Source organism: Cololabis saira, chromosome 20 (genome assembly GCF_033807715.1).
Source record: "Cololabis saira isolate AMF1-May2022 chromosome 20, fColSai1.1, whole genome shotgun sequence".
In the NCBI taxonomy this organism is placed as follows: Eukaryota; Metazoa; Chordata; class Actinopteri; order Beloniformes; family Belonidae; genus Cololabis; species Cololabis saira.
In genome coordinates, this window is record NC_084606.1 from 25,941,946 (window position 1) to 26,067,000 (window position 125,055).

General features: G+C 41.4%; 7 protein-coding genes and 1 long non-coding RNA gene across 12 annotated transcripts; 2 read left to right on the forward strand and 6 right to left on the reverse strand.

Annotated features, from left to right (window-relative positions):
- Positions 1 to 3,454: 3,454 nt before the first annotated feature.
- On the forward strand, positions 3,455 to 6,781 carry si:cabz01076231.1 (calcium-binding protein 2). The gene is made up of 8 exons (XM_061709493.1): positions 3,455 to 3,596; positions 3,689 to 3,748; positions 3,975 to 4,122; positions 4,508 to 4,538; positions 4,821 to 4,964; positions 5,844 to 5,953; positions 6,088 to 6,235; positions 6,352 to 6,781. The coding sequence occupies exons 2-8, from the start codon at positions 3,690 to 3,692 to the stop codon at positions 6,378 to 6,380; spliced, it is 669 nt and encodes a 222-aa protein (XP_061565477.1). The 5' UTR covers positions 3,455 to 3,596; position 3,689; the 3' UTR covers positions 6,381 to 6,781.
- On the reverse strand, positions 6,746 to 44,546 carry tdrd7b (tudor domain containing 7 b). Of its 2 annotated transcripts, none has more exons than XM_061709492.1 (20): positions 44,432 to 44,546; positions 42,159 to 42,365; positions 41,604 to 41,739; positions 34,526 to 34,733; positions 26,792 to 26,874; positions 25,291 to 25,499; positions 24,706 to 25,068; positions 24,328 to 24,629; positions 23,434 to 23,626; positions 23,232 to 23,343; positions 22,932 to 23,134; positions 22,321 to 22,455; positions 21,221 to 21,304; positions 19,712 to 19,846; positions 11,467 to 11,577; positions 10,909 to 11,057; positions 10,519 to 10,808; positions 10,222 to 10,405; positions 9,421 to 9,581; positions 6,746 to 8,490 (listed from the first exon to the last, which is right to left on the reverse strand). In XM_061709492.1, exons 2-20 carry the CDS (start codon positions 42,363 to 42,365, stop codon positions 8,270 to 8,272), a joined length of 3,486 nt encoding a protein of 1,161 aa, XP_061565476.1. In that variant the 5' UTR covers positions 44,432 to 44,546; the 3' UTR covers positions 6,746 to 8,269. The 2 variants fall into 2 exon arrangements, with proteins under 2 accessions (XP_061565476.1, XP_061565475.1); XM_061709491.1 differs by having other exon boundaries at positions 10,501 to 10,808.
- A 2,882-nt stretch (positions 44,547 to 47,428) lies between these two features.
- LOC133419932 (dynactin subunit 1-like) lies at positions 47,429 to 61,158 on the forward strand. 4 transcript variants are annotated; one of them, XM_061709400.1, is made up of 31 exons: positions 47,429 to 47,562; positions 49,969 to 50,034; positions 50,126 to 50,320; positions 51,225 to 51,306; positions 51,404 to 51,435; positions 51,755 to 51,775; positions 52,338 to 52,361; positions 53,415 to 53,567; positions 53,715 to 53,738; positions 54,127 to 54,324; positions 54,471 to 54,675; positions 54,771 to 54,849; positions 54,959 to 55,118; positions 55,313 to 55,417; positions 55,676 to 55,867; positions 55,981 to 56,097; positions 56,194 to 56,346; positions 56,440 to 56,600; positions 56,747 to 56,915; positions 57,477 to 57,545; positions 57,643 to 57,855; positions 57,952 to 58,113; positions 58,197 to 58,328; positions 58,456 to 58,581; positions 58,684 to 58,826; positions 58,924 to 59,087; positions 59,294 to 59,412; positions 59,503 to 59,698; positions 59,796 to 59,869; positions 60,553 to 60,642; positions 60,722 to 61,158. In XM_061709400.1, the coding sequence occupies exons 2-31, from the start codon at positions 49,993 to 49,995 to the stop codon at positions 60,854 to 60,856; spliced, it is 3,735 nt and encodes a 1,244-aa protein (XP_061565384.1). In that variant the 5' UTR covers positions 47,429 to 47,562; positions 49,969 to 49,992; the 3' UTR covers positions 60,857 to 61,158. The 4 variants fall into 4 exon arrangements, with proteins under 4 accessions (XP_061565384.1, XP_061565385.1, XP_061565386.1 ...); XM_061709401.1 differs by lacking the exon at positions 53,715 to 53,738; XM_061709402.1 differs by lacking the exon at positions 52,338 to 52,361.
- Positions 61,159 to 61,210: 52 nt separating this feature from the next.
- fam113 (family with sequence similarity 113) lies at positions 61,211 to 69,161 on the reverse strand. The gene is made up of 8 exons (XM_061710184.1): positions 69,089 to 69,161; positions 68,917 to 68,996; positions 66,788 to 67,020; positions 65,357 to 65,507; positions 63,969 to 64,215; positions 63,796 to 63,852; positions 62,678 to 62,863; positions 61,211 to 61,550 (listed from the first exon to the last, which is right to left on the reverse strand). Exons 1-8 carry the CDS (start codon positions 69,159 to 69,161, stop codon positions 61,363 to 61,365), a joined length of 1,215 nt encoding a protein of 404 aa, XP_061566168.1. The 3' UTR covers positions 61,211 to 61,362.
- Positions 69,162 to 70,082: 921 nt separating this feature from the next.
- On the reverse strand, positions 70,083 to 80,420 carry rpgrip1 (RPGR interacting protein 1). The gene is made up of 32 exons (XM_061710431.1): positions 80,083 to 80,420; positions 79,613 to 79,709; positions 79,118 to 79,171; positions 78,919 to 79,039; positions 78,493 to 78,698; positions 78,304 to 78,406; positions 78,026 to 78,166; positions 77,830 to 77,935; positions 77,707 to 77,730; positions 77,470 to 77,616; positions 77,287 to 77,360; positions 76,942 to 77,168; positions 76,744 to 76,850; positions 76,611 to 76,661; positions 76,354 to 76,533; positions 76,144 to 76,261; positions 75,872 to 76,035; positions 75,433 to 75,778; positions 75,196 to 75,356; positions 74,874 to 75,106; positions 74,673 to 74,788; positions 73,575 to 73,789; positions 73,412 to 73,468; positions 73,133 to 73,329; positions 72,936 to 73,011; positions 72,784 to 72,850; positions 72,593 to 72,678; positions 72,326 to 72,515; positions 72,155 to 72,239; positions 71,893 to 72,020; positions 71,488 to 71,648; positions 70,083 to 71,277 (listed from the first exon to the last, which is right to left on the reverse strand). Exons 2-32 carry the CDS (start codon positions 79,698 to 79,700, stop codon positions 71,221 to 71,223), a joined length of 4,086 nt encoding a protein of 1,361 aa, XP_061566415.1. The 5' UTR covers positions 79,701 to 79,709; positions 80,083 to 80,420; the 3' UTR covers positions 70,083 to 71,220.
- A 264-nt stretch (positions 80,421 to 80,684) lies between these two features.
- btr33 (bloodthirsty-related gene family, member 33) lies at positions 80,685 to 87,623 on the reverse strand. The gene is given in 12 exon segments (XM_061710453.1): positions 80,685 to 81,288; positions 81,377 to 81,522; positions 81,820 to 81,846; positions 81,954 to 82,101; positions 82,824 to 83,057; positions 83,289 to 83,384; positions 83,459 to 83,610; positions 83,613 to 84,049; positions 84,397 to 85,227; positions 85,344 to 85,408; positions 86,550 to 86,649; positions 87,437 to 87,623. Coding segments are annotated over 8 exon segments (1,650 nt in total). The 5' UTR covers positions 84,028 to 84,049; positions 84,397 to 85,227; positions 85,344 to 85,408; positions 86,550 to 86,649; positions 87,437 to 87,623; the 3' UTR covers positions 80,685 to 80,856.
- A 5,095-nt stretch (positions 87,624 to 92,718) lies between these two features.
- On the reverse strand, positions 92,719 to 96,719 carry LOC133420329 (uncharacterized). Its single transcript, XR_009770597.1, has 3 exons — positions 96,669 to 96,719; positions 94,453 to 94,532; positions 92,719 to 94,328 (listed from the first exon to the last, which is right to left on the reverse strand). It is a non-coding gene; the product is annotated as an uncharacterized LOC133420329 (long non-coding RNA).
- A 116-nt stretch (positions 96,720 to 96,835) lies between these two features.
- On the reverse strand, positions 96,836 to 120,012 carry LOC133420493 (tenascin-like). The gene is made up of 17 exons (XM_061710186.1): positions 119,908 to 120,012; positions 119,758 to 119,800; positions 118,186 to 118,350; positions 117,778 to 118,005; positions 117,535 to 117,637; positions 116,476 to 116,714; positions 111,604 to 111,858; positions 110,585 to 110,842; positions 109,353 to 109,607; positions 108,516 to 108,773; positions 102,442 to 102,699; positions 101,209 to 101,463; positions 100,290 to 100,547; positions 99,056 to 99,310; positions 98,056 to 98,313; positions 96,945 to 97,202; positions 96,836 to 96,846 (listed from the first exon to the last, which is right to left on the reverse strand). The coding sequence occupies exons 2-17, from the start codon at positions 119,789 to 119,791 to the stop codon at positions 96,836 to 96,838; spliced, it is 3,348 nt and encodes a 1,115-aa protein (XP_061566170.1). The 5' UTR covers positions 119,792 to 119,800; positions 119,908 to 120,012.
- Between the last annotated feature and the right edge of the window lie 5,043 nt (positions 120,013 to 125,055).

The following is a 125,055-nucleotide window of genomic DNA, read 5'->3' on the forward strand; positions in this document are numbered from 1 at the left end:
GATGCACTGTTATGAGGTATGTGTTAAAGTTAATTCATAACAAGGCAGATACTCCGAAGTCTTGAATGTTTTATTTTAATGTGTGTTAAAGGTGCATTTTGTTATTTTCAGTTCATTTCATACAGAATGTGTGCAATGGTTAAAGAGAGTTGAAATTCATTTTATTTCATCTGGTAAACAGATAAAAAAATACCATAATTCATGGTAAACTACTGAGGTACTTACCTTGAGGAAAAAAGAGAACTGTACAGTTAAAGAAGATAATTAATCTAATCATTACTGTGTTCCAGTAGTGTGTGATGAGATTTGGATATGGCCATAATACAAAGTTGATGATTTGAAAGTAGTAATAGTCCTGTTTTTATACAGGCTAGGTTTTTGAGAACCCTCAGAACTTTCTGTGGATCTGGATCTGGATTCTCCTCGTGGACGGAGATGGCGAGCCAGTGGAAACATTCCTAACCCAAGGAGCAGAGAACCCGCACCTGAGCCGAGGAGGACGGCCAGCCTTCCAGCCTTATTTGAATGTGTTGTGGTAGGACCACTGCACATACCCTTGACTATTGAGCCCTGACTGTTTACAAATCCCCTGACTTGACTTGACTCTGAACTATCGCGTGCTGCAGTTTTTTTTTCCACCCTAAAGGAACATTTTTTGATTTAAAGGAACATTTCAAAGGACATTACTGTACAATTATTTGTACGGACAATTTCTGTTTTTTATTTATTTATATTTGAAGATCAGTTGAATATTACTGAATTTGTTATTTTATTTTGATACAACCTTTTCACATGAATACAGTTCATTTTCCATTTAAACTACCTTGTGGCTCCATTTATTCATTGTGGTTGTCGTTTTCCTTCAAACCCTCCTCTACGAACCTAGTACTAGCCCATTCATTATTAACCCTGTTGCACCTAGCGGGTTACACACATAAGACCGAAAATAAGGAAATTAACGCCCACTCTGACGTCATTCTATGACGATGGTAACTGATATTTATCTAATTTAAAAAAATATATAGTTGTCTAGTAGTTGGAGCTAAAGCCATATGTCACGTTATAACAAGCTTAACTTTTGAGGGTGAACCTTAACTTTGTTAAAGGATTATACTGTTGTCTTCCCCGAACATATGTTTGTATTTATTTATTTAAAATATGGACAAGCATAAGCTCAGAAAAGAAAAGAAAAGAAAAAAACTCCTCACCTTTGACGTGACAATTAATGCGCCAAACCCGTCCGGTAATATGTTATTTTGACAAAAGTACATCATTAATTGATAAAGTTTGAATTAATTTCTCTGTTACACGCACGCGACCGGAGCAATCGTTAATTAGACGCTACACCTGCGCAGGGCAACCGGAAGTCCAGGTAAAAGGACAGATTTGTGCGGTTTGCGTACAAATATTTTTATATTTTATAAATATATTTCAGTTTTTTTATTTCGTTTGGTTTCATTAGATTATATTTTGTTTTATTTTATTATATTTTCCTGGCATAGTGCTGCCCTGCAGTCCCCCCTCTGATCATCCCTGCTGCTCCCACCTGTCTGTGTGGATGTCTGACATCCTGGCCTGCCGCCCCCATCTGACCACCTCAGTGTCTGCTGTCTACCTATCTACCTACTATATCTGTTTATATAGTCATCCCTGTACTGCACCAGTTAGCCATTGTGTCTGTTTCTCTCCTCTCTCTGTTCTTCATTCTCTCTGCCTTTTTTCTCTTTCCCTGCTCTGTCCAGCTGGTCTTCAGCAGGAGGATCCCCCCCTTATGATCCAGGTCCTGGTCCAGGTTTCTTCTCTCCTAAAGGGGAGTTTTTCTTGCCACTGTTTGGCTTAAGGTTTTCTCCCACTAGGGGAGTTTTTTACCTGCCACTGTTTATGTTATGTTTATGTAATAATTGCTCGGGGGTCATGTTCCTGGAGACAACTTCTGTTGTATTAGACGCTATACAGGACTGTCTCAGAAAATTTGAATATTGTGATTTTCTGTAATGCAATTACAAAAACAAAAATGTCATACATTCTGGATTCATTACAAATCAACTGAAATATTGCAAGCCTTTTATTATTTTAATATTGCTGATCATGGCTTACAGCTTAAGAAAACTCAAATATCCTATCTCAAAAAATTTGAATATTCTGGGAATCTTAATCCTAAACTGTAAGCCATAATCAGCAATATTAAAAAAATAAAAGACTTGCAATATTTCAGTTGATTTGTAATGAATCCAGAATGTATGACATTTTTGTTTTTTTAATTGCATTACAGAAAATAAAGAACTTTATCAGAATATTCTAATTTTCTGAGACAGTCCTGTATAAATAAAATTTAATTGAAACATTTTTTTTTTACAGGCATATTTATTTATTTATATATTTATTTTTATTTTTACAGTCAGTTGTTTATTTCATTTAAATGTCATTCTGTCACATTACAAATCAGCTTTATTGTCATTGCAAGTATTCAATGAAAATGAAACTGCCAGCCCATAGCGCAAGCGTACAAACTCGTTGACTAAAACACAGAGCAAAACATTATGTATATATAGATATATGTATCTATATATACATATATGTATAAATGACAAATCAAGTTATTAGAAAATAGCTGCATTGCACTACACCCATTAGGTCTAACTGGTACACCTAATAGGTGGTGAGTAATGTATGATATTATTTAGGAAAAGTGCAAGTGCATGGCATCATGAGTACGACAAAGTGTTTTTTAGCACCACCCTGTGTGAGCTACCAATGTCAACTCCAGTTACTCCTGGATGTTCTCAGATGCAGACAAAAAAAAAACAATGTAACTAGACTCTAGTTTACCTTTTAATATCACTTACATCCTCAATCATTTTAAAGCTCTCCTGAAAACAGATTTTTTTTGCATTGGCTTATAGTCCTAAATGAGTTAAATGTTTTGCAAACATAATTTTCATTTATGTGTATTCATTTAATTATTTTAAATTAATCATTTTTAAATGTTATTGGTATTTTAGTATTTATGTCTATGTCTGTATAATTATCTCGTCAATTTGTCAACTCGTGTTGTTTTAAACTACATGAATAAAGTTTAATTAATGTACCAAAGTTTGAGGGTCAAAGAAACTGTTGCTGAATTTGATAATCCATGTGCAAGTGCACATAATGAAATTAAACCTGGTGCACATTTTAAAACTCAGGACACACAGCATGTGGTAGCAATGTACTGCAGAGAAGGTTGGTGGAGCTCAACGTCAGCAGCAAGTTAGGACCTAAAAGCGGCACCTAAAAGGTTCCTGGTGACGGAGGAAATGAAGTCTTTTCTCTAATTCTAGTCAATACATTTCATTTTGAAGCAGCAGAAATCAGATCCCAGGTCAGTCACGCTGCTGCTCCACGTTTGCTTCCTGATTGTTGGCTGCATGTGAGGTCAGGTAATCACCTGTTAAGCCTGTCTGAAGATGCAAGGTCAAGATGACGAAGGAAGGCGAGGCTGACGGGACACTTGAAAGCCGTTAACGACAGGAGCTGAGCACCACTCGAGCCGGACGTGAGGGGCTGTGCTGCTCCACTTCCTCTTTTCCCACCATTTAGGGTGCAGAGACAGCAAGGTAAGAAACATTCAGGTATAACTGAGGGAAATCAAGAAAAAAGTGTTTTTGCAAGCATTAGAAGATTTTTAATTTGTGTGTGTGTACAACAGGATGTCCAAAGCAGGAGAGAGGACCGCTTCCACAACTTCTGCTGAGTCCTTGGGAGACAGGTATAATTAGACTCATGAAAAACATCCACTTTTTTATCTCTTCTCATTTTAAAAGAGCTATATTTTGTCTTTCTTGAAATGCTTGGTCAGGGTTAAAGATTAATTTTAAACTATGAAAAGCGGGAGAAAAAAAGTTCACTTCAGACTCTCAAAGTTATACTCTCATTCTTAGAGATCAGATTATTTTCATTTTAAAACAAAAATCCTTTCTATTATTGTGTTTTAGCAAAGATGGGGGATCTAAATCTGGCTCAGCTTCAACCTCTCCCAGCGGATCGGTCTCTGAAGCACCAAAGAAAGTCAAGAAGTCCAAGAAGAGCCCGGACAGCATGAACAAAGTCTACACTTCTGTGCTAAATAGTGTTTTTGGGGCTGTAAGTTTTCCTCATAAAATCTGGACAAATGTCAGTGAACTCTGGTGTCCATCTTCAAGCTAATTTCATCTCCACAGTAACAGTAAATTGATCACAGAGTCAAAGTATTACAAAGTCACGTAGTGCGGAGAGCTTTGTTGTTGACCTTTCTGAAGCTGCTGGCTCTAATCAGGAGTGTTTGTAGCATTAGATGCTCAGCGGTTACAGCTTAACGTCACAACTTGTTTGCCCTATCCAACATGAAGAGCACTGGATCGTCACCTGTTTATTAAATTTGCAAACATCCATTTGGAAAGAATTGCTTTGTTGCCCGGCAGGAGGTGAAAAAGCCACGGCTTTCTGATCATCAGATGTGTTGTTAAACGTGTTTGCTTTGTCTCCTCAGGAGAGAGAACTGGCCCCGGCTGAATTAGACGGTAAGCCTCAGAGATACAGTCTGACACTTGCAGTAAATCAGTGGCTTCAGCACAAGTGAAACCTGGAAGCCTCAGTATTTAAATGATGATTAAATACTGCTTTAAACAAGAACAGTGATTTCAGTGACAGATTTAATATATTGGCCTTTCATCACTTGACTCTCGCTGATCATTTCTGTCCAGATGGGCGTCTCAAAACTGTTTTCTCAGTGGTGAAAAGAATCAAATTGAGATTTAGGGTGGAAGCTGAAGTTATAGTAACATAACGATCGGTCTTCCCAGAGTTGCAGGAGGCCTTCAAGGAGTTTGATTACGACCAGGACGGCTACCTGAACTACAAGGATGTGGCTGAGTGCATGAGAACCATGGGCTACATGCCCACGGAGATGGAGCTGCTGGAGATAGTACAGCAGATCAAGATGAGAAGTGAGTCTTTAAAGTCCTCAGGAAATAGAATTCTGACATTTTTCAAACAGAAGTAGCTCTGCGATGCTTGGTTTTATTTAACCTTTTCATGCATTATCTAAGGAATGAGTTTACTGTAATTTCTTTAAGAGCTTTTTTTTGTTTACAAACATCCTGACACAGTCTCTCAGATAATTTTCTGAGTTTCTGAATCAATAAACTGTGAAAATAATCATAAAGAAATAACAATCAATGGTTATAGGCTCACATCTTGCATAATAATGAACACCCAGCAAACCAGTGTCTTGATTATATTTACATCATGAAATTCTTAATGCCATGTTATAAATGTTATTGCGCAAGAATTAGAGGACAGTGTTTATTGTAAAACATCTGAGAATATTTATCCAGTGTTGTTTTAGGACTTTTGCATCAATGAAGCTGACAAATTAAGATTTAAGATCACAAATATGATCTGACAGAGAACTTCCTCTAAATCTATTTTTAGAGCGCAGAGAACTTGATGTTGACCCTGTTTAAAAGGTTTTATGAAGTAGACATTGTTAAAGTATATTTTATCTGAAATCTTGCTTGAATATCAAAAATATTGCATACGATTTTAGATTTTAGTTTACTGGACATAAAATTGTGGGTGGGGCATATTCTAGCTGTCCAATCAGAGCAGACTGGACGAGTCAAGGGGCGTGGCCTATATATATTCAAACCAGCTCTATAAAAGCAATTTTATGGGAAATAAAATCAATATTTAGAGATATATAAATATGTACTCTCAAAAATCTGATTTAAAAACTCATTCCGTTACTAATCCGCTTTTATTGAATGACCGAGGCCCAGATTTGTTTATTTACTTTCTCCACTGACCTGCTTTCCTCTCCACAGTGGGCGGCTTAATGGACTTTGAAGACTTCACTGAGCTGATGGGACCCAGGATGATGGGAGAGACCACCGACATGCTGGGACTCAAGGAGCTCCAGTCTGCCTTTGTACAGGTCAGTCAGCTCATAACAATAAATTAAAGTACAGGAAACAGAGCACATAAGGACTTTTAGCAATCTAGGATGAAGAAATAGTTTAAATAAGGATGAATGTCTATTTAAAATGATGGGAAACTTTCAAACATCAGTTTGACATGGATGGAGATGGAAAGATCAACCAAGAAGAGTTGAAGGAGGCGCTGAAGACTCTGTTGGGGGAGAAGCTGAAGAAGGGAGAACAAGAGGAGATGTTAAGGGAGCTGGACATTAATGCAGACGGAAACATCGACTTCGAAGGTAGGAGTTCAGGACATTTACTGTTTACGGAGTGTGCACTAAAAACACATTCAGCATTTACTCTGCACCCGTTTTCAGAGAACTTGATGTTTTATCCTGTTTGTCCTCATTTTCAGAGTTTGTGATGATGCTCTCCATCACCTGACCACCAGAGGAGACGACAATAAGGCCGTTACCTTACCTGAGATCAGACAGGACTTTTCAGCTTCAGTCAACTTGATGGACACATTCTGGACTGAGCAAGACCACCAAAGCTATTTCAAAATAAAACAACTTGCTAACTTGTGTTTGTACTCTAGGTGTAGACATGCTGTTCTGTTGGGCTATGCGACTATAAATGATGTTTTAATTTGGCATCAAATGCACCTCTTTGTTTTGGTAGAAGCATTAACTGTTCACTGTGATATATAATGTAAATGAGACTGAAATTTTGATATTTTAATAAATAAACCCAAATGAGCTGCTCCAGTCACTGTAACGACACACAATGACAAGACAGGATGGGCCGATCACGTCAACCTCTCAAACACACTTTATTCCAAAAACATCTCTTTTATTATCCATAGGTCATTGTCAAACAAGATGGATTTGTTTTCTATCTAAAGAACAAAAGTTAAATATAAATAAAGTTACCAACTGTTAATAACAATGCAGCTTTAAGCTTTGTCAGGTCTACACGCTTCGCAACTGGAGATCCTTTGCAAACCAGTAAAAAGGGGAAGGTCACAGTTCAGAATCTGATGCTGGCACAGACGCCGGTTACAAGCAGAACTTATCAACTTCACATGGAAAATCTGCAGCTCCACCGGTAACTGAATCTGTTTCGTTATAATAACATCAAATTACGGGTTCACACATTTCAGAAATTTGTGCAACATGCGGCATAAGGAACCTGCTGGATCGTAGTTATCACGTCGTCAGGCAAGAAACAGCAAAGTGAGGAGGAAGGATTCGATTTCCCAAAGAGCATAACTGGAATGAGTTTTTCACACAAGGAACCGAGCTGGTTTAAGTGGGGGAGGCCTCCGTGCACAGATTGAGCTTGAACTCGGTAAATGTCCCATGAGTCCATGTGGGCCACAGCTCAAACCCTCTCGGGACCCACGTACAGATGGATGAAGAACACGATCAGGTTTTAAACACATGCGTTTCCACTGATATGTTAACATTTTGTACGTTTATAAGAACATTTCAAAGTAAAACGCTCCTCTTAACTTTGAGGTTTTTTAATTCAATCTCTTGACTAAATGGAAAATCCAAAACCGTTTACTGCAACTGCATGTGCATCAATGTTTGGACAAACAACATACAAAATCTTATGCAGTTTTTAATCAACTCCTTGGAAAATCTATGGGGACGTGCCATAATAAGCCATAAGGTCCCCTTTAACTACCTCCCGTGTCAAATGCTCCGACCTTCCTGACTCAAACTCCTACTCCTCTTCGGGGAATGTTTGCTCTTGTAAACTTTTTGACAATTTCAAAGAAATAAAAAAAAAAGAGCCATCAATCACAAATTTTGTCTTGTATAAGATTGCGTATCTGAGAATGAGTGACGTTCACATTAGCAGGGCTGAGGGAATGCAGGTTTCCCCGCTGAGGAGCATCGAGGCGGGATGCAAACGCCGGACTGCTTTGGATAAAAGCCTGCACCGAATGGGTTTCAGAAAGCACTCCCGCAGCTTTGTGTTTCAGCAGTTCTTTGAACTGTTTGCAGTGTGTTTGTTGCAGCGAAGAGCTTGACCACAATACGATAAATGGGTATGTTGTCTAATGGTAACACTGCAGTAACTCAAATCACATCACAACATCCCTTCAAATATAGCCAGTGAAGCCACCGTGGCTTCATTTCTCCACCGGTTTCTACATGCTACCAAATCTCTCAACTTGCCCTCTTCCTTTGAATTCTTCTTTAGGTCCTATTAATAGGCCGATAAAGACAGATAAGCGTCCTCTATTTTGTCTATCCACAGCTCTCTGCGCCTTTACTGATCACCTGTTACTCCTTGGCTAGTTAAACATGTCCCTGCGTCGTCTACAGCTCGTTGCTCAGCTCGTCTGCGAACTCGGCCATGATGTCATGCACCCAGATGTCCTTTTCTTCCTGTGAGGTGTCCACCAGGAAGACGGTCAGTTTCCTGTCCCACGGGTTAGCGGCTTCCTGTATGGTCTCCATCTGGGCCACCAGAGGTTTCTTCTCCACGTGGTTCCTGAAAACGATGGAGGCCTCTTCAGACCACTGCCTCGGCTTCACTCCTGTGGTCGGAGGCAGGACGAAAAAGAGCTTTCACAACAACGACACAATGGACACTCGGAGCATTAAAGCAGAAATGATATATGTTAATGTTACAATACCAGTTTAAATTTAATTTGAAATAATATTTGTCTTCTTGCACTTGTGCTCCCTCACCAAGGAGGTAAATTATTAATCAAATATTGGATTAATACAAGAGTAAAACCATAACTGCAGTTTAATCCTCGTGTGACTAAGATATATCAACAACACACCCATGATTTTGATCTTTTTTTAAATCTTTTTTGTTCATTTATATACAAGGGCTACAGAGTATAATACTCACGAGGCACATTTACAGAAATCACAACCATTTAATCGGTTTTAGTCAGAAACGTTCAAGTGACACAAGAGAATTTTCAATATTATTTGATGGATATTTTTTATATTTAGCAGCTTTCATGTGTTCCTTTCCCCTCTATCAGTAAAAAACACGGTAAAAGCTGAGATAAAGTGAAACCAGCCCTGTATTTGTTTAACTAATCACACAAATTGCGAGAATCCAACCGTTTCTTGAGGCGTAAACTTAAAATATTGGACAAAGTCCCTCTGATCAACCACTCATTTGTGAACCATTGTGTTATCTGGCTTTGCCTGTCCCCATAGCTAAACACTAAGTTGGAGCTTAAGACTCTGTAATGACTGTGGGAGACATTTAGTTTTTACTTCATGACACTTTAGAGCTTTAGAGCCGATTCTCAGAAGACACCAGAAGTTAATCATTTAAAATCACATCCACTTCAACTTGTCGGACAGCGGTTTCCCTTGTCCTTTTTTTCACTAGTTTATATATAAAACATGCTAACACGACACCAGGGTTGATAGGCACACGCATGTCCTCCATTCGGTCTATTAGTTATCAATGAGTTATCAAGGAGACGGCGCTCACTCACCGGCCAGCTGAGCAGTGATTCCCTGGAACGGCAGCTGTCTGAACTCCTTGATCAGAGGTCTGAGATGGCTGCAGTTGATCAGCTCATGTTTACCGTAGTCCAGCTCATACACTGACACCAAGCCGTTGGTCAGGACTCCCTTGACTAACACGCGATGCCAGCTGAAGAGTGAACGGAGGGAAAGTTAATTCATTGATTTGATGTCTTTAATTTCGAACACAGGCACAAAAAAGATATAAAAAAATAAAACAGCAAAACAATCAAAAAAGAACAATAATAATCACTAATTAATAAGTGTACCTTTGTAAACAAAAAAATTAATGACTATAAATAAATAAATACCAAATGTGTAATGCTTGAAAAAGAGTAGGAAGAAGTAATGAACTGTTTAATCCTACCCCTAGTTTATAGACATACTTTCATACATAATACATACACACACATATATATATATATATATATATATATATATACACACACACACACTTGCATACACACATACATATACATTTTTCGAGCATGACACATTTGCTATTATATTTATTAATTCTTGTTTACCAATTTATTATTTAGTGATTATTATTGTTCTTTTTTACGTTATGATTTATTGTTCTGCTGTTTTATTAATTTTATTTATTGTGCTTATGTCAAATCATACATACATAGATACTTGCATACATACTTGCATAAATACATACATACAATAAAACGGACTGCAGCTGCTTTCACGTGGCTGTGTACTGGAGACAAACTACCTTTAATTATTTATGAAACAAAGAAATGAAGCCTTGCTTTACTCACTTGTTCTCCACTTTAGCAGCATAAATGTGGTTCTTCTCTATCTTGAGCGGTTTCTCCTCGGTTTTATTGTAGTAGAGAATCATCTCTCCCATCAGCACCACCAGTTTATACATATCTCTCCACGGCTGCAGCACAAAGTGGCCCGGATGGCACGCCACTGATACATACACGTCCATGTTGTTTCCTAACATTAAATGAACAATGTGGCGTCTTTAGTATAGATTAAAAAGCAAGAATAAAAAAACATACAACATAGCAGCACATTTTCATTGAAAATACCTATTTTTCCTTCATCACCTGTTGAGGCCAGCTCTAGTAGAGGTGGCAGGTGGAGAGAAACTGAAGGGGAAGTTTCATGTGGGACTGTGGTAGTTGTGTTTCCTCCTCCTGATCCTCCTGATCCTCCTCCTCTTCCTCCTGATCCTCCTCCTCCTCCTCCTCCTCCTCCTCCTGATGCTGCTTTGGATCCCGAGAAAGCCCTCTTGGGAAGAGGCAAGGCCGGGACAGAAGTGGATGTTGAACTACTGGTGGAATCACTGGTGCTGGAGGTCTTGGAGGATAAAGTATTTGTTGAAGGCTTGGTTGGGCTGTGAAAATAGTTTCAAAGAAAATCTTAATTCACGCTAACTGTTCAAGATTTCTGGAAGGCATCGGAGACATAACGGACGTGGGATAAGCTGAAGAAACCTGTGGCTGGACAGGAAGACGTCTGGCTGCTGCTTGAACAGGTCGGACTGGGCCATCTGATGGTTGAGGCTGCGGGCCGGGTCGTGGAAGTTTTTATCGGTGAACAAGTGGACGTAGATGCAGTGTTTGGTTTCATCTACCTTGGCAACCTTGGGAGTGTGGGGGAAGACGTGAAGAAGGAAAACATGGAGGAAACATGCAATAAGGTGAGAAGGTGGTTATGGTAGTGGTAAGAAATTGAAACACAAGATATCACTTATTAGCATTTTCTTTTTAAAAATCCATAATATAACAATCAAATATTCATTTATATGTTCATATTGGATTAGCTGTCATTGCTGTTTGATTTCTGATTACAGATCTGCAGAGACCAGCCAGCCGTGCTTTAAATGGATAAATGTGATGAATGACCTTATAATCCACATCACAATGAGCCTTATTTGAGTATTTCTAAAAGAAACTGTCATCACATCCATCCACATGGGCACAGTTGACATGATGAATGTTAGAGGACCTGCAGATGAGTCAGTGAAACTGGGCAGGCAGGAAGCCAGGTACCTTCATGCTGCAGTCGGTGGCATTGAGCACTTTCTCTCGAAGCCACTGGACAGCATCTGGAGTCCATGATCCAACGCTGACTGCCAGGTCGGCTAGACAGCACTTGACAGCCTGAAGACACGTGGAAAACACATTATGTTCAGTGTGTAGCCTCATTTTCCCAGAAGCCGCATTATTGTGAGACTAAACTGTAACAGCATCTGACACTTGAGGGAACAATGCAAGGCAGGTTTATTTGTAAAGCACAATTCAACAAAGTGCTTTACAGAGAGATTAGATCATCATCACATAGTAGTAAAAAAGAAGGATTTGAATTTAAACAAAAATGAAATGAAAAAGTGCAATAGATAAAGACAGTAATGTAATCAAGTTTTGCGCTCAAGCTTAAAAGTATCAGTGCTGATATTAAGCTTTATTCAAATGCAGCAGTGAACAGGTGAGTCTTCCACCTGGATTTAAATAAACAGCTGATCTCAGGCTTTCTGGGAGTTTGTTCCAGACATGTGGAGCATAGAAGCTGAACGCAGCTTCTCCATGTCTGGTTCGGACTCTGGGAACTAATAAAAAAAAGCATCAGAACTTTAAAGCCTGTCTTCTAATGGACAGGCAGCCGGTGTAAAGACCTCAGAACTGGACTGATGTGGTCCAGTATTCTGGTCTTGGTTATGACTGGAGCAGCAGAGTCCTGAATGAGCTGCAGTTGTCTAACTGACTTTTTAAGGTGGACCTGTAAAGATGCTGTTACAATAATCAAGCTACTAAAGATGAACGCTGTACTAGTTTTTCCAGGTCCTGCCGAGGCATCAGATCTTTTAACCTTGATATATTGTTAAGGTGATAGCAGGCTGACTTTGTTATTGCCTTAATGTGTTTTTTTTTTTTTTTCACAAGTCTTTTTATTGATCATTTAGACATATATTTGTTCATACATTCCAGGCTTTTTTTCTACATACAAAAGTAACGTTTTACAAAATGGCTATAAAAGGATATTATACAAGAATAAAATAAAAACATATCAGATGCAATGAATTATATTATTATCGTAAAACTTAAAATAAAATAAAACGACTGAAAGAAAGGAAAAAAAAAACAAAAACAAAACAAACAAAAGGTTGACTGGGAAACCCATCCCTGGTAAGCTACCCTCCCCTCACCTGTCGTGCCTCCCCTCCCTCCCCCCACGAAGACCCTACCTACTACTGTATGTCAGGAGCTGTAATGTGTTTGCTGAGAGACGTGCTGCTGTGTTGGGTTTACATATTTGCAAGGTATGATATAAGAGGTTGCCAGGTTTTATTGAAGTGTTGAACACTGTCTTTCAGAATGTGTCTAATCCTTTCCAGATGGAGAGTGTTAGTTATGGCCTCTACCCACATCTTAGATGTTGGCGCATTTACATTTTTCCATAGTGTGAGAACTATTTTCTTTGCAATTATAAGGCTGTATGAGACAAAGCATTGTTGTGCTTTGTTTAGTTTGTTGAGAGTGTCAGATACCCCAAGAATGATGAGTAGAGGTTCTGGTTTGATCGCAATCCTCATGACCTCAGACATTATATTAAAAACATCAATCCAAAATGAATTAATCTTGGGGCATGTTACATAACTATGAATATGCGTTGCGACAGAGGATTTACATTTATCACATATGGGTGAGACCTCTGGATATATATTATGTAATTTTTCTTTTGAGTAGTGAAGCATATGTATAATTTTGAATTGAATAAGGCAATGTCTTGCACTGTGTGAACAGGTATTGATCTTCTCAAGGGCCCTGTCCCATAGATCCCCTGGGATCTGTTCACCAAGTTCTTTCTCCCATTTATTTCTATGTAAATGGTCAGGGGGGTGGCTTAGTGATAAGAGGGTGTTATAAATACGGGTTATCAGTTTTGCTTCAGTTGGCTGCAGTTTCAAACAGTCATCTAATGATGATTTTGATTCCGTCTCAAAATCTTTCAAATGTTTCCGTATGTAGTCCCTGATTTGCAAGTAGTGAAAAAAATGCTTATTCCCCAATCCAAATTTCTGCTGCAGTTGTAAAAATGAAGCAAATACTCCTCCTATATATAAATCTCCAACGCATCTAATACCCTTCTCACTCCACACAGAGAATGCTCCGCTTAAACCAGAGGGGGCAAAGGTGGGGTTTCTATCTATCGATAATGCATGGGACACAGATTTAAGATTGAAATTGGATTTGATTTGTTTCCAGATACAGATCATGTTGTGAATAATAGGATTATTGTTATATAACAACCTACTGATCTTAGTTGGAGCCAGTAGTGTCGCAGCCAGTGACCATGGATGACAGTCCTCCCGCTCCATCAGCAGCCATTTAGGTGGAGGTGTTGTAGTATTTAGCCAGAATGTCACAGTCTTAATCGCTGATGCCCAGTAATAGAGCAAAAAATTTGGGAGTGACAATCCTCCCGCCGATTTTGGCCTGCAAAGATATTTCTTGCTTATTCTAGGGGGTTTGTGACTCCACAAAAAGGGAGTAATTAGAGAGTCTAATTGTTTAAAAAATGTTTTCTTAAGGAAGACTGGAATGTTTTGAAACAGATATAATATTTGCGGGAGAAAGACCATTTTCACCGCATTTATTCTTCCAATTAACGAAATCGGGAGTGAGTCCCAAAATAACAACCTAGCACGTAATCTTTCTATAAGGGGAGGGAAGTTTTCTTGGAAAAGAGAGGTATGATGTCTTGTCACTTCTATCCCCAAGTAGGTGAATTTTTCTGAGGAGATTCTAAATGGAAACTTGATCAGGGGTGACACGTCCTCCATGTGGACCGGCATCAGAACACTTTTTGTCCAGTTAATTCGGTAACCTGAGAAGGTTCCAAACAGATCAATTTTATCTAAAAGCGCTGGAATAGTAACATGTGGACGTGTTAAATGGAGAAGGATGTCATCCGCGTACAGGGATATTTTACTACTTGTTCCTTTAGTGGTGTAACCATGTATCTGAGGGTCCAGCCTTATACTTTGAGCCAAAGGCTCAATGGCAAGAGCGAAGATTAAAGGGGAGAGGGGGCATCCCTGCCTCGTTCCTCTGCACAACTTAAATGAGGAGGATAATGTTCTATTGGTTAGAATTTGCGCCGTAGGATTATTATAGATGAGTTTGATTAATGACAGAAATCTAGCGCCGAGATTGAATCTGCTAAGGACTTCAAATAAGTAATGCCATTCAATCTGGTCAAAAGCCTTCTGAGCGTCAAGCGAGAGTATGACGAGATCGCTGGATGGTCCTCTCTTTGTGTACATGATATTAAAGAGACGTCTAAGATTGGAGGTGGAGTTCCTATTCGGTACAAAACCCGTCTGATCTGGGTGAATAAGTTTCTCTAGCAAGGAATTTAATCTGCTGGCCAGTATTTTGGAGAACAATTTCCCATCAACATTCAGGAGCGAGATAGGACGATATGCATCTACTTGCTGCGGGTCTTTCCCTTTTTTATGAATCACTATGATCACAGCTTCAGTCAAAGTCGGCGGCAAAACACCATTTGTCTGGGCATGTTCAAATACTCTTAATAAATAAGGGGATAATTTTTCACTATATGTTTTATATAGTTCTCCAGGAAGACCATCGGGACCTGGTGTTTTATTATTTTTCAATGAGGCAGTAGCCCTCTGTACCTCTGCAACTGTAAGCCCAGCGTTCAGTGATTCACAATCTTCCACACCCAATTTGGGAAGGTCGCATTTATCTAGAAATCCATTCACAATTTCAGAATTCGGGGTAGATTTAGAAGTATACAATTCAGTAAAAAATTCAAGAAACCTACTATTTATATCTTTAGGTTTTGTGAGGATCTTGTTGTCGCGGGCCTTTATCATATGTATTGTCCTATCGTTCTCCATTTTCCGAAGTTGCCGGGCTAATAATTTATGTGGTTTATCACCGAATTCAAAGAACCTCTGCCTGGTATAAAGGAATGCTTTACTTATTTTCCCAGACATAATTTCATTGTATTCGTACTTCAGGGTTGCTATTTTCCCATGCAGATCTTTAGATGGGGACTGAGCATTTTCTCTGTCAAGTAACTTGATCCGTTTTTCTAAATCCTTTAACTTGGTCATATTTTCTTTTTTCTTTGATGCTTCAAATGAGATTATGCTACCTCTAATATAGGCTTTGAACGCTTCCCAAAGGGTGGAAGGTGAAATCTCAGGAGTGTCATTCTTCTCAAAGTACAGGGAAATTTGATCATTCAGATATTCCCGGAATTTCTTATCAGTGAGAAGTTGTGGATTTAGTCTCCAAGATGTATGGGGTTTATCCATATGGTCTAAGCGTACCGAAAAGGAAAGGGGGCTGTGATCTGAAATTACAATGCTGTGATACCGCACATCTAATACAAAAGGTGCAAGTCTGGCATCGACTAGGAAGTAGTCTATCCTACTATAGGAATTATGCACAGGTGAATAAAATGAATAGTCTCTACCTGAGGGGTTCATTATCCGCCATATGTCTAGGATGTTTGTATTACTTATGTATGTATTCAGATATTCACTTGAAGTTTTACTTGAGAGGTTTGTTGTGGAGGATCTATCAAGATAAGTATCCAAAACGGTATTAAAATCCCCTCCAATTATCAAATTAGTTTGTGAGATATCCGGTATCAATGCGAAGACTTTTTGAAAAAATACAGGGTTGTCTGTATTGGGGGCGTAAATATTCACTAGAGTAAGGGAGATATTGTGTATTTCTCCAATGACTATAATATAGCGACCCTCTTTATCAGTAAACATTTTTTTCTGCACAAAAGGAACACCTTTTCTAAATAAAATTGCTGCACCCCTTGCTTTGGATGAGAAAGTGGAGTGATAAATTTCACCTATCCACCTTGTCCTAAGCCTGCCATGTGAGTTTTTATTCAGATGCGTCTCCTGTAAGAACATAATGTCTGAGGCCAGTGTTTTAAGATGGGACAAAACCTTCCCTCTTTTGACAGGATTATTTACTCCTCGTACATTCCAACTGGAAAATGTGAGATTTCTTATCCCTGCGTTATTGACATTCGTAGTCATCAGCAGTTATGGAGCAGTATTGTACAATCAGTGTCTCAGCTGACATGCAAAACCTTTTCGTAGGGTCTTCGTATCCCTCCCACCCCGCCACTGTACGCCCATCTACTAGTCCCTTCCCCCACCCAAATTTCCCTCCCCAGGTCAACCACAACCACAAAATAACAAGAACAAACAAAACTACTCTAGCCAGTTCAAAATGAATGGCGCGAGCCTTCTTAGGGAAGCTAAATAAAATAACTAATGTTACTACCCTACATTTGTTGATGGCCTGCTGCTAACTTCTAAATTGGTCCACCAACTCTGACATTCAGTAACAAGATATTTAAATGGAAGGGGAACGAACGATCAAGTAGTAACACGCACTTATTCAAACTTGAAATCCACAGTAGCTTGCAGCAAAAAATACAAACCTTATACATGGATAAACATAAGAAAAAACAAAAAAGTTATGGCTTTCGCCTCAGGAAAAACCTAACCGCAATCTTAAGATTTTCTATGAACTAGGAGCAAAACAGTTGAAGGAACTTTAAAGTAAGCACAGTACCAGAATCAGATATTAATAAGAGACACATAATTAACACAGTGTGGTATTTAAAATGTATCTGCAACCTGAGCCTGAGAACAAATAAAAGCACTGAGAGACCGACAGGGAGAAAGATGTGTTAAAGTCTTCCTCTCTGAGGCTCTGTACCAATATAACCCTTTAAATTATTTCAAAAACAGAAAATAGAATAAACAGAAATCCAGCTTCTCAAATATTGAACCTGGCAGCATCTTCAACCTCTGTAATATGGTTTGTTACTCAGACACAACCAGGTACTTGAAGGCATCATAACCATCTTACACTAGCACTCCAGGGACAAAAAAATAAATAAGTAAATAAATAAATAATGAAAACCAATCCAGGTTGTGGCGCTAGTGAACTGGGCTTTAGGATGTTAACTAAAAAGAGCTGGGATTCACCTTTTATCATATTGCAAACAAATAAAAATAAACACTCACATTGCTATACTCAGCATTCTTAACCTTAATTACTGTAGTGAGACAGAAGGAGTAGGAATAGGCATACCTCAAACGAAATATAATCATAAATCTAGGGTCCCACAAATGACATCCCGCAAGTTTCACATTCTTACCGCCATGAGGCGCAGGTTGCATACGCGCGTCTTGACTGTGACAGTGACTGCTGTGGCGGCGGCAGCCGCCGGGCGGCTATGCAGACTGAGAACCGTGATTTAAAAGTTCAAACGTTCCCCGATGTTGACGGCCCCGGAGCGGAGATTTGCTCGGCGTATTCCTCGGCCTTTTTAGGGTCTGTGAAGGAAGTCTGTGTGCCGTTGTGGGTAATCAGGAGTCTTGCGGGATAAAGTAATCCATACCTGACGTCGGGCTTGTCACGCAGCAGCTCTCTGGCGCGGCTGAATAATGCCCTTCGCTTAGCCACGGCAGGAGGGTAATCCGGGAAAACTTGAACCCTTTTACCGTTGTGGTAGAGTTGTTTCGCCGCCCTGGCTTTCCGTAAAATTTCCTCCAACACATGATAATAGTGGAGCCTCAGGATGAAGGGTCTAGGAGGCTCGGCAGGGTCGGGTCTCCTCCGGAGGGTCCGGTGCGCTCGGTCAATCAGCGGCTTCTCATCCAGGGACAGCACGTCTTGTAGCAGCCCGGCAATATAGTCGCGCGGCTTGGATCCTTCTGCTCCCTCCGGGATTCCGGTGATTCTAATGTTGTGTCTCCTTGATCGCCCCTCCAAGTCCTCACATTTTGAAGTTAATTTCTCCACTTCAGAATTTAGTCTCGCAACTTGGTGCTGGAGAGCAGTAACATCGTCGGAGTGGAGTGAGGCTGACTTCTCCAGGTCTTTAATAGTTTTCTCGTGCGTTGCTTGGGTCCCCTCAAGTGCTGAAATGGATGATTGAATTTCCTTTTTAGTTGTGGCTAATTCGTCCCTCCACTCGGTGCATACAATTTGTATGCGTGCATCAATGGAAGCACAGATATCGTCTTTAATCTGCGTGATTTCGTTTCGCAGGGCAGAAATAGCGGTCAATAATGCACGGTTTGGCGGGTCGCCCTGCTCACATACATCATCATGTGCAGCCCCATAACTGGAGTCCGAGGGCTGGTCGGGGCCCGTTTCTTGTTGGTCGGTTTTTCGAGATTTTACCTTTTTCGACATCGTCTTCTTATGTCAATCTTAGTGCTGCGCTTGTGCGTGTCTTCTTGCGTCGTTCCGAAGATCTTTAGAGCGGATTTATTAAAGTTTTGTGTTTTAATAAAGATAAGGTTGTCAGAGCTATCGCAAACACGTCTTACTCCTCCATCACGCAACAGCGCCCCGCCTTAATGTGTTTTTGACCTGTGATCGTTTCTCTTTGGCTCCAAAGACAGTTACCTCAGTTTTATTTTTGTTTAACTGGAGAAAGTCGTGGCACATCCAGTCGTTAATCTCTTCAAAGCATTTACCAAGAGCCTGTACATGGCCTCGGGGTCCTCGCGACATTGTAATATATATCTGAGTCTGCATAGCTATGGTAGTTTATTTTGTTGTTTTTTATCTGTGCCAGTGGGAGCATGTTGATATTAAACAGAAGAGGTCCCAGGATGGAACCTTGGGGAACTCCATGTGATTCTTGTTTGCTCAGATGTAAAGTTACCTATTGATACAAAGTACTTCCTGTTCTCTAAAGTATGTTTTGAACCAGTTTAGTACAGTTTTGGAAAGACTCGCCCAGTTCTCCAGTCATTTGAGTAAAATATTGTGATCAACTTAAAAATAAATGATCAGGGTCTACAGTCCCTACACTGTTTGCAGTCTCTCTAGTGTCTGAAATATATTCAGTCTGGTTTGCAGCCATGTCTTGGTGAAACGCATCATATTGTATTTCCAATATTTCCGTTGCTCTATTTGTCAGCCATCTCATATCCCCATGGACATTGAAGAAAGAACTGCCTCATCATTTGTCTCTGCTCTTTTAATGCTCTCCATCTTTGCCATCTCTTCAGGTCATATGGTTTTGTGGTTTTATTCTAAGACTTTCTTTGAAAAGCTCAGTAAGCTGCTACCAGATGTAACTAGTTTTGTTAATCTAAAGCTTAGAAATCATTATATGTCCTAAACACATTTATAAGTTGCAATAGAAACCCCTAAAACACAGCATTCAGATTGTGTTTCAAGAAAAACAGCAGTCTCCTCCCACCTGTGGTGGGATTGCCATGAGGTCGCGGAGGAACGGTGGTGGGATCTCTCTCAGCTCAAACACCTCCACAGAAGCCTGGACGCCCACATCAATGAACAGGATGTCCAACACTCTGCTGCCGTGTAGGTTCGTGATCTGAAGATGAAAATAAGAGTTGCGTACTTGTTAAAAGAACCCTTAATGACCAGGGGCCTCATTTATAAAGCTTGCTTGCGCACAAAACAGGGCTTGAAAGATGCGCATGCCACCTTCTACGCAAAGGTTGGGATCTAAAAAAAAAACTAACCGAAAAATATCTGTATCTTTACGCCAACCCTGCCCCTCGCGCACCAACATTTTGAAGATATGGGGAACTGGCGACGCAGGCGGTAAGGTGGTGAAATGAAGCCAGATTCATGTCATACTTTTAATGTCATCACATATCAGACTTATAATATAATAGCGCTGATCGTGTCCCTCTGTGTTTGAAGCACAGCGTCAGCTTGGTTCGCTCTGGTGCTGCAGCCGCGGTGCAGGACACGCCGGGCCAGGAACCTCCTCGTCACCCACCGCTTCCAACTGGAGAGTGACTGAGGACATAACAAATGAGTGCCGGGCCACTCTACGGAGCCCCTAAAGGGACACAGATTTTTTAAATATATATGATGAGTTTCACGTGCACGCGTAAAGCCTAAATTATGGTTCCGCGTTAAATCGACGCAGAGCCTACGCCGTAGGGTACGCGGCGACACGCACCTACGCCGTAGGCTCTGCGTTGGTGTAACGTGGAACCATAAATCAGCCTTAAAGGTTTCACGCGTGCACGTAAAATTCATTATATATATAAAAAAAATCCGTGTCCCTTTAGGGGCTACGTACCTCTTGGCCTCCACCTTCAAATCACACCACTTCTTTTTTTTCTGCACCATCTGTCCGTGGCACATGTCGTTTTCCTGGCCTCCACCTCATCCACAACATCTCGATCTCAGTCTCCGTGAAATTTAGTGGCACGGTGGCTCGATACGTCTCATTCATCCTGACGCACAGCAGAAACAGACTGCAGGAAGCCGCTGCGCATGCTCATTTATATGCAAATACAGTCATCATGTAGTTTGCGTTGCCCATTTATGGTAGAAAGTGGGCGTGTAGAGGGCGGGATATGAGGCGAATTCACGTGCGCAACCTTCCAGCTAGACTGTGATTTATAAAGCGAACATTGCGTGCAAGTGTGCGTGCACACGGTTTTATAAATCCAGATTTTTTTTATAAATGAGGCCCCAGATCAGTGATGAAAATAACTCTTAATTGTTTCAAGAGTATTATATTTTGTAACTCTTATACTTGAAGGGATCATTCCCACAAAGTCTTAATCATGGATCTGATCATTGAGTCGCTCAGGGATTAAACTGCTGAGTAGCTGAGCAATACCTCTGCCTGTATTTTACAGCACTATTACAGATTTACTCTTGTCAAGGCAAGTACTTGTTTAATAATTTACAGTTAGTGCTGCATGGAGCCTTTCCACCTTACCTCTACACGGGACCATTTGCCTTTATAGCGAGCCAGACACTGTTTCCCACAGAAGGGTCTGGATACCAGGAACTCTGAAGTTACCTTGAACAAAGCAGATGTGAGTGTATGTGTGGACTGTTCACAGGGATTTTGATTGGCAGAACCATTTAGCAGAATTTTCTTTACTTTTACACATGCACTGTTTTTGAGTTTAGAAACTCATCCATGATCAAAAAAAGAAAAAGAACATTTGCAGACTCTGCCCGGTTTCCCCGAACACTGACGTGGAGTGTTAATACTTAAAAGGACACTGGAGGTGCTCCTGGAAAAGCGTCCGTCCACTGTGCTGCTAACAGATTAAGTGCCTGCAATGTCTTAACTGCAGATTACAGACCTAATCTCCATCTGTCTGCAACTGCTCGAGAGATGCAACATAGCAACAATACATTCACAAAATGCTTTTAACATGAATGCATCTCTCTTAATCCACACCAACGAATCCATGTTAATATTGTAGTTAACATTCTGTTTTGAACTCAAAGCTTTTGGACAAATTAATCAAATTAAGATTAAGCAGTGACCTTTCTATAAATCATTTACTGTATGTTGACTCCACGTGACTAAAATGGGAAAACCGGTTCTATGTAAATAAACGCATATGATGCACAAGCACATACTTTAGTGAGTGCCATAAACTAGACGATAAAAGAAAGTCATAAAGCAAATGAAACGGGCCATCAAATCATCGGCGTTCTGCAATAAATATGACATTTTTTCAAGATTTATTTGATGCAACTCAAAGCCATAAAACCTTGTGAAGATATAAGTTTGTTCACTGACTTTTATACACCAGAATAGACAAAGGACTTTTATAATGCAATGAGTGAGGTAACTATACCACAAGCTGTTTCCATGTCACACAGCAAATGTAATGAATTACTGTTGTTTTTATTATAAAACATCAGACATTACTGTCTAAATATAATGTCCCACATGGTGTCTTGTGCATCTTAATACAAGTTAAAAAATGTTAAATATCTCCATAATGAATATAATACAATAAAAACTCAAAATGCATGAATGACTTCTTTTTAAAACTTCCTTTTAAGTGCTTTTACCTGCGAGTGGAAGTACGTCTCTATCTTCTCCAGCGTCTCGTTCATCTTGGCGAGACCTCGGGATGGGAGCTGACAGTAGATGGTACCATCCGAGCAGACGCTGCTGACGGTCACGTTCATATACGCGCTGTTCACCTGAGGATGCAAACGCACTTCATCTGTGGTGGGTAGCGTGCAAGAAAATACTGCTGGTAGAACTGCTCAAATAATCTTTTACATATTTTAACCCACAAACACCGGCGTGAAATCAATATTACTCGAGTAATTAACTTAATGTTAAACAACAAAGAGGAAAGAATCACTCTTCTATGGACAAGTGCGGTCGATGCCTGAATTGTGAGCATCATTTGGTAAAATAAGTTTTTTTTTTTTGTTTCAATGACATTGTTTTAAGAGAAATCTGATAAATTGTATTGCTTTATTTTATATTTCAAAATGCAGCTGTTGCTTTTAGTCAGTGTTAATGATGTATTTGACCAGAAGACAGTCATTTGTTGATGCAAATGGGTAAATTGTGCCTCTTATGTGTCTTCTGCGACATTAAAAGAACACGGTGCCCTTGAGTGAACTCATCCTTCTGCATGTACACAAGCACACCAACCCTCCTGTACCTGTAACGGACTTGCTAACGTCTTGTCCTGCAGAGGTTTCATACAGGCAGCATTGATGTTTACGTCATCATCCTGGGACGTGTCGTAAAGAACGACGAGAGGCGTCTCCCCTCTTTCTATGATCTCAGCCAGGAGGATCTTCCCGATCGCCATCGTCTCAAACTTCTTGAGAACAGCAGACTCCTGACAGAACGGCTCCAGACCTGGACATGCACAGACACAGACGAGGTGAAGCATTCTGTCATATCACTCCTGTCAGTTTGGATTAACCTGATGATCAATAAATGATGACTGACTCACCTGCCAGCTTACACTTGGTCGCCTGGAAAGGCAGCTTGAAAAACTTCTCATGGAGCTCAAACACTTTGGTTTTGCTGATCCCCTCTGAGAAGCCGTGATCCACATAGTACACCTGCAGAGCAGAAATCCATCACAGGGATCACTTAAATGTCCTTTTATCACTCTTCCCTCTTTATCACTCTTCCTGTTTACGACCTCTTACCTTGACTTTGTCTGTCGTGACCTCACAGACCTGCGCTCTCAGGATCTCCTCCTCTTCTTCTGCCCTGACTGCCACAAGTTGGCCTGAGATTGGAGACGACACAGGAGCCGGGCCACTTTGGTTCAAGCCGTAAAACTCCCTCATCTCATCCTCCATGGACTCCTGAGCCTGGGAGTAACCCTCACCAATGTACCTGACAGAGCAGCACAGTCAAACTGTTATTCTAATATGCCAAATCTAATCTGCCAAGTATTTTTATTATTATTTTTTTTAAATCGTACAAGATACAATTTGACATGCATTTCAATACATTTCAACACAATCCCACCCCACCCCATTGCACCACCACATTTTAAACAAACAAACAAACAACACACAAATGAAGTTAACAAAACAAACAAAAATATACAAAAATAATAAGAAGAAAAAGGGAAAGGGGGAAAAAAAAGGGAGGGGTTATATCTATACATTGGAAATGTTTGAGGTATCTATCTTTTCAGCCTGATCTAAAACTGGTTGCCATATAGAATAGAAGTTGAGGGCACAGCCTTTTGTGACATATCGGATCTTTCCTAAAGTCAGATGGTGCAGAAGATCTCTGATCCATTGACTGAAAGTTGGAGGAGATCTGTCTTTCCATTTAAGCAGTATGAGCCTTCTAGCCAGTAACATGGCAAAGGCTATCATGTTTTTGCCATGATGAGTGCGGTACTACACCAAATACCACTATTAGGGCAAGAGTTTCTATGGGTATTCCTAGCAGGTCAGAAAAGAATTTGACTATAGGTTGCCAAAACTCTGTTAATTTTGGGCAGAGCCATGTGTGTCATATGTGATAAAGTGGCTAATCTGCAAAGTCTTAATGCCACCTTCATTCACGCAGCCCTCTTCTACCTGAGCACTACTCCATTGGTGTTGGTGGCTTCGACCACCAGCACAGACGGGTACTCCTCTTTTGGGATCAGCAGTGGAGGCACCGCCTGGTTGCTCAGCCTCCTCACGAGCTCCTTCCTCAACCTCAGCTCCTCTTCACTGGCTGAGGACGTCCTCCTGTTACAGTTCTCATCTTCTCCAACTCCCACACTACTCCGCCTGTACAGGATGGCCCTCTTGGGGTTGTCAGGCATCGGGTAGTCAATAGTGCAGATGTCAGAGAGAAGGTCAAGGTTCTCCAGGACATGTCCGGGCAGTTTGGTCTGTCAATGAAGTATAATAAAGTTATATCAGCGAGAGCTTGATAAGTGAATGAGAAAACATCGGAGCGCTACTGACTTTGTAAGTGTCCTGGAAGAGCTTGGGCAGCGCATGGGCCCAGAGACCGTTGGAGTATTTTTCCAGCAGCTCCTCCAGTTTCTGCTTCAGGTCAGGGCTGAGGGTTGCGGGGGAGGAGGGAGGGCTGGGAGACGAGGAGGACGACTGCGGGGACTGAGGAGACCGAGAACCAGAGCGGGTCAGATAAGCGTTGGGGGGTCTCTGCCGCGCAGGGGATTGCAAAGGTTTGTCTGTGGGGGTTTGTGGCGCCAGGGCAGGGGCGGGACTTGGGTTAAGGATGGGCGGAGTGGAGCCGCTGGTGGTCTGCTCCTTGGCGGGGTAGAGAAGCAGCTCGGATGGGTTGCTGCTGCAGGTTTTCTCTACCTACAGAAAGAAAAGAGCAGGTTGATTATGGAAACCTTTTATGGCCACTGCAGATGGTAAAACACCGGATTTCATTTATTTACATAATCAGGATTTGCTGCAAACAGCAGGGTGTCACATCTTGAAAACACAAATATATCTAACTATCAGGACAGAGAAGACAAAATGCATTGCGTTTATGTTTTTATCAAACAGACAGGGGACACTTTCATGGGTACGTACAGTACATATATTAGTCCAGGTCTCCAGGTCTTTGATGGCCTCAGTGGGCAGGTCTTGCTTGTAGAGCTCTCTGTAGATCTGAGGCAGCTTGGACACCCAGAAGCCATTACTATACTTCCCCAAGATCTCTCTGATGCGACCCTGGACCTGCTGGGGGTTGTAAGGTTTTCCTTTCCCCGACCCAAAGCTCTCGTTTAGGTTCGAGGGTGCTGGAATACATGAAAGTAGAAAAGAATATGCCAAATGTTATTATTGACTTACTTCAAAACAAAGAAGAGGGATTTGAATCAGAAGGAAAAAAGAAATAAAGAAATAACACCTATTGATGTGAAACAGGACTTCTAATCCTTCAAACACGAATGTGATTTTTCATTAAAGACAGAGCTATAAACACATATATTCTGATTTTACTGGGGAGACAGAGGTTGGCAGCTCCCTGGATGTTTTCCTCAGATCTTTTATGATTGTCTGGATGAATCATTGCTGTGCTCTTAGAGGAAGTTTGGAGAAATAGCTTTCTTCTGGGAAGGTTCACAAACACTTCATGTCTTTTCTATTTGGAGAAAATGTATCTCACTCTGGATCTGAAGCCAGTATGATGGAAAATCGGCACTCGAAGCATTTTATCAGGAAGGGGCGCAGTGTCTTATGATGACTATCTTGCTGCTGATGTAAGGCAGTACGGGTCTAGTTTTACCAGCCCTGAATAGGGTCCTTTGTTTTTTGTTATGCTGTATAATAGTTTTGGGTGTTAGTTAGCTAGTTTCAATTAAAGGCAACCTGTCTAGGGTTTACCCCACCTATCACCTGAGATAGATCCACAAGCGCCGCTACTCACTGTTGTCAAAGCCCTTATCCGCTGTTAAGTTAATTAATATGTGAAAACAAAAGTATGAAATGAAAATGAGACTCATTAAACCAGTATATGTGTCTTCAGTATTTTCCAAACAGGAATATCTCATGGAAATAATTGGGATGTGGTTTTCCATTAGGAGGCATAGGCTCTACAACGAGTTGACATCAAAGCACGAACAGCCTCCCGTCTGAAGGCGTCTGAACTAAAAAGACTGGACTGGACCTTCAACACATGTGGAGAGATAATCAGGTTATCACAGGCCGGTGCTTTTCTCAAGGATATACAGACCAGAGTTCCTATTTAAAAATAGTAGGGACTTCAACAAACACATCCCGAGCTTAGTTATACTAAACTATGGTAGGTCAGGGGTTAAAAAGATGTCACATGCAGAACCAGCTGCGATGGTGTGACTGTTTCTTTCCTTTGCACAAAAAAACGAAATAAAAGAGATCTACAAAGCAGCTAGGGATAAGATTTGGCACTTTGTTGCATAAAATTACAACATAAAACTGAAAAAATATAGATGTTTTAAACAGGCCAGAAGTAACTTGGTCCTTGACAAAGTTTTTGGTTTTCTGAAGGCAAAAAGCTGATTAAATAATAATAATTATAATAATAAAAGGGAAGTGTGCATGTTCTACTTACGACCAGTGTGCTGAGAGTTTCTGGAGAGGTGTGCGTGGACCTCCTTCTGAAACCGTGACGGGAGGCTCATTCTCTTGTCTGGTCTGGACGAGGAACAAAAAAACAGGGAGGAAAATTTGTTTAAATGGGATTTCAAGGCACAACAAGGAAGAGTGTGTTGAAGAAACATTTTTTTCTCATAAAATCTTTGTACATCTGCAAGTAAAATAAGAGGGAAAAAGAAAATCACAAAATAAATGATGCATATCTGAACTAGATCTGTCTGGATCTTGCTCTGTGATAAATGCAACACTTAATTCAGCGTTTTTTTTACTCCCAATCGTATCTTTTTCTTCACGTACAGCTTCTGTACGTGAAGAATTCAAAATTCAAAATGGCCGACTTCCTGTTCGGTTTCGGCCATGGCGCCAAGAGACTTTTCTTTAAGTTGCGACATGATACAGGTGTGTACCGATTTTCGTGCATGTACGTCAAACCGTATTGTGGGACTTGAAGCACGAAGTTTTCTAGGTTGCGCTGTTGGGGCATTAGGCCACGCCCATTAATGCAAACCATTAAATATAACATTTTTCGCCAGGCCTGGCTTGCGTGAAAAATTTGGTGACTTTTGGGGCACGTTTAGGGGGGCAAAAAGGCCCTCATTTCGTTGGAAAAATAAAAATAAAAAAAAACTGAGAAAAAAATAAAAATTCCTACAGATGCAATAGGGCCTTCGCACTGTCAGTGCTCGGGACCTAAAAATGGCAGAGACTGCTTACTCGACGAACGTAAGTGGTTTAGGAAGATATTTTACTTCTCTTGTGTGGATCACAGCTCAACAATCTGCACACCTCCCTGCCGAAATGACCATGTCTGCTAGTTTAAAGTGAGCTGCACAATGCAAGCAGTTACAAGTTATTTGTTGAAAAATGATTCATGTTATTATAGTAGGAACATACATTGTCTCTCTTTTCCATGTTAAATCAAAGTTTTTGCAGTATGAAACTGTGACCAACTGCAAAGTTGCACATTCATTTCTAACCATGCTGGCGTTTACATCAGGAAACAAGAGCTGGATAAAAAAGAAACAAGCAGTGGGATGGTTAGAGGGTGGGATGGCAGGGCAGCATGCAGCTCTTGAAGCTCTGGCCTGCAAACATACACAGAAGAGAAAAGGAGGGGGCAGACCAGCATAACAAACTACAAGTATGCTTTTATTATTTGTAAGGTGACCTTGGGTGACTTGAAAGGCGCCAGCAAATATAATATATTATTTATTATTAAGAACAATGGAGAACAGTTATAAGATAAGATAGTCCTTTATTCTTCTACCCAGAGTGGAAATTACGGTGTTACAGCAGCTCAAAGTCAGATACATGTGAAGCGCAACATGAACTCAGACTAAATAAACGGTAAAGATAAATATCATAAGTATGAAAAATAAAAAAATACAGTAAAATAGAAACTGAATAAGTGTTCTATGGTGATGAGATACTTCTAATTAATAGGCCTCCAAATTAACCGTCCTCCAAATCTACATTTGGATACTACGAGTAACCCTGCACTCTGAGAACGGAGCTCTGTTAGGAACATACATTACTATCAGGTCTTGCAAATATCGCAGAGCTAAGCCGTGTTGAGCTTTATACGCAAGTAATACAATTTTGAATTGGATTCTGAGTTTTACGGGGAGCCAATGGAGTGGGGCTAACACTGGAGAGACGTGGTCTCTCTTGCTGATTCCTGTCAGCCTTCGCGCTGCTGCATTTTGGATCAGCTGGAGTAGGGGTGTCCAAAGTCGGTCCTCGAGGGCCGCAGTCCAGCATGTTTTAGTTGTTTCCCTGCATCAACACAACTGGTTTGATGTAAACAAATTATCTTTACATTTAAGTAAAACCAAATTTATGATATTTGGAAATCAACAAATCAAAACTGAAGTCTCATTAAGGATTGATGGTGTGAAGATTCAAAGAGTCTTTGAATATAAGTTTCTTGGAGTATTAATCGACCATAAATTAAACTGGAAATCCCACATTAATCATGTCAAAAAGAAAAGGTCCAAAACAATCGCAATAGTTTATAGATCCAAAGAACTTTTAAATAAAAAAATCACATTACCTGCTATATTGTTCCCTTATAGTCCCATACATGACATATTGTGTGGAAGTGTGGGGAAACACCTATAAAACCAATCTCATGCCCATATTTTTACTACAAAAAAGAATAGTACGTATAATTATGGGAGCAGAGTACCTGGCGCCAACCAATGCTTTATTTATTAATTTAAATACATTAAAATTCTGGGATCTAGTTAACCTTCAAACCTTATTGATTATATATAAAGCACATCATAATCTCCTCCCAAGATGTTCTCAGAGGCTGTTCCAAATCCACAAGAGTAAATATGAACTAAGGCACAAAGGTATGTTTAAGAAGGCATGGGGAAGAACCAAAAGTAAAGAAAACTGTGTTTCTGTGAAAGGTGTCAAATTGTGGAATTGCTGTGATAAGGATTTAAGAATGTGTACCTCAATTTATGTTTTCAAAAAAATGTTTAAATATAAAACGATAAACAGTTATAAAGAAATCTGTTAATTATGTTGGTATAGCCTATTATAGATTAACATGAAAATAGCACCACTATATACCCCTTTTTGCATTATTGGTATTACTATTTTTATATAATATAACGCAATGACAGTTTCTCTTTGTTTTTTTTTAATATATTTATTTTCTTATTCGTGTATTATCATCCACCGGATGCCATATTGTGTGAATGATATACACTGCACAGGATAGGCTATAATAAGCTCTTGGCTTCAGCCTACTCCTTTTTCGGACATTTCTATTTACCTTTTATTTTATTTGTGAAACGAACATGTAAATGTTTCAATGTATTCTGTCCGAAATAAACCATTCATTCATTCATTAATTAATTAATTCATTCATTCATTCATTCATTCATTCATTCATCACACCTGATTCTAATAACGGTCGTCACCACCTTGTCGTCAAAGTCTGGATAGTTCTGTTGATGACCAAGCTCCTTGTATCCCTGTTTGATAAAAAAGGAGACATCTAAAACATGCAGGACACCGGCCCTCGAGGACCGACTTTGGACACCCCTGAGCTGGAGGATATTCAGAGAATTACTTGGACATCCTGCTAATAACACATTACAGTAATCTAGCCTAGAAGATACAAATGGGTGGATTAGTTTTTCCGCATCACATTGGGAGAGGTTGTCCCTAATCTTTGCAATATTACAGAGATGGAAAAACTCTGTTTTACAAACCTGATTAATATGCTGTTTAAATGACAAATCTGTTAGGAAACGGTTGTTGTTCGGACCCAGATGTAGGAGAGAGCAGGAGGCAGGAGTTCCAAAAAAAGGTTGATTTATTTTAAAGTAACAAAAGGCGCTGCTTAGCAGGTTACAAAAAAACTAGAGCTTCACACAGGGATCAAAAACTACAAAACCGGGCTCAGGAAGAACACAGAGGGAGGAAACCGTACGGACCAGCAGGGAGCAAGGGAAAGACAAGACCAGATATACACAAGGGATAACGAGACACAGGTGCAGACGATCAGGGCCGATAACAAACAGCAAGGTCAAACCAGAACTTAAACACAAGGACACGGGCTTCAAAATAAAACAGGAAGGGTCAAAAACCCTGATAAAATCCTGATCAAAAATTACACTCATGTTTCACACAGTAGCACTGGAGCCATTGCAACACCATCTAATCCCTTCCTAAGATGTTCTAGACCAGTGAGTGGACATCCAGTCCTTTATGTCCCTAAGACATGCCTGAGGTTTAGCTAACGGTTCTGTTTCATCCGGCTTCATAGACAAATAGAGCTGCGTATCATCAGCATAGCAAGGAAAATGTATGCTGTGATTCTGGATTATACTTCTCAAGGGCTGCATGTATCAACTGAACAATATTGGCCCTAGCACTGAACCCTGCGGAACACCATAACAGACCCTCGACTGTTCTGAAGGAACCTCATGTACATGAACAAACTGGAGTCTGTCAGATAGATATGATTTAAACCAACGTAGAGCTGCCCCTTTAATCCCTACAACATGCTCTGTGCAGTAAAATGCCATGATCTATAGTGTCAAAAGCAGCACTGAGGTCCAGTAGAACCAGTAAGGACACTAGTCCCTCATCTGAGGCCATAAGAAGGTAATTCGTGACTCAAACCAGGGCTGTTTCTGTGCTATGATGCCTTGTGAACCCTGACTGAAAAACTTCAAACAGATAATTTCTATACAGGTGGTCACATAACTGGCCTGAAACCTTTTCCAGAATTTTAGATACAAAAACTAGAGGATTGAAGCAGTCTAGAGTTCAGTCAGAGCCTAAGGAAGTCGCTAAAGCTGAAGAAATGTCCACAGCCACTACCGGGTGGGCCTGGTTGATTTCTTCTCTAATTCTGATGATTTTACTGTTAAAGCAGCTCATATGTCTTCACTACTGACAGCTGCAGGAATCCACGGCTCAACAGAGTTGTGACTCAGCCTGGCTACAGTGCTGAACAGAAAACATGCTTTTTTTATATACTATTAGATCGTTCCCTGCACGATAACAGTCTACAGACTTACAAGAGTACCACTTCCTTCCCCTTTTACGCACATTTAGTTTCAGGATGCAGATATGCAAATATGTATAGTTCTTGTTGAAAAGTTAGTCCTGGAACCTTTAAGATTAAATAATGAAGTCTAATATTTACACATTTCTTAACAAAGCAACAAAACCCTAATTTTACCCCCTAGATAATATGTGAATGCCGAAATAAACAATCTGCATAAACTATTTAAAAAGTAATTCCTCCTTTGTTATGGCAATAAAAAATGTCAATGAAACTGTTATGACATTGGCTGTTAGGCTGCTGAATTGACCACATTTACAAACACATTCACACAGACACACAAATGATGATGACATGGTTTGTCTACTGGAAGATCTAAGGGGATACAGAGAGATGTGCTGATTCACTCTGTGTCGGTTTAAAGGTGTTAATCTACCAGAGAATAGAAGAGGGATTAAAAATGGTTCACGTCCCCCCCCCCGAGCTGGGCTTGTGTCCCCTGCAAATAGACCAGAACACCCACCCTGTTGCCCATTGTGCTGGAGTGGGCCAGCAGCACACTGGACATGCATAGTGATACAGAGAAGTGATGTCAGTCGTTTTCACAGAGGATGGATGAGCAGAGCGGTGGTTGGATGGAATCTGGCAAAGCAGTCAACGAATTAAACCAAGTGAATCTTTAATATTATTTAAGCTGTGGAAGCAGACGATATATAACAAAGAATAAATCAGATGTTACAGGACTACACTGCCAGTAGCGTGTACATTTATTATCTCCAACAAGCCAAAGGGGTAAAAGAATGGGTGAACAAAGGATAGATGCCAGAATAATGCAGAGAGCGCATCATCAGCCCAGTGCTGAATAAGCAGGAGGAGGGAGGCAGTCTGAACTCAAAAACCACCCGGAGTTAAACCGTGCTCCAATTCAGCAGCCCAAAGAAAGAAAGAAAGAAAGAAAGAAAGAAAGAAAGAAAGAAAGAAAGAAAGAAAGAAAGAAAGAGAGAAAGAAAGAAAGAAAGAAAGTCTAGTTAATCCACAACATTTCCTGGCATGATCTGGCTTCTCGGGGCACACTGGTGGACATTTGGTTCCCATTCCTATACCTGGATTTCCGAAGCAGTCTGAAAGTCTTGTGGGATCAAATCCCTCAAATATGCAAAACTGTTTAAGAATTGAAATGTCAAATAAAGTAGGTCCTTCCCCCTTCCCCTACCCTTGTGGGGCATTGATACAACTTTTGCAAGTTCAACTGTTAATTTTTCAGTTTGAGTTATAAAGTGAAAACAGGTTTTTAAGCCAGACTCTCTGCATTAATCAGAGAAAATTAACATTAACATTGGAAGACATATTTAGGAATTACAACCGTTTAATATGTCGTTCTCTTTTTTCAAGGACTTATGGACTATTCCTTAATTATTCCTTAATCATATAAGCAGATTAAAAGCCTAATTACAGGTATGCTTTTACACAACAGGCAGTCAGAGGAGCTCTCGGTGCAAGCGAAACAGGCCGTCCTGAGTTTGCTCGGACAAACCAATTTATCAGCACAACTGCGGTTACCTTGGAAGAAACAAAATCAAATCATCAAACTGAATCCAATAATGGAAATACTTTCCAAGAGTGAATGCAGAGCCTCAGGAATAAAAACGTTAAAAAAAAACTATGATCAGACTGAACCAAAAGTACAAGACCACAAAAGTATGCAGTCAGTAACAACTCGTGATGCGAGGCTAAATTGTGTGTAAAACACTTTAGGTGTGAACGACTAGCTGAACCGTTTGTTTCACTTAGTCAAACTCTGCAAAGCTGATTGGACGGCACTCGTGCAGTGTAGATGAACAGTGACCCAAATCATACTGTGAAAGAAACCCCACAAGTTTCTGAGTGGAGGAGAAGGAGATGACTATTCTCTCAATCAGATGAGTCAATCAACTAATCTGAACCTAAAAAAAAATCCTAATTTCACTCACTGAAGACATAGTTAAAGACTGAAAGACCTGCAAGCTTACAACATCTGGAGGGACAGCTGCAGAAAACACTTGACAAAGTATCACATTGAAGGAAACCCATATTTAAACGATGTGCATGGGTCCCAGTATTCTTGAAAGTTTATTATGGTTAATAATTATTACAGCCGAGTCCCTGAAAGAGATGGGTGTTAATTTTTAATACAGCTGTTCAAGCATGCTGCCAGGAACTTCCTAGAAATCCTGTGGCTCCAGAAGCTCACCGGAGCGCAATAAATCATTGCTGTGGTGCACGAGCACAAGTAAGTTACGATACTACGGAAACCAGAGGTGTCAGAGAACAGATACCCGAGAATAAATTGATAATGTAACAAGTGGCGGTAAATAAAGCCTGATTTATGCTTTCTGTCGAATTGATGGCGTCGTGACACAAACCCCCTCCGCAGAGCATGGCACGAAATGCACCTCCAAACTTTCTGACTACGTAACACACAGCGTAGACTGCAAGAAACAATTTTTACTTCATTGTTTTTGAGCTGGGTAGACCGATAGTTTTCTGCAATGACTAAAAAACACTTAATTTGCTCAGTTTCTATGTCTGAGCTACATACAGGATGTAAAACATAAGGAAATGGCAGTGCGGGCTACAAGGCAACAGAAAAAAATAAACTACACGCTGTGGTTGGTGGTGTAATTAGAGAGCGACGCAAACAATAAAGCAGAAATATAAACCGCAGCGTCAGTGTTGGCGCCGCGTAAAGCTTCTACGCAGAACTTTAAATCAGGCTTTTCACATCCAGTCCTACTTAAATGGTTACAATCGAATGTTTACTTGAAGCATGGAGGGTTCCTGCAGCTTGTGTATGACTGTGATTGACATTCCATAAACACGCCCCCCTGGCCCTGATTGGGGGAGCTGCAATGGGCGTGTTGGAAACTTGGTAACTGCATTGCAAGCTGCATGTGGGGCCAAAGGAGCGGAGTTGCTTCTCAAATGATCTAGTTTATCTAATATTATCTCAAAATAGTGGTCATTTCAGCAAATTTGACAAATATACACTTACCAACTCCAACTTTAAATTTGGATGACGATAGGTTGGTACATATAACAAATGGCAAAAATGAGCTATTTGTCCACATTCAACTGTATCTGATATCTCCTAACTTCCAAACCATGTTCTTCACTCACTTGTCTGCAGGAAGGTTAGCTTTTCTGTTGGGTGAGTTTTGATTGGACTGCTTGTGTGGATGCCCCCCAGGCCTGCCCTCTGACTGGCCATCCCTTATGTCTCTGGCCTGCCTGAAGTCCCCATGTCCACCTCCGCGGCCAGCACCTCCTCCTCTACCTCCGCCTCGCCCTCTGTGCTTTGGCTGCCTCAGAGAGGTTTGAGGTTTGGCTGTAAACAGAGAAACGGGAGTGTGTGAGAGACAGACAGCAAATTAAACTATGAAATGAACACATAGATGCAGACGTGAGCGCACACCCGCTCAAGGACACAACCTGACTCGGCTAAACCTGATGCCGAGGCGGGACAGTGTATCTGCCTGGAGGGGACAGTATTATGGCCCATTGAAAAGCTAAAGTCACCATCACGGCACCAGTCAGCAAGCCATCGACTTCAAGAAACATAATACTGCACATAACCAACAGCATCCTTTTAAAAACACAATCTTTAATATAGTATGAGTGGATTTAGACTTCTTGTAGCAGTGCTTTGACAACTGGGTGGCAAAAAGCCTCATATGTCACTGCTAAAGCATGAAGTTAAAGAAACGAGTTAGCTCAGAGTTAGCAAAGCCCTGCCAGCTGTTCAAAGCTCAGCTATTGACTAAAGATAAGGAAAACCAGCAGAGCTAAAAATTCTCTGCCAAAGCCAAACTCATGGACTTCAACTTTGGTAAAAAGCTCAGATTTAACAGTTCCAACCAAAATGAAGGGGACACTGGTTGAGACTGTGGATCAGTACAAATAACTGGGGACAACTGTGGATACAAACCCCAACTTTAACCTCTGCACATCTGCAGACTTTAATTTAGAAAAAAAACTAAATATTTTTAATGCACACCAAACTCCAACGCTTTTATTTTGAAGATCCTTTATTGAGTCTATTTTAATTGTCTATTTTATTTTGTCTATTTTGCCTCCCATCTTGGTATGAAAACCTCTCCATTAAAAAAAATGGTTAGATCATTGGTGCTCAGTAGCTCTCCTTGACAGATATCTGGAAGAAACAAATACTGAGGAAGGCAATGACACTTTATTCTTCTCCCATCCGGTTGGAGGTGCAGGCTACTGGGGTAAAGTGCAATAGATGCAGATTTTTATTTGTTCCAAGTACAATTAAAACACCTAATCGGAGGTTCACTTGTAGCACTTAGCTGTCTTGTTTTATTATTTCATCTACCTATCAATGCATTTATTCCATGGACACATTTCCACAAACATCTATATCTCCTCATAGCTTGTATCCTGGGTTTTTCCTGCACAGTAGTGTTTTATCTTGTGTTTTTATGCTGCTGTTACCACTGCTGAGAACCAGATTTCCCATGAGGAGAAGATGAAAGGTCTAAACTGAACTGAGCGACTCTTTCAGAGTCGAGGCGGCGTTCAGCTTTTATGCTCCTCACCTGTGGAACAAACTCCCAGAATGCATCAGGGCTGCTGAAACTCTCAGCTGCTTTCAGTCGAGGTTGACCACCATCATGCACTGCAACTTTTATTTCTTGCATCTCATTTGTTTTATTATTTTTAACTGTCTGTCTTTATTTTCTGCTTTTAAAAACTTTTAAAATGTTTTCATGTAAAGCACTTTGAATTGTCTTGTATATAAAATGTGCTATACAAATAAACTTGCCTTGCCTTGGCTCTTATGTTCTGTTCCAGCGTGGAATTTCTCCCACAGTTTGTATCAAAGGTTTGACTGATGATTTTAATTTAACTGTAGCAGGAATGCATATTTGTGCCGGACTGGTGACCCACCTCGTGACGGACGGGATAAATCTTGTCATGACTCTAAATATAGCCCAACTATGGAAGAGAGTGAATAAATATGTGTCATGAAATGTTACATGATTTTGGCAATTTTCTGCCACATTCTGGTAGAATAAAATGCTAAACATTGAATTAAATATTTGCTGTTGTAATTCCATTCTCAGTTTAGGAAAGACAGGATCAATACTAGCTTTAACAGAAGAAAAAAAACAGCCATGTGTAGCAAAGACTGGCAGGATAACTAATACGAATACAAACCCCACTGACTGTAATCTATAATAATGCTGAAGTGGAAGCTGTGGAAGCCAGAAAGAGAGCAACTAGCCAGACACCTCATCACTATGACGTACAAGCTTAGCATGACATCACAAATCTGCTGAATGACATCAGCGCTGAAGCCTTACTCATCTCCTCTCCCACACTCTGCCTTTTTCAGCTGTTGTTTCTTTCAGCTCTTCCTCTGACCGACTCTTTTCTTCTAGAACTTTCACAAGCTTTCCCACCCATCCTGTTTTCCACGGATCTCCTTTTATCCTTACGCCGACTAACCGTGCATCCGCCGGTTTCGTCATCCCAGGTCTTTTAGGAGTCATCGAAAGACAATTTCAATTTCAGCCACGAGCAGCATGTCAACACACGAATGCATTCGTTGCAGCGGAACATCTAGCCCAAGCTTAAAGCCCCATGCAAACACAAACAAGTACAAGAAAACATGCACACACCAAGAGCAGATGCTACATCAGCTCACCGGCATGTACACACAGTCCCTGGTTTGTCTCTGCCTGAATATCAATAACCCAGGCAGTGAAGAGAGAATGAGAGAGAGTGTAGGGGAAAGGGTGATTGGTGAATCAGCTTCTCTTCGCATGCAGCTGAGTCTCTGCCTCTACAGACTCTATTGTAGCCTTAAATTTCAACAACCCACTCTCCCTCTCTCTCTCTCTCTCTCTCTCCCTCCTTCCTTGTCATCTGTCCACCCCCTTCCGCCTTACCGTTTCACCATCCTTCTATCTTTCTTCACCTCCAACCATGTCACAGCTCCTCCTCCTCCTCCTCTCCTCCCCCCACCACCACCTCCCGCCTCCTGCTCTGATTCGAAGAATATTCTGCAGCATCACTGTCTGGCAGCAGTGCATGTGCTGCCAAGACTGGGAGGAAGAGGTTGTGTGCATGTGTCTTTGTATGACCACACATGCACACGTGTATAAGAGGGTCGTTATGCAAATCAAGCCAGAAAAGGGAGAAGAAAGGCTCTTCACAGTCAAACTGGTTATGACTGGACATGTTTGTGCACCTGATGCACCTGCACAGTCCTCATCACTGTTGGAATGTATGTGTGTGTGTGTGTGTGTGTGTGTGTGTGTGTGTGTGTGTGTGTGTGTGTGTGTGTGTGTGTGTGTGTGTGTGTGTGTGTGTGTGTGTGTGTGTGTGTGTGTGTGTGTGTGATATTCTTAGAACCCAAAAGACCAGCAGGTCTCCAAAGAGAAAATGTAAAAAGAGGCCAGTCATCCATCACCCTGTTAATGCTGCATTGTCTCAGCACCGGTGCAGGCCCCGGACTCTGGTTCCATCTCCATCGTGCAACAACAGTGATGCACTGTAGCGCCAATAGAAACTGTGGAAAATTGAAAGTAAAAACTAAAAAAAAAACCCAGCTGTGGGAAATACTTAATTTTTAAGTAGTTGTCTGATTTAGTCTTTTTTTGTGTTGTGAGAAAATGTGTTCAGTTAGTGTACACTGCAACACCTAGACACGGCAGCACAGATGGATTCATGCATCTATGCAGACATTAGGGATTTTAAATAGCAGCTAGACACATCTAGTGTTTATTTTGTTAAATCCAAGCGTTTGGTCATTTCTGAGTAGTCCTTTGGAAGAAAGCACTGGGAGAATCTTTTACCTTTTATTTTGACATTTCAGAAACCTGTGGAGGTTGATTTAGGCTGAGATGTCACATTTGAACTACTGCTTAGTGTAAAAAAAGATGTACTATTTTCCAACCCCTGGCAAGGGTAGGGAATTTCCAAAATCTTGGCTGTGCGTAAGCAATCCTAACATACCAGTAAATTATAGCAATTTCTACATCCTCTCCCTTCTTTGCTGCGTTTGGATACTACAGGGATGTAGTATCCACACACACCCTCTGACCTCACTTGCACTGTGTCGCTGTCGTTGCTGTTGTGGTATTTTAACTTAATCTGAGTATTTGTTTACCCCTTAGTTTTTATTACTGTGTTGCACTGTTTTTAACCATTGTACGGCGACCTTGAGTGTCTAGAAAGGCGCCTTCAAATAAAAAAAAAATGTATTATTACAGCTCTCTGGACTGCCCAAACTGATAAAACATAATTAAACACTCACTTTTCAGAAAAGTTTCCTAAAATACAACAATGACTTAAATCTGTAATCTGTTTGAAACCTGACTTAAAAGATGCAGAACAAAGGAAATGAGACATTGGCTGAGAAAATGTGGCACATTTTTCATGGGTGCAACCCACATACTCAGCTCTGGGGCTCTTCTTACAAATGCACGTTCCTTACAAATGTGGCACCATTGAAAAGGGAAATAAACAGGCTTTCCTACGGTGCAAGATTTATTGCCAAGGAGCAACGAAGAATCTACCAAACACAAATGTTCTTACTCTTTGTGCTTAGTTTACAATTCATATCATTCTGGAAGATTCTAGTATTTCCAGATGATCCGGATGAACAAGACGCCCCCATTGATGGAATCGTATCCGACCTCTTCCTCTTACAGTGACACACCCGGTAGAATCCACTGACTACCGCTCCATGCCACCTGGCATTGGTCGTGCACAAGTTTTGCTGTTTGCTAAATGCCAATAAATAGAAGAAGAATGAAAAGAGATAGAAAAAACAAACTGGAATGTGGATATCAGCACTGAAGGAATGAGGACCGTTGCCGTGTTACCATTCTCTCTTTGCATACACAGTTATTGTGCTGATGTATGACTCCTATTTAAAAAAGACTTTGAGACTTATGAACAACACCATTCCCCATCAGGTCATTCTTTTGGGGTTGCACTTAAGTACCTACGCCAAGGCAGGGTCTTGTTTTGGCCCCATATAACTATAGGCTCAAAACCTTTCATTGTGGGGGCCGTTCCTGGTAATGGAGACACACGCTAATGATCGAGGAACTGTAAAACTGCCCCAGATCCACATACTTAAGTCTTTTCATGCAGGGACCCCTATTAGATCTTCATCCCCTCAGACATTACCGCACCGGGAACCGTCACACTGATCAATGTACACTACATGTACTGTAGTCACAATAGCTCAGGAAGAATCTGGAAAACCAGAATCCGTGCTAACACAAAAGGAAAATACCTATGGTACTTGGTGTCTAAATCCATAGTACAGAGACTACTCATTACTTTCAGGGAAGTATACAATTTACAAACAACATACTACATTAGTAACAAAGTCTAACTACAATACACTTAGCTACTTGGTACATCAAATATTCCTGCAGACAGAGAAGCAGCACAATGAGAAGTAAAGTGACGCACGGAAATCTATACAGAGTAGTGTTGTTCGAGTTAAATACTGTCAGGCATGATGAATGAGCTTGGTTAGCTGTTTTAGAGGGTAATGGTGGGTGGAAAGAAAGCGTTTCTAGAAACTACTGTTTTGCAATACAGATTGCTGCTGCACCCAGAAATGTAACCTTGAACTGTATTTTTCAAGGAGAAAGCCATTTATCAGCTCTGCGCAGAAAGGGTGCCAAGTTCCCTGAGCACTAGCTCATCTCAGATGTTATTTTAACATTTGTAAATACAGTCTTTTACATTGTTAATGAACATAGCTGGTAATGATCACCCTGCACAGTGTTTATGAGGAATTTGAGTCATGCCTCTACAAAGAACTGCTCCCGTTCTTCCAAATGTTTTAGAAAATACCTGGTGTGATGTATCTTTGCATGCAGCATTATGTCCTCTTGTCTATTCAAATATGCACTATTGAATATGTAAACTTCCTGAAGAGTACTCATACTTGTCATCTTTACAGACAAGCCAATCATGGATGTTTCATCAGTTCAAGTAAGTTATAAATCTATGGTATATTCGGTAGAACTCGCTCTTATCCATGTATTTTACTTAAATCTGAACAATGCCTGAAATTATATTTAATCCAATAATTGATCAAAAACACTTTAGACTCTGAATAGGTACAAAACCTATCTAGTTGTGTTTATATTACTTCAGGAGAGAAACGTCTATCAAGTAAAGAGCAACTTTGAACTGAAGGATGATGGTGATGATGGAGCCACCAGAACCCTTCACAGCTTGCTCAAACACTCCTGTCCTCTTGTATTTGTGTTGAAACACAAAACAAACCATCTCATATATCTGAATTTACAACCATTGGGTACCAACGATGAACCACGTCTGTCAAAGTCACATATATTTTCCCCTTGTCATCTTGACACTAGATCATAATGAACAGGTATGGCTGAGCATTTTTGTACATCCCACAGAGCAGGAACAGACGTCAACGGTTTATCTGAACCATGAAGTGTGCCTGTGTGGACATATCTGTCCTCCAATAATAGATAGATGGCAATAATTATGCACTTATATAGTGCATGTTTTGCCTATTAGACAAATACAACCAACATGTAACTTCTTTCACTGTGCCATAATTTATCTAACAAATATGAGGGTAAAAAAAATCATGTGTGCCATAATAAGTATGCCCATGATTCAACAGCATGTAGATCCATCTTTAGCAGCCATGACTAGGGGTAGTCATGTCTGTATGACTTTATCAGTCTGTCACATCGTTGTGGAGGTTAATGTGACTTCCACTGGCTAATAGAAATCTCACTGTTCAACACAGAGCTTCAAGTTGTTTAGAGAACGATTTCATGGCCTTTCCAAATTAAGGTGCGGCAACAATTGCTTCTCTATGACGATTGCTTATGTCTTTTGCTCTTGGTGTTGTGTTAAGGCACACTCGAATCCTCCAGACCCCACACAAGCTGCAACTTACCCTCTTAAATCCTATAGAAGCAGTAAAGGAGTACTTAGTATTTCCCATATGATTTTTTTTGTTTGTTTTTAGCTTAATTTTTGTTAAATAAATAATAGCGTGGTGAAAAAAGTTATGTTGTTGCTTGTCTGATCTTGTATTTGGCTAATACCCACTATGATGAGATGACTTTTATTATGTTTTAATATCGGTTATTACGTTTTTATTACGTTTTAATTATGGTAGTAGTTCTGTGGTGCTTTGGGTTTCAGATCTCACCATTCATGACAAGCGGCGCGGCTGGTTTAACCCTCATCTGGGTGTTGACCAGGTGGGGTCGGCCTGTTTTCTTGGAGCTCCGCTGTCGTGCCACCACCTTGGCTATATGGCCGGTCTCGTTGACCATGTAAACCGCCTGGAAAAAATATGTGCAATAGTGAAACAGAGACATGGTTTATGTCAAAAGAAATAGAAATGTGCTTTGAAAAGATATCCTTCAGTTTGGGCTGTTGAACACTAATATAAATACTAAACTACAACTTTGAACACTTAATTTAAATTCTCCAAGTGACAGAGACAGGTTTAAAAACGTAAACACATATATATGTAATGTCTCCATTTGTTTTGCTTTTGTATTTTTTTAATGTAACACTAGACTTGACTGGGGTGCTCAGCGGCTCCCCAACACCGAAAAGGTTTTCAAAATGTCCTGATTTTCCTTTTTGACCAGAATAAGCAGAGAAAAACCGATAAATGATTGTTAAATAAATATATAAATGTTTGCTGTAAATGTTGATCTTTTCGATCAGCTTTGTGGTCCCCATAAACACGCACCTCTCCAGACCGGCTGCGCTCCAGCCGAACTACGGAGGGCATACTGGCCAGCAGCGCGTCCAGCTGGTTGTGTCCCATCTGTTTGTGTGGTATCTGCTCCCCAGTCATCTCCTTATACTCTGACTGCAGACGGGACAGTGACACGCCGCCTTTGTTGGCCTGCAGGACGGCCCGGAGCATCTTCTTTACCAGCTCCACGTCAGCCATCTGGGGGGAAGAAAAAGCAAATCAACAAATAAGAAAGCAAATTAACCGTCATGGCAAAATAATCATATTAAAACTATCTTTTAACTACATCTTCTATAAGCCGGACAATGAGTTAATTTATAGAATGGTTCTAGTGGACTTGTGCAGTAGCCCTGGTCGAACTGTGATTTTCTTTGCATCTTCTTGGTATTTCCTCAGCTTTTTTTTCTGTTAAAACTATGATTGTTGATTGTCGATTGTCGATTACATTATTATTGTCGAAAAAGTTATTTTACGTTGCTATAGATGCTGTTCTGCTTAATGAAAAATAATGGTTGTTACGCGTGGGACTTAAGTAAACAGAATAGGACTCCAACTGCGACAAGTTGGAGAAGAGAGGTCACGGATGCAGAGTGGGACAAAATGGAAAGCAAGAAGATGTTTTAACCTTTTTTTTCCCACATTGATCATCTTGGGATCATCATGAGATCCCAAAGAATCAAAATAGACAAACATGTAGCTCTAATAGGGAAAAGGTAGGGATATAGTGGTTTTCTAGAAGTGTCTGCAGGAGAATGTTCAGACAGATCAGCAGAAGTGGGCCAGGGGTTCCTGCAGTACTTGTCACCAACACATGGTGCAGTCCTGAACATGTGAAGGAGTGTCTCTGCACCTCACATGTAGAGCTATTGGCTTTATGTTTCTATCCATGTTGCTCACTAAGTTAATGTGCGTGTTGATGCTGCATGTCACATCATTGTTGTCTGGCACAGTTGCTGCCAGACTACAAAATTCACTGAATTTGATTATGTCTGGTGATTTCAACCATACCGCCCTCTCTGCTACACTTCCTTCTGACAATTTCTCAACATATTGTAATATATATTTTCATTAAATGTTGATCTGATTTGTACAGAGCATCCTCATGCAGACAACTGAAATTATAAATACGGTACTTCTGTGTTTGTCTTAGTGGGTAAAGTTTGTAATTACGTATTTATATGTCTAAACCATTTTTTTTCCTTATTGGGTGAGGATGTTTCTTAAAATACAGTAAGCAATTCTTAATGGCCAATCCAAAAGGGTTTAAAATATATTCATACATTACAGATATCTTATATAAGCCCTGAAGAAGAATGCTTTCAGTTTCCATTGCAGCTAATCTAAACAGAAAGAAAAACCCTGCCAAGTACACACCTACAAGCGTTTAACTTTCACAATGTGTGTATGAACTCGTTATGTGTCAGTAATAAAGCAGGAATGACAGAAGGATCTAGTTTGTGCTGGACTGGACACTCGTGGTGGAGACACACCCTAAACGGGCAGCGAGGTCCGGACACCCAACTCTGCAGAACAAGCTCGAGACCTGCACTTCTAAACGAAAACAACCTTAAATCACGGGATTTAATAATATATAATAATATAATAAAAATAATTATGCCACATTGGCAGAATGGACTCTTTATGGAGATGTTTTAATAAAATAATTTTGAATCATTTGCAGATTATCTCATTCCGACTGCACTAAGAAAAGTCATTATAATTGAGGAATGAGGTGAAAGGAATAAGTAAAATGCATAAGTTGACCCGCCGCTCCTGCAGCGCAGACGGACGCAGAAACTCTGAATGACGTAACGTGTCACTCTGGCTCCACACCCTCGACCGGGACCAAAGCACTTCGCTCTAACTTTTTCTAGTCTTTTCTAGTTTCTGGAGTTAAAAAAAAGTTTTAATACTTCGAACCGGCTGAATGACAGGTGAAGACCCGCTACACAGCCTGCTGACCCACGATACTTTCGCGCAACATCGACTTAAATCCTCCTGCCAACGCAATAAACTATCAAAATACCGGAAACACTTAAATAAGCCTTTCAAAACTAAATAATATAAACCAAATGTAAAGCGTTTACATTTTATTTTGAAAGTCACAAGCGGAAGTACAAATCCACACCGTTGCAAGCTTGGTTTCGAGCCATCACAGCTCGGATCAAAACAAGTGAAATACTAACCCGGTAAAACTTTTAAACACAAATTATTGTTTTGAAAGGTTACTTTAAATCGCGATAAACGCATCAAGGATACCGTACCTTGCTATGAACGCAGGAGGAGGCTAAGTCGGGACGTGGTCCAGCGTTGTCAGACCTGTCACCGCCACGGGGCTCAGCTCTCCGGCCCCGTCCAGGCACAGCCTCTCCTCCGCCTCCTGATTGGTCGGCTGCAGAGTGCTCGTTAAACGTGGACAAGATACCAATTTACATTTTTTTTAAACGTTTTATTCATTTAAATTAATCCAGTGGTATTAAATTATTATTATTATTATTATTATTATTATTATTTAAAAATTAGCCTACCAGTTATACATCATTTAGTGGTTGCCTGGATACCATCAAACCCATTGACTCGAACAAAAGTCGGACAAGAATTGATTCTCCACCTGTTAACATGGGCAGACTATTTTGTTTGTTTATTTCGGTCATTTCCAAAATAAGAATTCAAAGGCAAGGCAAATTTATTTATATAGCACAATTCAACACAAGGTAATTCAAAGTGCTTTACATTGACATTAAAAGCGGTAAAGAAATAATTTGACAGTAAATAACAAATAAGATTGAAAAAATTAAGAATAAGATGATAAGAAAAGAAGTAAAATAATAAAAAGCACAAGCTGTTAAAAATAAGGGCAGTAGAATACAGCAGGTAAGTTTAATTTAGGAGTACGCTTGAGTAAACAGTAATGTTTTTAACCCTGATTTAAAGGATCTACAGTTGGAGCAGACCTCAGGTCTACAGGAAGTTTGTTCCACCGGTGAGGAGCAGAATAACTGAACGCTGCCTCACCTTGCTTGGTTCTGGTTCTTGGGACACACAACAAACCAGATCCAGATGAACCTCAGGGGTCTGGGAGCTTCATAGGAACTAACAGGTCCAGCATGTATTTTGGTCCAAGACCATTCAGTGCTTTGTAGACCAGCAGGAAGATTTTAAACTCTATCCTTTGACTCACTGGAAGCCAGTGTAGCGATTTCATGACCGGTGTAATATGTAATATGTAATATGTAATATGGTAATATTCAAATACAAAAGAAATGAAAGAAAATTAAACAACAAATAAAAATGAAGTTAATGCTAATATTGCATTAGACCTATAAACAAAACAAGACCGAAAAGGTGTAGGCTGAAGCTTAGCTTATTACGCCTACTGTTTTATAATCAATTTCTGTCAGCTCCTACATATACCAATACAGAGCAGTAAATCATTTAAAAGAAAAACATTTCATATACTTTTTGTATATTGAAAACATTCAATATACTGCATAGACCTATTATCTATTTAAGTTCTGACACTTACATAAACACTCATACAATATGATCATACTTAATGAGCATCTTCTGCAATATTTTGAAGAACAAGAAAAACTTGTTCTTTACTAAATTGGTATTTTGGCCGTTTCTTGGGGGCTTTTATGTTGGGGTACCCTTATTTTGTTAAACAGGTGCAAAAGAGGAGTTCATATCCACTAAAATGATTGGCTGATAGTATACTGATGGTATATTAGCCACAAGGACAGCATAGAGCCATTTAAGTTTATAAAAAGTCTGTTGTATCAATGAAAATAGAATTTGCAAAAATGAATCAAAATAAATTGGTAATTTTTACAGCATTTGAAAAAGATAAAAAGGTCTGAAACCTGTACCTAATAATACTGACAATGACAAATATTGTCTTTATAAACACAAAACAGATACATATATAAATCTCAAATTCTGGCCTTTTTAACCAAGATTCTGATTCAAAAACTAACAAAAATTTAAATTTAAACTAATTTAATTAGTTTGTAAACTCAGAAATTTGTGAGTGAAAACTCAGTTCTTACTGTATTCATTTTTAAACTTGGGAGAAAAAAGAGCTCAGTATTTCTGACTTTAGAAACATGAAAATTTGTGAGAAAATACCATTGGATCACATCAAAGACAGTGCATAGCTGAGGCATGATTTAAGCTCTTCACAGTGAAGTAGATAAATTATCTTACGTAGGTGGCTTCAAATTAGGATGTTATTTTTTCTTTATCCTTCCTAAATGAGAAACAATTGGGGAGGAACGAGGCCGTGGCAGGTATAGGTGCTCCATGCATCTGCACAGTCTGCAAGAAACAACTCTGTGTCACTTATTACTTGTGTATTAATATACAAAGTTCATATTACAGTCTGTACATAAACATTTTAACGCACTAATACTATGCTGCACTAATACTATGATTTAATAGCCCTTGCATACATACATACATACATAAAACCAGCATTACCAAAACAAGTGTGCAACATTTTCCAAACCAAACAATGGTTTGTATTTTTTTTTCTCTTCTGCTAAAATCCCCAGAAGCTCTCTTATTTATGTATCTCACCATTATGACATATTTAACATGGAGAAAAATGCACGCAGCCGTGCAGAAAATTATATATATATATATATATATATATATATATATATATATATATATATATATACATACAGGACTGTCTCAGAAAATTTGAATATTGTGATTTTCTGTAATGCAATTACAAAAAACAAAAACGTCATACATTCTGGATTCATTACAAATCAACTGAAATATTGCAAGCCTTTTATTATTTTAATATTGCAGATCATGCCCTACAGCTTAAGAAAACTCAAATATCCTATCTCAAAAAATTAAAATATTCTGGGAATCTTAATCTTAAACTGTAAGCCATAATCAGCAATATTAAAACAATAAAAGGCTTGCAATATTTCATTACAATTTGATTTGTAATGAATCCAGAATGTATGACATTTTTTTTTTTTTTTTTAATTGCATTACAGAAAATAAAGAACTTTATCACAATATTCAAATTTTCTGAGACAGTCTTGTATATATATATATATATATATATATATATATATATATATATACATATATATCTTATGTTTCAGTGCAAATTCATCCCTAACTAATCACACTCTTGTAAGGGAAAGAGGACATGGTGGTGATGTTAATGCGGTTACAGCCACTGGGGGCGCTAGTTCTCTCTTTTCTTCTTCGTGTGTTTTCTCGGTGCGGCTCCAGGAAGTGAGCTGTCAATAACCGGAAAAGATTAGCAAGCTTGATATAAATAAAAAGGTGACAACAGAGGATTAATGTTTGCATGAAAACCCCAAAGATCTACATTTAGATTCAAGGATTGTTTGTTTTGTCCGAGGTAAGGTTTCAAACTGACGTTAACTCTTATAAAAGTGATGTTTCTGTCTCAGCTGAACATTGTAAACCGACTTGTTGTTTAGCGATACAAGTCAGTGGCAATTCATGGTTATAATAAAACATTTTTCTGTATGGATGATCTGACGAAGCAGCACTATTAAAATCTCAGTGTTAATGTCGTTTGGCCAGCTAATGCTAATGGCATCTGCTTTTATTGCTCCCATTATCTTCAAACGTGATGTTCCTAGATTATTTATTTGGTTTTAAGTGAAGGAAAATACTGTCTTTAAGTGCTTTTGTTTTCCAAGCAACCCTCTTATTAACATAACCACCTTGTCTCAGCTTAACTGATGAAATTAATGAGTTTATGGAATCAAAGCTTTATATGTATGCATATTTTTATGTCCTTTTAATATACAAAGTTCACATGCATTGATGCTGCAGAGGAAATCTGTTTGCTCAATTTTTTCATTTCAAATCAGCTGTGATGTTACTTATTCCCACAATGAATGAATGAATTATCTTTATTTTGGTCTTGTACACATTTATTACAAAACAAAATGAAAAAGTAAAATAAACATTGCTTTTGCCGAAAAGGTGTATGCTGAAGCTGTAGTTTATAGTGTCTACCATTTTTCTCTTGTGATCAGCTTAAATATGAAACATTAGCATTACTCCGTGGAAACAAACAATGCATAAAGAAGACAAAATATAAAATTGACGTTTCACATTCTATCAGAATCAGGTTTATTTGACCAAGTCAGGTCAAACAAGACAGGGAATCAGTTATTTTCACTGTTTTCACAGCTCTTATTAACATATATAAAAAATGTTTTAAAGTGAAAGGTGCAGCAGTATGAGGTAGACATGGTTATTGAAAGTTGCATTGTTACAGCATATGATTGTGGTTATTATTATTATTGCACAGTGACTGATTGGTTACTCAGACTCTGAGTGATGAGAGTTCATCAGAGCAACAGCTTGGGGGAAGAAACTGTCTCTGAGTCTGGAGGTTTTGGTGTACAGTTCTCTGTAGCGCCGTCCAGAGGGGAGGAGTTCAAACAGACTGTGTCCTGAGTGTGAGGGGTCTGCAGAGATGTTACCTGCCCGTTTCCTGGTCCTGGACCGGTACAGGTCCTGGATAGATGGGAGGTTAGTCCCAGTTATCCTCTCTGCAGACAAATTGTCCGTTGCAGTCTGAGCCTGTCTAGTTTGGTGGCCGATCCGAACCAGACAGTGATGGACGTGCAGAGAACAGACTGTATGATGGCAGAGTAGAAGGTGGTCAGCAGCTGCTGTGGCAGGTTAAACTTCCTGAGCTGAAGCAGGGAGAGATTGTGGATCCCAGAAACCTGAAAGTGTCTGTGGGAGGAACGAAAGACCCCGCCCTCAGATAATCAGCTGTCCTATTTTTTTATTTGGGAATGTGACAGAGATGTGAAAGTAGAAGAAAAATAGCACTTGAGACTTATCTTTGTACTAGAGGTGAATCTATCTTAGCTTTTAATCATGGCTTTGAGCAGACGACATTCTTATACTCCCAGGGTGAGTAACATCAGTGTTTAACGTTAATATTTTATTTAATACATCAATGACAATTTACTTATCAATCGCATTTGTATAAAGATAGAGTAATGTGTTAATGGTAAAACATGTTTAAAAAAAAAAAAAGCGCAGCACTCACCATACTGTGGACATTGGATTTACATCCTTGCATGTTTATTCTTCATCAGATGAAAAGATTATAATTTAGCTGCAAGTGTAGTTTTTCCTTGAGCAAACAAAAGTTACCATCCTCACATTGAGCTGATTTGCTGGCTTTTTCCGACTTTCCGACTGATGGTGAAATAATTTCCTGTGTTGAAGCTCCAAGTCTACAAACGAAATAAACCTTCTATCTGTTATCTGCTTTGAGGCCGCATGATTTCACGTGTCTCTGAAGCGTCATTGAAGGAACAGATTCTAACTGCAAACTTAGTTTGTGTTGAATGGGAATCTTTGTCTGAGATTTCTCTCGTTTATTAGGATCCCTGTTGTGTCCTAAGACATGTGACTGCATATGTGAGCGTTTCTCTGTGCTCTGCACCCTTAGGACTTTCGTCATTGAATGATTCATGATTCATGAGACTGAGCTGGGAGAATTATGGGATATTATTTTCACACATTACAGAGCTGTTGGATTTGGTCTTTTTTCTGATGTGGCAAACATTGGATATTCATGCCTGATCCATGTTTAACACACAAAGAGATCATACTGACAAAGGAATTCTTGCATATAAAAAAATAAAGTATTTGCAGTTTGTCTTCTCCTTCTACTGTAGTTGTCAATGTCCTATCTTACCAATCACACCTATTTGACCGTCTTTTTTCCTCCCATGTTTTTATCTTTTTTATATTTCTTTCTCAGCTGACCAGCCCACTGATCAGCAAAATGAGCAGTGCAGGAACAGGGGAGAGTGGTAAAGCGCCAAAGGTCGGTCAACTTTTTGTTAAAGATCAATTAATCAGTATGTAATTATGTATAATCATGACTCACAGTCTCTTATCCTCTCATTGTGTCCCAGATTGGCTCCATAGTAGAGGTGACGGGAAAGGGTCAGCGAGGCACCGTCGCCTACATTGGTGCCACCCTCTTTGCTTCGGGTAAATGGGTGGGCGTGATCCTGGATGAAGCCAAAGGGAAGAACGATGGAACCGTGCAAGGGAAGCGCTATTTCACCTGTGAGGAGAATCATGGGATATTTGTCAGGCAGTCCCAGGTTAGTGGTGGTCTCTTTATGTCCATGATAATGTCTATTTTTATGCTCATTTAAGGAAGTCCTTTTCTCAAGCCCCTATAGGGTTTTTTGGACCTCTTTGCATATATGCTGTCTATTGTTTTTTTTAATGCTAATTGTATTACTGACTTTTTAATATGTTCTAAATAAAAAAAATAAAAAATCTAATCAAAATCACTGTGCACATGATTTGATTATGGCCTTTTTCAAAAAGGAAAGTCACAACCTGGATTTAGTTAAGAAAATAACTAAGAGTCAACTATTGGATAATTACTGCATGATTATACTGCAGCTGGCAACAAGTTATTTAACCCTAAATGATGCAGTTTGAAGCTTCTCACTTCACAAACAACCATGTCAGAAGATGCATCCTGTGATCGTGGGAAAGATGTTTAATATGTTTCAGAAGGGTCAAATTATTGGCATCAAGCAAATAATACATCTAAGGAGATTGATGAAACTACTAAGTTTGAGTTAGGAACTGGCCAATGTAATATTTAACACTGGGAGGATAGTGGGGAACCATCATCTTCAAGGAAGACATTTTGTAGGAGAAAAGAATGATTGAGACTCGCGATCACAGGTTTGATGAGATTAATTAATGACAAAACAGTAGAACTCATATGGTTAATAATGAGAGTAAAAACATTTCCACATGCACAGCACCAAGGGAACTCAGGTGGTTTTCTTAAAGCTACATAGCTGTTTATTCCTAATCCTTTATCAGTGAAGCTAAACAGACAAATTTTATTTATTTATTTTTATTTTATTGTCTGATTTACAAAGATGGCAGATTTCCAGCATTTGCTCAGTTAAAATCTTACATGAATAACATCTGTCCATTTGTCTGTTTGCCCTAATGTTACACCTGTGTCACTGTGTGCAGATCCAGGTGGTGGAGGACGGCTCCAGAGCCACCTCACCTGAAGCTCCTGAGCCCAGCTTTACAAAGATGCAGAAACTAAAAGGTGAGCCTTGACCCATCTGACTCTGACAGTCACGTTTCTGAAATATCGGAGCCACCAATGTTAAGAATCAATATTAATATTGGTTTTCTCTTTCCAGACATCCAAGAGACTCCTAAAACAACCAGACAGGTAATTAACTGTATCTTGAAGACTATTTTTCTTAAATTCTTTGCAGTATTTGTTGCTACTATTTGACAGTCTAGTAAATTTGTGTTGCTAATATGACATAGATTTGAAAATGTGGTGGATTTCTTTACTGTACACATATGTAACAATCATAACTTGCATATGTATTCACCCCATCCAGTTCAACTGTACGTGAGTTTCCAGAGTGGTTCTCCGTTGTTTTAACAGACAAGACTGCCCAAAAGGGCTTTGTCGTCAACTCTCCGTTCTTTCTCGTGTCTGTCGGAGTTCTCATTTTTGTTTCTCTGAATACCTTTTACAGACACCAGCAAACATTAAGAAGGTAGAAATATTTGAATTCAACACTTCTGCTTCAGTTGGGTTGTTGTTGCTCTTGTTAATGGCACTAATGTCGCAACTCATCATTTGCTTTTCAGTTGCACTTTATTTCTATTGTCGTTTGCACGGGACATTTAAACCAAACTGTCATCGATAAAGCTCATTTCCTCAGTGTTTGTGTTCTCGGCTGATTTCCTTTGAGTTTCTGATGTGGTGAGGACGTCGTATGCCGACATTCAATGACCAAAACTGTGGTCATCATGACAGATTATCATTTCCTGTGGCTTGAAAAAAAACATTTTCTGTCCCTGTTGCATGAATTCACACTTCACTCTGCTCGTGTGCCTTGAATCACCAGGAATAATCGATTTTTATAAAAGCTGCTTAATGATTCATGATCAGTCAATATAAACTAACAGAAATTAATGTGCTAATTACCTGCTGCTAATCTCTTTCCGCACTTCACTGCTGGATGTGTGCGTGTGTGTATCCTTGCCTGTGTGCGTGTGTGTGTGTGTGTGTGTGTCCATCCTCCTCCTCCTCCTCGTCCTCCTCCTCCTCTCCAGTCCTCTACCCGCCGCTCTGGAAAGGTGAGCTTGTGAGCATAGGCCGAGGGGCCATGCTGTGTTTGATTTTATTTTGTTTTGGTCTTTCGGGGGTAGGTTGATGCTCGGTAAACTTTATGACGAAGCTTCAAATGTTCTAGTTTCAGGATTCTGAAAGTAAACGTGACTGAACTGGCATGCATGATATCTCAGGTTTACTGCAGACTTGTAAACAGCATTATTTTATGCACTCAGAAGTTCCACTTGAGCATTTCTAGATCCATTTTAGGGGTCTCTTTCATATTATTTAGGATAGATTGTTCATCTAAATGATGTGCTTCCGATGAGCCTTTAAACTGGATGGAAGTTTGCTATAAATTTACACATGATAGATAGATATACTTAATTTATCCCAAGCTGGGAAATTGTAGTGTTGCGGCAGGATTACACACAGTGACGGTGGACAACATATAGGATAGGAATAAGGAACTATAAGAACAGACTGTACAAAATAAAAGTAGCAAGCAGTATAATAAATAAAATAAAGTGGCAAGCGGTAATAACAAAGTGTTGTACAAAGAGTATATTAAATGGCAGTGTGTATAGGAAATAAAGTGCACAGAGACTAATTTATAAGCTGAGATTTACTTATTTTTTGCAGCTGTAGAGGTTTTAGTGTAACTGACCTGGTAGTTGCGACTGGTCAGAATATACACATGGGACTACAGTTATGATGGTTAAGAGGAGGCTTAAAAAGCCACCGGTTCTAATGCCGTGTCTGTGTGTAGCAGCAGGCTACGCCGCGCCTCACACCAGCTTCCTCCCTCCCCTCTCTCCTGGTGCGTTCCTCCAGCCGCTCCAGCCTGCCGCGTATGGTACGCTCCGTCATGTCAGAATCTGTCACCTCACTGGGGGAGGTGTGAAAATGGTTGAGCTGGTCACTGGGAGGTGATGTTTTACAGGAAGATTCACTGGGTCCACTGTGGAGGCTGTTGTTTAAATAACCGAATGGCGTAACGTCTTTTAAATGCTTCCCCTTGTCCGTTTGATCAGTTCTTGTAGCTCGTCGTTCTCTGAGACGCGTCTCTTTGTTAACAGGCGTCCCGTGAGAGCCTCTCAGTGTCTGCGTCTGGAGATGTCGGCGACGCGAGTCTGTCCTCAAAGCAGAGCGCTCTTGGAGCTCCGGTCATGCCTCAGCCCGCCGGGTCACCTGCAGCCTCGTCAGCCCCGGTTCCTGCTGCTCCAAGCAAGGTAGGCTGCTGACTCCTAAGAAAAGCTGTTTCAGTTCCCGCCATCCTTATTTGTCAGTGCTCCATGTTTCCATTTCACTTTTATTTTCCATCTTATATGTGAAGTTGATCATTTTGTTCCATGTGATCCATTTTATTGTTTGACCAGGTGGAACCAGCCGTATCAAAGCAGGTAGAGTTCTTTTTTGAATGGCTGCGTGCATGCTGAAGACAGCTGGCATGAGTTTACTAACAATGTCAAGATCCAAGGGAAACACGATGCTCGGCACAAAATCATTTGACTTTATTTTGAAATGCCTTCACTTTCAATGTTATGGTGACGATGCATGGTTTAAGGTTGCGATACACTAAAAGAAATTATGCACAAATTGGGTTTGGTTTTGCAAATGGGATGTATGCAGCGGTTGATGAAATCATTTTGGGTTTTAAATGGTGGGACTTAACATTTTCACAAATTTCTTTTTTTAATCTCATTGAATAAAATCAAGTCGAGCTAAAATGCGTTGTCCCTGCCGTCCCATTTTCTTGGCTCTGCCTCCCTCCGCTCACCCACCTCTTAGGAGGAGGAATCGCTGCGAGCTCAAGTCAAGGACCTGGAGGAGAAGCTGGAGACTTTGAAGATGAAGAGGACGGAGGACAAGGCCAAGCTGAAGGAGCTGGAGAAACACAAGATCCAGCTGGAGCAGCTGCACGAGTGGAAGACCAAGATGCAGGAGCAGCAGGCCGAGCTGCAGAAGCAACTCAAGGAGGCCAAGAAGGTGCTCAGGCGAAACACTAAACCCAGATTACACCGTTGTGTTTATTAATGTGCTGCAGCGTAAATCATGAAACTGATTTTATAGAACATAAAACGATGTTCCAAGTCTGCAGGGATGAAAGAAGAACGTTGCCTTGAACTTTGCAGGAATCCCGTGAGGCACAGGAGGCCAAAGACCGCTACATGGAAGAGATGGCGGACACGGCCGACGCCATAGAAATGGCCACGCTGGACAAAGAGATGGCCGAGGAGCGAGCTGAGTCACTGCAGGTGGAAGTGGACACGCTGAAGGAGAAGGTAGAGGAGCTCTCCATGGACCTGGAGATCATTAGGCATGAGATTTCAGAGAAAGGTGAGCAACAGCGGAGATGAGTAACTCTGAGGCCCGGCAGCATGTGCACGTCACTTCATCTTCATCACCACGTTTCCTCTCATGCTCCATTGCAGGTTCAGATGGAGCTGCCTCCAGCTATCAGGTCAAACAGCTGGAGGAGCAGAACAGCCGACTGAAGGAGGCATTGGTCAGGTAAGTGGAAAATGCTTCTCGAAAGCTTTACCAAAGGTGAACATTTAAGAAGAATATTATCACCAGTTAACGACCTCAGTCAAAACCCATAGTTCCTCTTGTTCTGCAGGATGCGGGACCTGTCTAGCTCGGAGAAGCAGGAGCACGTGAAGCTGCAGAAGCAGATGGAGAAGAAGAACACTGAGCTGGAGACTCTGAGGACTCAGAAGGAAAAACTGCAGGAGGAAGTGAAGAAATCAGAGGGCACGATCGATGAACTGAAGGAGCAGGTAGAGACGGCAGATGCGTAGAAAGAGGAAATGCTTTTCCGTCTCTGCCAGTTCTTTCTAATAAAGGAGCGGTATTGAAACAAGTGTATCAAGTGGAGTTAAAGAAAATAACAAAAACAGAGACTCATGCATTTAAAAAAAAAAAGTACATTTAAGACTGAAAACCTAACCGTTTGTGTGTGAACGTGCACCAGGTGGACGCTGCTCTGGGCTCCGAGGAGATGGTGGAGACCCTGACGGAGAGGAACCTCGACCTGGAGGAGAAAGTTAGAGAGCTGAGAGAGACGGTCACGGATCTGGTCAGTGCAGCTGCGTTCCTACTTCAGTTTTACTGTACTCCAGCAAAAAAAAAATTGAAATGATCACAGATTACGAAGAAAAACAACCAGCATCCAGTCAAAAGTCCTTAGATTTGATTGTGTTAAGGAAGAATTTTGTTATGTTAAAAAAAAGGTGAATTCTGTTCAACAAAAGGAGAAGTTATATTAAGGATTGTATTTTGTACACGTTGTTAAAATCACTTAAAGACTCACCATCACTTCTTCTCTTATCAACAGGAAGCCATCAATGAAATGAATGACGAGCTCCAGGAGAACGCCAGAGAGACGGAGATGGAGCTGAGGGAACAGGTGGACATGGGTGGAGCAAAGGTCAGAGAGGCAGAGAAAAAGGTGGAAGCAGCTCAGGAGACGGTAGCTGACTACCAGCAGACCATCAACAAGTACAGAGAGCTCACCGCCTCGCTTCAGGTGGGTCTGGGGGAGGGAACAGAGGATTCTGCTGGGCGGAGGCAGGCAATGCACGCTAGTTTGAGTTGGTTGGTAGTAGTTTTTCACTGCCAGAACTTCTGTGTGGTCGTCAGGAGGCCAACAGGGAGCTGATCAGTCAGCAGAGTGCCAATGCAGAACAAGTCCAGCAACCGCCGGCTGAGCTGTTTGACTTCAAGATCAAGTTTGCAGAGACCAAGGCTTATGCAAAGGTAGGAGAACCCGGCGAGGACTGGGGGGACCTCATAGAGTTGGTAACTTTCATTCTTATTGAATAAAAAATAAATAAAATCTCCCTCCCGTCCCAGGCCATTGAGATGGAGCTGAGGAAGATGGAAGTGGCCCAGGCCAACAGACAGGTGTCCCTGCTCACCTCCTTCATGCCGGACTCCTTCCTCCGTCACGGTGGAGACCACGACTGCATCCTGGTGCTGCTGCTCATCCCCAGGCTCACCTGCAAGGTGCGAGGCAGCGCAACACTCCAATTTCATTGTTTTTTTTCAGCGAGTTTTGTGTTTGAATGTGCGTTTGTGCTGTTTTCTCTCCCCCTGAAGGCTGAGCTGATCAGCAAGCAGGCCCAGGAGAAGTTTGACTTGAACGGGAACCTGGTCCAGGGTCCGGGGCTCCGAGGGCCTCCAGGGGAGCAGCGCAGCTTTGCTTCCGGTCTGGTGTACTCCCTCAGCCTGCTGCAGGCCACCCTGCACAAATACGAACAGTAAGCACTGCAGATACATCACCTTGGGTATTGATTACAGATGAATCTTAAGAGTATACAGGGATTTAAACATCATGTTATGATGATTCATAAACTTTGTCCATTTCTGTCCCTTTCCCCCCCCCCGTTTCCTGCTGTGCTTCTAGGGCTCTTAACACCTGCGGTGTGGAGGTTTTTAAGCGCATGGGGACACTTTATTCTGAAATGAGCTTCCATGAGCGCTCCCTGGATTATTTCATTGACCTGCTTCATAAAGACCAGCTCGATGAGACCGTTCAGGTGGAACCCCTGACCAAGGCCATCAAATACTATCAGGTACCACAATCAAATACACACGATCTCTGCGTTCCTTTAAGGAAATAAGTTCAAGATATTCCCACTTGCAAACCTGCAATAACTTAAGTCAGTTCTGTCCCTGAGACCTCTTCTAGGTCTTCACCCGTGAGGATATTTGAGCTGCTGCTGAGTATTATGTAAAAATGCAGTTCTAATAAATAGTTACGTTAATACGTATCTTGTTATTTTAGTCCTGAGAGTGCCCGACTTTCTTACATTTGAAAGTGCAGTAATTACAAAAGCCACATTTTGTGAGTTTACGATAAATAATTTCAAATATTGGCTTTTAAATGCCACATTTGGGTCTATTGAACATTAATGGAAACTATGTAAGTCAATATTTGAAGTGGATCAAAACATGTCATCAAACTCGTTCAAAGACCAGAACGAATGTGGTTCAACTTTCTTGCATCAGTGTGTCGACTACTGTACTTTCATGTCTGTTTGGTGAAACAAACATTAAATGAACAGGCTTTAACTTTATTATATAAATATTTTGTTAAATTAAAACCATCCCCTTGTTGTTTTTGTGCCTTCCAGCAACTGTACAGCGTCCATCTGGCAGATCAGACCGAGGACTGCACGATGCAGCTGGCCGACCACATTAAGGTGCTTCTTTCGTGTCTTGATCGTATTCGTTTGCAATCTTTGTCTCCAAAAACAAAAAGTTTTGTAAATCGAACCAGTCTACTCCCTCTGCCCTCAGTTTACCCAGGGTGCCCTGGACTGCATGGGAGTGGAGGTGGGCCGTCTGCGGGCCTTCCTGTCAGCAGGACAGGAGAGCTCTGGTTTCACTGTCCTCCTGAAGGACCTGGACACTTCCTGCTCTGATATCAGGCAGTTCTGCAAGAAGATCCGGCGCCGTATGCCTGGGACAGATGTAGCCGGAGTCCCCGCCGCTCTCACCTTCGGACCGCAGGTACAGAAACACGCACTGCCATGCCACTGGGCGTAACTGAGACGGAGCTTCCCGATCACTGAGCCTTCATCCCGTGCGTTACCCGTCTCCCCGCAGGTGTCAGAGACCCTGACGGAGTGCAGGCGCCAGCTGACCCGCGTGGTGGCCGTGCTGCAGGAGGTGGCTGCAGCCGGAGCTCAGATGGTGGCTCCGCTGGGGGAACAGGAGGGTCTCAATGCGCTCAAGCTGGAGGATATTGCATACAAGGCTGCGGAGCAGGTCAGTGACGTTCCTGCCAATTCAATCTAGGCCCGGTGAGCTGCGGGTTTGCCGTTATCTCAGTCTGAACTCTTCCCTCCCAGATATACGGCTCCCACAGCGTGAGCGGCCCAGAGTTTCTGCGACAGTCCTGCACCACTGTCATCGCTACCATGAACAAGATGGCTACAGCCATGCAGGAAGGAGAGTACGATGCTGAAAAACCACAAGCAAAGGTACTCGTGCATCTTAAGATTTCAGTTATGCATGCGTTACCTAATTCAAACATTGAAATCCAACAATATTTATGTTCTTTGTCACCACCTCGTTGTCATAATCCTTGGCTTCTATTCTTGTCTGCAGGCTCCTCCGGTGGAGGGGAGGGCATCGACGGTCAGAGCTGAGCTAACCGATGCAGAGGGGCTTGGAATCAAGCTAGAAGACAGAGAAACGGTCATCAAGGAGCTCAAGAAGTCTCTCAAGATTAAGGTAATAAAATAAAAACATTTACCCATCAGTCTTTTTTGTAGCAGAAAACCAGCTAAATGAAGAAAGCTTGAGGTATGATGGTGCGACTGTGCACGTTCCCAGGGTGAGGAGCTGAGCGAAGCTCACGTCCGCCTGAGCCTCTTGGAGAAGAAGCTGGACAACTCCACCAAAGATGCGGATGAACGTGTGGAGAAGATTCAGACGAAACTGGATGAAAACCTTGCCCTACTCAAGAAGAAAGAAAAGTAATGATGTCAAAGCAGCAGCACGTGTTCCGTCACCTCTCCCTCTACGACATCTCCGATATTTCACACGCACCTTTACCTTCTCCCTCACCTGCAGGGAGTTTGAGGAGACGATGGACGCTTTGCAGGCCGACATCGACCAGCTGGAGGCGGAGAAGGCGGAGCTGAAACAACGCATCAGCGCTCAGTCCAAGATGACCATCGAAGGCCTGAGAGGCCCGCCGGCCTCAGGAATCGCCTCCCTCGTTCACGGATCTCCAGGTCAACCAGTGTGCTTGTGATGAGGTTTAAATGTTGATATAGGAAAATAAGATGCAACAGCCACCCATCTAATCTCCAGAAACATCAATGACACCCTGATAGTCTAACTTTGATAATATCAGTGCACAGTTTCCACATTTATGTTAGACAGAATCCCTAGTATAGGGATTACACTTCTTTCAGCATTCTCCTCTTCACTGTGGCAGGTGTTCCTCCGTCCATGGCTGGGGCGACGCACGTGGTGGACTCTCCTCTCCTCAGGCAGCAGGTCGAGGCCCAGAGACTGGGAATTAAATTCCTCAAGAATGAGAACAACAGACTCAAGGTACCCGGGACTGAAACGTGTCTCATCACGGGATCTGCAAATAAAACCCCACGGTGATATTAACCGCAGTGGATGCATTTTCGCTTTCAGGCGGAGAAGGTGAGGGCTCAGCTCGCCTCCCTGCCTCCACTTTGCCCTCCAAAACTCCCGAAAGCAGCCAAAGAAAGCTCCATGCCTCCGGAGGGACTAAACACGGGCATCTACCGCCGGACCGACCAGCTGCTGGCCACTTTGCTCAAGCTGAGTGCAGAAGTGAAAGTGGTGGACATCACTGGGAAGACCACAGGTGTGTGAACTTTGTGTACGTACTGTAGGTTTTCACTAAATATTTAAAGCGGCAGCAGCTTGCTGAAAGTGTTTTGGTTTTTTCCTCCGTTTCTTAGTCAGCGCCGGTGCCCAGATGCTGGAGCAGACGGCCAGACTGAGGAATCTCAGCGACGCTTTGGACAAGCTCAAGGTTAAATTTACTCTGATGCATCAAACTGTATGAGAGCATTTCCTCCTGTATTTTTTTGTTTTAATTTTATTAAAGTAATTTTTCTTTTTCTCTCCCCGCTCTCTTCATATATACATATAAACTGACTTATTGATTATAAATGAGTGCATTGTTATGAGCGAGCCGGAGATGCCCCAAGATCATGGTCTCTTTATGCTTGTTTTTCCCCTTTGTTCTCTCTTCTCTCCCCCTCATCCCTTTCTCTCTCTCATTTCTTCCTGCGTTAATGACTTAAAAAAAGTTTACGACTTAAAAAGGGGTTTAAAAGGGGGCTTTTAAACCCTTAAAAAAAAAAAAAAAAAAAAAGTATTTATCATTTTTCCTTATTCATTTTTAATTTTTTTGGCTGCCGTCTCTCTTAAAATAACCATCATTCTAGAAAACCATCATCGTGCATGCATACATAAACGCAGTAACACACATACACACCCACGGCCACATAGAAGAAATCTGAGCAAAAACATTGATTTTGTTGTTTTGGTTTGTTTTTGTAGCGTCCCCTCTTGTCCTGTACCTTTTTTGTTTTGTTTTGTTTTGTGCACTTGTATTGTTACCCGTTTTTGTGTTATTTTGTTTTGATATGAAAAAAAAAAAAAGAAGAGCAACAGGAAAAACAGTCCCAGTGATGAAGGTTTGTGTTTCAGGGCGAGGTAGCCGAACACGTGGTCTCGTTCCAACCAGGAGCAAAGGCTTCCACCAACTTTGCCACATTCCCAGTCACCTCCTTTGTCAAGGTACTAGTTTACATCAGTCACACAACTTGACGTTTTCATTTTCTTTCCTTTACAAATATTCTTTGCGTCGTTTTCTCAGGCCAAGAACGAGAAGCAGGAGGGAACGGTGTTCGTAGGGCGCGTGGGGATCCCGTGCAGCCGCGGCCAGGAACAAGTCCACCGCCTGGTCCTGTCGCAGCAGCAGCTGCAGCGGGTGCACCGTCTCCTGAGCTAAAGCCTCCGGCTCCACACCAAGCACCTCCGCCACTTTCTCAGTTAACCCAACTTACACATGCCGCCCCCCCCTTTAGCTCCTATAACCTCAGGACACTGTATCCTGGAACTGCAGCATGCTAACACTAATACTGTTGTACTGCCACCTTTGAGCTCAAACTGATGGTCCGTCCGTCAACTTGGACAATTCTTGCAAAAATGGGAGGAAATTTGTCTTTTACTGGTAACAATTTAAAGCATTTCACTTTGTAACTTTTTGTATTTGTAGTAATTCACACAATAAAGCGAATAAGTTAATCTAAACACTGTGATGGCTTATTTTATAAAAACAGGACATTTTTAAACATACCTTTTTCAGTTAAACTTTATTCTTCATTATTAGAAAAAACAAGACACTATAGAAAAAGCAATTTTTACTATGAAGAGAAGAATTAAAACCTTTTTGGTGCTGGGAGGGACTTATGGGATAACAGTATTGTGTTATCGGCCTCAAAAAGCAGCTCTGCTTCAGTAGTAGCCATGATGGCCATAGTGAGGTGGTCTGTGGTGGCCGTACGGGCCATACGGGGAGTACGAGGCGTACGGGGCGTACGGGGCGTACGGGTTGTAGTGGTGTCTGGCGTGCCGGGTCCTCATCACGTACTGATGGTGGTAGCTGTAGGGCTCAAAGTAGTACGGAGCCATGTTGTTGAAACCTGCAGGACATCCAGACGTGACGAGACTTTTAGTGGCTGCACTCAGAATATGAGAAGGATCAGTCCAACCTTTAATTGTTTTTAAATGGGATTAGAGCTGCATGGTTTTGGAAAATATTCTTATTGCGATTTCAGATTTAATACTAACAAAAATGCAGTGAAATTAACATTTACAGTTTTTCACAAAGTGAATAAAAGAAATTGAACAGAGTTAAATTGATCCTATTTTAAGTAGTGTGTAGGCCTGTGTTGAAAAAAATCGATTTCCCAATTCTAAATCGATTCTCATATTAATTCCTAAAAATCGATTAATATGTCTAAAGATCGATTTTTTTTTTTCTGTTATTTATTTATGTATTATTTTTTTTCATCATTACATTACAACTTTTGGTTATTTTTTTGTTTATCCCCAAAAAATGAATGTTTTGTTGGACACGAGAATAACTGGTGCCATGTTTTTGCCTTTAAATATGTTTAAAGGTATGAAAACATTGAAGTTTTAGGTTATAATTGCATAAATTGTCTATATTTCATTACTTTATATACTGTCTTGGGGTTACATTTGCAAAAAATGCTAAAAACCAAATGCTCAAAAATTAAAAACCAAAATAGACCGAAAATGGAACAAATAAAAACGGAATGTGGGAAAAAAATCAAACCGATTTCATCCATCTCTGTTTGCTGCTCTGGATCTGTTTGATAATTCTGACCCACGATGTTTCTGAAAGCAGTTATATCAGCATTCTGGGAGCTGATTGATCCTTACAGCATCATTAGCTGCCAATACTTGCTATTTAATCTCAATATAATACTAGTGGTAATATTTTGCATAACTACAGTCATAATTCATGCAACAGCTCAAAAAACAGTTTTAATAACACTAACCCAAATCAATATCTGAATCGAATCTTGATAATCGATTCTGAATCTTAAGAATCGGATCGATTCTTGACATTTGAATCGATCCCCAGCCCTAGTAGTGTGTTTTTTTTTAGCTGGAAGCTGGTTTGGTTGCTGCTCTAAAATGCAGTGGAACGGCTCTTTGGGCTTGTGGTGATTCAGAAACTAACTTCAGTGTTAGCAGAGATGGCTCCTGCTCCATTTCAGAGTGGGACGGTTTAACTCACCAAAAGGCTGACCGTTGTTGGACGGTCCGGGATTATACTGACATCTTTGGGCCGGGGGGCGCTGAGGTTTGACGGCAGGTCTGGAGGTTCTGGCAGCCCTGTGGCGACGGGGCCGCTGGCCTTCTTCCTCAAAGCTCAAGTAGTCAGAAGACACCACGTCACTGAAGAAGTCTTGTCCGCCCGATCCTGAAAGAAACCAGGAGACGGTAAAAAGAAATAGTTAAGTGATAACAAGGAGGTGTGCAGAAGCATGGTCAAGCCTCTCCTTTGAGGACTGTTCTTACGGCTGATTTAACCAGTTAAGAGCTGAATACATATTTTCCTTGTGATGACAGATCAAAGCAAACAAGATCAGGAAAGGCTTTGTGTGCTCATGTCTGACTCAGACTCCAGCAGATGTGAAAACTCATCAACAATAAGGGGTGGGTTTGTTTTACATGATTAAGCATCATATTACACTGCAAGGCCTTCAGAAGTGCAACCTTTTGTCGGCCTTCGCCAAAGGAGCTGCACACAAAACCTTTGCCATTCAGTAACTGCTGCTCATCTGTAGACGTAGAGGGATCTGATACCTCCCACATTCCTGTAGTAAACTTTCATGGCTCCTCTTCCTTAATAAAAAGCATCTAGTCCGTCAGGAATTTGGTTACTCCTGTTATCCACTGTTGAAGTCTTTTAACGTTTGGTTAGCACTAGTTCTCTTGAGGTAGTGATGCAATAACAAAACTCAAAATTTACATATTTAGCCGAATAGACACATTTACAACGCTTCCGAACCAGAGCGAAGTGCATCAGGTGGAGCCGAGCATCTTCTCGAGTTGCTGTGGAGTTCTGTCACTCACATGAGTTACTTACTACTACTGAGTTTTTGCTAAGTTGATAACAGTTATAGGTTGTCCCATTTCAAGGGTATAAAACAAACCTATTTGATCCCATCTGAAGATTAAATCTTTTACAGTCAACTGCAAATTAACATCCTAAAAGATGTTATGGTTCATGATGAAGGCAATGCAGGAAGCAACTAAAATGTCTTGTGGTTGGGACTTTAACTCGTTTATTCCTCTTTTAAATACGTCTACAGAAATAATCTGCACACACACAATCACCCGGAGTCTTACCTGCAAGTCTTGGAGCAGCGTTTTGGGGAGGCTGCTCACAAGTAACTTCTGTGTTTGCTAAGAATAAAGAAAAACTAGAGTCAGAGAAGAAATGTTGATCCAACCGGTCTTAAAATGGGAGTACAGAGTGTGTAGCGTGCACGTCTGCGAGCAGTTGAGGCGTTGCTCCTCACCAACTGCAGTCAGAGGAAGAGTCAGTTTCACGCCCCAGGCTTGTGCGATGTGCTTCAACAGAAGAGAGGTTATCCAGCGGTGGGCAATGCTGTTCCAGTGGACTCCGTCCTTACTACGATGATGCAGAGAGAGGCGGAACTGGAAGTGCAGGTCCAACACATCCCTCTCGTACACATCAGCCACAGTCTGACAGTAGAAGTTTGCCTCGATCACGTCGTAACGCAGATGTGCAGCTTTATGCTCAATCTGAGGTGAAGGAAGAAGAGACGAAGACGCTGAGTGTGCAGCTGTAGTTTGCAGAAGGGTTTTTCAGCTGTACAATTAAACCTGAAATACAAGCAGTTTGGATGAAACATGTTACATTTTCACCACAAGGTGTCCTCATGTCACTGTTTGCCACTCAGAGGAGCGAAATGTACATTTATCTAGATTCAAATATTGGTAACATGGAGACACTGTCCTTCGGTTTCAGTGAGATGAGGTGGTTGTAGCTGGTTATGTGCCTAAATAAGTAATGAAAAAGATCCCCATCAGAGCAGGCCTCACCTTCCTTTCTATTGTCAGACAATAAAACAAGTGTGAGATACTGGATAAAGTGCAGCCCACTGAAGATTACCTGTTAACTGTAATTAGCTCCCGCTCTTGGAGTTGCATTCACTGCGCATTTTCAATTCAGTAAACGACAAATATGTACATACGCAGAACTTTTAACGCGTTTGCATTCACTAACAAGGCAGGGGGAGGATCTGTTTCCAGGACATTAGACCTTTTTCTTCCTTATTTTCCAGGTTTTCAAGGATGCGTGGGAACCCCGCTAGTGCATCATAACTCAGCTGAAACCAGACTTTGTACCGTCAGGGTTCAACTTTAGTAGTTACAGAGGCAGGAATATCGACCGGACTATTTTGAAATGACAGATGTTTCTCTCTGCTGCAGACGCTGGACAAACAAGGAGGAGCAAAATTTACATTTATCTAGATTCAAATATTGGTAACATGGGCAGCTCATGCAAAAAGAAAAAAAGCAAAGCTGAAGCAGGATGGAGAGGAGTTGATGTGCAGCATCAACTGCAGAGTTTAAAACAGCGATAACTAGGGTCACGAGCAATTTTCAAAACAGAACAGATCTGCATCTCTCCATCTCAGCTCAGTATCTGAAGGGCGCTCCATCCACATTACACCAACAGTCATGCACGAGTGAAAACAGCCGAGAACTGAAGCTCATCTCCACTTGCACTTTCAGCTTTAACACCGGCCGACTGTCGGCAGCAGAGGTTAAACTACTGGTTTCTCATCGTTTTGATGCACGTCCCCAGTAAAAAGGTTGGGAGATAGTATGCAAACAGAGTTGTGCGTCCAGCTATGATAGTTATTAGTGGATGATGTACCTCGGGCACCAGGAAGCCACCTTTGATCCTCTCTGCTAGCGGCATGGACAGGTTCCATATGACCAGCGTTTCCTCTGGCAAACAGGCCCTCAGCTCCCCAAAGAAGCTCTGCAGGTTCTCCTTGTAGTCGTCAGTCCATCTGGCCTTGTACCTTCAAGACCCAACACACCCAAAGTAAATTCCCTGTGAACAGTGACGCTGACTTAAAGGGGACCTATTATGGCATCTAATACCTATTTCAAACAGGCCTTGAATGTCTTAAAAACAAGCTTTTGATTGTTTTTGCTAAATAAATTAGAAATTCAGCCTCTGAGCCATGTCTTTATCTTCCCATTCTCTAACCTCATTATCTATGCAGGATTCTGAGTGGGCGGGGAGGCTATGATAATGAGGCACTGTGCTGATTGGCTGCCTGAATGACGCGATACACCGCTACGAAAACATGGTGGAAGCTCCGGCCGGCGGAGTTAGTTGTGGGCGTGGTTTCACGCATCGGAGGCCAACCTATGTAAATTGCATATTCGTTACGTAACGACAGGAACAGAATCTGACCGGCTCGTAGATCCACATCACACTGGATGGCTCATCCGGGCGGCTGTACAGACACTGCAGAATTCAGATTGCTTTCCTCCTTCTCTGAGATGGCAGGCTGAGGGTTTTTAATCAATTCCAAAAATGTCTTGGCATCTTTTTTTATTATCTTTTTTAAATCTAGACTGCTCAGGCTATACAGAGATCACTTCTTTAACATAATTGCATTGCTGTGTTTAGTTTTTAAAAATAAATTAAGCCATAAAATAGAATAAATCTATAAAAAAGGGTCTCCCAACACACTAAAGCAACCATCCGTGCTATGCATGCATTTCCTGTTAGAAAAAAACCCCAAAACACATTAAAAACTTAAAAAAATGTTTTAAAATAAATCCTATTACTCTTAAATCATCAGTTTCGTGTAAAATGTAGTATAAAATTGTGTCACTTTTAGTTCTTACTGAAATCAAATCAAGAGCCTCAACGATATCCATTTTTTGCAGATCTCTTCTGCAGTTTAATGCAACATTTTTTGCAGATCACTTCTGCAGTTTAATGCAACATTTTTCACTATAAAATCAACAAGAAATACTGTACGAATTGCTTATATTTCTACTTTAAAAACACCTTTGCTGCACCTCAGTTTAGATGCCCCTGCTCCTTTGTGGTTGAGCGTATGCAAAGCAACAAATAGTTATGGTTTACAGTATCATTCACCCTGCAAGGTTTATGACACACTATATATGGAAATTAAAGAGAGCTACTGATTAAGGATTGATCGCGTAAAGCTAAAGCAAAAACCACCGCCGGGTCTAATTATTCATCCTTAATCCTACTTACGCTTACTGGGAGGAAATAATCTCATAGTGATGCTGAGACAGGTAAAACCCCTCTACCCACCTTGAAATGTCCCAAACACAGGAGCTGACGATGACTACATCTGGTTTCAAGCCATGGCGGAAGTCTTCAATGATGCTCTGCATGTACCGAGAGAAGACGCGCGTCACGAAGTAGAAGCGGACCAGGTGGTGGTCCGTCTGAAACTGCCGGACCTCTCTGTACGACGTCCCGTTGTTCATTTCACTGAGGCAACCCCCCTCCACCAGGCAGTCCTGCTCGAAGCTCATCTCACCCTGGAGGACCAAGTCGAGAGGGCGGCATCTTTGAGTGCATAGTTCTGCAGAAAGGTTGCACGGCTGCAGCGGTCTCCCAGTTACTCATCTTACAAATATAGGCCCTACCTGTGACCTCCTGCTACTACTGATCAACAAACCCCTCCCACGACCCGCCACCCTGCGTTAGTTCTGTTAATAATAAACCTGACCCGCCGTTAAAAGGACAATGTAAAAATGACAGGTGACACCCTAGAGCCATGTGTTAAACGCAGGGTATCTGCCAATGTAAAATTATAAAAAACATAATGCAACATATGCAACTTAGCCTTAATATACTTTTCTCATGCAAATTGTAGGAGCCATTTCAAAGTTTAATTGTTGTGTATGTGTTTAGTTTAGTTTCTATTCATTTGTTTTGCCACTAGAGGAGGGAGGGCTCACTCTGATGCCGTCAGTCACACAGGTAATCAGCAGCTGCACACTCACATGTGTTAAAGGTTGTGATTATCAGCAGTCAGGGCAGAGCGGTGGTGAAGGCACATGGTTCTTACTTTGTGTGGCAACTGTCTAAAAACAAAAACTTAATTAGTCACCTGTGGGTGTCAGCAGTATCATCACACAGCCCTTTAAACTCACCCAAAAGTTCCTCAACACTGCAAACAATATCCCTTGTTATTTTGAGAGGTAGCAGATTGTTAATCTGGTGCCAGTAAGTTAAATCTAAATAAAGCTTCTAAAATCAAGCAACAGATTGACAATCTGCTCCCTCTCAAAATAACAAGGGATACTGTTTGCAGTGTTGAGGAACTTTTGGGTGAGTTTAAAGGGCTGGGTGATGATGCTGCTGACACCCGCAGGTGACTAATTAAGTTTTGAGATAGTCACCACACAAATGCAACTCCAATCTAACAAATAAAGCCACAGTAATCAATAAAAGGCCACGCCATCCCTCAGTCACTGCAGAAATGTGGATAAGATGAGCTGCAGGATGAATGGGTCAGGTTAGGTTCATAGCAAGGGCGTAGGTTTGCATAGGGACGGTAGGGACATAACACTACCAACTTTCCAGAAGGCTCAAATTGTCCCCACCAACTTTTAAGCAACATTATATAATGAGTTCAGATATATAGGCAATTTAGATTGTCTTCCCAAATGTTGTAAGGATAGAATTGACCCTACCATTATTAAGTGAATTATTTTCATTATGTTCAGACTTATATTTACCCCTTTTCACTTGCTGAATTTGCCGGTCCATTTTTTTTCCTCAAACGCACGTTTGATTGGCTGATGGTCTTAGACAAATATTTATTTTTTGCATTCTGGATAGTTAAGAGATTATCAATAAGTACAATTAATACATTTATTGTGTATGTTAATATAATTTAAGTTATGTTCAAATATTGCAATTTAAATTGCTAATAAAATCCTGGAATATTCTGGACGTTTTCAAAATGTTTCTTTAGTAGTTTTTGAAAACAAAGGTTTGAATCGAACCGTGTATCAGGTGAACCAATACACATAAAAGTTAGTATAAGTCAATACAGATTTATTTTGCATTGATCATTTAGCCTATCAATAAATTAGGTTCATATTTGTGACAAATGTAGCCCTGACCCCCGTTCATCCAATCTGTTTGGTCTTATTAATGTCCCGTCCCCAGCAGAAAGTACATGCAGGTTATGCTGTTATATCGTCCCTACCAATGTTGAGACCAAACCTACGCCCTTGGTTCATAGAGTAAGTTACCATGGTAACTGCCTCTCAATTTTTGAGATGGGCTTAAGTTAACCCAATTTCTCAGGTTTGAAATTGCATCACTTCATGAAACCTGGATTTTACCCCACAATTTGAGAAATAGTAAGAGTTTGTACCAGTTTGTGAAAACAGGCCTCAGGTGTGGATGCTCGACCTCACCTTGGTCCTTAGTTGCCTTAAGGAGAGATATTTGTCCCTTTGTAGCAATAAAACGAGGTCCTTGTATGCAGACCTCTGAACTGAAAAGGAAGTACATGTCACAAATTAATCTTAATTGACACACAACCTCGAAAACTAACATTTAAAAGGGAGTTAAAGTGAGTTTTCTCACTGGAGTCGCCCAGCACCACCACGAACTTGTTATGCAGGAGCTGGCTGGCCTGTTGGTGGTTCACGCTGCTCATCCCCTCTTTCTGTGGATTACACACACTTATCCATTTGTTCCCTTCATCTTTTCTTTCAAACAACTAATGTTTGACAGGTAAATCAATCTCCAGGTGACACCAGCTGACAGGAACCATTTCCGAGCCACAATAGTCACCCCACATCTAAAAGCGGTTTACCAACATTTAAAATTCCCGTGTATAAACATAATACCAAAGACTTACCATCGTTTCACTTTACACTTCCCAGTTTATTTGTTTACTTTTCTAAAAAGCTAATGTTAGCCAATTTAACCCAACTCAGCTATGGGCAAATTATTATAATCTGTAAGTTTTTAAGTCTGTCGACCAAAAACGAAAACACTTCTATAAACTGGGGTCCGTGTTCGTCACCAGAAACTTTTTTGAAAGGTCAAATTAAAAATACGGGGACTGTTTAACTCCGTATGTTGAGCATATCATCTAAAAAGAGCCGACACGCCGCCAAATATTTAAAATTAACTCCGGTGCCCGTCGATGACGCCTTTAAAGACTGTCGGAAAACTGCTAAACAGACAAATAAAATTGCTTAACTGAATTCGATGCTTTGTGCAAACAGCTTATTTTGATATATTCTAGCTGTATACGTGTATTTGGTTAATTCAACTTGATATGATTAAGTCTAACCTAATTTAAATTTACATTGAACTGAAAATGAACATAATGCAACTATTTGCCTTGAAACACTCTCGTAACTACGTCACAGTCTAGAAAGCAATATTTTAGGCCAAATGATGTGGAAATTTCTACTTTTTTGTTGGCTTTCTATGCAACCTACCAGCTTATTTAAATCATTAGTGGGAATGGTTCAAAGACAAATGATACAATTTTGGAAGTATGCAACAGCACAAATTTAAACATGTTCTTAAATAGTTAAATTCAAATGAATTAATACAATGAATGTCAAAGGAATATAGTTTATTAGAGACTGAAACATAGAAAAGCGGCTCCCCAGCAGCCTGAATAATATAATTAAAATATTAAGAGAAAAGTAATAGAGCTGAATACGACAAACAAAGTTAAATACCAATATTGAACAACTATGATCTTCATGACATTCGGCAGAACTGCATTAAGAACAAATACATGTATTTATCATTTCTAAGGAATACTCCTGGAAACCATCATAAATGAACAAACGTGTGACTTCATCAACATTAGAAAAGAAAAAATATAAATATATAACAAGACCCAGAGAAGCTGCCATTTCCTCAGAGGTAAAACACATTTAAAGCTCTGATGCCAAAGACGAGCGGGAACATGTCGTTTATTATCCCTGCTAGGTGCATTTAGCCCACATGGCATGGACAACTTGTATCTGTAACGGGAACACTAATGGGAAACAAAATATTGAGCAATAAGTGTTGCCAGTTATGTATGTTTTTCAGAGAAGACTTTGCTTACTTGAGCAAGACGGACTGTTTGGCACATGCTATGGCTGCATGGCTCTGTGGTAATAATCTGGGCCTAAACTAGCCTGTTTGCATATGTTTCGGGAAATGTGGAAAGAAAATGATCACAAAGGAGAGTCTGACCTGTTTGGCAGCTGTAATCCTATAACAAGACATAATGGGAAAACATTTTCCGTTTGTTTCCTGTTCCCAAACACAGGAGGAGAGCTGAAGCAAAAACGGTGTTAAAGCTGTCCCTGTTGACTTTAGTGAAATGTGCTGTATGAAACGTAAAGATTTTATATAAAAACTTCTAGTTCCAAAAGTTAATGTGTTGAAATTCTTAAATATAGGTTTTTTATTTTGCAAATAATTGCATGATGTTTTACACAGTATTTTCATTTCATTTTAAAGACTGCAAGCTGTAACATAAAGAACTTAAGAACATGAATTTCAGATCCTGAGTTTTGTCACCAAAAATAAATCATATTTTTGTTCAGAAAAACAAAAGAGACGCAGAAATAACCAGACATAAAACTTAAATGACATTTGTATTTTAGATTTTTTTTCTTCTTGTTCACATGTTGAAGATGAAGACAAAGACTCCTCCTTGTAATTAAAACTCGTCTGTGTTCAATTTGCTTTTAAACTCAATAGAAGTCACTGTCATCATCACGATCCAGCACTGGTATCTGATCCTTTTTCTTCTCTTCTTGTTCTTCTTCCTCAGCCTCTTGCTCCTCTTCCTCCTCCTCCTCTTCCTCCTCTTCTTTTTCTTCTTTTTCCTCCTCCTCCTCCTCCTCCTCCTCTTCCTCCTCTTCTTTTTCTTCTTTTTCCTCCTCCTCCTCCTCCTCCTCCTCCTCCTCCTCCTCCTCCTTTTCCTCCTCTTCTTTTTCTTCTTTTTCCTCCTCCTCCGCCCCCCCTTCTTCATCTTCCTCTTCTTCTTCTTCATCATCTTCGGTCTGTTCTTCAGCATCTTGATGGTGAAACTCCTGATATATCCCGGTCAGTGCCTTGGCTGCCTCCAGCGATACTTTTAGATTTCCAATCACCTCCTCGTCCTCATCCACACTCAAAACTGGGTTAGAGAAACACAGATTTGGAAAAGTTATCTTTCCTTCGAGAGACAGATATAAGAAGTTTTTTTGTTTGTCGGGCCATTATGCCACCAGGTTACAGTATAAACCACTTTTCTAAAAGTGCCTCAAATGCAAGAAACCACTTTCTGACACAACGCTGATTTATTGGCAAGACTCTTCAGTCAGTGATACTTTTTATTTTTATATTTTGAAACTTTTTACCCACAAAAATACAACACCTACTGTCAATTTGCTGTTCGATGACATCATTTCCTGTCAGCAGTAGTTCCTGCAGGTCCAAGAAAGCATGTCCGACATCCGCGCACTCCTCTTCGTCATCCATCGGCTCACTGACGACCGTGAACTTTAACCTGCCAGGACCCAGAAACCCATGCACATGTATATATTGTGGCTTAAAGGAAGTAGATAATAATATGTAAATATATATATAAATATATATATATAAATATATATTTATGTTTATTGTAACCACTGGTGAGGCTACCTGCCCTGGTTGGGGTCTGTCCCCTCCAACATGGTGTACAGATACTGTCTGAGTGGAGTGCACTGTGAGCCGTCCACATGAATCACTTACAGGGAACAAAGAAATAGAGTTTAAAGTTAAATCTAGATCTCTGAAGTATATAGTTTTATAGACACAAGTTCACTATCTGACCTCGAGTGAAGTTGTAGTGAACCTCCTCCCCCTCCCCGGGCTTGCGGAGGGACATGGGCGTCTCTGTCGTCTCCATGGGGACGCCCAGCAGCCGATATTCCACATATACACGTTGCACTGACTCGTCCAGCGCCACGCGAGACGACGGCTCAAAGGAAAGTGACAGGATCTCAACTCTAAGCTTGTTTCCCTGAAACACAACGATCACATCATCATTTCGGACTTAAATATGAATCGTTTTGCATTTTATCTGCAAAAGTTTCCCACCTTCCTTGTCTTTCTCTTCGTTGGAATGATGACAATGTCACTTTGTGAGGAAGTAGATGCTGAAGATTCAGGAGATTCATTATCTCCTGCAGCAGAAGTAGGAAAACAAAAGGTTTAAGCAGAACAACTGGAAAGTTAAAGCCCTGTCGGCATGCTTGCAGCACATCAGTTAAATCCGTGTGAATAATTACCACTCTCAGTCCTCTCCTCTTCCTCCTCCCCTTCAATGAGTGACACCTGATCCACGGAGGAAAGGTCCTGGAGAAAAACACATTCAAACTTCTAAGATCTTCTAAGAGGCATCAATTATCTTAACTATTAGTCAGAGAGTGAGTGAGCCGACCTGAATCCGGGCATCGCTGACAGAGCTTCTCCTCGACAGTGAGGTGGTTGATTGTCTGGAAGATCCCACTGAAGATCTTGAACAAGAGAACATTTCATTTGTACACTTTTACATTAATGTTTTGGCTTAACTTCATTTGGGATTCATACTCCAACAGCTAATGTTTTACATTCAAAGAAAACTGTTTTGCATCTTACTTGGTAGTTTTCCAGAGCGAGGGCTTGGCCAGTCGTGGCTCAGGTGTCAGGTGACGACTCCTCTGGTAAAGTTCAGCTGTCGCCTTGGCAGGCCTCTTCCTGCCTGCCGACGGACGAGTATCCAGGGGTTTTACGGAGATGGTGGGCTCCGATCGAACGTCCTGGGAGCTTTTCTGTGTGACGGTTGGAGGCCGAGGCTGTAAGCAGAGACAGACGTTGGAGTTCAGACGCTGCGGCCTAAAAACCCCTGTCCACGTATAATTCAGTCTGAAACCTTACCCAGGCTTTTGTGTCTTTCTGCACAGCTTTGGTTTCTCTAGGCTCAAGTTGCTGAGTCTGTAATTTAACAACAAATGAACAGTTTTCAAGCCTGTAAACAGGGAGTGTCTCTCAATGTACCGGTATCAGGCATTTCTTGGGTTTCTTAGGGCAATAACGTCACCTTCACTCGGGGCTTCGCGACGGGCTTCTGTGACACCTGCTCTCTTCTTCTCTCGTCCCTCTCGACGCCTTCCATCCGCTCGCTCTGCTCATCCGCTCTCCTCCCCTGTGGACCAAGCGGCGCGTCCATCGGGGGCTGGAAGGGGTACTTCCACTTCACCATGACTCTGACCATGCCTCGAGGTCCTCCTGCCGGATCTCTCAGAACATAATCGCCTGGCAGAAGAGAGAATACAGTCATGTCTAATTAAAAAAATAAAAACAAATGAAAGTTGGACATAATAAAGAAACACATTCTTAAAACTGGGGTTAACTGGTCTTAAAGTTACATGATTATACTCTGATGAATCACGACATAATATGTCACGTAGTGTCCTTATTCAACAAAAAACTACAATAGAATAGAAAGACTATATTGTCATTGGATGTCAGACATAAAATGAAATTTGGAACGCTTCTCCATTTTGTGCCACAATAAATAAAATAAAGATAAAATAAAACAAATTAAAAATTGAAATAAAAGCAAAGCAGAGTATAATGACATTTACAGTGTCTGTATTCCTTGTTGTTGTATGATTACACCAGGATTTGTTCTCATAGATTGGTTTGTTTTTTATTTTATTTTACACTATTTAAAGTGCTGATGGCTCTGGGAAAAAAAAAACTAGCCCAAAAGCTTGATGCAGAGTGTGAAACAACTGGGACATCTAAGTAGCGGTCAGGGAGTGACGATCAGAGAGTGTGACCGCATCTATAAAAGGTAATTTTCTGGTCTGGAAAATTCAGGGTTGTATTGTCACTATGCTCAACAGGAAAGACCTTGCAGCAACTGTGGAGCACGGTGGCGGAAAAGTGATGATTTAGGCTTGTTTTGCAGCCGTAGGACCTCACAATGATTGAACTGACCATAAACTCTTCAGTGCACCCTTGCGTTCTTCAGTTAACTGTGAGGTAGTCTGTATGCAACAAGACAAGGATATCAAGTGCACCAATATATTTTTAACAGAATGAAACAGGAAAAACCAAGGTGCTACATGGTGGCTTCTGATTTCATTCAGGTCAAGGGAGGGCAGGTGTTTTACTTTCCTCAGGCCCTCACCTCTGATGTCTCTGCCTGCTGCCAGAGCTCGCAGTGGGATGGGAGTCTTCGCCAGGTAGGCTGGTGGTACCTGGTCATCCCCGTCATCAAACACGTACACCCATAAACTGCTGGACCTGGCAAAAGAAGTTAGACATTGATAAGAAATAAAAACTTGGCAAGATTTTTGTGATGCTCTTTCATTTTGAAGTAATAACAAACCTGAGGTAGTGCAAGACGTCAGCTGTTACAGCGAGGGGGTAGCTGGTGGCATCGTTGAACACCGGATCGGCTGCACACTGGACCATCTGAGAGACGTGAGGCGGCAGGTCGTAGAACCTGTACGTCAGGTAGGCGTCAGGAAGGAGTCCCGGCCACAGAGCGTTGAGCCCCACGCAGCGCTCCAGCACGACCACCAGTTCATTTGGGATTCCACCGCCGTAGTCGTGTAACTCCTGCCGTGAAGAACAAATGTTCATGCTTAGAGCCCCAAACTAACATTCGCAATAGATCACTATAGAATACGCCCGTCTCTCCGTTTGACCTCATGCCCGCCGTCTTGCCAGCCCAGCGACATCTGGACGGGATTCCTCTGTGTGACCGCTGATCTCGCAGCCCTGTGGTCTGCCATAGCGTCCATGAGCTCTGCAGGATGGAAGAGGCGCACCCAGAAATCCAGGATGCCGACAATTTCACCCTCATGCCCTACGAGAGAGTACAAGTTGAGGCAGTGACTTAAACTTTGGAGGAGGGTGAGATGTCTTTGAGTACCATTATTCACCTGCGATGTTGACGCGTCCGCTGATTCGCTCCCCTCTCTTTTCCATGGCGCCCATGAGCGACATATGTGCCCCTCCATGGGTAACAAACTGAACCCCTCCCAATGCCTGGTGGAGCTCCACTCGGACCCTTGACCCCTGACCTCCCAGTCTTCCCAGGTCCCGGACCGTCAGAGCGTAGCGGGACGTAAAGCCATAGTTGGGTTGGCTCCCCGACACGAGCGGCGTAGAGTGCAGCTCAAAGTCCAAAAGGCAGTAGGTGCAGAAGGTCACGATGTCTTCGCTTTTGTCTGCTCCTGGATGCACGTGGCCCATGACACGGAGCCCCGCTGGCGTGAAAGTGGCCTCCTGGAGGGATAAGGACAACAATGGCATCTTTTTTTTTTTATCGGTAAAAACTGTTTGGACTGAGGTGGGATATTTAAAATCCCAGATTTTCACCTTAATGTGGATCTCCAGCAGTGACTCCCCGGCCTTTAGCTGAGAGAAAGACAAGTCATCCTCGATGGGCTGCACCACCTCCTGATCTCCAGCTGGCCAGGTGTACTGTAGCGGTACGGTTCGTTTGTAGTTCCTGGGGCTGTACGCCAACTCTTTCAACTGGGCTTTAGACAGATCATTGTTAGACTCATCACACGGGCAGATCTTTGCCTTTTCAGAGAGCGGCAGCTCCACTGAGCTCTTTAACCCCCGTGAAGTGCATGTTTTCATACCTTGTAAAGTGTTGATCTGCATAGCTCTTTTTGATAGAAGTTTGTCTTTCTCTGCAATCCTCCTCCTGCTCTCCTCCCTCTCTCTTTCCACCTTCTGGTTGATCGTATTTAATTCATCCTTGGGGAGGAGAGGACACACATTGATTTATTTGTCGACATGCAACTTTGGCAGTGCATATTTCTGTCGAGCCTCGCATGATTTGCGTGCACCTGCAGGTCTCTGGTGATCCTGTGCTCCAGCAGCAGCAGGTTCCTGGTCTTCTGCAGCTCGAGTACGGTCTCGGCATGTGACGCCTGGATGTTTGCAAGCTCACGGGGGGAATCAGCCATCTTTCCTTGGGCCGAGAGGAAGCGCAGGCCCTCCCTACTCTCCTGCTGCATCCTGAAGGCCTGCAGTTGGAGGGTCACCATGACGCAAGCAATGACTTTTGGTTTATTTGACGTCAGGAATGCAAAGAGGTACAAACCTTGATCTGCAAAAGGGTGTCACTCAGGTCCTCTACACTCATGTCAAACTCCTGGAAGAAAGGGGAGCTGTGTCACGATCGGCACCAGAACTGGATAAATTGGACGGTGTTATCATTAGTTTATAATTCTGACCTTAGTGACCGAGTCCAGCCTGTCTTGCAGAGTAGAGATCTGCGCTTTGTACTGGAGAACCTCCCTCTCCAGATGCTCTCGCTTGTCTATCATCAGCCCTGAGAAGTCTATGTGGAAACATTTGCCCAGGACAGTTGTTGTGACTGAAGTTATGATTTAACTTCATAATTAAAAGCATCTTAATGTGGGACTCCTGACCTCCATCCCGCTCCCTGTGCTGCTCCAGCATCCTCTTCTCTTGTCTCAGTTTCTCCTTCTCCAGCTCCAGCTCCAGCCTGCTCCTCTCCTCCCTCTCTGCGTGCAACATGTCCTGCAGTCTTTGAATGTCCATGCTCTGGATGTTTTCCACCCTCATCTTCCCGCTCTGCACGGCCTCTCTGTGGGTTTCTAGCTGGTTATCAGATTGGCTTTGGCCTGACAAAGCACTGCGAGGTCGAAACGGTTAGACAACCATGAATTCAAAGACAAGAATTTTATAATTTTATATGAATGTCCACATCTTTATGTGGTTAAGATGCATCTTTTTTTTTTTTTAAGTCTTACCTTTTCAGTAGAGCGTCATAGTTTTCTTTAATCAGATCCCTCTCTCCTTCCAAATCTGATATCCTCTCCTGGAGCTGAAACAGAGAAACGTTTTCGAAAGCTGACAGCATCTGAAGCACATGCCTCCGTCTGTTTCCTGAGGTCTTGTATATTGTTTGGGATCTGCAGATGCAGATGCGGTACCTTGTCCAGGGTCTGCAGAGACAGAGTCGTGGTGCTGAGCTCCCCGTCCAGCGTCAGAGTTCTCTGTCTTTCCTGCTTCAGCTGTCCAGTCAGCTCCTCCACTTTCTCCAGCAGAGCGCTCTGGCTCTCCCTCAGTGACCTCTGACCCTGGTTTGAAGGCACGAGACCGTCAAAGGGGATCAGTAACTTCGGTAGGAAATATTCGCCGGTGTTTGGTGCATGTGATGAGAATTTTACCTCCTCCAGCTGTCTTTCATAGGCCTGGAAAGGAAAAGAAAATAGCCTGTAAGCTGCAGTGAACCAATTCTTTTATGGTAACAGGTGATTTGCAGAGTGAACGACAGAGACTGGATTTCTCACCTCCTGCAGCTCAGTGAACTTCTCCTGGGTGACCCTGAGCGCGGCGCTCTTCTCTGAAAGCTGCTTCTGCAGACGGATTACATCCACATTCTCTCTGATGGTAATTCTGAAAACCACAATATATATACATATATATAAATATATATGATTCATGTGGGTTCAGAAGCCGTCCATGAGTAATATCTGCTGCAGCCACCTGTGTCTGTCGCTCTGCTGCTTCATCAGCTCCCGGACTGTTCCCTCCATCTCTCTCTCCTTCTCCCTCAGCGTTTCCTTGAGTTCCTGAGTGGTCAGCTCCAGCTCGGCCATCCTCACCTGCTCCGTCATACTGGACCTGCTGGATGGCAGAGATGTGCTGACATCAGGAGGAAGTGTGACGGGACGACATTTTTGTTCGGGACAATGGAGAACGATGCGCGAGATGTGAGATGTTGCATCCTCGGCCTGATATCCACACACAGGCTTTACACTTACAATCTCTCAATCTCCAACTTGGTGTCCTCAAGCGTCGGCCCGTATCGAGGCGGAGCAGTCTGGGCCGCCCTCCTGACGCCACCCTCCCCATCCAGATTTTTACCTGATGGCGCAATGAGAAGGAGAGAAACAGGGTCAGAGATTCAAGATGAGGCAGAAACCAGGTCTTAAACTCTGCTTATTACTCACTTTTACTGAGCTTGTAAGGCGTGCGAGCCCCCAGGTCCAGGATGTGCTGCTTGGCCAGGCTGAGCTTGTTCTGTAACACTTCTTTCTGGCTCTCCAACATCGCCACTCGGGCCTCCAGCTCCTGCATTGTTTCCTCCATGTCCCTGTCCTTCACACCGGCAGATCCAGGACGGCCATGGCGAAGACGAGTGAGCCTGGCCGACATCCTGGAGTGAAACAGAGGGCATTGAGGGACTTCTGCGCCGCAGTTTTGCTTTTACAGAAGTTTAATCAACTTGCTAAATATACATAATCTGGGGTTCCAGAGAACAATTGGTAAAGTTGAGTCTTGATTTTGGGAGTCTGGACTAGTCTGGTGACTAAATAACCTGCGGCCATGTCTGCTGTCATGTGCAAAAAGTGCGTATCAGTGTTTTCTTGTGTTACCTGCGTATTCTTTGCTCTTGTGAGCGCGTGTGCTGTCTGAGCTCTCTGTTCTCCTCCTGCAGTCGCAGACACAGGTCCTCCAGGTGATCCCTGGAAAAGCGAAATAACCGCTGAGGGTCTGCTGGAAAGAAAAGGCAGAGATGTGAAAAATCCAGCAAAAGTAAAGCAAATGCAAAAAATCTTTTGGATCTAATTGTACCTTTTGTCTTCATCACATGGTGCCTCTTCCATGGCTTGACGTCACGCAGCGCGTCTGGGAAAACAACAAAAAGTGCATTAACTAAGCCACTACTCCAACGTCACCATTGATGTCTGATTTAATAAAGTTCATTTTGTCTTTGGATCTACAATTTAATTGCTAATAGGTAATTAAAAAAAACTAAAATTGATTTGTCGGACAAAAAGAATTAGCAAAATAAAATACCATTGATGTCTGTTCTACATCTTAACTTGAGTTAAAGTTGAGTTCAAGTTAAAGTTAAAGCAGAATTAATGATTCAAATATATTCAAATGGTCTTTCATAACAAATCATTTCATACATCCGGCTCACCGGTTGTCTACAGAGATACTAAATCCAAACCTGGCTACCCCCTTTAAAGGCAGAGTAAGTAATTCTTGTTTTAGGAAATTAAGGAACCTAAATTAGGTGAAACCTGCTTTATTATAAAAAAACAAGCCGAGAGTGACACAAACCTGGTACGGATAGCATCAGTCCCCCTCTCATCAGCCCCACATCCCGGACCGGGAGGTCGCTCGCCGTCTCGTCCACCACCGGCGTCATTACGCCTCTCTGCAACGGCCAATCACAGACTTCCATGTCCAAGCTCGTGGTGAAGTTTAATGAGTCTTTTTTTCTTAATTATTACTTGTGTTGAGATACATTTAGGGAGATACATTTAAGGACTGTAGACAGCATTGGTATACCGTACCACGTGAGAAATAGCTTTAGTACATCTCATTTTCAGTGATGCAGAAAATGTTTGAGGTATAAACTGTGTAACACTTGTCAAACTTTAAAGAGCAGTTTCACGACGCAAAACTAAGTCATTTTAAGTGAATGTGCATCCCTGCAGCTGGTGCTCCTCGTTACGGTGTGTAGTTTGTTATCTGCTGCAGTTTTGAATTCAACATTTGAAAACTTTTGATAAACAGTTTCAACTCACCCTGCTCTGTTCCTCATGCCAATAAGTCCCATCTCTGGTAAAGAAAATGAAATAAAAGTGTGTTGTACTCTTGCTTTAGCCTACAGGATCACCAAACGAGTTTGTGTGTGTGTGTCCCACTCTTGTGATTGGACGACAGCCGTTTTAATCCCCGTTCAGCCTTTGCTCAGTCACTCAGGGATTCTTTCCCAGAGTCTCTACGGATATGTCTCCTCAACTGAAGGCAACAATCCTTTAAAATTACAACTTAAAAAATAATAAATTGCTTCACTCACGTTTAAATGTACAGCGTTTGTGTGTGACGCCTCGTCCAGCGACTGACGGCTCAAGCCTGTGCCTGCGCTCCATCTGCTAGGAGGATAATCCTATTTCTGTGCTAATCTGATCAGCAAGTGTCCGGTTGCTCAATGCGGAGAAGTGCACTGCAGTGGGTTTTGTGGGCCGACTGGGTTGTCGTTTGGAGGTTGCTGTTGGTTCTGGGGAGGCCGGCTCAAGGTGGTGGTGAATTTCAGGAGAACTCAGCCAAAAGGGAAGGAAAGATGAGAGCAAGGATACGGTATAAACACAGGAGGCTACTGAAGAAGGGAACGAGACGTTGCTTAGTATCTGTTTATTGGTGAAGCATAGTTGTGGAGTTAATCTATCTTTCATGGTTTGGGCCTTATTAAAATATAAAAATCACATTTTAAAATGCATATGTGTGCAATAAAAAAACAAAGTACAAAAAAGTACAGTGCTAAAATAAATAAATCATTTCCAGACACATTTGTCACATCATATAGTGATGCTCTCTGAATCTCTTCTTTCGTAGACTTTACTGGAAGGACGGATGATCAGCGGTGACTTGTTGGTGCCGCCGTCGCTCATTTCTGGGTTAAAAAAGGGAAACATGACCTCAGCGAACAGGAAGTGCGTAAATGAATGAAGGAGCGTCTTGTCCTCTGCATCGTAAAAAGACACCGTCCCATCTTCGTAATCCAGAAACACCCCGATGACCTTTGGCCTCTGAGAGAGGTGCAGCAGCTCCGCCGGGCCTGCACACGCCCGGTACTCGCTGCCCTCCCGCAAACAAATAGTCCAATATCCATCCTCCGGGCTCAGGGTGACCACGCCTTTCCTGCCGACGGACTCCCGGGCAACACCGAGGTCCCACGCCGTCTTGTCCCCCACGTCCACCTCCCAGTAGTGCCTGCCGGTGGTGAAACCCTACAGGACAAGGGGCACTGCTCAGTTCTCCGCCAACGAAACAGAATATCGTTCTTCGCAGACAAGTGTAAAACAAATATGTGCATACCCTGCGGCCGAGGACGCACGGCGCTGTCTCAAAACGCTCCAGTGCGTCGGGCAGGTTTTGCTGAACATCTCCATCTTTCACTTGCTTCCCGTCTTTGGACAGAACCAGCCAGGGGTTGGCCGTCCTGGGGTCCAGAAGCACATCAGCTGGTACACAGAGAGACTTTCATCATACATTTAAAATTATTTTTCTTTTAGTCCTTTACCTGTTAGTAAAAGGCAAATGAATGGATTAACCCAGACTGAAAATAATTTAAAAACACTTCATATTTACTTATAACCAAAACATCAGATTTACAGCCTTTTACAGTGTGTGTTATTGATATTTGCATATCCAATCATAGAAAGAAGGAGCTAAATTATGGTTTAATTTTCATTAAAACTGAGCAAAAGAGAAAATAAAAGAAGATCCATGTTGGATGCTGAGATATCAGAGAGTCCTACCTGCATGTTTCTGAATCTTTTCATGCTCTAGAAGTAAATGAGAACGTAGGATCAGGATAAATAAGGCAAAATACATATAAAAACATCAGTTTTATCTGTGATCAGGTAAAGCAAGAACATTTTAGAAAGCTGACCTCGAACGGAAACCTTCCTCAGCTCTGACTGCAGCTGCTGCTGGATGTCGGCCACCGCCCTCCTCAAAGTCCCCAAACAGGTATCTGGGTGGACGAAGATGTCCAAGCAGGCTTCGGCAGGCGGGGGGGAACGCAGACCTGGAAACTTCTGGCACAAATGAGTCAGAAAGGATTTAAGTGACTGTCATGGTCTGTGGATTCTTACTTTTATATTTTAATTTAGATCTTGGTATTATTGTCTTATCTGCCTTTTTTGCTAAGTATTTACCTTTACTTATGTGCTTTGTATTCTTGTAACTTTCAGTTTGATAATTGTTTTCTTCAATGCACCCACGTCAACTTTACTTCCTGTGTCATTTGCTCGTTCATGCTTCCTTTGTACACTTTTGCTTCCTTCCCTCCCATCACACCAGGATCCTGCCACTAATTACAACTCAGCTACTTTCTGTTAATTATTATGTTTCTCTGTTTATTGAATGCCTGGTTCTCTTTCTTCTTTGCCAAAGTCACCACCTATTTGTTTCCATCCTTTGTTCAGTCACTTTTTTTTAGATTCCTGACATATTTGAAATCATTTACTAGATTAATAGTTAATAAGGATTCTGCCAAAAGACTTATTTTAAAGACACATGTACTAAAACTCCTAAAAAACCCAACCTTTTCCGATTTGGAAAAAGTCCTAACACCTAACATTTTACAAAATATGCTAACATTTTCTTGCCATAAACTAAACTGAATGGCTAAACTAATTTTGGAAGAATTATCAGCAAAACATACATCTTTCTTGCCCAGATTAACGGCTGTGTTTTTCAGGTCACAAATGGTAACTTACCTGTTGTACTGCGATTTTGCAGAGGGTGAACTTCTCACCTGTACGACGTGGAGGTGGTCCTCTGAGAGGAGAAGCTGCCCCATCGCGCGTCTCCTGCTCTGCAGGTGGGAGATCTCCTTCTCCAGATCTGCGACGAGCCTCTGCGCTCTCTGCTCCGCTTCCTCCTGCCTCCTCTGGATCATCTCCAGCAGCTCGGCTCGACTTTCCTCCACGATACAAAACAGGGCAGAGAAAACCGCCACGCTTTCCTCCAGGTCCCTCTTTGAGTTTTCCTGTGGTCGTTGAATCAAGAAGAGTAAAAGTAGCTGATTATCTAAAACAAGTCATTTCCACAACAGGAAAAACAAAAAAAAACATCAATATATTCCTTTAAAAGCAAGTCGTTTCCACAAATAATAGCTACGTTAGATGATATGGTTACACTAAAGTTGGTAGATCATTACGCACACTTTTCTCAAATGATGCATCCATTTAAGTTGTTCTGGGATTTTATTTCCACTCACTCTGCTCAGATCAATATTGTGGTTGATCTCCTCCACTTTCTGGACCCTATCCTGGATCATCAGCTGAACATCAGCTTCAATTGTCTTCATTTGGGCCTGATAAAGAAACAAACCCTCCATCAAAGATCTAATGCTCTGCGAGAGTTTGCATCTACATGCCAGGCTCTCACCTTCACCTCCTGGCTCTCTCGCTCCACCGGGACGGTGTTATGACACCGGTGGTCAGTTTCCGTGCACAGCACACAAACACAGCTCCGGTCACTTCTGCAGAACAGCTCCAGGAGCCTCTGGTGCCGTCTGCACATCCTGCTCTCCAGCATGCAACGGGCTCAATCAGCTTGTGACTGTTCAAGGTGGCAACTCTCCTGTGGGGCTCCAGGTGGCGCTCACAGTAAGAGGTCAGGCACACCACGCAGGACTTCAGCGCCTTGGCCGGCTTCCCCACACACACGTCACAGCATATAGTTTCTCCCGGTGCTGATGTGGCGCCGCTCTGCCGCCTTGTTCGGATCTGCTCCGACATTTCTTTGGCGAAGGAGTTCTCGCAGAGCTCCGGGCGGCTCTCGAACACGGCTTGACATTTGGGACAGCTGATGGCGGGGCTGTCGTCCCAGTGAGAGGAGATGCACCTGGCACAGAAGCTGTGACCGCAAGGGATGGAGACAGGCTCTGAGAAGACATCCTGACAGATGGAGCACTGGAACTGGATCTCTGAGAGGAGGGCGCCGGGGCGAGCCATGACCTCAGGGCCCAAGGAAGAACTAAAGCATTAGCAACAAAGGAAAGAATATTTAATCAGACTCACAATTACCTTAGAAATGCATGTAAAAGTACTACATTTACAGATTAGACCATGTATTTTGTGCCTTTGCTGCTAGAACAATTCAAAGCTCCCCAGGGGCCAGATTCCACCTGCACGGTTACGAGACATGCATCACTGGGAGACTCCTCCCACCCCCACTGTGATTCACCCTGCTACAGTGTTTCAGTCTACCACATACTGACAAAATGACTACACAGCTCAGCTGAAAGAGTCACCTAACAAATCCACGCTCACCCCATTCAGCCACTGCTGGTGTGTTCGTTCAGTCACAATGCTTCCACGTACCTGTTTCTCCTTTAGTCTCGGTCTCTCTGCCCCGAGTGTGAAAGGTGACCTGTGAGGGAGTAAAGGCAAATACTGGCATTGTGGTTGTGAAGCCAAAGTCCTCCCTCTCCGGGTCCCTACCCCTCCCTCCGAGAGCCTTTTTGCATGCAGTTCCAGGGAGGAGTGAAGTCCAGATCGGGCACGGAGGCGGTTCATCTTTGAGCTTTATCAGTAATGTAAATGTGCTGCTCTGAGCAATGAGGAAGTAGTCGTGGGAGTCACATTTATCACTACAAAGCTCCCAGACACTTCATTTCAAACAATAGCATACAAATTTTGTGGACATAGTTTAACCCACTCAGACTTGAAGCTTCACATAAAGAGGCTACATAAAGTTTGAAGGTCTTGTAGAAATAAATCACTTTATCTCTCGTCATGCAATAAAAATTCATGTGGAATGTTAAACCTTCTGCTTTTATAGTATTATTTATACATATAAGCATGCTGATACTACTTTATTTGAGAGAGGTGCATTTCAAAAGATGGTTAGAGTCCACAGGACGGGGTTGAAAAAGTTTTACATAATGAATTCTTCAAAGAAAGCAACTCCATCCATCCAACCTAAACTGGACTGGATTGCTGAGATCCAGGAGAAAGGCCACACCCGAACATAAGTTCCCTAAGCTTCGGACAAGATTCAAGCTGGGAACCTTCTTGTGTTGATGCGACGACGCTGAAAACTGAGACAAAGGAGTCGTGCAAGGAACTTTCCTCCATTTGTTTCATCTTGGTTTCCACAGACAGAACCTTCATGGAGAACTGGTGTTGTGATGATCCATATTGCCTTAAGTGCTGGATTATAGAACAAAAATCCCACAGGCAAGGTAAATGTGAGCGCTGGTAACGCCATTTTGATTAAAAGTTGATGCGAACAAACTCAAATAAAAAAGGAATGATGATTATCTCACCTCTGCCATCACGTTCTGAATCTCTGACTCCAAGGTTAATTTCATCTTTAATGCAACAATATGATCTGTTGACAAAGTAAATCGATAACATAACAATAATTAAGTCATTATCTCAGATTTCCCTTCTGCATGATTTGCTATAGTCAGTTATGCTTTAAAAAAGAAACAATGATTTTGACTTAGTTTTCATGTTTTAATTTATAGTTCCTGGCAACATTTCATCCATCAAAAATGTCTTTAATAAGGTTAACATCTGGTTTCCAGTCTGAGAAACATTCATGTCAATCAAAACACATAACAGACAATAAAGTAATGAAACAGGATCCAAATATCATATGAAAGCATTTTATACACTTCTTAAAACTATGAAGTCCCTAAAAACTATAACAAATTGGACTCAAGTAATAAAAAACTAGAAAAGAAACAGAGATACTGTAGTGCCTTTATCATTCATAGTGATGTGTACATACAGTAATTCACCTGCATAGAGATGTTAGTCACAGCATTACCATACAGTGTTTATTCAGGTTATAATTTATGTTGTTACTAGTGTTTTGGTCTATGCATTTAATGTGTTACGGTCCCTCTAAGTACGGTGACGTTTTTGGAGTCAGTTAGTTCTGGGAAGCGCAAGCTTCTTAAAGTTTAGTTTCAGTTAACTGGTGGATTTAATAAAGGGACACACGCTTCTGTGTCCGCACCGTGAGAAGTTGTCGGCTCGTCTATTTTCACAACTTCCACAATACATTAATTTACTTACTGGGCTCTTTCATGGTGAAGAAGCGATTGCATTTATTGACATGAAAAGAAAAAAGGTTCAAATTAACTAATATGGTATAGTTTAAATATCTCAGTCACTTATACTTGTGATACATGATGTTAAAAAAAGGAAACGTTAATGAGTAACTTTACATGTCTACTGCCAATAAAAAGAGAAAAGCCAGGATCAATCAAGAGCCAATGCAACCTTGCATATAAACCGTCATGAATCAGAAAAGAGAAAACTTAAGAAAAATATCCACTATTAATGTTTAATTTAATTGTGAATGAGAACACATTACTCATTTTTATCTTACATTATTAAAATTAAATGTTCACACAGAACACAGAAGAGAGTGAACGTGTATTTAGTTGCAGCAGTGAGAGATGAGACTGTGTGAGTTACTGGTCCGTCTCCATCTGGTGCTCTGATGTTTGTCTCTGTACCATTGAACTGGAGGACAAAGCTGATGTTGTCGTTCACTTTAGTCCACTGCAGACTGGTTGTATTTTATTAAAGATGTGAAGTTTTCTGCATCTTGGGGAACTGCGATAGTAAAAGAACAATGAGGTTAATATTTTTCTGTCTATGTCAAGTCTTTGCAGATTTAGAGCATTCCTATGACAGGATACCGAGGGAGGAATTGTGGTATTGCATGAGCCTGGAGTGGCAGAAATATATGTTATAGTGGTACAGGACGTGTATGAGGGCAGCATGACAGCCTAAAAGTCTGTAGTAGGAGTAACAGATGGGTTCCAGGTGGGAGTGGGACTGCATCGATGATCAGTCCTGAGCCCCTTCTTGTTTGCCACGGTGACAAGGTTGACAGAGGTTGTGATCTGTAGTGAGAAAAGGGAGCTACTGGAAGAAACCTACAGAGGTGGGATATATGTGCTAGAGAGAAGAGGAATGAAAGTGACGAGATAGAATCAATGTGTGTAAATGAAAGTAAGTGCATGAGCTTATATACTCTCCCTGAAGCACCAGGAAATGGCTGCATCTGTGCAGAAAACTAATCTGTCATAAAAAGAATGAAAGGATGTTTTCTTTCATTTTGTTTTAAATATTATTAACCTTGTTTTTCCTGTTGCATCGCTTTCATTTGCATTTTACCCGTTTCGTCTCTTTTTAACTATACTGATGCAAATTCAAAACTACACAGCAGGAATTGTACGTCTGATTACGTCACATGTCAAAAAATATATGTTTTCTTCTTGTTAACAATGAGTTAAAGTAAACCCCAAAACCATTTAATTTCCTGAAGAGTTGTCGTGTTCTCACAAGATTATTATTAATCAGATACTGCACTGATCAAGATAAATAATCATCTTACCATTGACAGCTGTAAGTTGTCCTCCGCTGCTTGTGACGTTTTCAAACAGAGAGAAGAGAGTGAACGTGTATTTAGTTGCAGAAGAGAGATGGGACTGTGTGAGTTACTGGTCCATCTCCAATTAACAGTTTCAATAACGGTTATTTGGGGGTTTGATATATATCTTCAGCACTGATTACTGCTAAGATTGAGATTGTACAAAACATGGACTGACAGATGTTAAAGTTGCTCACGTGATTGTGTTGTCACTGATCTACAGCATGAATTGAAGCCACAGCAACACAACAACACCACCTGCTGACCTAAACGTGTACTACCTCAATATTAAAAACTCCGCAGTTTTTAAATGAAGGTTTTTATTATTAAGGGGGAAAAAAATCCAAACCTGCAAACCTATCCTGTTGGGTGATGATGCAGAGTAGATGCTGAATGAGGAGGGGGGCCAGTACGCTGCATTTTGGTAGGTCAGTCTTTTGGGCTTTCCATTTGCTCTTCTTATCGCTGGACGAAGCGCCTGTTGTTGAGGATACTTTTGAGGACGTGGCACAGGTCAAGGTCACCAGTCATGACAAAAAGTTTCCTGATCACGGTGCGGTGCTGGACAGTGTCGTAAGCAGAACGTCTATGAAAGTTGCTCCGGTGATGAGTTTGCACTCAAACCGTTCTCAATGTGTTGGGTGATCTTCAGTAGCTGCCAAGAACAGGAGCAGCTTGATCTTTAGTAAGCTTGGAGTCTGTGAGTGGCATGAGGTGTTGGAGTGATAGCATCTCTTAGAGCTTGTACGTGATGCAGAGGAGGTAAATTGATCCCTAGCTCTTTGGGGATGACGGATCCTTTCCAGGTTTGGGAATTGCGACAATCTTGGCTTTTCTCCATACAGCTGGGATTGCATGGCACATGCATGAGTTCAGCACTGCTACAAGCCAGGGGCCTCATTTATAAAGCTTGCTTGCGCACAAAACAGGGCTTGAAAGATGCGCAAGCCACCTTCTACGCAAAGGTTGGGATTTAAAAAGAAAAAACTAACCGAAAAATGTGTGTATCTCTACGCCAACCCTGACCCTCCCGTAGGAACAGTCTGAAGATATGGGGAACTGGCGACGCAGGCGGTGAGGTGGTGAAATGAAGCCAGATTCATGTTCGGACTGTTCCTGCGCGAGGGTCAGGGTTGGCGTAGAGATACACACATTTTTCGGTTCGTTTTTCTTTTTAAATCCCAACCTTTGTGTAGAAGGTGGCTTGTGCATCTTTCAAGCCCTGTTTTGTGCGCAAGCGAGCTTTATGAATGAGGCCCCAGGTCTTTAGTTTAGGTCCCAAGTGCTGTATAATTTCCGCCAGTATGTCATTGATTCCTGCTGCTTTCTCAGGTTTCAGCATGCTCATTGCAGCTTCAAGTTCTTTTAGGACTTGGTGAGAGTTCTGGCTGGCTAGGTGGTCTGATACCGCTGTCCGGCGATATTCTCCTGTGGGTCTAAGATGTTTTTCACTGCGACCGTTTGCCACCAGCTGTGCTGCAACTGAGTTTGCTGTGACTGTTGAGCATGGACGATATGATATGGTCTTCACCGAGGCTGAGGATAGTGGCCCATGCCTTCCTTCTATTAATCGTCATGTTGGTGTTTTCTATTAACTCCTTCCAGACTTGCCTTCGATCTTCCCCGACTTTGTTCAACAGTGAGTTGCGTGGTGGTGGATGAGAAAAGGGTCCTCGTGGTATGCCCTGTGGTAGGTGTTCAGCAGATCGCTGGATGTTTCTGACGACCCAGGGATATACTCGGTATGGCATCCTCTTGGTATTTGTCACCTGGCTGACCTTTTCTGCAGTTCTGTGAACATGGTATAGTTGTTGGGGTGTGGTGAAATGCTTGGGATGGACTCTTCGGTCTCCTGTTGGAATGGCAGCCAGTCAGCCTTCCGCAAATTGAAACTTCTGCGGAAGGGGACAGTTGTTGCTTGTAGAACACATCGGATGGTTATGGTGATTGGCCGGTGTTGTGTGTGGGGTATAGGGTCCAGGACCTCTTTCACAGCTCTGGATGCTAGTTCCCTGCTCATACAGACAAGGTCCGGGTTATATCCTCATTTCCATCTGGCGCTGTGGAAGGATTTTGGAGGTTTGGCGTCATGAATCAGGGCCAGGTGTTTCGATTCGAAACAGGTTTCGACTTCATCTCTATCTTGATTGTTCGCTTCATAGCCCCACAATAAGGTATGGGCGTTGAAGTCCCTAATACTGATGTGATATTTCCTCTTGCATCTGTCTGGCAGTTCAGAGTGGAGGAATGGACTTTGGGGGGGTTTATACACTGATGTGACATAGAAATTTGGGAGGGCAAACGTGATGGTATTCATTTGCTGTTCGGTGCTGTGGGTGCACACCTCTTCAATCACGAGGATTGGTCTGCTGAATACGGCTGACCCATACTGTCTGTGTCGGATCTCGGCCACCAGTTTCCTGCATGCACACTATGTTGAAGTGTTTGACCGCTGTCGCTAGTATATCTGCCTTGCATCTTGAGAAACCTTCTATATTTATGGAGGCAATTGACAGTGCAGGCCCTGGAGGGGGGGTGTCTGTGACGCTTCGGCGTCGTCATCTAGGTAGATTTCTTTCAGATAGTAAAATCAGATTGTACCAATCGGCGTTTCCCAGGCTGCACCACGGGGAAGTTTCTGTATTAGCAGCCCATTTTCATTACTATGCTGATGATATGCAGCTCTATTTGTCTATGAAGCCAGATGAAACAGAACCGTTAGCTAGACTTCAGGTATGTCTTAGGGGCATCAAGGTCTGGATGTCCACTGATATTTTGATTTTTAATTTCCATAAAACAGAGGTAATTATTTTAGGTCTGAAGCATCTTAGGAAGGGATTAGATGGTGTTGTGATGGCCTCCAGTACAACTGTGTGAAACCTTGGTGTTATTTTTGATCAAGATTAGTCGTTTAAACAGCATATTAATCAGGTCTCTCTCCTTTATATCGCAAAGATTAGGAATATGCTCTCCCAGAGTTATGCGGATGTTGGGCCACAGTCCTATATGAGCAGGGGAGGCCTTAATTTCAACTTTAAGGGCCATCTCTGAGGTGTTAGTCTGAGACCAGCCTCAAGTTTTATTACAGCTGACCGCATGGTCAAGAAAAGACTCGAAAGCCCAGCGGGGTGTGTAGTCCACCGCCGGGGACGTGTCAAAAAAGGGCGGGCCTAAGGTCACGCATGTACAGTAAGAACAGTGAATTGGTCCGCAGGCGCTGCTGACGCAAAGCGCGTCCCTGGTGGTGGTTAAATAGCAGTGGCTTCCCAAACAACCTCACTCTCTCCGATACTCTCTCTTCGTGCTCCTCTCTTCGATTCTCTCCTCGCTCCGAGTTTTATCATTGCACAAGAAAACGCTTCGTGTTACGTTTCACAAGGACTACCTCATCTCCGATCAGCGTGACCAGCATCAGCCGAGGAGCATCCCGCCAGCTGAATCGTTCCGACAAAGGGGGGCAGGGACTGTGCGCACCGAGACGATGTGACCAGGCTAAGACGACCAGAAAAGGGGGACTGCCCGACTGCCAGCGACGCTGCATCATCTTTCTTCCAGAGGCAGAAAGAGAGAAGGATGGCAGTATGGGAAAAATAAAGTCAAATAAAGTTGCAAGAGCCGCATGACACCGGCCAAAGAGCCGCATGCGGCTCGGGAGCCGCGGGTTGGCCAAGCGCGCATTTACGACTGTACGGCAAGCTTTGAGCATCAAAACACCTTAATCAACAAATACAACCTGTAGACTTTGGGGAGATCGGGGGGAGTTACTGACTGATGGGGAATCTGGGAAGAACAGTACTGGTACGCGCCGCACACAGTAAATAATTTCCGGTACGCTGATGGGTAAAATTTAGAAGTGCCGGTACTGCGTACCGCTCCGTACCGGCCCACTTAAAGCACTGGAGTGATCCCTCACTACCGAAGCGGTTCGGGCTCCTGTTTCCCATCAAAAGTTCAGAGCAAGGGTGGTGGGTTCAACCCCAGACACTAGCTCCTGAGTGAGGAACAGCAGAACGATAAAGGTACCGGTGGTGAGAGACCACGCCAGTTTCAAAGCTGTTGGCATGATTATGTTCTTGCTTATTCTTGTGTAGCGTGTCGACGGTCTCTCATGCAGACCGGCGGTCGTTACGTGTGTATATTGTGACTGGTTTCCTTTCCTTCTCACTAACCCACACGGACACGTTAGTACCTAGACCATCAGGCCTCCGACACTTTCAGTATGGGTGGAGAAACCTCCCGTAGTTTTGAATCACGTGAGACTCAGTCACCACGTGACTTTGTCAGCCATCTTTTCTTTTGCCACACCATGTGTATGAACAGCCATCGTGAGACACACACACACACACACACACACACACACACACACACACACACACACACACACACACACACACACACACACACACACACACACACACACACACTCATACACACTCATTCACACACATAAATAATCTGAAGTTTGTGTTAATGTTTAGTTAGTTGTTGTTTATGTGTAGTAGTTTAGGCTTCGGAATTCATCTCATATGTTGTTTCACTATCGTTTAACACTTGTGTAAATAAATTCTGTTGTTCGTTTATTATCCTTCCTTCACTGTTATTCTTTAACGCCACCCCTGGCAACAGGCTGGAACGTATGGAATAACAGCTATTTTCAGACTGATTTTGCTAGTTATTATTTTCCTAATAAGTCAGGTGGTGCCCCGTTTTGATTAATTCATTTTGATAAGTCATCTACTTTATTAATTATTAATAATTATCGAAAGACAATTATTAATAAATCTTTAATAACTGAACCAGCACCCCCGTTGTGGCACAACATAAATGGTGCCCCGTGTGAGGCTTTTAATATACCAGCTTTGTGTCAAATCTGTAAAATAACCCATTTTAATTTTGAAAAAAACAAACAAACTTTTAATAATTTTCTTTTATCTTATCCTGTGCCCCGTTTTGATTAATTCATTTTGACAACTCAATTTAATAAGTAATCTACTTTATTAATTAATAATTATCAACTCTTCTATACTCTTCTCGTCTTCTACACTAGATAAAACATAAAACAAAGCTGTGATCAGATTCCAATAACACTTACGGTCAAATGTTACGTTGAGATGAGGACAAAAAAACTACATCTGGGCCCAAGATGGATGGTAAATATCCAATTGGATACTTTCCCAGATTTGTGTTTTATTCATTTGATATAAATGAGGAAAAGCCAATCAAATTAATACTTTATTTCAAAGGTTGATCATTTAAAACATTTTAAAAGAAAAAATGAAAAAAGCAACACAAATGAAATACATTCTCAGATTAAAAATTATGGCCTTAAATTTATTTATATAGGCGTTAATGACTGAAGCAACATAAAAACGTTTTAGTAGAGGCCACCAGTCCATCACCAAGACCAAACAACAATTCTCACTTTTAGGATCAATTAGCCAAGGATTATTAGCATATTTTTGGGATATAGGAGGAAGCCCGAGTCAGAATGAGCTTTAGTGATCAGTCTCTGTTTTAAACTATATTAGGCCGTAAGGTGAACTGCAAAAAGTATTTCAGAAAGTGATTCCTGCTCCCACCTTTGGGGACTACACAATCTTTACATTATAAAAAAGATTGATTCATGCTCACCTTATGAGTAAAAGTTCGGAGCTCAAAACCCCGCAAGAGTCCCGTGATCGGGGACCACAAAACGGTAGGCTACTAGTTTTTTCTGAGCGTAGTTAGATTTTTGTCCGTGGGTAGAGGCACGGTCGTCACGTGATCCCGCTGCACTAATAGGATGCGCGTTACTAGTAAACACAACGGCAAAATGGCGGCGACCATGGTGTCTTCCGCCTAATAGCATGATGATGAAAACAAACCCCAAAAACCATCAAAAATGATCAGAAATGATCTGAAACCGTGCTAAATACACTACCACGTCAACAAAGAACTTTGAGATTATTAGACAACAAGGCAGACCTTATCTAAAGTATCTCCAAACTCTTGATTCGATACCAGGACATGTAGCCTACGGTATGTATGTTTCTATAGATAAGATATACTTTTGTTTGTTTTTAATAATAAGATGGTTATTGATAACTTGCTATTCCAGATTCATCTGATATCGTCATCAATTTTATTTATATGGAACTGAGGTATATGTAATTTATTTAAATAATAATTGAGAAATGATTAGACAACAAGGGGGACCTTATGATGTAAAGATTGTGTAGTCCCCAAAGGTGGGAGCGGGATGAAACGATAACAGGGTTCACCTTACGGCCTATATAGGCATGACCTCTTGCTGATAAACTAGAGCCCAAGTTAGAAATCTGTAGCAAACATGCTGAAAACTCCCCATAGAAAGGCCTCAAGAAAGATTTGAACCAGGAATTCTTAGCTATGAGGCCACAACACTAGCTGTGCATATTTCACCTCGGAATAACAAGTTAGTGCTTTACATCATCGTTTTGTGCCTCTGAGGAACAGATTAGTGAGAAAACATTCATGTAAATGCTTACTTTGCTTAAACACAACCAGTTCTCATTTCCACATTACCCTTTTTCCTGAAAGTCAAAGATGACTTCAGGGGGAATCAAACACTCATATTTTGGTCGTAGACTAATTTCCCTCAAATCTGGTTGTAACAACTCCAGCATAAAGAATACATACGCATTCCCCAAATCATTTGATTCTTTTCCAGGAAATAAAGACTTCACAAGAAAAGACTAAACATCTTTAAAAATAAAAACACATGCTTTGCAGATTTATTCCACTCCACTTTGATCTTGACTTTCTTCCACTGGTGTTATGGTTGAACAGAACGAACTTTTATGGATATTGGTATTGAAAATCCGTATCGTCTCAAGAGCTAGATTTTACAAAAAAAAACACACGGACGCATACACACAATTTAGAAATGTTAGAAGTGGATTATTATTTGGATGTTTAAGTACAACGTTAAAAACATGAAGCGAAGCACATGCTGGTCTCACCTCTGCCATCAAGTCCTCAATCTCTGATTCTGACATTTTAGTCAGCGACTTTAATCCCAAATCCAATCCAAGGACGTAGTCTGTTGACAGGAAACATTTACATTGCTTTAATCATGTAAAGAATTTATAAAATGCTAATAATTAATTGATAATAATATGGAGGAAATTTATTAAAAATAGTGCTGTCAGGCGATTAAAAAAGTGTATCTAATTAATTACAGGATTTATAATTAATTAATCTAATTAATCACATTTTAATCTCATATCTGCTAAAGGTCCCCAAATAAAGAATTTGATTCTAGGACATTACAAAATTGCAGTGCATGACTAATCAATTGAATACACTAAGAAGAGAAGATTTAAAATCCACATTTTTATTGGTGAAGTGTGTTTCATAAATGAAATTCAAAAGAAAAAGCTCAAGCACATCAGCAAACCAATTAGGCCAGGTGCATTGTTCAAAAATGCAATGCAAATACAGTTAAATAAATAAAATTCAAAAATAAAATAAGGCTGAGTCTCAAATAGGCACTTAAGCAGACTCTCAATTCAAAATTAAAACTAAAGCTGACTCAATACAGCGATTCAAGTACTAGTACCTGTAACGTTTACAGTGGAACTTGTCTGGACATGTTTAGCGTTTAAATGATTAATTCAGGCTGGAGCAGCTCCGGTGATAGGAACATTATTTTTTACTAAATGTACAAATCACTGCATTCTTGTTGATAGTCCCGTCTTCTTTCTTTTTATACATAAACTTGCTGTTCAAAGGCCCAGCAAGGATTTGCTGGCCTCGCTCCCCTGAGTCGTCCAGGTCTGTCACCTGCTTTGTTAGTTTGACTAGCAACAGGTGGGAAGTGACCTGCCACTGCCAAGTGGCCTATGGGTCCCTCAATAGGCCAAATTGAGGGCCTCGCGCATTTTGCCACTCATAATTAATTGCGTTAATTTTCATAACGCGTTAATTAGCAGTGTAATTAATTAATCTAATTAATGCGCTAAACTGACAGCCCTAATTAAAAATAAACATTAAATATTCTGAATGCAATGGAAATGTTATTTTCAATCACAATGAGTTTCTTATGAGTACACTAAGTTCAGACTCGTATTTTGTCTCTTAGGAGATTTAGTTCGGCTCTCCCACACAGCTACAAAGAAATGTTATGAAAATTATTTCTGTATTTAGTAGAGGTAGGCAAGATTACCCATATGGCAATATATCGCGATACTTTGCCGGCCGATTCGATATCGATATTCAAAAGTTGATTATCAATTTTTTTTACCTACTTTTTTTTTTTTATATATAAAAAAAAAAAAAGGTTTCAGACAGGTTGGAAATCCAATGCAACTTTATTGTATACATGGGCTTAAAAAATATTGTTAGAGTTATATGAAAATATTTTGTGACTTAATACAAAAAAAAAATTATATTATAATGCACTGACTGAAATGTTTATTTATATATGCAGTGAAATTTGTCAGTTTTCATAAAACAATTTGATTCTGGGCAAGCAGCACTGATATGTGTCCATATTTACATAAAAGAAGTTGATAATACGAGCACAGACAGAAAAAAATTTTAAGTGGAATCAGTGCGGTCAAATTCTGAATTTCTTCAGTGACACAGATACGGTAATGTGTTGTGGATGAATTGTCTTGCAACATATCAATTATTGCAGCATTGCTGTATCGTGATATTATCATTATTGTTAGCAAATTATCGGGATAGTATCGTATCGTCGTGAGGTACCTGGCTGGTGATACCCAGCCCTAGTATTTAAGAATTCTTGGTCTGTTGTAATTGTCATGCTGTCAATTGTTCTGTGTCACTCGCTATCTGGAACCATATTTCAGTCTTACTCGAATATTTATGTCACCTAGTGGTTAAAATATGTTTAGAGGTATTAGATACTTTTTTCCATGACAATTACTCTTAACCGGCACACTAAAATATACGTTTGATTATGATTAAACTTTACCCATTGATCAAGATGCAAGTATTGAGCCTTTGAGACCTTGGAAAATAAAGGTTTGGTGAACAGAGATGCATCTTTGAACCCTTGCCATCAGTGTAGTCCACCAATACCCCCTGGTGAGCCATGCCCCCCAAAAGAAGAGAAAAACAAACTCCCAGATCTTAAGGTAACAAAAACAACCCAAAAAAGTGTTGAATCATGAAATTGTGCACTAGAAGAAAAGGAAGATAACGGACTTACCGGGTCCTTTACGTGTTGGTCAGTGTAGTTTTGGCCAGATTATGTTTTTTACATGTAAATAAGAAAATGTCAGGGTGAACTGATGTTTTTTCAACATTTCTTATTCTAACATGTACAGTACCCTGCATCAAAATTAAAACTTGTATTACATGAGAAGAGAATATGCATTACATTTTTACTATATGAGGGGAGGGGGCAGCTTTTCAGTAGATGACAGAAACAACTGTCTAGTAGTCAATCAAACCGAAAAATGAGAACAGGTGTTAAATATCTTACCAGTAGCTGCAGTGATGCTGACTCCAGTACTTCTGAGGTTATCAAACACAGAGAAGAGAGTGAACGTGTACTGAGTTCGTGCAGTGAGAGATGAGACTGTGTGAGTTACTGGTCCATCTCCATGTTGTGCACTGATGTTTGTCTCTGTACCATTAAACTGGAGGACAAAGCTGATGATGTTGTTTACTCTATCCCACTGCAGAGTGATGCTGGTCTCATTGTGGTCAGATGATCTGAAGCCTTTTGCATTTAGAAGAGCTTTGACAGAAGGAAACAAACAAACAAATAAAAAAAAAAAACAACATTTGAGTCAATGAATAACAAAAAAAAACAACAAAAAACGATGGATTATGGATGAAATCAATCCATCCATCCATTTTCTGACCCTTTGCAGGGCCACGGGGGTCTGCTGGAGCCTATCCCAGCTCATTAGAGGCGAGAAGCAGGGGTACAACCTGGACAGGTTGCCAGTCTATCGCAGGGAAGCGATGACATTATTTAATCAATTATCAATAACTAATAATTGAAAATGTTGTTGATAAAGTAGAATTCAATAATTTACAAGGTTGTCTAGCACTGAATGGTACTGTCCCAAAATATACCAGCAGGGGGCACAATTCCTCATAAGGAATCAAACTGCAAATGAGAACAAGTGTTAAAGGAGCTGTATGTAAGAGCAATAATAAAAGGAATCATAAAATGACCCCGATATGTCAACAGACATTTAAAAATCATGTTCATTTCAAATACTTATGTCACTGACAACAGCACTCAAGCCAGGATATTCCAGTTTAAAAAGAGGAGTTGCAGCCCTCAACTGATGTTTATGTTGTCATTTTTTGTTTTGGCCTGAAGCTCCACCCTCCACCTATCTCCCAATCACCAAGTCAGTATTGTTTCTGCATCCGGGTTGCCAACTCGGCTCTAATTATCGCAGCCATGGCAGCCTACGTTCCTGCTGCATTCTGCAGCCTACCTGGCAACCTCTGGTCGGGGGGAGGAGGGGGAGGGTACACGCCGCTCAACAATATTTTGAAAGTGACTGCAGTACCAGTTTTGGCCATTTCTTACAGACGGCTCCTTTAACAGGTGTTAGAAATAAATATCTTACCAGTAGCTGCAGTGATGCTGACTCCAGTACTTCGGACATTCTCAAACACAGAGAAGAGAGTGAACGTGTATTGAGTTGCAGCAGAGAGAGATGAGACTGTGTGAGTTACTGGTCCGTCTCCATCTGGTGCTCTGATGTTTGTCTCTGTACCATTAAATTGGAGGACAAAGCTGATGTTGCCGTTCACTTTATCCCACTGCAGAGTGATGCTGGAGTCAAGTTGTGTTAATGGTCTGAAGCCTTCTGGGTTTTGAGGAGCTGAGACAGAAATAGAAACCAACAAAGTAAGTTTAACAATCTGTTTAGTTTATTCATGTCCATCTGTTTTGCAAATTTGATCTTTAGAAAATCAATGTATTGACCCCCAACTTTCATGCTGTCACGTGTCGTTGACTCTTCACAACATGGATCATTACTGTGCTTATACATTTCTCTTGCAACCAACAAAATCATTTACTTCTTCCTTCAATAAACATGTGATGTATACCCCCAACAACACCTGCAATGTCCCATTTTAATTTCTTCCTTCACAAAATTAATGTCATCAACTAAATATGATTTTGAAATTAAAGTGCAGGCCTACGGTCTGGCTAAGTTTTCTTTCATTGGGACATTTGAAAAGTCTGAAGAGGCTTAAACCAATTAGTCAGATTTTCAAGTTTCCTCTTTTCCCCCATGTCATAAGTTTATTTTGAACTAGCTATGATCAGTCAGCACACACAGCGTCCCCGGCGAGATTTGAACCCAGGACCTTCTAGCTGTGAGACAGCTGCACTACTACACACACACACACACACACACACACACACACACACACACACACACACACACACACACACACACACACACACACACACACACACACACACACACACACACACACACACACACACACACACACACACACACACACACACAAAACACCTTTTTTTTTCTAATTTGATTTGATCTTTATTACTACTGGATAGTGGGTAAATGCCAAAGAAGCAAAACATCTTACCAGTGGCAGCTGTTAGTTGTACGCCACTGCTACTGACGTTTTTAAACACAGAGAAGAGAGTGAACGTGTATTGAGTTGCAGCAGAGAGAGATGAGATGGTGTGAGTTACTGGTCCGTCTCCATCTGGTGCTCTGATGTTTGTCTCTGTACCATTAAACTGGAGGACAAAGCTGATGTTGTCGTTAACTTTAGTCCACTGCAAAGTGATGCTGTCATTTTGTGATGATGCTACGAAGACATCTGCATTGGGAGGAACTGAGACAGAAAAGAAGCAGTTAAAAAGAACATATTATAACCAAATTAGTATCAAATATTTACAAGATATATACGATATCACCTCTCTGCTGTGGAAAGAACCTGGGATTATGGGGAACGTCACGAGGTGCTGGCTAGATATAGTCGAGTTATAGATACGTCAGCAATCTTCAAACCTGGTGGTGGAATCCTGAGGTAAATGGGGGACCTCAGGCTGAATAAGTCCTATCAAGCTTGGACATCTTTTTATTTTATTAGTAGCTAGAGGAGGTGGCTGTGGGAAGGAGGGTCTGGTGCACATTATTATTTACATCTCCTACCTGGCAGGTTTTAAAGTCAATATGGGCTCTAAAATGACTTCCGAGCGACCCTCCGAGATGGGATTCAGCACTCTTCTGACACCATGTAACATGCCATACTCAGGCAGTCTGTATTGATCCAGACGGGAGACGTATGTAGCTCTGTGCTTAACTTTTATTTACAATCCCATACATACTTCTGGTCCGTTCCTTTATAGGTTCCCCCTCTAACCCGGTACACACATACGTTCCTACTACACATCTGTTCCTGCTACAATTAGAAAATTGGGTTTATGCTAAAAACCTAACATAGTAAGGTAACATGGACTAGATATTGGATGATTGTTGCTTGCCAGAACTACATAATTAGTTATCTAACGCTGTAACCCCGTATCCAACTAAGGACTGACTTTAATCTGTCAGCTGAATGTTCCGACAATCAATCAAGGGAAGCAGCTTCATCGCTACCAAAGTCGTACTAAAACATTTTGACAGTTTTTTAAACGCAGTGTACCACATAAAACTGGTTTGCGGTCTGTAAGCACAACTAGATTCATACATGTGGCCCCTAGATTGAGCGCACTGCTGATTTTTAAGTAAATTTAAGGATTTTAAGTGTGCCTTAAAATGTGGTAAATACGGTAATGAGATGTTACTCTGATGAAGAGATATTATCTTACCAGTAGCTGCAGTGATGCTGACTCCAGTACTTCGGACATTCTCAAACACAGAGAAGAGAGTGAACGTGTATTGAGTTGCAGCAGAGAGAGATGAGACTGTGTGAGTTACTGGTCCGTCTCCATCTGGTGCTCTGATGTTTGCCTCTGTACCATTAAATTGGAGGACAAAGCTGATGTTGCCGTTCACTTTATCCCACTGCAGAGTGATGCTGGAGTCAAGTTGTGTTAATGGTCTGAAGCCTTCTGGGTTTTGAGGAGCTGAGACAGAAATAGAAACCAACAAAGTAAGTTTAACCATCTGTTTAGTTTATTCATGTCCATCTGTTTTGCAAATTTGATCTTTAGAAAATCAATGTATTGACCCCCAACTTTCATGCTGTCACGTGTTGTTGACTCTTCACAACATGGATCATTACTGTGCTTATACATTTCTCTTGCAACCAACAAAATCATTAACTTCTTCCTTCAATAAACATGTGATGTATACCCCCAACAACACCTGCAATGTCCCATTTTAATTTCTCCCTTCACAAAATTAATGTCATCAACTAAATATGATTTTGAAATTAAAGTGCAGGCCTACGGTCTGGCTAAGTTTTCTTTCATTGGGACATTTGAAAAGTCTGCAGAGGCTTAAACCAATTAGTCAGATTTTCAAGTTTCCTCTTTTCCCCCATGTCATAAGTTTATTTTGAACTAGCTATGATCAGTCAGCACACACAGCGTCCCCGGCGAGATTTGAACCCAGGACCTTCTAGCTGTGAGACAGCTGCACTACTACACACACACACACACGCACGCACGCACGCACGCACGCACGCACGCACGCACGCACGAAACACCTTTTTTTTTTCTAATTTGATTTGATCTTTATTACTACTGGATAGTGGGTAAATGCCAAAGAAGCAAAACATCTTACCAGTGGCAGCTGTTAGTTGTACGCCACTGCTACTGACGTTTTTAAACACAGAGAAGAGAGTGAACGTGTATTGAGTTGCAGCAGAGAGAGATGAGATGGTGTGAGTTACGGGTCCATCTCCATCTGGTGCTCTGATGTTTGTCTCTGTACCATTAAACTGGAGGACAAAGCTGATGTTGTCGTTAACTTTAGTCCACTGCAAAGTGATGCTGTCATTTTGTGATGATGCTACGAAGACATCTGCATTGGGAGGAACTGAGACAGAAAAGAAGCAGATAAAAAGAACATATTATAACCAAATTAGTATCAAATATTTACAAGATATATACGATATCACCTCTCTGCTTTGGAAAGAACCTGGGATTATGGGGAACGTCACAAGGTGCTGTCTAGATATAGTCGAGTTATAGATACGTCAGCAATCTTCAAACCTGGTGGTGGAATCCTGAGGTAAATGGGGGACCTCAGGCTGAATAAGTCCTATCAAGCTTGGACATCTTTTTATTTTATTAGTAGCTAGAGGAGGTGGCTGTGGGAAGGAGGGTCTGGTGCACATTATTATTTACATCTCCTACCTGGCAGGTTTTAAAGTCAATATGGGCTCTAAAATGACTTCCGAGCGACCCTCCGAGACGGGATTCAGCACTCTTCTGACACCATGTAACATGCCATACTCAGGCAGTCTGTATTGATCCAGACGGGAGACTATGTAGCTCTGTGCTTAACTTTTATTTACAATCCCATACATACTTCTGGTCCGTTCCTTTATAGGTTCCCCCTCTAACCCGGTACACACATACGTTCCTACTACACATCTGTTCCTGCTACAATTAGAAAATTGGGTTTATGCTAAAAACCTAACATAGTAAGGTAACATGGACTAGATATTGGATGATTGTTGCTTGCCAGAACTACATAATTAGTTATCTAACACTGTAACCCCGTATCCAACTAAGGACTGACTTTAATCTGTCAGCTGAATGTTCCGACAATCAATCAAGGGAAGCAGCTTCATCGCTACCAAAGTCGTACTAAAACATTTTGACAGTTTTTTAAACGCAGTGTACCACATAAAACTGGTTTGCGGTCTGTAAGCACAACTAGATTCATACATGTGGCCCCTAGATTGAGCGCACTGCTGATTTTTAAGTAAATTTAAGGATTTTAAGTGTGCCTTAAAATGTGGTAAATACGGTAATGAGATGTTACTCTGATGAAGAGATATTATCTTACCAGTAGCTGCAGTGATGCTGACTCCAGTACTTCGGACATTCTCAAACACAGAGAAGAGAGTGAACGTGTATTGAGTTGCAGCAGAGAGAGATGAGATGGTGTGAGTTACTGGTCCGTCTCCATCTGGTGCTCTGATGTTTGCCTCTGTACCATTAAATTGGAGGACAAAGCTGATGTTGCCGTTCACTTTATCCCACTGCAGAGTGATGCTGGAGTCAAGTTGTGTTAATGGTCTGAAGCCTTCTGGGTTTTGAGGAGCTGAGACAGAAATAGAAACCAACAAAGTAAGTTTAACCATCTGTTTAGTTTATTCATGTCCATCTGTTTTGCAAATTTTATCTTTAGAAAATCAATGTATTGACCCCCAACTTTCATGCTGTCACGTGTCGTTGACTCTTCACAACATGGATCATTACTGTGCTTATACATTTCTCTTGCAACCAACAAAATCATTAACTTCTTCCTTCAATAAACATGTGATGTATAACAATTTTGATGACTGGGATGCAGAAGAGGAGAGAAAAGAAAATAGCCGAGCGGAGCTGAGCGGACTAGAATATCTCCCGTTGCTAAGTCGTATCTCAGGTCCGTCCTAGTTACTGGAGAAGTCAACACTGTGTCCATTGACGGTTCGGAGGAAGTGTAGTCTTAAAGGGCTCACAGAACACCACCACCCGCTTCATGTGTCTAACCGTTTTTCCCCACTCAGCGACACATCTGTTGAGAAACCGACCCTGGTGATTGGAGACTCTATTGTGAGACATGTGAGGCCGACTCCAGAGACCTTAGTTAGGTGCATCCCGGGGGCCAGAGCGGGCGACATAGAAGCAAATTTGAAGCTACTGGCAAAGGGTAATCGTAAATATGGTAAAGTTATCATCAATGTCGGAGCTAACGACTCCCGTCTTCGCCAGTCGGAAGTAACTAAAATGAATATTGTCTCGGTGTGTAACTACGCCAAAACCATGTCGGACTCCGTAGGTTTTTCTGGTCCCCTCCCCAATCTGACCAGCGATGACATGTTTAGTCGCATGCTCTCGCTCCGCCGCTGGTTGTCTCAGTGGTGTCCAGAAAACGACGTGGACTTTATTGACAACTGGGAGACATTCTGGGGAAAGCCCGGTCTGATTAGAAGGGACGGCATTCATCCCACCCGGGATGGTGCAGCTCTTATGTCTAGAAATCTGGCCAATGTTATTAGACACTCCCCCTGACAATGCAGGGTCCAGGCCAGGATGCAGAGCTGTAGTTTAACACACTTCTCTGCTGCTTCTCGAGGACCAACGCCTGCCAACAAAACTGTAGGATTGCATTATGTAATTAGCGACTCTAAAACTGTAGGATTACATGATATTGGCGACTCTGGCCAGGTGCCTAACAAAATAGAAGTGGTTGCAGTTCCCCGCCCTCCAAAAGTTCACCAGGTGCAGCGTTATAGAGGCGTTAACCAAGATAACCTTGTAAAAATTAAAACCAATGTACATTTGGTACCAATTACAGACCGAAAAATTAGATGCGGACTACTAAATATACGATCATTAAGCTCTAAGTCTCTGTTAGTAAATGATATAATTACAGAGAGCAGGAGTGATATTTTCTGCTTAACAGAAACATGGTTACAGGAGGAAGAGTATGTTAGTTTGAATGAATCAACTCCGCCCGGCTACTTTAATCATCACATTCCTAGAAGCACGGGCCGAGGCGGAGGAGTCGCAGCAATTTATAACTCCGGTCTCCAAACAAAAATTGAACCTAAGTGCAACTATAATACATTTGAAAGCCTCATGCTTGGTCTGAAATTTCCGAGCTGGAAATCAGAGAAGCCAGTTGTGTTAGTGGTAGTGTATCGGCCCCCTGCTGGTGCTTATCTAGAGTTTTTGTCTGAATTTTCAGATTTCCTTTCTGGATTATTGATCAGCACAGATAAATTCATCATAGTGGGTGATTTTAACATTCATATGGATGTTGAAAGCGATAATCTTAAATTAGCCTTCGACTCTCTTCTAGAATCAATGGGTATCTCACAAAAAGTGGATAAACCGACGCACTGTTTTAATCATACTCTCGATCTCGTTCTCACCTACGGTGTTGAAACTGATGGTCTGTTGGTGTCACCTGTAAACTCCCTTTTATCCGACCATTACTTAATAACGTTTGAATTTAATTTTGTTGATGTTGAAGTGCAAAATAGGAGGTATTATTTTAGCAGATGTTTGTCTGATGAAGTTATTTTTAAATTTAGGGAGGCCATTGCTTATCTTACGACTGTGCGAAATAGTGATGTAGTCGAGGCCAGTGACCTGGGTTCTACCTCTGCAGATGTTGATTTCCTTGCTAGTAACACTGCTGATTTGTTGCATTCAGCTTTAGATGAAGTTGCTCCTTTGAAAAGGAGGGTTTCTAGCCACAGGAGCTTAACTCCCTGGTATAATTCAGATATCCGCATGTTGAAACAAAACGTGCGTAAAATGGAAAGGAAGTGGTACTCTTGTAGGTCTGTAGACTCTTATCGTGAATGGAAAGATATTCTAATAGTATATAAAAAAGCCATTCGCAAAACCAGAACAGCTTATTATTCAACGTTGATAGAGGATAACAAAAGTAACCCACGTTTTCTGTTCAGCACTGTAGCCAGGCTGACAAAGAGTCGCAACTCTGTTGAGCCGTGCATTCCTGCAGCTCTCAGTAATGAGGACTTTATGAGCTTCTTCAACAGTAAAATCGCGAGAATTAGAGAAGAAATCAACCAGCCGGTTGTAGGTGTTTCTTCAGCTTTAGCGACTTCCCTACGCTCTGACTTATCTCTAGACTGTTTTGATCCTATAGACCTCCCTGAGCTGACCTCACTCGTCAATAGAGCTAAGTCAACCACATGTATGTTAGACCCCATCCCGACTCGACTATTCAAACATATTTTTTCTCTTATTGGTACGACAATACTGGACCAAATTAACCTATCCCTAAGTTTAGGATATGTACCACAGGTTTTCAAAGTCGCAGTAATTAAACCTTTACTTAAAAAACCTTCTCTTGACCCAGACACCTTAGCTAATTATAGACCAATTTCCAACCTTCCATTTGTGTCTAAAATTCTGGAAAAGGCAGTTTCAAGCCAGTTATGTGACTATTTGTATAGAAATGATCTGTTTGAAGTCTTTCAGTCAGGGTTCAGAATGCATCATAGCACAGAGACAGCACTGGTTCGAGTCACGAATGACCTCCTTATGGCCTCAGATAAGGGATTAGTGTCCATACTGGTTCTACTGGACCTCAGTGCTGCTTTTGACACTATAGATCATGGCATTTTACTGCACAGGTTAGAGCATGTTGTTGGGATTAAAGGGACAGCTCTATGTTGGTTTAAATCATACCTATCTGACAGGTTCCAGTTTGTTCATGTACATGAGGTTTCTTCAGAACAGTCAAGGGTCTGTTATGGTGTTCCGCAGGGTTCAGTGCTAGGGCCAATCTTGTTCAGTTTATACATGCAGCCGTTGGGAAGTATAATCCAGAATCAAGGCATACACTTTCATTGTTATGCTGATGATACGCAGCTCTACTTGTCTATGAAGCCGGATGAAATAGAACCGTTAGTTAAACTTCAGGCATGTCTTAGGGACATCAAGGACTGGATGTCCAGAAATTTCCTGCTTCTAAATTCAGATAAAACAGAGGTTATCATTCTTGGTCCAGAGCATCTTAGGAAGGGATTAGATGGTGTTGCGATGGCTTCCAGTGCAACTGTGAGAAACCTTGGTGTTATTTTCGATCAGGATTTGTCGTTTAAACCATATGTCAATCAGGTTTGTAAAATAGCCTTTTTCCATCTCCGTAATATTGCAAAGATTAGGAAAATCCTCTCGCAGAGTGATGCAGAAAAACTAGTTCATGCGTTTGTATCTTCTAGACTAGATTACTGTAATGTGTTGTTAGCAGGATGTCCAAGTAATTTGCTGAATAGGCTCCAGCTGATCCAAAATGCAGCAGCACGAGTACTGACAGGAATTAGCAGGAGAGACCACGTCTCTCCAGTGTTAGCGTCGCTCCATTGGTTACCCGTAAAATTCAGAATCCAATTTAAAATTTTATTACTTGCGTATAAAGCCCAAAACGGCTTAGCTCCGCATTATTTGCAAGACCTGATAGTGCCTTATGTTCCTGTCAGAGCTCTCCGTTCTCAGAGTGCAGGTTTACTCGTAGTTCCTAGAGTATCTAAATGTAGATTTGGAGGGCGGGCGTTCTGCTATCAGGCACCACTACTATGGAACCAACTTCCAATCTGGGTTAAGGAGGCTGACACCACCTCCACCTTTAAAACTAAACTTAAAACATTTCTGTTTAGTAAAGCCTATAGTTAGTGTTTAGTAAACCTCTAGCTGGTGTTGGTAAATCTCTAGGTAGTGTAAACTTTAGTGTGTCAGAGTCGCTCCTGTAGTTTCTTGTGCTGGCCCCCCCTTCTCCTCCCTTTTCTCTCTTTTGTCCATGTTGCAGCATCCTTTGCCGGACACCGGAACCTGCAGGTGGTCGTGGGTGGCTTGTAGCTTGCATTACGGAGCACAAGTCTTTCCCTGACCCTGCACCCCAACCTGGGACTTGCTGATTGGGCCGGAGCTTCGGGAGCTGCGTGCTGGCCTGCGGTCCCCACCCCTGGTCATCCCGTTGCTGGCCCCCCCTCTCCTCCCTTTTCTCTCTCTGCAGGTGGTCGTGGGTGGCTTGTAGCTTGCATTACGGAGCACAAGTCTTTCCCTGACCCTGCACCCCAACCTGGGACTTGCTGATTGGGCCGGAGCTTCGGGAGCTGCGTGCTGGCCTGCGGTCCCCACCCCTGGTCATCCCGTTGCTGGCCCCCCTTCTCCTCCCTTTTCTCTCTCTGCAGGTGGTCGTGGGTGGCTTGTAGCTTGCATTACGGAGCACAAGTCTTTCCCTGACCCTGCACCCCAACCTGGGACTTGCTGATTGGGCCGGAGCTTCGGGAGCTGCGTGCTGGCCTGCGGTCCCCACCCCTGGTCATCCCGTTGCTGCTTCCACCTGCCTGCTGTGCTGTTGCCGTCCCTGACCCACCAGTCTGGCCCTCGGCAGGAGGGTCCCCCCTTATGAGCCTGGTCCTGCTCAAGGTTTCTTCTCTCCTAAAGGGGAGTTTTTCCTTCCCACTGTTTGGCTTAAGGTTTTTCTCCCACTAGGGGAGTTTTTACCTGCCATTGTTTATGTAATAACTGCTCGGGGGTCATGTTCTGGGTATGGGTCTCTGGAAAGCGTCTAGAGACAACTCTGTTGTATTAGACGCTATATAAATAAAATTAAATGAATTGAAAATTGAATTACATAAGGACCTCATGGGACGGTTGTGATTGTTCCAGGTATTAGTCAAACCCTCAGGTGTTACCAAGGAAACTGAATTATGGCTTGTTAAAAAACGTTGTAATTTACCAGGTTACAACGGTTGCAGACGAGAGATTAAATAGTCCGCTCAGCCGCTCAGCTGTGGCTTGTTTAGTTTAGTGTAACATGCAATACTCAGGCAGTCTGTATTGATCCAGACGGGAGACGTATGTAGCTCTGTGCTTAACTTTTATTTACAATCCCATACATACTTCTTGTCCGTTCCTTTATAGGTTCCCCCTCTAACCCGGTACACACATACGTTCCTACTACACATCTGTTCCTGCTACAATTAGAAAATTGGCTTTATGCTAAAAACCTAACATAGTAAGGTAATATGGACTAGATATTGGATGATTGTTGCTTACCAGAACTACATAATTAGTTATCTAACGCTGTAACCCCGTATCCAACTAAGGACTGACTTTAATCTGTCAGCTGAATGTTCCGACAATCAATCAAGGGAAGCAGCTTCATCGCTACCAAAGTCGTACTAAAACATTTTGACAGTTTTTTAAACGCAGTGTACCACATAAAACTGGTTTGCGGTCTGTAAGCACAACTACATTCATACATGTGGCCCCTAGATTAAGCGCACTGCTGATTTTTTAGTAAATTTAAGGATTTTAAGTGTGCCTTAAAATGTGGTAAATACGGTAATGAGATGTTACTCTGATGAAGAGATATTATCTTACCAGTAGCTGCACTGATGCTGACTCCAGTACTTCGGACATTCTCAAACACAGAGAAGAGAGTGAACGTGTATTGAGTTGCAGCAGAGAGAGATGAGATGGTGTGAGTTACTGGTCCGTCTCCATCTGGTGCTCTGATGTTTGCCTCTGTACCATTAAACTGGAGGACAAAGCTGATGTTGCCGTTCACTTTATCCCACTGCAGAGTGATGCTGGAGTCAAGTTGTGTTAATGGTCTGAAGCCTTCTGGGTTTTGAGGAGCTGAGACAGAAATAGAAACCAACAAAGTAAGTTTAACCATCTGTTTAGTTTATTCATGTCCATCTGTTTTGCAAATTTTATCTTTAGAAAATCAATGTATTGACCCCCAACTTTCATGCTGTCACGTGTTGTTGACTCTTCACAACATGGATCATTACTGTGCTTATACATTTCTCTTGCAACCAACAAAATCATTAACTTCTTCCTTCAATAAACATGTGATGTATACCCCCAACAACACCTGCAATGTCCCATTTTAATTTGTCCCTTCACAAAATTAATGTCATCAACTAAATATGATTTTGAAATTAAAGTGCAGGCCTACGGTCTGGCTAAGTTTTCTTTCATTGGGACATTTGAAAAGTTTATTTTGAACTAGCTATGATCAGTCAGCACACACAGCGTCCCCGGCGAGATTTGAACCCAGGACCTTCTAGCTGTGAGACAGCTACACTACTACACACACACACACACACACACACACACGCACGCACAAAACACCTTTTTTTTTTTCTAATTTGATTTGATCTTTATTACTACTGGATAGTGGGTAAATGCCAAAGAAGCAAAACATCTTACCAGTGGCAGCTGTTAGTTGTACGCCACTGCTACTGACGTTTTTAAACACAGAGAAGAGAGTGAACGTGTATTGAGTTGCAGCAGAGAGAGATGAGATGGTGTGAGTTACGGGTCCATCTCCATCTGGTGCTCTGATGTTTGTCTCTGTACCATTAAACTGGAGGACAAAGCTGATGTTGTCGTTAACTTTAGTCCACTGCAAAGTGATGCTGTCATTTTGTGATGATGCTACGAAGACATCTGCATTGGGAGGAACTGAGACAGAAAAGAAGCGGATAAAAAGAACATATTATAACCAAATTAGTATCAAATATTTACAAGATATATACGATATCACCTCTCTGCTGTGGAAAGAACCTGGGATTATGGGGAACGTCACAAGGTGCTGTCTAGATATAGTCGAGTTATAGATACGTCAGCAATCTTCAAACCTGGTGGTGGAATCCTGAGGTAAATAGGGGACCTCAGGCTGAATAAGTCCTATCAAACTTGGACATCTTTTTATTTTATTAGTAGCTAGAGGAGGTGGCTGTGGGAAGGAGGGTCTGGTGCACATTATTATTTACATCTCCTACCTGGCAGGTTTTAAAGTCAATATGGGCTCTAAAATGACTTCCGAGCGACCCTCCGAGACGGGATTCAGCACTCTTCTGACACCATGTAACATGTCATACTCAGGCAGTCTGTATTGATCCAGACGGGAGACTATGTAGCTCTGTGCTTAACTTTTATTTATAATCCCATACATACTTCTGGTCCGTTCCTTTATAGGTTCCCCTTCTAACCCGGTACACACATACGTTCCTACTACACATCTGTTCCTGCTACAATTAGAAAATTGGGTTTATGCTAAAAACCTAACATAGTAAGGTAACATGGACTAGATATTGGATGATTGTTGCTTGCCAGAACTACATAATTAGTTATCTAACGCTGTAACCCCGTATCCAACTAAGGACTGACTTTAATCTGTCAGCTGAATGTTCCGACAATCAATCAAGGGAAGCAGCTTCATCGCTACCAAAGTCGTACTAAAACATTTTGACAGTTTTTTAAACGCAGTGTACCACATAAAACTGGTTTGCGGTCTGTAAGCAAAACTACATTCATACATGTGGCCCCTAGATTGAGCGCACTGCTGATTTTTAGTAAATTTAAGGATTTTAAGTGTGCCTTAAAATGTGGTAAATACGGTAATGAGATGTTACTCTGATGAAGAGATATTATCTTACCAGTAGCTGCACTGATGCTGACTCCAGTACTTCGGACATTCTCAAACACAGAGAAGAGAGTGAACGTGTATTGAGTTGCAGCAGAGAGAGATGAGATGGTGTGAGTTACTGGTCCGTCTCCATCTGGTGCTCTGATGTTTGCCTCTGTACCATTAAATTGGAGGACAAAGCTGATGTTGCCGTTCACTTTATCCCACTGCAGAGTGATGCTGGAGTCAAGTTGTGTTAATGGTCTGAAGCCTTCTGGGTTTTGAGGAGCTGAGACAGAAATAGAAACCAACAAAGTAAGTTTAACCATCTGTTTAGTTTATTCATGTCCATCTGTTTTGCAAATTTTATCTTTAGAAAATCAATGTATTGACCCCTAACTTTCATGCTGTCACGTGTTGTTGACTCTTCACAACATGGATCATTACTGTGCTTATACATTTCTCTTGCAACCAACAAAATCATTAACTTCTTCCTTCAATAAACATGTGATGTATACCCCCAACAACACCTGCAATGTCCCATTTTAATTTCTCCCTTCACAAAATTAATGTCATCAACTAAATATGATTTTGAAATTAAAGTGCAGGCCTACGGTCTGGCTAAGTTTTCTTTCATTGGGACATTTGAAAAGTCTGCAGAGGCTTAAACCAATTAGTCAGATTTTCAAGTTTCCTCTTTTCCCCCATGTCATAAGTTTATTTTGAACTAGCTATGATCAGTCAGCACACACAGCGTCACCGGCGAGATTTGAACCCAGGACCTTCTAGCTGTGAGACAGCTGCACTACTACACACACACACACACACACACACACACACACACACACACACACACACACACACACACACACACACACACACACACACACACACACACACACACACACACACACACACACACACACACACACACACACACACACACACACACACACACACACAAAACACCTTTTTTTTTTTTTTCTAATTTGATTTGATCTTTATTACTACTGGATAGTGGGTAAATGCCAAAGAAGCAAAACATCTTACCAGTGGCAGCTGTTAGTTGTACGCCACTGCTACTGACGTTTTTAAACACAGAGAAGAGAGTGAACGTGTATTGAGTTGCAGCAGAGAGAGATGAGATGATGTGAGTTACTGGTCCATCTCCATCTGGTGCTCTGATGTTTGTCTCTGTACCATTAAACTGGAGGACAAAGCTGATGTTGTCGTTAACTTTAGTCCACTGCAAAGTGATGCTGTCATTTTGTGATGATGCTACGAAGACATCTGCATTGGGAGGAACTGAGACAGAAAAGAAGCAGATAAAAAGAACATATTATAACCAAATTAGTATCAAATATTTACAAGATATATACGATATCACCTCTCTGCTGTGGAAAGAACCTGGGATTTTGGGGAACGTCACGAGGTGCTGGCTAGATATAGTCGAGTTATAGATACGTCAGCAATCTTCAAACCTGGTGGTGGAATCCTGAGGTAAATGGGGGACCTCAGGCTGAATAAGTCCTATCAAGCTTGGACATCTTTTTATTTTATTAGTAGCTAGAGGAGGTGGCTGTGGGAAGGAGGGTCTGGTGCACATTATTATTTACATGTCCTACCTGGCAGGTTTTAAAGTCAATACGGGCTCTAAAATGCTCCAACATGGGAACCGGGGGGGTTGTTAGAGAATGGGACTGATGTGATGTGGGGATAACATTCTAGAAATTTTGCTTCATGATCAACAACCTATGGTGCAGCAACAGCTCCACACTCAACACCTCATGCTCCCCACATCTGGAATACATCAGCGTGAAATGCCGGCCGTCTTACCTTCCAAGAGAATTTGCCTCGTGATCCTGGTCAGAGTTTACATTCCACCCTTAGCCAACGCCATCACCGCCATCACCGCCATCACCGCCATCACCGCCATCACCGCCATCACCGCCATCACCGCCATCACCGCCATCACCGCCATCACCGAGCTCGCCAACTACATCTCTTCCGTGGAAAGTCATCACCACGATGCCACAGTAATCGCGCTGGGCGACTTCAACCACGCCGACCTGTCCACCGAGCTCCCCAGCTACATCCAACAGGTGACCTGCCCCAGCAGGGGCAACAACACGCTCGACCACTGCTATGTGGCATCCAGCGATGCATACCGGTCTTTTCCGCGGACACCGATGGGTAACTCGGACCACGGCATCCTCCTCCTCATCCCCAGATACCGCCAGAAAGTTAAATCCATCAAAGCCACCGAAAAAACAGCTAAATCCTGGTCCATCTCCAACATCAACACCCTGCGTGCCAGCTTCGACTGTACTGACTGGGACGTCTTCAGTCCAGGTGTGGAGAGCGCAGATGGCCTCGATCAGCAGTATGACGCGATGACATCATGGATCAATTACTGCCAGGAGACGTACATCACCACCAAAACCGTGAGAATACACAGCAATAATAAACCATGGTTTAACAAAGAAATTCAACTTCTATGCAAAAAAAAGAACACAGCTTACCACAGTGGAAACAAGGAACTCTATAACTCTGCAAACTCAGAACTTAGATCAGCCATCAGGAAAGCAAAAGCACAATATGGAAAACACTTAGAAAACCAGCTCACACCTAACAACACCAAAACAGTTTGGAATAAATTAAAAAACATGACCAACATGAACAATACCCCCCCCCCCCCCCCCCCCCCCCCATATCCATCACAGACCCCCAGCTTCCGGACAAGTTAAATAAATTTTACACTCGTTTTGAACAGTCCCCTGTATCTCCATACTCTCCACCCACCCCGCCCCCCTGCCCCCCCTTTGCAGAGGAGGAGGTCAGGAGGGCCTTCAGGAAAGTAAAGAGAAGGAAAGCTGCTGGGCCCGATGGAGTGAGCCCAGACACACTATTCCATTGTGCAGAACAGCTTGCCCCACCATTCACCAAACTGTTCAACTCCATGCTTCGTCACTGCACGGTTCCGAACTGTGCCAAGGACTCGATCATCATCCCTGTGCCAAAATCCAACAAAATCTCCTGCCTCAATGACTATCGCCCCATCACCCTCACATCTATAATTATGAAAACATTTGAATGCATCATTCTCTCCCACCTGAAAGCTCTCACCTCCCCCCTACTGGACACTCACCAATTTGCATATCGCTCTAACAGATCTGTGGAAGATGCAGTCAACCTGGCCCTTCACAGCTCACTCCAGCACCTGGACACACCCAACACCTACACCCGCACCCTTTTTATGGATTTTAGTTCTGCCTTCAACACCATAGACCCGGTCAAACTCCTCAATAAAATGCTGGACATGAACATTCACCCCTCCCTATGTCACCTCATCAGGAGTTTCCTGTGGCAGAGGCGTCAGAGGGTTAGGATAGGCAGACTCCTGTCCGGCCCTCTGACCCTCAGTACTGGTGCCCCCCAGGGCTCTGTCCTCTCCCCCTGGCTATTCTCCATCTACACCAACCTCCTCACATCTCACCACAGGACAGTCTCCATCTATAAGTATGCAGATGACACAACCATAACTGGACTCATCACCAACAACAACGAAACTCATTACAGAGAGCAGGTGGCCCAAGCTGTAACTTGGTGGCAGGACAATAACCTCCAACTTAACACTTCTAAAACCAAAGAACTCATAACAGATTTCAGATGCAAACCACCCCTCAAAACACCCCTCCTCATCTCTGGACAACCTATCACAATCACAGACTCCTACAGTTTCCTGGGCACTCATATCAGCAACACACTCAAATAGGACTATAACACAAGCCTTATAATAAAATGGCCAACCAAAGACTATTCCACCTCAGGCAGCTCAAGAAATACAAAGTCAAACGCAATCTCCTCCTCCTGTTCTACACAGCCATCCTAGAAAGCATCCTCAAAGCTTCCATCTCAGTCTGGTACGGCACTCTGGACACCCACTCACGCAGCAAACTCCAACGTATCATAAAAAAAGCATCTCTAATTACAAACACCCCCCTCCCATCACTTGATTCACTTTACCATAAACGCACAATAACGAGAGCACATAAAATAATCTCCGATTCAACACACCCAGCTAACCACCTTTTTCAACTGTTGCCCTCTGGCAGGCGCTTTAGGTCCATTTCAACAAAAACAACCCGGTTCAAAAACAGCTTTTTTCCCACTGCCATCAGGCTACTGAACTCCACTCATCTCCATACTCCATTTGTGTTAAATGTATAGTCTGTATGTAAATGTCTGCTTTAATGTCGATGTCTGCTCATGTATGTTAAATGTATAACTGATGTCTGTTGCCACACAGTACTATGTGCTGGCACTATGCTGTGCCGAAAGCGACTTGTTGTGCAGTCCTTAATAAATGAATTGAAATAATATGACCCGTGAGTTCAAGACCATTTAAAGTTCATTGAGGGATTTTGTGGTAAAATAAGAGATGATACAATGATCATGATGAGATGTGACCAAATCTTAAACCAGCATGGCAGTTGGGGGTGGATGATGGACAGAGGCGGAGGGTAATGTTGTTTATACAGTACATGTTGTGAAGCAGAGTGTGGTGTGAGGCATGACACCCAAGCTCTTTACCTAAACAGAGGGAGGGATAGCAAAGTTATCAATGGATAATGAAAAACTGTCAGAGATGGACTGTGTGGATTTAGTGGCAGCAAGTAGAAAACTTTTATTGCTGTTAAATTTGAGGAAGTTGTGGGGGGAAAAAGGGGTGTGGTAGTACAGGCAGAACTGGCTGTCATCTTGGCTCTTGTCCAGTTGTTTTTTAGAGAAAATGTTTCCTATTGGCAGTCGTTCAAACACATCTACCATGCATATCGTCTCTGTAGGAGCCGCATTTAAGTTTATTTACCATTTGTGTTGTTTATTAGTAAAATATTAAGTGTGCGCCTTCCTCCCTCCTCAGGTGGGGAGGCTGGCGCTAGTCTTTAAGTTGGTGGTGGTGACGTATGACGCAAGAAGGCGGAGAGCAGCGACACTGTCATTGACCGCGGCTGCAGGATGAGCAGGGGAATGGGAACTTGTGACATTTACTGATAAAACCCAAGGACTCTATGTCATCTTTTCTTTGAAGTTTGTTATTTTGCAATAAATTCTAAGCATCAGAAAATCAATACGCTCTTTGAATTATTTAAAGGACAGCTGGGAGTCTGACATCTGCTTAAGCCTTCCCATGGGGCAAAGAAATAAGAATGAATGGACGGAATGTGGTAAAGGAAAACCCATCTTTAGATTTTGCCCCTACAGTCTCTATAACTGCCTTGTCACCAACTTTATAATCTGATCTGATGAGTTTAAGGTGCTGGCGATATCCACTTCTGGGAAGACTGGTTATTGTTGGTAAGATTAGCAAATTGTGTCATCAAAAAAAACAAAAAACAAAAAAAACATTATATGTTATATATTAAATTGATTATATATTAAAATGCATATATATATACTTTAAGTTTTTATCAAACTTGGTATGAACCATTAATATATATGCAGACAAAAAAAAAAAAGATTAGCAAATTGTTTGGAAACTATAAACCCTCATAGAGTGATGGCCACAACAATCAATCCTCCAAGATCTGTCATAATTGCTTTCCTCATGAGGATTGTGTTAATTTCCACCTGAGTGCTCCAGGAAAGCAATATACTAAAACCTCTGCTTTTATAGTGCCCTCGCTTGCTGATAATCAGTGGAATCAGTTGGCACTGTACATATATGTTCCTCTATGCATCAATTTAGTGCTGGCTGACTTGCACAAGAATACTTGTGGAAACGATGCAATATAGGAGAATTGATATTTGTTGATGAATACATTTATGTTATGTTTTGCACATAGTTTATATGTTCATCACTAGCCTTGTTTCAACCATGAATCACTGCAATATTTGGCAGCAGATATTTAAAGAAGTTACCTGTTGTGTAACAGATGGCAGGGAAGGTGAGACTGCAGTCTTCATCTGACCATCGTCCTGAGTCACTGAATCCTGCAGCGATACACTGTTCTGCGTTTGAGCTTGGTTGACCAGTGGCCCAGTGTTGGAACAGCGAGTGGCTCCCATCAGACCACTGTCTCTGGCCATACAGACCAATCCACACACGAGCGCCATTTGCCAGGTTTGTAATGATGGTATTTTCATTTTGATTTCGTATACTGAGGGGACAAGAACTATATTAACATCCAAAAAACAGTTTATAGCTTGTTTAAAAACATTCAACCATCAATGGAACTTAAAAAATATTTCACAAGGCTTTACAGTTGATTTTAGAAACCATGACAAAGAATCTTATTGCATCATCACATCTTATTTTCATTTTATACAGATATACCTTGTTAAATGCAGACACACAGTAATGTTTTATCAGTTTCTGGAATTAGAAATAGGGGACTATGTTTTAGCAGTTTGTGCCCAATAAGAGTTGTTTTCCCAGAACGTTATGGCTTGGTGGGGAAACAATACTAAAAAGTGTGTGTGTGTGTGTGTGTGTGTGTGTGTGTGTGTGTGTGTGTGTGTGTGTGTGTGTGTGTGTGTGTGTGTGTGTGTGTGTGTGTGTGTGTGTGTGTGTGTGTGTGTGTGTGTGTTTGTTGTAACCAGATTTTTAGAAAATTACTTTTGACTAAACCATAAACTTTAAAAAAAAAATTCAATCAAGTATTTTAAAAAGCCTTCTTGTTTGCATTTCATCGCAGTGAAAAACAACCACCACACTGACAAACGATGTGATAGAAAAATAAATAAATAAATCCCTGCACTGGTCCTAAAAAAACCCACGTGTGATATAGTGTGATAAGTTATATACAATAAATTGACACATTAAGAGCATACAAACTGATATATCGCATTTTGCAAAATATTAAAATCAGTCTAAGATTGCATCCCCATTTAAAATGTGATTTAATGAATAGAATACGTTAAAAAAAAGAACCTGTTGAATCATTGAAGTCTATGCGCCTTCATTAGTGTGCACAGTACCTGGCTAAATCGACATAGTTCTCCCTGCAGTATTTCTGGGAGTCAGTCCAGCTGAGTGAAATGCCAGCAGGAATAACAAAGGATGCGGTGTAATTTACTGTTCCTGCAAATACACGTTTAAAAGTAATGAACGGCAGAATTAAATAACGCCAGAAGAAATGAAGACCAAATTATTAGGCTGTTTTAATACATTAGGATTCATTAGGATAAATTGTTACTAGAAATATCATGAAAAAAACTCACCATTGTAGCATACGAAAGGTCTATTCACCGTGCAGTCATCGTCATTCCATGAGCCGAAGTGACTTCCACCAAAAAGTTCGCCGCAGTATTCTTTTCCCTCGACATTGTTGGGCTCGTTAGAAAACCAGTTTCTAAAAGCAATCTCCCCTTCACCATAGAAGCTGCTGTCATTTATGGACCATCTCCAACTGTTTTCCCAATCATCAAAAAGTCCTATCCAAGCCTTGCCTGTTAAAAGAAATGGTCAGAATGGAGGAGCGTTTTCCAAAGCTGTCTGACCCAAAACTGTGGTTTTTTTTATATGGTTTTCTGTGTTCATGGCAAGTTTATTCAAATCCTGGTCGTCACTTTGGGAATTTAAAGTGTACAGTATATTTCAAAAGTACAAATCTACCATTGAGGACTCACCAGTAAAGTTTGACGTGTTTACAATAGCGAGATCAGCTGTCTTTTCTATGGTGGCCAGGTCCGTGTAATCACGTCTGCAGAGACTCTGAGCATCTGTCCAGTTCAGCTCCGTGTTCACAAAGTAGTACTGACGAGTCTGGGCAAAGGCAGCCCTGAACACTGCTCCTGGAAAGGAAACATGCCTGTCATATTTCTTTGTTTATTTATCTTTTAACCTGTCTGTTTTTGCACTAATAATTTTACAGTGTATATGAATAGCTACTAGGAATCAGGTGGGCAAAGCGGTTATGATGGTACTTGAGCGTAGTAACTAACAAAAAAAAAATTCAAACAGACATCTGATCATGTTTGTCATCTATGTACAGTTTACTGTGAGAAAATTGTTCCTCCGCTTCAATAGTGCAGTTGACTGGATAACAATGAAAGCTTAAAGTAGATGTAATCAGTGAAAGGGAAAAATGTTCTGCAAAGTACCAAGTGATACCTAAAATAACCGGTTCAGCAAGCTCATAGTTCTGTAAACAGAGTTCATGGTTCATAGTCAGTACAGACTGAAAAAGTACTTTTTCAACCCACTTCATGAACAGTTTCAACAATAAAACATGCAGTAGTGTTTGTAAATAAGTGTTTCTGACACTTTAGAAAAAATCTCCAGATCAACACCATTTTTATGTTTATGTATCGATGATTTTATCTCTATTGAACTCCCAGTCCAACATTCATAAACATCCTACCTGCTTTTGTTGCACTGTTTTTCTTTCTTTCCCGTACTGCACTACTTTTTATTTTTCATTCCAATGGATATACTGTTTATATTTTGTAATTATATATTTTTTACCCTTTCCCTGCATGTGTGTGTTGTGTGTACTGCTGCTGCACAAAGTGAATTTCCCCATTGAGGGAGAAATAAAGGACAATCTTATCTTATCTTTATCAAACACAATTAGGGTCAGAATGCAGTCACAAGACGTCTAACTGGTGCAAAGTAAATAAAGAGAAAATCCAGTTCTGGCTCAGCTTCAGTGCATACCAAACATAAACTTATGTAAAATGTAATAATTTGTTAATAAAAGACCTTCATGGTGTAATTCTATTACTCATGACTGACAGTAATTTCTCTGCGACTCATACGTTCACTGCAGATTTCAGATGGAAAGCACTTTGGTTAAACTCATGCTGTATAACATAGACTTGACTGCAACACCAAAAGAATATGTTAACCTACAAATAAATCAGGAGTGTGTACAATTGGGGGAATTGCGTTCTAATTTTCTTTTCTTCACATGTAAACTATTTACCTGTGCAATTCCATCTGTTACTAATACAGACCTCTGATACATACTGAAACCAACACCCTCAAATTAAGTGTATTTCAAAAATAATCATTAAACCAAAAACATCTGCATCTGATTTAAAAAAAAAAAAAATCAATTAAAAAAATCTGTTGAACTGATTCAAACGTTTAAATTACCCCGGAACAGAAAAGTGTGTTTCTATGCAGCATTAATGACAAACAATTTAACAGCGAGTAAAACAAAAACAAAACCAATTTAGAATAAAATAGGGACTAACCTGTTATCACAAAGACAATCAGCCTGAGATACATGACTCAAACCTTTGAAAAGATGCATAACGTTAATTCTGTATAAAATGCTCACGTTGAAATTTTGAAAATAAATCAGATCCGTAAAATATTGCATTAGCAGTACAGATTGCACTTACCATTCAAATTTCAAACCCTTCTTCCTTGAAACTAAACCACATCCCAGAAGTCTTGAATGTTAACTGATGTCCACTTGTTCTCGTTGTTTGAATTTTGTTAGGGCACAGATGCAGTATGATGATAGAGAATAAAAATGTGATCCAGCCTGTTTTACTGTTTTAGAGGAAATAGTGGCACAGATATGTATCATACAGTAAGTTAATCAGAAATCTAACAAAATGAATAGAAACTGTGGGTTAAGATCGTCATCGTCTTCCTCTTGCTCCTTACATAGATCCATAAACAAGATTGAGTAACTGCGATGAACCACGGAGAGAGTTGATGTATAAACACTGCTGGAGGGGCCCGAACTAGCTCCCTGAGTGCTGCCTTAGTAGTTTTTATGAGTTTACATTCACTTCAAGCTGTTAACTCACTTTCACTTAACCCAAAAACTCCTTAAAAAATGCACAAAGAAAAGTCTGCAATTATTAGCTCAAAAGGTTCCCCCCACAAGTCACTATTCCTCTGCTGGAAGAAGGTGATGTTTCACACTGGTCTGGAAGAAGATAAGGTCGTCACACCTTCATGTGTTGTAAACAGAATATCTTGAGGAACTTTTTAGCTGAGTGGAGTTTTGAAGGTTAAGTTTCAAACACAATAGCTTCATCAAGCATGAACCGGGGTTTGAGCCATCTTAAAAACACTGAATCGTGCCAAATGTTCAAAGCTTCACCTGTCAACTCGAAGCAGTTAGTGACTTGGTCTGAATGAAACAGTGAAGTGGTTCAACAGTCATCAGTGACGTCACATGAAGCATGCTCCGGCCCACTGCTTCACCATAACTACCCTGTCAAGTTTGAAGCGTGCATCGAAGCTTCGGTTCAAAGATACGCTGGGCATCCCTAATTCACTTTATCCAAAGTACAAATTGGAGACTGAACTGGCAATCATCTAATTAGTTGAAAGTTACCTGGGGTCTCATTTATAAAGCAGTGCGTAGAATTCATACTAAAAGTGCAAGTACACCCAAAAGCCAAAAATCCGGATTTGTTCGCTTTATAAATCACAGTCCAGCTGGAAGGTTGCGCAGGTGAATTCGCCTCATATCCCGCCCTCTACACGCCCACTTTACACCTTAAAAGGGCAATGCAAAGTAGTATTTGCATATGAATGAGCCTGCTGAGCATGCGCAGTGGCTTCCTGCAGTCTGTTTGTGCGTCAGGATGAATGAGACGTATCCAGCCACCGTGCCACTACATTTCACGGAGACTGAGATCGAAGTGTTGAGGATGAGGTGGAGGACAGGAAAACGACATTATTTGGTGGTCACAGTAAAAGTATAAATAGTATATAAATAGTATAAAATAAAGCGAGTGAAAATAAAACGCCATGAGGCGCAAGGGCGCAATTTCCACTGGAAACAGGGGAGACATGTCCCCCCCACTTTTCAAACTCATGCTTTTGTCTCCCCCCCCCCCCTTTTTTTACAGTTTAAGAACTAACGGTAGGCTCAGCCTGTAATCGCAAATCATCAAGACACCCTGTGCGAATATATATTATAAGTCTGATATATGTTGTGATATGTGATGACATTATGAAGAGTATGACATGAATATGGCTTCATTTCACCACCTCATAGCCTGCGTGGCCAGTTCCCCATATCTTAAGTAAATTCCTACGGGAGGGTCAGGGTTGCCGTAGGGATACGCAGATTTTTCGGTTAGTTTTTTCTTTTTAAATCCAAACCTTTGCGTAGAATGTGGCATCCGCATCTTTCAAGCCCTGTTTTGTGCGCAAGCAAGCTTTATAAATGAGGCCCCTGGTCTTTTTAGGAGCTGGAGGAGAGTGATTCATTCACGCCACTCTCTTGTTTCTCTTGGGCAATAAAAAAAAAGACAGGAAAAAGAAGAAAAGAAGCATCCAGTCATATATACCGTTGCCATGGTATTGATTGCTCCAGATGTGCCAGTTTTACGGTTTAAGTTTTCAGGCTTTTACAGTAAGTGGATGTTGGAAATGTTGCTGGAAATACACAAACTTATTATATCGGGACAACTTTTGAACACAATAGGAGTGTATATGTGAATATTTTCCCATGCTTAAGTGGAAACTGTCTCTCTGACACTAGTATTTAATAGTTTCTATGCTAGTAAACAACTGGTAGTTGCAATTCAAGACACATTCTTCTGACAAACTGCATGCTTACTACCTTGAGCTGCAGAGGATGTGTCATTGTTTCTGTATTAATGTGTGTTACTGGCATTAACTCCTGTCAAAATGTGTGTCTCTCTATTAACTGAACCAGCACTCACTTTGTGGCACAACACTGTAAAACTCTGGGATGCAGTGAGTTTGTGATAGATTTGGCAGCAACATCCTTCCTTGTCTAGAAGGACTTAATAAGTTGTAAAGTTTCCACTCAAGCAGAATAGCATCTACTGTGAGAGGGGTCAATGGTGCTGTGGACTTGATCTGTTAGGGTAATTTATGCAAAACGTTAAAAATAACATGTACCCTCTGACAATTTATAATCAATAGTTTAGCCTTTTTGACTTACATTTGACAACATATAGTAGTTATTACCTAAGCCGGCACATCAAATCAAATTTTATTTACCGGTATATAGCCCTGTTCATACATTGGTAGCGCAAAGTGCTTTACATAATAAAATCAACATATAAAAACTCACACACTCATAGTTAAACACACAGATCAGGTGTTTTTCACACACATTCTTCTCACATTGATACCCATATATCTATATATAAATATCTGGCTTGACGCTCAGGGGAGGAACAATATCTTGGGGATCTATCCACACCAGGAATCACCCCACCAATGACCAATGAGGGCATCCCCTCAGGGTAACCGCCCAGATCAGGGCCGCCCTGCATCCACACCACAGCCAAGGCTGCAGTGCAGGACTCCCCAGTGACCCCGGCCAGGGCCACCCCCATGGCAACGACCCACAGGCTGCGTAGGCACAGTCACCGGTGTGGAAGATCCCTACGAGGAAAAGCACTGGAAATAAATTAAAAAGTGAAAACAACCTTAAAATAAACCTAAGAAAAAATAAAAGTTCACATAAAAGAATAAGTAAAAAATAAAATTATTGAAAAATAAATATTTAAAATAATACATGTCGCTTGAAAGATCTTAACCTAATTATTCTCTCTTATCCAAATGATGTGGTTTTCATACAAACATTACCATTTGGAAACTACAAATAGTCGTGAAGAAAGAATTTAACATACAAAAAGGAGATTCAACTAAATATCAATTTTTACAAAGGAAAATAAGAATTTTAAACACCTGATGTAATGAAGAGTGCACTTAAAAATGTAGGTTGATTGCATGAAGTTCATGAACGTTCATTAGTGTGCGTTGTACCTGGTTACATCGACATAATTCTCCGTGCAGTATCTCTGAGAGTCAGTCCAATTCAGTGACGTCTCACTGAGGACAAAAAACACCACGCCACCAACTGATCCTGCAAATAGATGTTTTAAATTAATTAATTGTCAGGATGGACTTAGTGAAGCAATCTTAATGTAGGTTTTTTCCCCGTAAGAAAAGGTGTTTTATTTGGATAAAATATAATATTGTTGCGCATACAGTGGAAAGTAAAATTCGATTTTCACATGTTGTGTTCCAAAAGCATCCATTGAAAAGACAGGTTACAGTTTGCAGCTGCATTTGGGCACAAAAATCTTAATTTTGAAGACTTTGTCCTGTGATCTGATGAGAGTAAATTTGAACTGTTTGGTCATAAATGTCATTGTTATGTTTGGAGCTAAAAGGGGAGCTAAAGGCCTCAGAACACCAAACCAACAGTGACTAATTGGGAACTTCACAAAATAGATCCCATCATGAAGGAAGAAGATTCTGAGGCTTTGTTGAAGCAATGTCATCATCAAAACAGTTCAAGTTGGGCATGGATGGGTCTTCTAAATGGACATTGTCCCCAAGCATACTTGGGCTTGTTTCCATTAGCGGGGGTCTGGCGCAGGAACTGTAACAGCTGATCTCCTCCTTGGTCCTTTCAGCAACTGTGTCTCCATTTCAGTTTTGGAGCTGGTAGGATCTGCTGATTTAGGAAACTAACAATCCACAGCACTAGATGGCAGTAATGCACCACTATCCTGGTTTGCTGGATGCAATATTGCTGCAATGTAAGAAAGCAAAAATGCAAATGAAGCTACAGCCTCTCCATAGAAGCCCTGCCCCCCAAAAAAACAAAAATAAAACAAAACTCACCGTTGTAGCACACACAATACTTTTCCATGTTGCAATCAGTGTCATTCCATGAGCCAAAGTATGGGCTTTCACTCAGCAGTTCCACACAGTACTCTTGTCCATATAAGGTTGTTGCTGGCCAGTAGACCAGTTTCTGTAGGCAGTCTCCCCCTCACCGTAGAAGCTGCTGTCACTTATGGACCATCTCCAACTGTTTTCTAAATCATCATGAAGGCCTATCCAAGCCTTGCCTGTTCAAAGGGATGATCAGAGTGTCAAAGAAAAGAGCTTTCAGACGGACCAAGAACTTTATTTATTTTTTGCTCTTCTGTATGTGTGGCAGGTTTTTATCAAAATCTTGGTGATCTTGTGAATTTACGCCGTACATACACACTGTTGATAAAATATTGTTTTTACAGATCTGTTATTAAGGACTCACCGGTAAAGTTTGATGTGGTGTTAACAGCAATGACATCGGCTGCATTTTCTACAATGGCCAGATCCGTTTAATTGTTCCTGCAGAGACTCTGAGCGTCTGTCCAGTTCAGCTGTGTACTCACAAAGTAGTACTGACCAGTCTGGGCAAAGGTAACTCCAAACAGTGTTCCTGGAAAAAATAAATAAATACATAATTGATACTACGTGTATATACATACAAAGTAGATATGGAAAGGGCATACAGAAAGTGTTATTGTGTTTTTGAGCCCTTCATACAGTACACCAAGGGAGCTGATTTAGGTGTGACTAAGTATAGTACTGCCAAAACCCAGATTAACCTGCAGCTAAATTCAATGTTGAGCATAACTGTGTCGCAACAAGGACCGTTTTAGCTGAGTCTGGTATAATTAAGGTCTGTTGTACAGCAGCATACACTAGGTAAACAAGTGAAAGGATCCGTGTATCCTCACTGAGCCTTGATCCTTGACCAC

Coding starts and splice junctions, on each gene's coding strand:
- si:cabz01076231.1 (XM_061709493.1), top strand. CDS start 3,690: ATGTCCAAAGCAGGAGAGAGGACCGCTTCCACAACTTCTGCTGAGTCC. Junction 4,123..4,507: donor TAAATAGTGTTTTTGGGGCT/GTAAGTTTTCCT, acceptor TTGTCTCCTCAG/GAGAGAGAACTGGCCCCGGC. Junction 6,236..6,351: donor CGGAAACATCGACTTCGAAG/GTAGGAGTTCAG, acceptor CCTCATTTTCAG/AGTTTGTGATGATGCTCTCC.
- tdrd7b (XM_061709491.1), bottom strand. CDS start 42,365: ATGGCTGACGTGGAGCTGGTAAAGAAGATGCTCCGGGCCGTCCTGCAG. Junction 11,058..11,466: donor CCACCGACTGCAGCATGAAG/GTACCTGGCTTC, acceptor CACACTCCCAAG/GTTGCCAAGGTAGATGAAAC. Junction 10,809..10,908: donor GTCTTCCTGTCCAGCCACAG/GTTTCTTCAGCT, acceptor CTATTTTCACAG/CCCAACCAAGCCTTCAACAA.
- LOC133419932 (XM_061709400.1), top strand. CDS start 49,993: ATGAGCAGTGCAGGAACAGGGGAGAGTGGTAAAGCGCCAAAG. Junction 54,850..54,958: donor CTGAAGGAGGCATTGGTCAG/GTAAGTGGAAAA, acceptor CTTGTTCTGCAG/GATGCGGGACCTGTCTAGCT. Junction 55,418..55,675: donor GAGAGACGGTCACGGATCTG/GTCAGTGCAGCT, acceptor TCTTATCAACAG/GAAGCCATCAATGAAATGAA.
- fam113 (XM_061710184.1), bottom strand. CDS start 69,161: ATGAGCAGCGTGAACCACCAACAGGCCAGCCAGCTCCTGCATAACAAG. Junction 63,853..63,968: donor TCTTCCTCTGACTGCAGTTG/GTGAGGAGCAAC, acceptor CTTTATTCTTAG/CAAACACAGAAGTTACTTGT. Junction 61,551..62,677: donor CAACAACGGTCAGCCTTTTG/GTGAGTTAAACC, acceptor GATGTCCTGCAG/GTTTCAACAACATGGCTCCG.
- rpgrip1 (XM_061710431.1), bottom strand. CDS start 79,700: ATGACGCCGGTGGTGGACGAGACGGCGAGCGACCTCCCGGTCCGGGAT. Junction 79,172..79,612: donor ACTGATGCTATCCGTACCAG/GTTTGTGTCACT, acceptor TTGTTTTCCCAG/ACGCGCTGCGTGACGTCAAG. Junction 76,036..76,143: donor GCAGATCAACACTTTACAAG/GTATGAAAACAT, acceptor ATCTGTCTAAAG/CCCAGTTGAAAGAGTTGGCG.
- LOC133420493 (XM_061710186.1), bottom strand. CDS start 119,791: ATGTATCTCAGGCTGATTGTCTTTGTGATAACAG. Junction 118,351..119,757: donor GATTGTCTTTGTGATAACAG/GTTAGTCCCTAT, acceptor TTTCCTTTCCAG/GAGCAGTGTTCAGGGCTGCC. Junction 118,006..118,185: donor AAACACGTCAAACTTTACTG/GTGAGTCCTCAA, acceptor TTCTTTTAACAG/GCAAGGCTTGGATAGGACTT.